General features: G+C 41.9%; 5 protein-coding genes and 1 long non-coding RNA gene across 8 annotated transcripts in view; 4 read left to right on the top strand and 2 right to left on the bottom strand.

Annotated features, from left to right (window-relative positions):
* kif26ba (kinesin family member 26Ba) overlaps positions 1 to 55,916 on the bottom strand; it is a gene marked incomplete at both ends in the record, with an annotated part of 87,495 nt that extends 31,579 nt beyond the window's left edge. Inside the window, 5 exons of the mRNA XM_079292521.1 lie at positions 6,620 to 6,824; positions 15,708 to 15,892; positions 26,269 to 26,964; positions 50,020 to 50,412; positions 55,857 to 55,916. Of these exons, the coding sequence (XP_079148647.1) occupies positions 6,620 to 6,824; positions 15,708 to 15,892; positions 26,269 to 26,964; positions 50,020 to 50,412; positions 55,857 to 55,916 (1,539 nt within the window). The remainder of the gene's footprint in view (positions 1 to 6,619; positions 6,825 to 15,707; positions 15,893 to 26,268; positions 26,965 to 50,019; positions 50,413 to 55,856) is intronic.
* Positions 51,712 to 55,148, top strand: LOC306787861. Its single transcript, XR_013772569.1, has 5 exons — positions 51,712 to 51,749; positions 52,961 to 53,177; positions 53,321 to 53,476; positions 53,610 to 53,702; positions 53,881 to 55,148. It is a non-coding gene; the product is annotated as an uncharacterized lncRNA (long non-coding RNA).
* A 2,569-nt stretch (positions 55,917 to 58,485) lies between the features above and the next one.
* Positions 58,486 to 67,047, top strand: LOC306787775 (PWWP domain-containing DNA repair factor 3B-like). Of its 2 annotated transcripts, none has more exons than XM_079283040.1 (14): positions 58,486 to 58,669; positions 59,811 to 59,922; positions 60,020 to 60,342; positions 60,459 to 60,720; positions 60,944 to 61,081; positions 61,196 to 61,266; positions 61,655 to 61,728; positions 61,885 to 61,945; positions 62,045 to 62,120; positions 62,279 to 62,329; positions 63,562 to 63,803; positions 64,087 to 64,308; positions 66,394 to 66,482; positions 66,575 to 67,047. In XM_079283040.1, exons 2-14 carry the CDS (start codon positions 59,886 to 59,888, stop codon positions 66,672 to 66,674), a joined length of 1,746 nt encoding a protein of 581 aa, XP_079139166.1. In that variant the 5' UTR covers positions 58,486 to 58,669; positions 59,811 to 59,885; the 3' UTR covers positions 66,675 to 67,047. The 2 variants fall into 2 exon arrangements, with proteins under 2 accessions (XP_079139166.1, XP_079139167.1); XM_079283041.1 differs by lacking the exon at positions 58,486 to 58,669 and adding an exon at positions 58,946 to 59,075.
* A 15,772-nt stretch (positions 67,048 to 82,819) lies between these two features.
* Positions 82,820 to 105,777, top strand: ahctf1 (AT hook containing transcription factor 1). Of its 2 annotated transcripts, none has more exons than XM_079293534.1 (40): positions 82,820 to 82,964; positions 85,877 to 86,003; positions 86,308 to 86,458; positions 86,611 to 86,713; positions 87,119 to 87,299; positions 87,421 to 87,628; positions 87,745 to 87,861; positions 88,239 to 88,323; positions 88,473 to 88,623; positions 90,092 to 90,224; positions 90,317 to 90,498; positions 90,733 to 90,794; positions 91,217 to 91,345; positions 91,511 to 91,601; positions 91,823 to 91,912; positions 92,396 to 92,536; positions 92,828 to 92,932; positions 93,219 to 93,315; positions 93,465 to 93,588; positions 93,721 to 93,777; positions 94,229 to 94,375; positions 94,590 to 94,780; positions 94,954 to 95,098; positions 95,228 to 95,359; positions 95,604 to 95,751; positions 95,961 to 96,111; positions 96,204 to 96,305; positions 96,497 to 96,632; positions 96,749 to 96,964; positions 97,156 to 97,804; positions 97,937 to 98,116; positions 98,311 to 98,410; positions 99,105 to 99,226; positions 99,331 to 99,614; positions 99,756 to 102,497; positions 103,413 to 103,635; positions 103,760 to 103,930; positions 104,009 to 104,106; positions 104,294 to 104,379; positions 104,544 to 105,777. In XM_079293534.1, the coding sequence occupies exons 2-40, from the start codon at positions 85,883 to 85,885 to the stop codon at positions 104,740 to 104,742; spliced, it is 8,550 nt and encodes a 2,849-aa protein (XP_079149660.1). In that variant the 5' UTR covers positions 82,820 to 82,964; positions 85,877 to 85,882; the 3' UTR covers positions 104,743 to 105,777. The 2 variants fall into 2 exon arrangements, with proteins under 2 accessions (XP_079149660.1, XP_079149659.1); XM_079293533.1 differs by having other exon boundaries at positions 103,383 to 103,635.
* A 681-nt stretch (positions 105,778 to 106,458) lies between these two features.
* On the top strand, positions 106,459 to 115,568 carry kif28 (kinesin family member 28; the record flags this gene model as incomplete). Its single annotated transcript, XM_079283118.1, is given in 28 exon segments — positions 106,459 to 106,490; positions 106,492 to 106,630; positions 107,096 to 107,287; positions 107,444 to 107,494; positions 107,646 to 107,798; positions 107,901 to 107,936; positions 108,611 to 108,730; positions 108,988 to 109,095; positions 109,300 to 109,454; positions 109,535 to 109,646; positions 109,740 to 109,807; positions 109,900 to 110,042; positions 110,137 to 110,258; positions 110,449 to 110,539; positions 110,721 to 110,781; positions 111,043 to 111,169; positions 111,525 to 111,660; positions 111,749 to 111,867; positions 112,055 to 112,162; positions 112,312 to 112,404; positions 112,780 to 112,920; positions 113,015 to 113,085; positions 113,172 to 113,306; positions 113,553 to 113,719; positions 114,087 to 114,181; positions 114,436 to 114,568; positions 114,755 to 114,888; positions 115,410 to 115,568. Coding segments are annotated over 28 exon segments (3,201 nt in total).
* A 213-nt stretch (positions 115,569 to 115,781) lies between these two features.
* fzd3b (frizzled class receptor 3b) lies at positions 115,782 to 143,804 on the bottom strand. Its single transcript, XM_079281531.1, has 11 exons — positions 143,746 to 143,804; positions 141,819 to 142,796; positions 125,118 to 125,314; positions 124,307 to 124,609; positions 123,936 to 124,098; positions 123,366 to 123,665; positions 122,872 to 123,123; positions 120,272 to 120,420; positions 120,035 to 120,149; positions 118,377 to 118,540; positions 115,782 to 118,279 (listed from the first exon to the last, which is right to left on the bottom strand). The coding sequence occupies exons 2-11, from the start codon at positions 142,224 to 142,226 to the stop codon at positions 118,060 to 118,062; spliced, it is 2,271 nt and encodes a 756-aa protein (XP_079137657.1). The 5' UTR covers positions 142,227 to 142,796; positions 143,746 to 143,804; the 3' UTR covers positions 115,782 to 118,059.
* Positions 143,805 to 144,179: the final 375 nt, after the last annotated feature.

Genomic DNA, 144,179 nt, shown 5'->3' with positions numbered 1-144,179 from the left:
AAATGTTGGCTGCAGGAATGAAAGAGCTGGAAAAAAACTCCCACAGTCCCTCATTTTCATTCAGATGTGGAGAAGAGCATGAGGGTGGAGATAAAGGCAAAAGATAAGACAGAGATGAGGTGAAGAAAGGGTAGCGGGGAGAAAAGAGAAGAGGCCATATTAGCTTTTGTAACATTTTGATATTATTTCTCATCCCTCTTCAGATATATTAAACTGTATGTAAATCAGTTATGATACAGAACTGTGGGTGAAGTGCAGCAGACGGCTTGCAGAAGAGTTTGAAAGCCCCGGGCCAACTGTGACATGGCTCGTGTATTTGTGATAGAGCGTTGAACAAGACATGCGAGCGCCTCTGTGAGGCTGTACTCAGCCCCCTGGAAGAGCCCCAGGCTTTGAAGCTAATTTTACATCGTGGCCAAACTGTGGAATTACGGTTACAGGATGTGCATGTGATGTCATTGGGCCCAAAAACAATTCTCTCCATAGACTAACTTGAGAAAGATACTTCGGTAAATCTGATCTCTGAATGGTGATCAAATAGCAATCCATTCAATAGCTGTTGAGATATTTTAGTCACACTGACCGACAGCAACTTTGCCATAGAGCCATGACACTCTTTTTGCAGGTATTTGGTCATAAACCAAAGTATTTGACAAATTGAAAACTTGACCTTATAATAGCGCTAGATTTAATCAAGGGATCAGAGTTACTACAACCTGAGGGAACATAAATGTCTGTTCTAAATTGAATGATGCATGAATTAATGCATCCAATAGTTGTAGAGATACAGTATTGAATTTGAGATTGAGAATCTGTCTGGACCAGTGGTGGACCAACCGACAGGCAGACTGACATAGAGACATATTCTCTGCAAAGTTAAATGACAGTGACTCCAGTTTGGACAGGTAGAAAAAATAATAACAACATAGTTCAGCAGTCATATACGTGTATGCAATAACGCATTGGTCTCTCTCAACTGCTGCTGAATGACACTCACTGATTTGGTTTGCAAACTTTGCTGAAGCCTATAGCTGATAAAGATGCATAGAAAGCAATCAGAAAATTAGATGTATTTGGTAATTACAGATAAGGATTGCTTTTATTCAATCGTTGACATCCTCTGTATTTTTTCACATCTTTAGTTTTCATCTGACAGCTTCAAAAATGTGTCATTTGCAGTCTCTGCTGTATTTGGTTTTCTCTGCATTTGGTTTTCTAAGTGATAATATATACACAGCTTAACTTCCTCGACTGATACAAATCTCCCACAGCAGTCAGGGGTCTGAATGGAAGGCTCCCAGCTGGCTGATTTGATTAAAGTGAAACAGAGCTTATACCAACAACACGTGTAGAGAAGCGCTGTGTATATAAATAACGGAGTTTGAGATACAGACGCCAGTCAGTGGTCCAATGAGGGATACATCCTATAGTCTGATTCTCTCTCTCTCTTTCTCTCTCTCTCTCTCTCTAACACACACACACACACACAGCCAGTACATCTGACCTGTGCAGGTTGATTTCCCCTGGCTTTAAATGTGATGTCTCAATCTGTTTTCAGCCATATTAACATCGGGCAGAACACTAAACCCCCATCACACTGGCAGACAAGCCCATTCTGCAGGATGTATCGTACACACTTCCACCAGGGGCTTTGCCGCTTCCTTGACATCTTTCATTGTACACTATCATCCTATAAATTGGTGAGCATACAAGCCTGTGTGCATGCGTGTATGAGTGTGAATGTGTGCAAATGCCATTTCAGCAGGGAGCCGACCCCCACTGCAGGTGACATTTTAGCTTGAGAAATGTCACCACAGTCATTTTCTTCTCATATGCACGTGTGTGTGTGTGTGTGTGTGTGTGTGTGTGTGCGTGTGTGTGCGTGTGTGTGTGTGTGTGTGTGTGTGTGTGTGTGTGTGTGCATGTGTGTGTGATTAGGTCTTGGCAAGCTACAATTGATTTCACAGGAGAGGCTTGTTATGTTCCAAATACCAGAATAATTTCATGCCTTGGTACATGTCCTGTCCTTATTTTATTCCCCATTTCTTTCCAAACCACAGCAATGAGAGGCAACTAAAGCTTGGTTTATATGGCGCACGTGCAAGAAAGTCATCATCACCTCACCACGGCTTGCGTGTTGTGCGCAAAGTCTCCGCACATTGTTGGGGAGCTTGGTCCAGCACCTACGAATTTTTGTTATTTGGTGCTTTCTGTCCGGAAGCTTTACGCTTTTCAGACATGACTGTAACAAATAATTCACTGATAAAACCACTCTTAACATTTTACAAAGACAACCTGTTCTTAAAAAAATGCTTTAGAAACAAGAGGTCTTAAAAATAAACATTTTATTGTTTACAGGGTATTCAAATTTCGCTTCTTTGTAGTGCATTTAATACTTGACTTCTTGTGGAGGCTCGCGCAATGTTGCCACAAGCGAAGGATAACATGTCAGGAACACTAGTTAAATACAGGCAATTTAAAAGAATTACCATTCAGAATTCAAGACGTTAAGGCCGGAAAATGCTTAGCCAAGCTTTGCATTAAGCTCTGTCAAAATCCCCAAATTAACAAATTATATTTCGCTTGTTCCGTACAAAAGCTGATGTGTAAAAACAAGTTGTGGTTTAATAGATTTCAGAAAGGACCCGTCTGCCAGCAGGGCAACAGGAAGACAAAGTGGCTAAAACAACTGGACTTCATCAAAGCTCCACCATAACACAGATCACACCAGAATGATTACTGTGAGATGTCCACATGACTGTGTAAAGGGCGCTGCTTGGCAGTTGAAATTAAACAGTAGTAGCAGCAGGCATTTGTACACAGCACGGCCGGCCAGACAAGCTAATCACTCCTATCACAAGATCCGAGAAGATCATCGTGGGATGAAACAGAAGCTAGAATGAGAGACAGACAGACGGTGAAGACGGTTTGTGTGTATGTGGTTTATAATGTATACTGTGTATGGGCTTGTCGTGTAGGGGTCCATAATGTCAGTATAATTTGGCTGCTGTGTGTGTGAGTACGCTTGTAAATATGAGAGTGTGAATCTGTCTCCCTGACAACTGAGGGGACATCTGTCACCTCCATATGGACAGCAACGGAGATAGAGACTCAGAGGGATCCAGCAAAAAACAACACAACACATGAAATAATCAGGTGTATAAAAAAGACAAATAAAGTGTGAAAAGCCTCAACTAAATATGACTGAGATTTCTAGAGTAGAACTAGATAGTGTTTCTCAAGTGAAAGCATTTCTACCTGCATGGCTGTAATCACGTGTCTATGTGTAATGACTGCTTTATCTTTGCAACTTTAACAATTGATTTGACTGTCAATCAATTGCTAGAAATAACAAATTTAGAATATTTGTTCATAACTAAAACATGGTATGTATGATAACAGGCACGGGCGAGTGACAGAAAATATGCGAAACCTCCGAGTCTGAAAAGGGAAAAAGTGAAAACCTATGTGGAAGTGCCTTAAACGTGCATTCTCTCTTTCGGCCAGCAGGGGGCGACTCCTCTGGTTGCAAAAAGAAGTCTGATTGTATGGAAATCTATGAGAAAATGACTCAACTTCTCAATTTATGGATTACCTCAGTAAACACTGTAAACATGAGTTAATGGTCTTAATCGCTAGTTTCAAGTCTTATTCAACACAGCATGATGCTCATTTACTAAATGTTGGTCCCACTCAGAGTAAAATAGACAATAAAGCAGGATATGCTTTTAGCGTGAATACCTTGTGATTGCCAGGTCGCTACATGGTGTTGTCTTGGAGTTGTCCTTGTTTTCTTCTTACAACTTTCACCCTTTCACAGTGTGTTTTCTGTTCTTGAAAGTTAATTGTCGCATCTTTAGTTGCTTAAAAATGTCTTATTCAGCATTCGATTGTACCTAGCTCCACCTTCTCGTGTAACTTCTAGTTCTGGTGACGGCCAAAAAACGAAGATGGCGACGAGCAAAATGCTGAACTCGAGGTTTCAAAATTGTAGTCAACAAAACCAATGGGTGTCAACACGGTGACTACGTCCACTTCTTACATACAGTCTATGGGCAGACCTAAACCACAACATTGTGGCTGTGTGGGATTTAGATCAAAGGTTAGTCCACTGTAGCTGATAAATGTGGGGTTCATTTCAAAATATTCAAATACTTTCATTGTAGAAACTACTTGATATACTTTTGGGTAGCTTGTGAATTTTCCCCTGGAGATCAATAAAGGCTCACTGATATAATAATGTCAAAATGTATTGATTCATTATATTTTCTATTATTTATTAGAATCTGGAAAGTGACCAGTAGCTAAATGATCAAATAAATTAAGCCTAATATTTGCCTCTGACTTGTAGAACTGTGGAAGTATAAAGAAGCAGAAAAAGGAAAGGTAGTACAAGTACCTCAAAATTGTACTTAAGTACATTACTTAAGTAAAGGTACCCTGGTGACCGAATGGTTACAGCACATGCCAAATAACTGCAACTTCCCTGGTTGTTTTAAGCCTTTGTTGCATGTCATGCCCCTCTCTCTTTCTGTCAACAGTCCAACATCGTCACACATGCATGCAAGTAGACAGACGGACGGACGGACGGACGGACGGACGGACGGACGGACGGACGGACGGACAGACGGCAGACAGACAGACAGACAGACAGACACACCAGAGCTCACAGACACAACATGCGCAACTACCGGTAGCTGTGATGCACTCTTCTCTTTCTTACTCATACTCGTAATCACAACAGGATGTGTGGAATCCCTTTCCCTCTCTGTGTGCTGTAATGGACACATGGCTGTTTGATTTCTGTTTGATTGTGTCCTCCATCGTCATTCTTTTTCTAGCAGTGACACACACAAACACGGAGTCAGTGATCCTCTCACTCAAACCGTGGAGGAGGGGGCACTAAAAACTCATTACATGGACGATCAATATTGCACACACTTGAGAAGCATGAAACCCCCTCACATCCACAACATCCACACACGAGCGCAGCTTTTCTAGCCTTTGCTATCGTTCAGCGGTCCAGGAAACACACCGACCAGTTCTATGTGTTGTAAACCATCTCACGTGACGCTACTCGGCCAATCAAATATGTGTATTCCGATAAGCGTCGCCCTCGACTCGAGTGCGATATTCCCACACAGACCCAACTGTCGGAAAAAGTGAGTCAGAGAAGTTATTGACGTGCTCAAAAAAGAGAAATGTGGACAGCTTCACTATGAGCCTTTAGCCAAGAATGGACAGACTCTTATATGTGTATTATTCCCACAACCAGTTCAAAAGCAGTGTGTCTCATGTTCCGTGAGGTCGTGACGATGATGAAGTCTTTTGAGAAAACGTACTCATTCAAAGCCAAATTTAGAAACACAAAAATAAACCCAATATGATCAGAATCCCAATACGTTAATCCACTGTGCAACAATGATGTTAACAGAGACGGAATAGAGCTGAAACAGGTGGTTTTAATAACCACAGATAAAGTCCCTGCACACAATTTTCTCTTTTTAGAAGATAAGAATATAATATCACTTCACACCTGAATAAACTGAATTTAAAGCTGCAGTGCAAAGACAATTCAGTTCATTTTTCTAAAATTAATCATTTTTGAAAATCTTTGTATTGTGTATTTTTTTTTATCCAGCACGTATTTTATTTGAAATGAGAGGATAACATTTATTTATTATAGTATGTATTATTTATAATTAATACAGTTCAATTTTAAATCTGTAATTTTAAATATTGTTGAGATATTATTCAATTTAACTTTCCTTATTTGATTTGATAGTCAGTTGTTGACGACATACAGATGTTAATACAACTGTTGGCTACTTCAATGTCTATGGGACTAAATCAGAGCGCAAATGAAACGTTATTGTGATGTTCCGGACCTTTGCATGAGGAAATTCCCTCTAAATTGACCTCGCTGAATCTTCATTAAATACCCCTGATTTAGACAAACCAGCCACGGTCATGATGAAATACTAGAAATACAAGTTTTAAAACTTACCAGTGAATAAAACCAGATCACCAAGTACTGACACTGAAACTCGGGCTACTTACAAATAGTTTGAATAAAATTAATAATCTAAATCAGCACTTTTTTGTGATAGTACCAACACCTCCATACCCCGCGAAATGGATCAATATCTAATAAGGCAACAAAAAACAAAAACCTCAATGACAAATTAATAAAACCTATACAAATAAAACTAACAAATTAAAAAACAGTTTTCCATCAACTGATGTTGGCTTTTTTTTCTTGATAAAATAAAATGCTTGACTTCATGGATTCCGGTGCTATGACACAGGGTCATCTTCAAAAGCCAAGGAAGATGAGTAAGAGTCTATCTATCACAACACACTTCATAACAAACTAAATGTGTCTGACACAATTTAAAAAAAATTTAATTAATGTCAAACATTAAACTGTCAACTTGTAATATGAAATAAATCGCATGATGTCACCTACCAAAGATATCAAAATATAAGTCAATGAATATTCATTCCCCATTATGAACAAACCAGTCCATACACATAACCGTGTTTTGGACAGTCTAATCAAAAATAAAGACGAACTATATATTTCAAGGAAGACTTTGAAGAAGTATATTTCCTTTACCTTTCCAAGCCCAGGGGTATCTTTGATTTTGTTGGCTGCACGGAGAAGGCAGGGTGGAGCCGGGGGAGGGGCCATCAACAGGGCGGAGCTAAAGTTGGTGGGGAACAGAGGGGGCTCACATGACGGTGAGGATGATGTCACTGGGGCCATGACTGCCGCGGTCTTCTTCTTCTTCTTGGATGCTAAGTTCAACTTTTGTGCAGCTCTGAGAGAGGAAAGAGGAAAGGAGAGAAGCCAGTCCATCAATCAAATTGATTTGTTGAAACACTACACTACACTTTATAACTGTAAAAACAATGCTGCACACACTCAGTAGTTTAAATGAAGAAATAAAAGGAGATGAGGAAGGACAGGATGGATGGTGGCGCATTTGCATGCACACATGGGTCTATAATTACACCCTCCCATAGTTTGCCACAGTACCGCCATGGCAATTGGCAAATATGCTAATTGCAGAATAGAGCTCGATTACACACCCTTTAACACACAGATGCACATACACACACAGACACGCACACACACACACACACACACACGCACACACTGCTGTTTACATATGTAGGAACATCTGGATGGGGAGTGGTTCATTTGCTTTCTTGCTGCTCAATTCCCTGCAGCATTCAGCTCAAAAGGAGCCACCAGAAATTATATTTATACTCCATCTACTCTTCCCTCAGATTCTCCTTATTCGCTGTCTCCTTTTAACTTCAGCTTCTAACTCTCGCTTCTGTCTCCTTCCTCATTTCTTACTTCAACACAGCAATTTCTTCCTGTCTGCCTTCCTCAGCACAACGGTACTTCACATCATCTCTAGTGTATAACTTTTCCTCCTCCATTTTATTTATCTCTTTCTTTCTTCCCCTGCAGAAACACTGCATATCCATATAACATACTGAATTTATGCTTCAACCTAAATGAAAGAAATAGTGCTACTTAATACCTCTATTTCAACACAATTCAGAGGGAAATATTGTGTGTTTTACTCCTCTACATTACTACGTTACTTTGAGTTTAAGATTTAAATATAGGTACAACATACAATGATTGTTTAAGATTAAACTGGGTGTGTCCAATGTTTAAAGCTTGTGACCTGTTGCAAAGCAGCGTCTAGTCAAAGTCCTCTGTTATATTTCAGATCTGCAAGAGACATTTCCTCTCCAAACTTTAAATTTGTTTTTAATTACTGGTGGAGGCCCAGCATGGTAAAACTCCAAAATCTCCCAAAAAAAGCAAAGCTGACACAAAAGTTCGTAAAGTGAAAATAGATTTGTGTCTCAAAGCTTTGGGGGGTTTTGTTGTCTCCCGAGTATCATCTCACTACTCCTCAGATTTACAATGTGACCCTTTGAAGGGTCTGACAGGTTGGGAACCACTGGACTAAACGAACTTTACATGAAGAAGTTGAAACTAGCTTCACCTCAAACTGATAGTTTGGAGTCAAATGCTACTTATGAGTTGATGCATCAGTATTCACAAGTTCTTTTACTTTTGATACTTTAAACACATTGCATTGATTATCGTCTCTACTTTAACTTAGGCTGGGTTGCAGCAGCAATGATTCATTCATCCTAAGATTAGTTCTAATCAGAGTTTTGCAAAAGTAGACTAACTTACATGACTAAGGATTTAAAATGAAGCAGAGCTCTGTTGCATATATAAAAACGTTCTGTTTCGTAAATCAAGTTTATTGTGTACATTGTTCGCTAGCTAGCTAAAAAGTCATGATGGCAGAGAAACTCGGATTTCTCCACCGTTGAGAACAATTTGCTGGCCAAATAACATAAGACACAAAAGTACAACAGTTAGGAAGTATGCAACACCTGGCAGACAGTTTTACAGGATCAACTGAAGTGAAAGAACTTCATGAATGAAAGAAATTCAGCAGCATCATTAAACTTTGGTTGAGTCTGTCACATAACCTTCTTCGGAGAACTTGATGATTTAGTTCAAACCGTTTAAAAAAGGCAGCCATTTTAAAAGTTAAACCTCTTGAAGTTTAACGTTAGTAGTGTGACCATTCGTCTTGAAGGATTAGAACAGGCTGAGCAGTTCATGATATGTAGATAATAAGGTCTATGGATGCACAGCGAATAATACATTGTTTTCCTTTTGACAAAGGCATTGGCCACATTGACCATGGCTGTGCAGAGAGAGGAAGAACGGTTAAGTGAGAGTGATCTAGCAGGAAACCCAGTTACAGTAAATCTGCAGGCAGTAATTCAGCATGATTTATTGTCATTAGTACAAAATATTCGCGTATGTGTCGATGTAATTCCTTTCCTGCAATTTATGAAGCCACAATTCAAACAAGCAGATTTGCTGACAAACTGAGTTACACGCAGGAGCAGTATTGACGATATGATGAAATAGAAGACCTCTAAAACTGCTCTCTCTGGCGGGAATTTTCTGCTCCGTTCTGCTTTAATCTATCCTCACATATATTTCTTTGATTATAAAGATAGCGAGATAGAGAGAAGACCTTGCACCCTGAAACACTTTCTGTCAAAGAGCCATATTCTCACACCATTGGCTTTCAATTAACTGCACCACGTTACAGAAATGAAAGTGAGGGGGTGGGGGAGGGGGGAGAGAGAGTGAGAGAGAGAGTGAGGGAGGGACAGTGCAAGAGGAGGGAGGAGGAGAAGGGAGGAGATGTGGATTCAGTGACCCAGAGAACAAGCGTTTCACCATTTGACTAGCTCTCCCAGGAGATTTGTGAGTGTGAATCTGTGTAGGTGTGTGTTTGTGAGTGTGGATGTGTGTGTGTGGATGCACATACTGTTTGAAACAAAGCTCCACAAGAAGACCACTAATTGGATTTTCATTGTGTGCCAGCTATGCTCCCATACATATTGCATCACATGCAATCAAAAGCGATTACAGGTTTTCTTATTGTGTAACTTGAATGCTCAGACAATCCCATGTAGCAGGAAGATACACGAGGTGCAGGAATTCACCGTATCTTAAAAAATGATACTGGTGTTAGTTACAATTGTGGCATTTTTTATATATCATAAAAAGGCTCACGAAGTTTCAGAAAGATGTGCTTGAATTAAAATGTAACAATGGAAACTACAGGCTGCTGCAGCTGCGGCAGTGCTGGTGCTTCTAGGATGAGACACGCCTGTGATGGATTCATGCACGGTTACTCTGCTGCTGGAGATTCACACTTGCTCCTCGGGCAACAGTATCTGTTTTGTGATTGTTTTTATAATAGATCCTTCAAATCCATCAGCCACATCAATTTCGTAACATGTTTATATTCATGTTATATTCATTCGTGTGTATGTATGCTATTACTCTATTATTATGTTCTCTCACCCTAACTCAGGGGTCGGCAACCCGCGGCTCACGAGCCCCTCTGTTGCGGCTCCCTGAGTCTTTGTGCAAAAACTTTTTTTTAAATTAAATTAAATTAAATTTATTTTAATGTTTTTTGTCAGTGGACAATCTTTCAAAGGGAACACCTCATATCTTGGAGTTTGAGGTGATACTGTGTCACGGAAAATAAAAAACGTTTTAATATTTAGTCAACTAAAATGTGCGTCACATCCTATTACGTCGCCGTCAAGCTTCCCCTGCAGGCGGCTCGTCGTGATTGCAGACTCGGTAAGGTTATCAATGGATAAATCCAAAAAAAGAAAACTCCTGGAAGAAAATAGAGAATTTAATTCTGCGTGGACGTTTTTATTATTATTTATTTGCGTTCACTGCCAACAACGCTGGCCTACCTGTATGCTTAATATGTGGCGAGAAATTTGCAAACAACAAAAAATCGAATGTTGAAAGACACTTTCAGACCAAACACACAGCATTTGCTGAAAAAGATCAAGCTGGAGATGCGCTAAATATCGCTCCCGCCTCACAGATGACAGCCTGCAGTCCTGTTTGAAGCTCAAAGTCACATCTTACAGCCCTGACATAGAGAAACTCTGCAGCGATGTTCAGAAACAAAAGTCACATTAAACAGGTGAGAACATTATCATTTAATAGGCTATTATCTTGGAGAAAAATATTTATTTTAGATCCTGAACTGATGTAGTTGTGTTTTTATGTTCAGGCGCGACGGTTGATGGCTGTACGTGTCTGAGGAAAGAAGAGGATGACATCGCACTGAAATGGACTTTAGTCTTACTTAAATACAAACTGCCTATTTTTTTATCTTCACTCATTTTAAGATATTAGGCTGCAGCTATATGTTATATTTATTTCAAAGTAAGCTACTTTTTATTTAATATTTTTTCCACAAACATGGGCAGAGGACCCAAATAGACTTGACTTGTTCTGTGTTTGATTCACTTCTGCAGCTATATGTTATATTTATTTCTAAGTTATTTCCCACAACTATGGGGAGGACTCAAGGCCTGCATAGTTCTGTGTTTAGTTCTGTGACCTCAATGTAGGTCACAGAACTATGTTTTTTCTCCTCTTCATGAAAGTTAAAATAGCAATAAAATGTCAATAATTGTCTTTATTCTTGTTCTATTATTTCATAAATACAACAAACTATAGTTTTTGTATATATAATATAACTATATATAAAACGTATATAAACAGTGATATCGAATAGCGTTTGCGGCTCCAGACACATTTTATTTGGTGGAAAATAGAGCAAAATGGCTCTTTGGACAGTAAAGGTTGCTGACCCCTGCCCTAACTGGTGTAATCTATGGCACAATTCAAGCATGGTAGACACACACACACAAACGCCAGCTAATTGGTAGCGTTTAATGACAAGTGGCCTGGGATTTGGTCAAGTGGATCTATTCCAGTCCTACCCTAAACTGAAGGGCGCTTGTTTTCCATCCATCCTCTCCATCTCTCTACCCATCAGTTCTTCCACTGTCCCCTCCATCCCCTCCCCTCCCTCCATTACCTTCATTCATTCCTCCTCTCTCCTCTGTCTTTCACTTCCCTATTATTTCTATTCTAAATCCCTCTCACTCAACAATTATCCCCTTATCCTTCCCTCTATTTTATTCCTCTCCCCCTTGTTATTTTTTATCTTTTCATCCTTTGCCTTCTTCTCCACCCATCCATCCCACCATCCATTCAGCCGTCCTTACACGTATTGATCCCTTCACCCATCCTTGCCTCTCTTCCCCTCGGTCCATTCATGTGTCTCTCTCTTGTTAGAACGCAGCACAGGTCACAGATAGCCCAGCTACTAACATGCTGTTGCTTTGTTTTCCTCTCCCTTCCACACAACGATAAACACTTTCACTCGACACATACATAGACTCCCTCGAAAGACATACACACATACACACACACAGACACACACACACACACACACTCAGCTGATTTATAACTGGTGTCTCTGGGCTATGTTGTTGGCTCAGGAGCTAATTACATTCTATTTAACAGGCCATCAGTGGAGGGAGATATAGGGAAAGACAGAGAGCCATGGTGTGTGTGTGTGTGTGTGTGTGTGTGTGTGTGTGTGTGTGTGTGTGTGTGTGTGCGCGTGTAGGTGTGTGTGCGTGTGTCTTTGTGTGTGTGTATGTGTTTGTCGTGGTGGGGCAACAAGGCTTGCATGGACAGAAAACTGGCTTGACTGACACTCTCTATCTATCGACATGTACATATAGCCTCCAATTTACACATTTCCTACTCCCTTTAAGACGCCATCTCATGCTATACTGTAACACAAACCTAAACACTAAAATATTTATACATTTCTGTGTTCAACGTGGAGTTAAGATGGCCACATGATACTTCTGGCTCATGTGTACTTTAACGTACACATGTTGGTCTGTGATATTGTAGATAACTGAGCTGGTCACTAATCTGTCTGAACCAAATAGCTTTTTTCATTACAGCAGTGTGCCCCCACACCCTTTGTGTGATGTGTTAAACCATTTCTAACTAAACTAATACAAATTTCAGAAACAAGTGTTTGTGAGTGTCTTGTCAGGTGACTTATAATCAGGAAGTGAAGGAAGAGCATGGCTCAGAGCCGCTGTTTTCAGTAGTTTTCCAATCCAGTTGAGTCTGCCTGCATCTTATGCCTTTTGATAGCATCATTGGTATGTATTGATTTGTTTTATTGTTACTTATGATCGCTGATGATTATTTTTGTGACAATGTTTAGTTTTGGGAAGTTTTATGCACAAACTCCATCGAGTCATTTATAACTTCGCTATGACTGTTGTTAAAGTTCATATCAGCAGTAAATACATAAAAAGCAGCGATTAAAAACAAAGCAATGTATTTCATTGAAGAATCAGTATATGTACATTGTGTGTATGTGTAAGGTTAAAGAGAAATAATTTTATTTGTGTTCATTATGGATTTTGTGTGTTTTAGTTTTACTCTTTCTCTCGTCATTAAACCTGTGGACAACGGGCACTGTCTTCAGAGTCGTGATGTCAGGAAGGAGTTTACTGCAAAGGTGTATCACAGCACATATACTGAGGGCAGCACAGTGAGCTTTCAGTATTTTCACGTCTATCTAATGTATAAAATGGTTAAATTAGCTCTCTCTTGCTGCTTCCCCCTCTAATATTGAAAACAGCAAGGTCACTCAAAGAGCAAATTGGCTGTCAAAATAAAAGACAACCACTTTTAATTACTGTTAAAGGACACATGAGCAAAAGGCCAACAACAAATGTGGTTCTGATGTGATCGGGTAGTTGATATGTAAATCATCCATCAGCCATTATGAGCCTCATTAGTGGCCAATTATTATTTTCATGGAGTACACCTTTTTAAATGAAAGAAAAGAGAGGCAGCACGAGGTGAACAGAGTAATAGACAGTGCTTTCACAGCCACCCTGTGTCCATAAAATAACAACGCCTTCCCAATTCACCTATTCACTTGGGACATATGAATTTGCTCTGCTACCTCCAACAACACACACACACACCACGCCGAATCCCCAAAGATCAAATCCTCGGAGCATGCACGAAAAAATCCTTCACTGATAGAAACTCCCTTCCCCCAGTGAGGGAGAGCCTACACACACACACACACACACACACACACACGTACAGCATGTCTCTATCCTCTCGCCCGGCGTCCCCAGAGGGCCACTGCACCACAGGAAAGATGGAGCGCTACCGTGTGAGTGTGACATATTCAGAGACAGATCGGTACTAATGATAGATATTACTCTCATGCACATTAGTAGAGGTAAAGAAAAGGTCAGTGTAGAGATGGAGAAATTGTTAGAAAAAGAGGAGAAGAACAAAAGAGAAGGAGGAGAGGAGGGGAAGAAAGTAGAGAGCAAAACAGAAAGGAATTAGATGTAGAGAAGAAAATGGATAGAAACAGGAGGACCTGGAGGAAGAAAGGGATCAGGTGAGAGGAGATGTGGTGGACCTGGGGATTTAGATGTACGCAGACGGTGAGCAAGGGGGAGATTGTGCGTGTGCGTAATAAGAATGTCTGTATGCAGTCCACGTCTGAGAGTAAAGACCACGACAGCCATGGGATTTACCAGCGCTGCATCCATCGACCATGAACACACACACACAAGGTGACAGAGTGCACATTGTTGCCATTTGCCAATTAAACTGAAATCCCACTACATATACACACACACACACACACACACACACACCCACAAATGACAGGAAAATTGTTGACAAACTGTGCATGTGTGTAAAGTTTTGAAAAGCAAACAGAACAAACACACTGTCACTCTGATTTTAAGAGGAAATTACATATCACAGCGTCAAGGGGCTACAGTAATTATACAGCCTGAAACAGGAGAGAAAGATTGACACACGCACACACACACACACACACACAACCACACCATGGCTCTCTGACAGTGACACCTGTACCATGAAACAAACCCTGTTCTTTCACTTCGAAGGTTAACACTCAGCCCAAAGACAGCTGGCTGTATGTCTGGAATGTCAACCAGATGTGTGTGTGTGTGTGTGTGTGTGTGTGTGTGTGTGTGTGTGTGTGTGTGTGTGTGTGTGTGTGTGTGTGTGTGTGTGTGTGTGTGTGTGTGCGTGAAAGGTCCTTTTTACCTGAAAGTTCAGGGGGTCATAGAAGCAAAGCTAAAGAAAGTGTGTGCACGTGTCTTTTGGTGCGTTCCCATAAAATGTACGAGTTGCGCCTGGTCACAGATGCTTATAAGCCAGACAGCACTTTGTCTGCCACACTGACACACATCACTCATATATCAAATATACACTGAATTATCTGCAGATTTGGAAAACACACAAGAAAAAAATACAGGAATGTGCACACCAATGGAGGAGAGGAGAGAGCATGTGTGAAAGTGAGGAGGGAAACCAATGGTTCAAAATGTGATTTAAAGCAGCTCATTAGGTACGACATCTCAATACTTCAGACACTGTAACACACTGTGTTACCCATCAATAATTTACTCATTCATTTCGAGCTTGCCATGTTTATTCATCAATAATTTACCCAGATTACCCGTGTCTTATTTATGTTGTCGCTCTGCATTTCTCTAGATTTGATTACACGGCTCATCAATGACCACTGACTGGATATGAATTAACACGTAAAAAAATAAGTAAGTACGCTTAGGCACAATATATAACAGTATTTCATTTTTCCAACAACTTCATTTTCCAAAATTTTACAATATAGTTGTAGTTTGTATTCCCATTCTTTCATTCTTTCTGCTCTATTAGACAATTTGTGAGACATCAGCATGAGCAGCCGGACCGTGTCTGTCTACCGTGTCTAAGATTAATTTGGCACAAATCAGCTAGTAAAGTGCATCTCACACCCTTGTTTTTACTGAAAGTATCGTGCCGAACATTCTCCGTAATTCTGATTATTCTTGTCCCTATAATGCAGCTAAATCCTAAAAAAAAGAATCCTCGTGGGATTAGTGTTCATATCAGTGTTGTGATTGTCTAGAATCTTCTCAGTCTGGTTTTGTTCCATTCACTCACATTGATTGCAGAGCTGTCGGTTGACAGTTTAGATGATATCAAATACAATACAGAATAGCATATACCTCCTGACCATTAATATTAGAATGTTTGCCAAATAACAGACCAGCATTCTGGCTTTGTGTGGAGAGATCAGATGAAACAGGATGTCAGGTGATCTTCGTTCCATGTGTGGTGCTCTGATCTGAATGCATCTTACCTGGCGAAGAAGGAGGCGGCAGCAGAGGTGGTGGTGGTCGGCGCGGTCGTGGTTACAGCTGCCGTGTGAGACGGCGAGTTTGTGTGTGATGTTGAATTGGTGTGTGAAGGAGAGTGTGTGTTGTAGCGGTTCAGTGCCGCCTCGGTCAAACCTTCTCTGGAGTCCTCGGAGATCATCTGGGAGATCTGACGAAAGACAGAGAGATTAAAAACGTTTACTCCTGAAGTCGCAGTAAATGTTTTCTGTGTGTGTCTGTGTTCTGTTGTTCCACTAAATAGAAGAAAGAAAGTAAGACACACATACAGCATACTACAGTAAATCTCTGCCCTTCTCCTTTCCAGATGGTCAGAAACCAGAGTCTGGTTTCCCACACGCCTTTAGTTTCCTATTTAATAATAATTCATGTTCATTCATTTGTGTATTCTGATGGATTTTTGGCTTCAGAAGTACTGAAATTTGAACAACTCCCAAATAGTCTTTAAAAAGACTAGCAACACTGTCAAACCTCAATTTTCACTTTAAAAACTGATTGATTTATTATTTTGAAAAAGTGCAACTTTCAGAGAGTTTATGTTAACGATCCAAAACGTTTATCTTCAGCACGGCATAGTTCACTTATGTTATGAGATTTTTTCATTCATGATATTTTCAAGTGTGTGTGTGTGTGTTGTGTCTGTGATTTCCTTGGCAGACAGAGAGCAGATAAACCCTCGAGTGAACCAGCAGCAGGATGTTGTCTGGGTCCCACATATACAGACACAAACAAACAAACAAACACACACACACACACACACACCCTCCTGCCTCAGTTTTTCTCATTTAACCTAATGCCTCCTCCTTCTCTTTCACCCTTACTTCTCTTCCTCTCTCCCCTTTTATTTTGTCATTTGCTCATTCAATTTCATCCTCTCTGTCCCTTTGCTCTGCCACCTTAAGCTATTCACATTTGTCCTTTATTATTGGATCGTCCTTCAGGGCATTTGTCCTTTATTAGATACTATTCAGCGAAGGACAGTGGGGACAAAGAGAGAGAACTTTTAACGTATAACACTGAAAATAATGAAATTTGCTGTGCCTGTGTGAGTTTCATCAGATTTATGGTATACTGTGAATATATACTGTTGGAAGCGTACGAAGAGGAACGTTGTGATTATATGGTATGTGCCTCAACCACCACAAATTGATATGCGTCCTTCGTGCAAACACATCTCATCAAATCTCATCATCTCTGCTTCTTGTCAACATGAACAATGGATCGATTTTAAGTTTGGTTGCTTGTGTGAGTGTGGGTCTTTGGTCCACATAAGATACTTAAGACACACACACACAGACATTTATATGACACACTCGACTGCTTTGTATGAGTGTGTGTTGCATTAGTTTGTCATGGTGTGCACAGATGTGTGTGTGCTGACTCGCATAGGCGTGTGTGTGCGTGTAGGCGACCCATTCGTGAAATAGATATGGATTATTGATTATAGTTCTTTATGTGCTGCCAGCAAGCAGACAGCAGAGCACCTAAATCATTACCCTACGCTCTATTAAAGGAACTATAGCTTGTGTGTGTAAATCTAAGAGCATGTATGTCTGTGGTTAGCATGTCTATGCGTGTCATTGCGTGTGCATGCGTCTGCACTTCTCTACACCTTTGTGTATGCGTGTGTAAATCAGCTCCACTGTGCGTGTATATGCTGAGGGCTCCTGGGGCCTAAGCATGCTGCCCACTGCCTTGATAAATTACCTATTGTAAATGAGATGCCTCTATAGTTTATATACCATTCTCCCTGAGCACCTACAAGCATTTAAAATGCTCCGGCTTAGCTCGCTACCCCTGCATTATTAAAGGAGTCATGACTGTATGGAATAAGGGTTCAGTGAGCTACATGGAATACCTGTGCATTTGTACTCGCTACCCATTTATCCTGATAGATGGGAAGAGGAAAACTACCAGCATGGTGTGGGAGAAATGTTCCCACAGAGGTCTATTATAATGTGAGCTGAAAACTGGAGTAAAGGTGGTTGAATAGTATGTGACAGTCAGCAGTATAGACCGTGAGGACAGAACAGACTCTTTGTTTTACTCAGCACCTCCCATTATCACCAGAAAAGTGCAATAACTCGGTCCTCGTTCATTTTACACTATTATGAGATTCCAAAAGGTCTGCTGTGCTTCTCTGCGTCTGAAACAGCGCTGTGCTGATGGGCAATTATGCTTCATGCATCTCATTAAACCAGCTATTGTAAGAAAGCTGTCAAATTAGTTCTGCATCTGAAATACTGCACCCAGAAACTAGACGGCTATATGATAGACCCCATTCCAGCATGGTCACCTGGCTAATGCATTGACGTGAATGGCATTTTAGGTAATGTAGTCATTGAAATTAATTATATTTTTGTTGTTGTTGATGGTTCTTATGACGTCGTTTCACATGTTCCATACAGATTTTCCCACAGGACACACAGGCTGAGTTGCTCTCTCTACATTTGACCATAAATTAAATTAAATTACACTGGATGAAACGTTAATGATCCTATGGGGATATTAGGTCATCGCATTAGGAGAGACAAGGATATAGATAATACCAGAGAGAGTGCTGCAGACATTACAACAGATACATGTGTTCGAAATCATGCAGCAAACCAATGCAAATTCAGCATCTGACCATGTTGTATATACACCTGGTCCCGAGATTGTCAGTGAGGGACTTTGATGAACGAGATATCAGATTTCCCGAGAAAGAGGGGATAAAAAAACATTCAAACACTTATTCTGTCCCTCTCACCCCTCCTCTTTCTCTACACGAGAGCACTTATCCACATCCCTCTCTCTCTGCTCTCAGAACAAGCTAAAAACGGGCTCATCCATCTTCATTATAACACAAACATCATTTCCCCAGCACTCACTTTCCTCATCTGTCACTCTTACATTTATTTTATTTTACATTCTTTTCCAACCACATGCTACAGAAAACCACCATAGAATTTGTGCCTTAAATCTCAGACTCGTATGAGGAGAATGAAACGAGTTTGTGTTTGTGTGTGTGTGTGTGTGTGTGTGTGTGTGTGTGTGTGTGGTCCTGCCTACTTTTATCAGGGGGATAGACACAATCTGTAAAACAATCTAAATGCTTACTGCTGCACATTGGAGGGAGAGAGAGAGGGAGAGAGAGCGAGAGCCTGCCCTTTCAAGATGAAAGTAGAGGAGAAACTTGGAGGAGAGACACAAAAAAAGAAGTTAGTGAGCGAATGGAACGGGGTGTTTTTTCAGACTACATCAGAGATAGAATTACAGAAACATAGTCTACGTGAGACAAACAGGAAAAGAAAAGAAAGCAAGTAAGTAAACAGAAGACATTAAAAGTAGACAACAGACACAAGGAAATGAAATATAGAGAGAGTGAAGGCAAGAAAGAAATGAAAGAGTGGCAATAAATGATAGATATAGGTAGAAAGAGAGCAAAGGTGATACAGAGGGTGGTGTGAATAAATAACTAAGGCCTCATACAACATATATGCAATATATTGTATATTCCACTCAGAAACTGCCTTAAGGCTACACACTGTATGCCGAAAGACAAACGCTTAAAAGGGAAAACAATGACAGGAACAAATGTAGTTTTATACATTAGATTTGCAGTAGACTGATTTTATGGGAAGCAGAGTTAAAATACATGCTTTCTGACACTATGATTCAAAATATACTACAAAATACACATTGCTTTTCCAAAGGCTGTTAGCTAAGCATATATGCACTTATCGTGATCTTGTTTTATGCAGTTATGCATCAACAACAGACCATTCTCTCCAAACAAACAGCCGTATAGGTCATCTGTGCAAGCAGCTTATTACGACCCATATTTACATTTATTGATAGCCGGTGTCCTATGGTGGACTTTACGTAGACATGAAGTCATGGTGGATGGTTTGGTCAAACAAACTCATCACTTTTACCCAGGAAGCCGCTGTTTGTGTCCTGTGTGAAAACAAAAGTCAAGCTAGGCCTATTTTAACTTATGTACTTAAGTTACCTGACCTAATGTACTTACTTATATAACCTAAGTTGCATAACATACTGTACTTATCTTAACCCAAACCATGATCTTTTCCTAAACCGCACCAAGTAGCTTTGTTTGAATTCACAACGTTAACCATGTGTTTAAAACTGACATTTCACAATGTGCGCCTGTCGCTGGTCGTCCACTCTCCATCATATACATGTTGTTTTCGGAATTGTTGACAAAAACCCCTCTGCTGTGTAGGTAGAGGACGTGTTAAGCAACACAAAACTACACGGCAGAGCTCAATGCTTTGCTCTCTGTTGGCAACTGACCATGTGCACTTATCTCTCAAAGAGGACCTCAAGGGGACCTTGGCTGGAGTAAGTAATGGAATATAAATTGTTTTACACTTGCAACTGCTGGCCAGTGTGCAACTCCACTGGAGCAGTTGGGGCATTGCGCTCCTATGACACCGTCATGATGGACAGCAGAGAGAAAAAGCGCTGCTCTTTCACTTTCCCCACACAGATTTATCCTGTCGTTCCAGGGAACTGCCGACCTACTAGTCACACGCTTCTCTAACCTTGAGTTCACCACTGCTGCCCTAATTAATCCGAAACTATTTGGCAGTGAAGGTTTAGCTATTAGTTTGTTCAAAATATGTTAAGAAAATATTGTAAACCTGCGTGTGTGTGTGTGTGTTTGTGAGTAATATCTCACATCCTGTTTCTCTCTGCAAGATATACAATGAAACACACACACACACTCTCACACTCACACACACATGGTCAGGCACAACAAACAGAAACATAGTAAACAGACACAGGCACACATGATGCTGTATAAAGCTATTGTCAATTAGCTGCTTGAAGGACAGAGCGAGGGCAAAGAGACAATATTAGATTTGTGAGAGAGAGGGAGAGGGAGAGAGAGAGAGAGGGATTTTTTTTTAGAAGCACTTTATTCACATTTATCAATTTTTACAGTTAAAGCGCTAATGCATTAAAATCACTGATTGCTCCGTTTAAACAACCCACACATAACCCATCAAGTAAACACCTGCGCAAACACCAACTTATCTTTTACAATGGAACAAACAATATTTTCAAAACACCAACGTCGTTTAAAAGCGTCTAAATCTCCAATGTGTGTGTAAAACCTGAACTCTAGCCAGAGTCTGGCCCTGATATTACACAGCCAGACTGCCCCGGCCTCCTGCCCCTCCCCGGTCTCCACTCTGGCCTTTCTACTCAAATAAATGGCCATTTTGGCTTCCCCCGAAAGATAGTTCAGTAGCTGCCACTTTTCCTTTTCTGCTTTCTTATAGGCAGCTCCTATGATAAAAACCCTTTCAGTAAAAACCATGTTAAAAAGACTAAAAACCGATGCTAAAAGAGAGAAGAAGCTCGCGAGCCTCTTACACTCAGTAAAAACATGGTAGATAGTCTCCCGGAGACCGCAGAAGGGGCAACAGCTCAAAACAGTGGGATTAAGAACCGAAATAAAAGCGTTGGAGGCGACAGCACCGTGTAAAATCCTCCACTGGAGGTCGGCAGTCTGTTTCTTCAGGGGAGGCTTGTATAAAATCCTCCACTGTGGGCCAGGCCCGCCTTGTCCCAGTCTGCCTGACCACACAGTGGGGCGCCGGTTGCACAGTCCAGACCTGTTTGTGCTCTTGACACAATTAAAATACAGCGTCTTCTTGTCTGCCTTGTGTAATGTCAGAGTCTCCGGGCACGTCGTAGCGAGCAGGGGGCCGGTGAGTTCCCCTAGCCCCGTGCTCAGGGGGATATCAGGGAACGGGTCTGCAGGGTCCGGCTCAACTCCTCGGCTGTAGTCCATGAGGAGGCTCCTCTCCTTCCAGTTCAGCCTCTGCCTCCACAGCTCCAGGAGCCTCCTCGCCACCCGGACAGACTGCAGACCCAGTAGAGAGCCCAGGGCCGGGGCATCGCTCAGCGTCGGCCCCACTGCATCCACCAGCTGCTGCAGGCACAGGGCTCGTGACCTCAGCAGCGCCCCCGTCAGGCCAGGGGTGACGCTGCTGCTGATGTCCAGCTTGGCCCTGTGAATCAAAGGTTCTCTCAGCAACCAGTACAGAGAGTTAGACTGTGGGCACCTCTTCCGAGTAAAAAGGGCCCAAGACTTAAAAACACCCTGATAAAACGGAGGCAACCCACTTAACTTTAAAATACTAGAATCAATTAAAAACAGAGCAGTATCCAGCCCCAGGTTATTTGCACGCCTGAGGATGCAGCTGGCCACATCTCGCCACACTAAACCTTCCGGACTTGTGAGGTATTTCTGTAAAAACTGGAGTCTAAAAGTGGCCGTCCGGCTGGCTAGGTGGACGAGGCCCTGTCCCCCCTCCTCTCTGGCTAAAAACAGCACCCCCTGTGGCACCCAGTGTAGACCCTCCCAAAACAAATCCACCATTTTCCTCTGTATGTCGGCTAAAAAACCTGAGGGAGGGTCTAGGCAGGTTAGTCGGTGCCACAGTTGGGATGCTATGAGATTGTTTACCACCAGTACCCTACCTTTAAAAGACATCTGAGGGAGCAGCCACTTCCACCTGGAAAGTTTCCCCTCAATCTTTTCTGTGACGCCCTCCCAGTTCTTCTGGACCATGTTCTCTTGCCCAAGATGTATCCCCAGGTATATAAAACCGTCCTTCCTCCACACAAGGCTCTGGGGGAGAACTGGGAGGCCGCCACGCCATTCACCGACAGCGAGGGCCTCGCTTTTCCTCCAGTTCACCCTCGCTGCCGATGTCCTGCTAAAAACCCCCACAATGTTCGTTAAAAGGTCTGCATCCCTCTGGTCCTTAATAAAAACAACAATATCATCAGCATACGCAGATAAAATCATGTTCTTACTAAAACCAGGTAAAACCAGCCCCTGCAAGCTAGAGCGTATCTTGATGAGGAGGGGCTCCAGGGAGAGTGCATAGAGCATCCCGGACAGGGCACAACCCTGCCGGACCCCTCTACCCACTCTAAAAGGAGCACACAGACTGCCGTTTATCTTCAGCACACACTCAACCTCATTGTACAACACCTTGATCTTAGCTATGAAGCCAGCGCTGAACCCAAACTTCCCCATAACTGTCCAGAGGAAGCTGTGTTCAACACGGTCAAAAGCCTTTTCCTGATCTAGAGACATCAGACCAGTGTCGACACCCAAAGAGCTGGAGACCTCCAAAACGTCCCGAATGAGGTAGACAAACTCCCCCAACAAAAGCACAAAGAACAAAACTAAACTAAAGTGAACACCAACCACTAAACCACATTAAATTAATCATACATAACTAAGGGGGAAAAAAAATTACCGTAAAAAACCTCTCACTCAGCGACTCACTCACACACGCTCACTCCCGAGAGAGAGAGAGAGAGAGAGAGAGAGAGAGAGAGAGAGAGAGAGAGAGAGAGAGAGAGAGAGAGAGAGAGAGAGAGAGAGAGAGAGAGAGAGAGAGAGAGACTACCTCAAGAATTTATCATGAATTTATTTGAAAATGTTTGTAGCCCCTAGTCTCACTGATCCCAGTAAGCTACCTGGCAGATTCACACCCAGTCTGTTATAATCAGTCTTCCTTGTTCTGACTGATTCAGCATTTTCCATGTGGGACCGAAAAGAAAAGTCCTAATAAATATAAAATGTGGACCTCTTAGATTGCTGACCCAGCAAGATCTTAATGTCGGCTACACTGGCAGAGAGGTTGCTTCTGGTCTCTGCTTACCTCTACGTCCTCCTCTCTGTCTTTTGTTGTGCTACCTGTGAAAAGAGTTTCAACTTAGACCCTATACTAATGTTCCCTGCTGTTGTTTCTCTTTGGCTTTGCTGAAGAGCTTGAATATGTTGGAAGAGATTTGTCGTCTGCCATTAGAAGACCCTCTGAACGCTCCACTGATGCTCCAACATGAACAGCAGTCTTTGATGTTTTGTGCTGTACAACAAGAAAGCAGTGGTAAAGCAACAATATCCAATTCTCTTGCAAAAAAAACAAATAAAGTGTAGCGGTTTGCTGGTCATCTCAGCAATGTGTCTAGTTACCCTGATGTTTTAAAACGTCTCTTATTCTCTCTTATTCTAAACCCATCTCTCTAAACTTCTCTTCATCCTCTCTATCTTTCTCTCTGTTTCTGCTTTCATCTTTTTTGCATCTTTTGATAATCTCTCTGCTCAGCTCCTCCCCCTTCTCTTCCTCTCTCATGGGTGAGTCTAAACAAGGGTGATTTATTATCGTGCTCAGTTTCTCCTTTCCTGCTGAAACACCATTACTGTCAAAGTCTCAGCACAAACACTCAGACTTGCTAACATTTTACACCTCCCAGCACAGGTGACTGACTCAAATACAGACCACAGAAATACGAGTCCACAAGTAAATACACTCACACAGTCGCACAAATGATGTCCTATGTCTAGTGGATAGTCTAGTGTACCCTATGCTAAAGGAGATAAAAAAGGAAGCATTAAGGCACCTTTCCTTAGCATTTAGAGAATTTAACCAACATCCTATCATGGCTGCCACTTACATCCTTCCTGGTCATTTCACTCAGATAGGAACCTTTCTAAGCAAAAAAGACAATTCGACAACAGTCATAGTCACACACTCAAATATTCTAAAACATGTATGAATCTAAACAACAAAACAAATACATGCTGAGGAAAAACAGGAAGTGTGAGACATTATTTCTGTTTTCTTTCTTGCTAGATAACTGTGTTAAGTCATCTAAACAATGTGATATTATGAAAAGCAATATCAAAGGAAACATGAAAAAAATCAACACACTCATGACTGTTGCTGACCAACAACATGAGGCCATTCAACAATCTTGGAAGAGAAAAAAAATCATATAAACAAAAAGAAGTAGAATCATTCTTAAAATCTGAAAGAGCATTTCTCTTTTGCCAAATTTAAATTGATTCGATAATTCACACTGTCAATCCTACAAAGACAGACCAGAATACATGAAGGCTCTTCTGCTTAATTTATTCCTGACCAGTCGGACAAGATAATGAATTCAAGAGATTGTAGAAAGTCATTTCCACCTACGACTCCATGTCTCTGCATCGGACTCAAGTCAGGCACTGGATACAAATATTAAGAGGGACAGGGAAACAGTATTGGGGGGGGTATGAAACAAAGTGGAGAAATAATAGGGGAGAGAAAAATAAGGAATAAGGTGTGTGTGTGTGTGTGTGTGTGTGTGTGTGTGTGTGTGTGTGTGTGTGTGTGTGTGTGTGTGTGTGTGTGTGTGTGTGTGTGTGTGTGCGCGTGCGTGAGAGAGTGAATGAGAGCGAAAGAGTGAAGGGGTACTGGGGGTGTGTGACATAGAGTCCCCAGAGTTCTAATTATCACTGTATGAATTATTACATCTGTAGAACACATTCATACACACATGTTAACACATACACACGCTTACACCTCTGGATCTCCCCTGCAGTCTCAGCTCTCCTGCCTCCCTCCGTACACCTCGAGACCACACATCACCCGAGGCTTTTGTCCCTCCTACCATCTTCCTCTCTTGTCTGCTCATGATCCCTCTCTTCCTGTCTTCTACAAAAACCTCTTCTTTTATCTCCATTATCTCCATTTTCATTTTCAATTTTGTGCCGTTTGCGTCGCCTTGACTCAATACTTTGTGTCCTACCTTGCTGCAGTTGAAGAGGATATTTAGCTTCCCCCTCGATACCAGATGGTTATCAAATCCAAGAATTCTAAGTTGATTATCGTGTCCTCATGGGGAGGTCTTATGGGGGAAAACAAACTTCACAAGGTCTCTTAGCAGTTTTAGATTTTAATTGATTCCTGCCAGCTACAAAGGAAAGACTTTTCTTCAGTTTGTCGCTTCAATGAGCACTTCAACTGTTGGGGAGGAATATATGTTTAAAGCGCTACAGACTGTCTGTCATCTGTCAGTCCCTGCTAGTCTACAGGAGACTAGAATAGAAGATAGGAGCCTGCATGTTTATGTTGAACACATTATCTCAGAAGTCAGGTATTGTCAGTGGTTGATAGCTAACAAGGTCACATTACAGAAGGCAGTTACACCTACAAGCCGAAACATGGAAATGTTGTTCCTGACCTGCCTTAATGCCGTCAGACTCAAAAGATAAATTAATCTGCACGCTGGTAGCCTGTTACCATTTGTTGTAATCATATAAGACCCGAATTCATTTATTCAGTTTCCATGGTAATATTTGCAATGTCCTCTTGGGAGAAGTAGTTATACAGATTTTATGTGTGTCACACACACACACGCACACACACGCACACACACACACACGCACGCACGCACACACACACACACCCACACACACACACACACACCCACACACACACAGTCCTTTTGGGGACATTACATTGACGACCATACATTTTCTAAAGTTTACCCGAACCATAACCGCTACCAGCCTAATTATATCCTCAACCCTTACCTTAACCTGAAGCTAAACCTAACCTTAACCCTTACTCTAGTCCTAAAAAGACCTAAAATATTATCATTTACATTAACCCCCCCCCCCCGACACACGCACACGTACACACACCTCTATAGGTAGCTTACCTGGTACGGATAGAGTGTAACTCCTCCATTAGTTCGGTTCAGGTGCTGATGGGCCTGCAGAGCTGTTGTACTCAGTACTGCTCCACTTCCGTTACCACTGTTATTGCCAGGGCTGTTTACTCTCGTCACTGGTTGGGCAACAGCTTTGCCTGAACTGGGGGATCCATTCCTTCTGTCCACCCCACCTCCAAGCCCCAGGGAACTGGGCTTGGATCCCGATCTGTGCCCTGGGCCTTGAGGTTGTGGGTTTGTGGGAGCACAGCTGGACGTTTGTCCCATGGAGGGACTCCCATGGCTGGGGTTGGATGGTCCGTGGCTCGGGCTGGGCGTTGGGGTCTGGCTGGGACTTGGGGAAGGTGACTGGGAGGACGAGTGTGAAGCGGCAGCAACAGCTGAAGAAGAAGAGGAAGGAAGAAAATCAGGAATCCACTCCCGTGAACCAGGACCTCCTGGTGCTCCAGATGCTCCCATTGGACCCGGTCCTTGAGATCCATATCGTCCAATGAGGGCCGGCGGCGAAGAGGGGGGAGACAAATCCCACTGGTCAAGAGTGAGGACCATTCGCACGGCTTCCTGTTTGAGCTGCGTGAGGTGGGTGGCGCAGACGTCACAGCGACTGTCACGTTCGTTCCACGCCCGCCAAGAACTGTTGGGCACCTGAAGCTTATCATGAAGGAGGAGAGAGAAGGAGGGATCCTGAAAAGAGAGAAACAGAAAGCCAAGATTTATACTGATGTCTGGAGGATTGAATGAGAATAATATGAAGCAAGAGCAGCATGTTTTGAGCTGCACTGGAGAATGTATCTAAAGAAAATTGAGAGGAGAGGAGAGGAGAGGAGAGGAGAGGAGAGGAGAAGAGAGGAGAAATGATAGGCATGTTGAACAAATCATGACTATGAATATTTATAGAAAATCCAAGAAACAGCCTTATAGCCTTGGGGAAGATGTGTAGAGAGACACACACACACCCAGAGAAGGACATGCAAAAGCAAGTCCACACATAAAAATGCACACACACACATGCACTCTCTCTCTCTCTCTCTCTCTCTCTCTCTCTCTCTCTCTCTCTGCATTTTTCTACAGTACAGCCTGATATTGTGTGGGATAAGTGCATGATGTGACTTTGCATCTTTTAATCATCTGTAAAAAATCATGGTGCAATAAATACTGACAATATAAAAGCTCAAACAGAAGTCATTTTTCATTCAAGAAAAAATAATTATTGCTTGATCTTCAATTTCTAGCCAAATTAAATTTAGTTCCCATAAAATGGCAATAGAAACTACTTTAATGAGAATTTAAAAAAAAAGATCATAAATGTTTTTGAAGAAGATTACCAACCCTGCCTTCAAAAAGATAATTTAATTGTATGAACATTTTTTTAGTAGTCTTTTAGTTGAGTTTATTTATTTTTACTCACAACCGATCATAATGATTTCTCAATAACCTGCATGTCCTCTTCTAAAATCATATTCATAAAATCACTCTTTTATCATAACTCTAAAGAAAGCCAGCCTTTGTATTTCAAAATGATGCAAGTATGGGCTTCGCCCCAAAACGACTTGGTCCTGATTCAGATAACTGTTAATAAGCTGCACTTTTTGCAGGTTTAAGCATAAGACCTTGTTGCTCTGACAATAGTTTCAGATGAATTTCCTGGTCTGGAAAAAAACAAAAGATCTGAGTGCCACAGAAATAGGACCCCTTATATGCACAACTGTCCAAAGTAATGGACTGTAGAGGCTGCCCAAAGCGTAAGATCATGTGTAAGTGGTTTGTAGTATTATAAGATTGGTCACAGTGTGCAGAAAGTGCCAACTTTTCTGGTGCATTGCTTTTCTTCATCAAGATGTCATGGTCAATTCATTTAAGGCTCAAACAGCTCCCAAACACTCCCACGACTACAGTTGTTCCACTTTCACCACCTTCACATATGTGCTGCTACCGGAATGGACTCTTGACACAACAGTCAATATGAAGCTGCAGTGAGTATGCACATATGTGAATGTGGGAGGCTGTTTTAATTCTGGCAAATTCACCTTTTCTGGTGAGTACAGACTGCCAGGCTTGCTGCTTCCCATGAATGGCCAAATATCAACATTCAAAAAAGTTATTTTTTAAAAGTGTGACACAAACCACAAATGCAATCTTCTTTTTCATTTGGATAAAATATCGAAACAGAAAAAAAGAATAACAAAAAAGAAGTACATGTATAATTCTCTCTCTTTTGTCCCCTTATGTTGGTCCACTGTGTTTCCCTCTGTCTCTCTGTCAGTGCTTGGCTGGTGAAGTTGTGTGTATGCGTGTGTGTGAGCAATCACTGTGCTTTCTTGTGTGCGGAAATTTGTCCCAATTAGTTTGCGCTGTTATCTGTGCCTGTACGCATGAATGCATGTGCGTGTACAGGTATGTGTTATGTGTGGACGTGGGCCTGTGTTTTTCCAGACTAATTGGAGCCACTCGCACGGAGCAAAGCTGCTCTAAACCTCCTGCCACGACTCTCTGGTCTAAATATCAAAGTTAACAAGCAAAACACACGAACACACCCTGATACACATCTGTGTCTAAAGCTCATTTGACCCCCTTGAAAATATTTTCTCAGTTTTTTCCACAAGGCATGAAGCACTTTATTTGACAAAAAGTCATTGAAAAGAAATAGTTTTTCCTTATAAAAGTCTGACTTTACTTTACTCGAGGCCCTTTAGATTCATCGTGGGATTTAAATGACATTGTGGGCTAATTGTCAGTGTAGGTGTAGCATTAACGTATTATCAGCGAGCGTGTGTCTGCTTATGAACTCTATCTCATCAAACCCTCTGTGGTAGCTCACTTGATAACTGTAATTATCTTCCTGCGTTCAACCAGCCTACCTCTTCTGCAACACTAAGGCCAGGTATCTGTGTAGGCCCTCGCTCCTTTCTGCACAAGTGATAGATACAGCAAACTGAGTGTATGGTTACATATAAAAATAATTTCATGCTATTTTAACTTGGGTTAGACAGTAAAGACAGTCTCCACAAGAATAAAAAGTGTCACTTTTTTTGTTACTTTATGTTATTCTGTGAACAATCCTCCATACAGATGACATAAAATCGTTTTCTGAAACAGCTTTCTCTTGACTGGCCGCTATTACCAAGCGCTTCTGCGTCTCAAAAACAGAGCCATTACGATCACCATCTTCTCAAAAACAGTGAGCCTAGAAAATATTCCACCTTTACAGCTGCATTTTCAATTTGATGAATTGAACAACAACAAAAAAAGACAACAGTTAAACCGTTAACATATGATGTGTCAGAATAATAGCATAAAAACAACAGCCAATTACACATGTCCATCCCTACTAGTAAATGCATTTCTCTAACCAGTTGTTCAACATACTGAGGCTTTTATTCGAAACAGTGCATTGTGCCAGGGAAGAGGTTGTGCATGTGCAGTATTAATCAAAGTGATGGGAAGGCACTCTTTGTTTCGTGAAGCTTAATCAATACATGAGTTATGAAGCATGTGTATGCGCGTCCGATCAATAGGCATGTGATGGACGCGAGTTATCTCTCAGCAGATTTAGATAATCAGACATGAAGATAGAGAGACAGATGATTGCCAGGGAAGACAGAAAAACAGAGGGACCTGTGGGTATAATTGACTGAACAGGCAGCTTTCTTGCCAACATACATCCCATCACCTGTTTCCATGGTTTTATATGATTAACTGATTCTTTGACCTCTTCTACAGCTTCACCACTATTGCAAAAAACATTTTAATGTTCTCCCAGAAGTCTACCGAACTGTAGATCTAGATTCATGTGGGTGTGTGGTCAGCCTCCTTGGTGGCCCAAATGCTCATGATGTAATGAGAGCCTGTGAGAGAAAGAGAGTGAATATAGTATGTGTCTGCCACACACATAAGCCTCTATCAATAACTAGGCTTTTAGCTTCCCTCAATCAATACACCGTCTGTATGTGTCCACACAAAGCAATATTTCATTTAATAGTAAAGCCTCTCAATGAGAGGGCTGCCTGCTAGGCTATGTCAACAAACCACAAAACCACAAGATACACACACACACACAAACACACACACACACGCAAGGCAGGAGCTCAAACCTTGGCGAGCAACTGAGTGGTTTGTGTGTGTGTGTGTGTGTGTGTGTGTGTGTTTATGGATGAAGGCTACCTTGTTACTCAGGCAAACTAAGTAGCACAACGAATAGAATGTGGTTTTTAAACATACACACAAGCGAGCATATACAAACACACATATTGCTGGCTGGCATGAGACCCCGCACACACACACACTTCAGGCTACATAACAAGCTAACAGTGTGTGTGTGTGTGTGTGTGTGTGTGTCTCTCTCTCTCTCTCTCTCTCACTCACACACACACACACATTTTTGCTGAGTGACACGCATTACAGGAGGCAGACTGGAGGAAAGAGAGCTGAAGTAGAGGCAGATTTAAAATGCAGACTATTTATCGATGCATTTATTCAATATTCCCCTGTATGTTCAATAATTGTGCTTAGCCAAGGGGTCATGACACATTTTCTGCTGGTTACAATAATTGTGTCTTTTAACACTAAGGGAGGGAGCCGCAATGATAACACCAGTGATAAAGACGACAGAAACAGCTTGCAGTGCTCTAAAGGAGTTCTTTGTGTGCGATTAAAATGTTCCCTCTGGAAAGAGTCCGTTTCTCTTCATTTCTGAAGCTGACACTAAAAGCTTTCATGTAGATGGCAGAAAATTGCTCTAATAGGGAACTTTATTGTAGCTGCACTAAAAGTACATCATGTCATGTCGTATACCAGTGGCCACTTATGGAATCGGAGAGATAATTCTCCATAAAATAGGGAGATGAGCGCTGCAACATGTGCACTCCAATGCACTCGCAGACTCGTGAGCCCAACAGGTCTGTGTGTAAAGGTTTAAAGGGAAGCAGTGGGTTTCGTCGTATTGTGGTAATAAATATGGAACACAGTTGAAACACAAAGAGGACAAGTGTATTGTGTTATAGAAGGGTTAGAGATTTTTATTTGATGGATGATTTTACTGTAAGAATCCAGTGTTAGTGTTGTTTTCTTTAGCAACATTTAATGAAGAGTGATGTAAAATGTGTTTCAGACAGATACAATAACCTACTATGAGTAAATTGTGAATCCTCTAATGAATGCCAAATAGTAGTCCTGATTTTCCTGTTTGGAAGGAATTGGAAAAGTCAGATTATTCCGAAACAACTGTATAAAAAGGAACATTTAATCTCTCCTGGCTTCTTATACCCCACTATATATCCCTGTCACACACACTGAATCACACATGCACAGCAGACAGGCTGCCAAAGAGCAATTAAGTGGACATGGTGTACGGTCCTTGAGATGAGGGCCTTGTTGTTCTAAATTAGCTGAGATTTGGGGAGCAGCCAAGCTGCCTGATTGAAATGAAGAGGAAAAGGAGAGCTGTGTTTTGAACAGGTTTTGAAGAAGAGAGAGAGTGTGGGAAGAGAGATGGGGTTTTTGCTGATACTGGGTAAAGGTAAATATAGCCAACACACACACACACACACACGCACACACACACACACACACATACTCTCTTTCGCTCTGTGCCCTCATTTTGACCCTATTTCGGTATTTCTCTTCCCACTAATGCTCCATTTTTGTTATTTCCAGCCCATCTTTCAGTAGAACAGTAAAGCTTTAAGTGTGTTTACATTACCCTGGTCCAAACACACACACACACACACACACACACACACACACACACATCTATCCATGTTTATCAGACCTGACTCTCAGTGAGGGGCTCTTGGATGTAGCTGCCATGCACAGGACGACGACAGGGAGGAACATTAGTGATGCAGAGAGGTGACACAAACAGGTGAGTTTAATGTAGAAATCTAATTAGAAGCTATTTCCCAAGTCTTACAGTATCAGATTTACAACATAATCATTAGTATTTTTACACAGTTTGATAAGATTGTGGTTTGATAGGAATGCGTCATTGTGAACCTTTATATTTCCTGCTCTCTCTTTTTTCATCGCATCTAACCGTCTCTTCCAGACGTCTCTTCACCTCTGAGTGCATCAGTATTCTGTGAGTGACTCAATCAGTCTCAGCACCGCAGACAGTGTGTGTGTGTGTGCGTGTGCGTGTGTGAGAGAGAGACAGCGAGAGAGAGAGAGAGAGAGAGAGATTAATTTCCTCCTACAAGGGCAGACAAATGCCTCAGTTCTACTGTGCAAGGATGAAGTGAATGACAGAGAAAAAGAAGGCAGAGAAACCAAGACAACGTCCAAGCTGACTGATCAGTGACCTCAGCATCTCTTAGGTCGGACAGAAGGATGCTATTACTGTGATTTGACAAGAAAAGACTGCTTCCATTGTCCATTACTGTTGTTTCTGTGTTTGAGCGTGCATGTGTGTCAGCACACTGGAGGTAAAGGGTTCCGAAAAATGGGCTGTCAAACACGACAAGACACATCCCTTTCATACACACACACACACACACACACACACACATACACGCAAATAGGCAAAGTACGTTCTTCGTCAGTTATAGCCAGAATGACACTGGTTTATTTGCAAGCGGGTGTGTGTGGGTGTGTGTGTGTATGTGTGTATGTGTGTGTGTAATCAGTTCCAGATGAGTGGCTGAGGAAGGTAAACCTTTTCTCCTCCCCCCCCATACTCATTTACCTCCTCTCATCTCTCTCCTCATTCATTTCACCACAACTCGCTCCTGAGCACACTCTGTAGTAAGCAAACACACACGTATTTCTCGGCAGGTCTGGGATCAGTGAATTCATGCGGAAGAGATGCAGGCGGTCTCTTGCACCTGCTCTGAGAGGACACACACCCACACAGTAGAAGGCAGAAGTGACAGAAAACGACGAAGAATGAAAAAATGGAAACCAACTGAAAGACACTGTGAAATAAATACGATAAATTGCGATTGTGTTGGTGACTCATGATCATGCACATTGGTCTCATGATGGAGAATGATGGTGTGCAATGATGATGGGGGTGTGTGTGTGTGCGTGTGTGTGTGCGTGGCTGCGTGTGTGAGAATGATTGAGTCTGATGTCTGTGCAGGAGCAAGGTCAATAACACAGAGGTTATAAATGACATCACACATACCAAACACATGGATGTGCACACATGTGGGACAAATGTTACACTGACAGAGGTCATGCACAGGTCTCTCTCAATATCTCTCCCAAAACACACGGTGTCTGTCACTGTCGCTCTCTTTTGGTGTTTCTGTCTCACTCTCTTATATATTAGGTGCTTGTCATGCACCCATGTCCAGCTACTACATTAAAGTGTGTAATATACTGGACCAAACGTGATTCTGTCAGCTCGAGGCGTCAACAGACAACTGGTTGAAATTGCACGAATGACAAAAACTTCTGACAACCTGCCCATTACATTTTAGAGTCTTTTAATATCTTATGTGTGAATTGATAACAAAAGTGAAGAAGCATCTTGTTTATAAATGAAGAAGACGTTATTCAGGTAATAGAGCTTTAAGAGCAGCCAGCCTTTTCCACATTTGATTTACTGCGGCTCTTGCAGTCAAACTGTCATCAGCAAGGGAGACATAATTCACCGCAACACCCAAGCTTTGATTTACTAACCACCACTGCAGCCACGGGCTTATTGTCAGGAGGACATGTGCACAGTTGCAATTTCATATTCAAATCCCCACATCTATTTCAACCATTTTTTTCCATTATAAATAAACTCTACGTGAGAAAGAATATCAAAAACATCCATGACTAAAAGTCTAAAATGTACCACAGTTAGTTCATATAAAAGAATACTATGTGATGTATTGAATCCCTGTTTTGCTTGAAGTTACCGTGTTTAACAACAGGAGCCAACAGTGAATGATATCGGCCATAAATGATTCACAATAAAACAATGAATCTGTGATCATATTGACCCTAGAAATCTTGATTAAAGCACGACCACATCATGTAGCCTCAATCATAAAAGTGTGACCGTGTTGAAATGAAAGGAGAGAGACAGACAGAAAAGGAAGGAGAGTCAGAGCGAAAGCAAGGAGGGACAAAGTGAAGGAGAGGGATTGTGTGGATGAATAGAAGAAAGGAAGCATAGCTGAGATTAGAAAGTTGGTTTCATGTTGTGAAATCAAACACATCAGTGTGTGAATGAACATGTGTCATTGCTATGGATTTGTATTATTCTGGTGTATTTGTAATAACTTGACCTTCTGGCAATTGGATTCATGTGTGTTCAATCAAGCTCTAGATGATTGACTAAGCGCACCTGTAGAGTAACCCACATACAGGATGACTCATCATGCATGTCTTATCTTGCACTGAGGAAAGAAATTGCCCGTTTTTAGCTGTGACCAACAGCTCTACAGCTGTCGTTCGGTCGGTCCACATAAATTTCCCCACGCTTTGGCAGCCATAGTTTTGGCTGAAATTTGGCATAGAGGTTGAATGTCTGGGTGTGAAGGAGTGTGTTTTTGTTCATGCCTATATACTTTTTCCACAGCAGACACTTCATACACGTCATAGTAGGAAAAACACAGATGTATTTAACAACATTAATAATCGCTTGGAGACATTGTGCATGCTGAATCACTGGAATAGCTTACTGGGACACTTAACGGAACTGAGCCATCGTTAATGTTGTCAATTTCACCTGTGCTTTTCCTACCATGACAAGTCAAAATGTAGATAATGGTCCACTGGCACAAATGGGGTGTGGCAGTGAAAGTGGCCTGTAACAAAAAAGTTCAAAGATTCCCGTACCATATCCAAACGCATGCACCATTTGTCATGGGCTGCGTCCAATATCATTCACTCATTCACTACTCCCTAGTTCTATGTAGTGGACTATATAGAGGACTATAGTGCGCTCATCTGCAAAATGAAAAAACATAACTTGGGTCATTTTCTCTGTGCTGTTAATTACGTCCATAATGTGGGGCAACTAAAACGTGCCAATATTGGTTGGTCTATAATTAATACCGACATGCATTTTAGTGATCAATACATATTTTCAGCGCTGCTCTGTCTACATTAAATATATTATTTTTGCTCCACAACTAATGGACTTGTCTCTGCTGTTATCTGGCTCCTCTCTCTTCCCTCGTGCTTCTCTCATTTTTCCATTAGCGCAATGCATGATGGTGAATAGTGCCTGGTTAGTGCACTTCATAAGGAAAACGGAATTAATGTCAGAATGTGCATGTTTATGTGAGAGTCTAGACATTAAGAAAACCAGCCACTGCCTCCCGAGAATTTCATTTTGTTGGTGTCTGTTTCCTATCGGTGATAAACAACTCACCCAATGCTTTTCCTCTGTCTTGCTTTCTCTCTCTCTGTCTCTTACCTGCACCCGACCTCTCTCACTGAGGTATATCTCCTTTAATCACGTTTTTAATTGGTCATTCCTTCATTTGATCCAATAATTTGTGTAGGGGTTACATTGGTTAGGACACAACGGTAACCTGCAGGCACACATACACACATGTTGGCACACATGCATAAAGTCGCTTATGCATACGGAGCACACACACACTTTCATCAGCGTACATGCACACACACTCCCTTGCGATGTTGCTATATTCCCTTGCTATATTAATAACAGAGCAAAACACATTAAAATGTTTGTGTTGCCATAGCAGTGCAGAAATGAATTAGCATACACAACGAACTAGCTATAGGGGATGTCAATGACCTGCTGCATTCTGTCTCGCAGGAGATCTAAAGTGTGTTTGTGTGTACATATTTGTACACTGGCACAGCATGAGTGCACTGTATAATGGTGTGGTGAGGCCTCACTATCAGTCAGTAATAATACAAGTGTCAGAGGTTATAACACCCAAGAGATGTTTTTGTGCTATTGCTCATATTGATCGCACTCTGATATTCTCTCTCTAAATGCTCAAGCCAATTTTCAGCCTCAGTCAAACTGCCATGGCAGGTAATTATGCAGTATTGCAGGAGCTTTCATAAACCACTGTAGTAAATAATCAATCAAATAAAAGATGTACAAAAACACTTCACTTTCTCTTCCTTATTGAGAAGACATTGTTGATGCGTGAAGGTGCTTTTACAGAGGATGAGACAGTGGCTCCACATGCTTTGATGATCTTCACAGATCATCATAGTACCCTTTGAAATGTCAGTTCTTTTGAATGGATGTGGGTAAGCGACTCTCATGAAGCAGGGTCATTGTAGACGTCTTTAAAAGAAGCCTTCAGCGAGTCTTTGAAGCGCTTCCTCAGACCATGTTTGTGACATGACTTCGGTCTGCAGCCTGCCAGAGGCTACATTCATGCAGCCACTGTTTGGGATTGACAACCACAATTAATTGGCTGTCTGAACGTTGCCTGGGATTATCTTGGGTTAAGTGTTCATCAAACATTCTGCTCCATGAAGCTGTGTTTTCCTCACTGGAAACACATACGCACATATGATGAGTGTGTATGTGTGTGGTGGGATCTTAAACCCAATCAAAGAGGATACAAAACACTAGAAACAGATGCTATGGACAGATCAGTTAAGTCTCTCTCTCTCTCTCTCTCTCTCTCTCTCTCTCTCTCTCTCTCTCTCTCTCTCTCTCTCTCTCTGTGCTATGCTCTTATGTAAAGTGTTTGTATTGGTGTATTTGTCCTTTATGCTTTGTGCATATTAAGAGTGTGTGTCTGTCTGTGTGGATGATGTATGTATATACACTCTGTGTGGCAAATGCTTCCCTCCCATTAACAGGCTGAGCTATGAATCTTGCCCAGGCTTGTACAGAGCGAGGTCTACAGAGCAGCCCCCCTGCCACGCTGTAAATGAGCTAGCTGGCTGGAAGGGAGCCTGGTTTTTATTAGCTGGCCATCAGTGCCCAGCTGTAAATTAAATAGTTGTTTAAAATGAATGCCTGTTTTTTTAATGTGGAAGTTGCTTGCCAGTGACTGTTTTTAAATTGTCTGGCTATCCATGGTGGTGCCTGACTGTAAATGAGTGCATATAAACTCTGCTGCCTGTTTTTAAATTACTCCACCATCTGCATCAGAGCTGCACTGTAAATTAAGCTACAAATGTGGAAACAATCTACTTCAGTGTGTTAGCTAGCTGCCAATTAGCCAGTTGCCTGGTGCTTGAATATAGATGAGGTAGTGGGCTTCATTGCTCGTTAAATTAAGAGAAAAGGTATTCTATGTATGTGTTTTTTAGGATATTTGCAGGAGTTACAGGTGGCTCTGCAGGATAATTCTGAAACACCACTCACAGTGAAAATACAGATAATTTGTTGTTCCCACAACTGTACGGTCTAAATATGATGTTTGATTGAACGTTCAGAAGGACTGTTATAATTACCATTCGTCTAAATAGGCTCTGAATTCACCTTCACCGACTGTAAACGGCTTGTCCATTTGTATCAGGGCTTGAGACAAAAATGCCTGTTCTTATTGCCAGTCAGACATTTGAAGTATTTGTTTGATGCTCCACACACTAGTGGCCTGTCCAACACACTGTACAGATCAAAGATCCATTACTAGCTTTACTAAATGTGCAACACAGGGACAGCATTATTAAAGCACTCTTGCGCAGAAAAAACTGTATACTGCCCTATACTTTAAAGTCTTTCCTGATCTGTGTTCATCCTTTCCAGAGAAACCTGTTGTAAGAGTTTATCTGATTGTACATAAAGTGTATGATTCATTGGGCTTCTCTCTCACAACTGTTTAACCCCTTTTGTCCTCCACTTACTTCTTCTTCTATCTTCCCCCAAACCCTCCATCCTTTCCTCTCTTTTCAATATCCCTCACACTCCCTCTCTTTTCTCTCCCTACTCTCTCTCCCCCTCTCTCTCTCTCTCTCTGACAATGATAAATTGCCTATTGGGTTGGGCAATCCATCTTGCCGTATCCCACACCTGAACACACACTCCCTCGCTCCTCCCCTGCTCCCTTTTTTCTCCTCTTTTTTTCACCACGCATCCGTTCTTCCCTCCGGTATCCTTCCATCTCAAGGTTAGTGAGGCTCACTGAGAAGGAACTGAAGCTAAAGATCTGCCCGACAACTCCCACGCATACATGTGTGCCCACACACTGAAACAGGTGAAAAGTGTGTGCACAGAAACATGTATACTTACACACACAACAGCACAACCTCAAAAATACAAACCCAGACAGGTTTTTCCTGGCTCAGCATTCGACAAAAAGGTTGAAAGATATCAACCATGAAAACGACAGAATTCAAAACAAATGTAAACGTGCCAGGTTGTGTGTGCGAGTCTACATCTGCAGGCTGTGACTGAAATATTGTCATCAATCCAGAGTTGAACAAATTATGATAATTACAACGTCCTGACGACGTGATTAGGATATGTACCATATGACTGCAAATTTCCCTGTCATTCCCGACAGGAACCTACATCTCACACCCCTCTTCCTTTGTCCAATATTTATTGCAGGATTCTTCAATGACAACTCTAAGGAAAATCAAAAAAAAAGCTAAATGGATATTGACAGACAAAAGTCTACAGCCACGCTAGTGGCTCTATGAGGCTACTTAAGCTTATCGGTGCTTCAAACTAAATTCAAATACAAGCACGCTTACATGCTGATAATGCTGACATGCTGATGTGAAGCAGGTATAATGTTGACAATGTTCCTCATCATTAACATTTGTTAATTAGCACTAAAAACAAGAGGAATTTTCACCGACCACCTCATGTTGCTTAAAATGTATTGTGACGACCCTCCTCCCATACACTCGGTGTGTGTGTGTGCGTGTGTGTGTGTGCGATGATCTGTTACAGGTGCTGATTGGAGGGTCGTCAGCTGGATGAGCCACACCTGAGCCGTTGTGGTTCTGCCTTTAAAAGCCCTCTTCATTCGGCAGCCTTGGGTTGGCCAAAGGAAGACCGTGGTTGACGGGCTCGTGGCAGTTGGTGCCGTCGTGGTGTAATCTGCTGTGAACATTGTGATACTTGTTTTTGGCGAGACAAATGAATTGTTTATTTTTGGCCGCCAGCTCGTTGTCTCCCTGTTCTTGTTTCAGTCTCTGAGCCGGGCTGTGACAGTATACAGATATCAGAACAATAGGACTACGTGCATTTATATTCAAACTAATATTCTCACAGATTATTAACTTAATTTTATTTGACATAAAACACTAACTCTACTTTGAAAAATAGATATTTAGATAAACAAACCATGTCTTCTTCTACATGTTTGCCCGTGACTCCAAAACAATTTGTCCGGTGGTTCCCCCAGGCCTGTACAAAGAGCTTTTATGTGCTTTAACATAAACCTTAAACTTCCTCAGGGTGTGCTTGAATCATCCTGCGAGCCTCTAAAACTAAAAACGTTTTTTAACAGTCCTATCCATGAAAGTCAACAGTGTCTTTGCTCTTTTCCAGGTTTCATAATCACACAGTAGCACTCATTCATACATGGGAGCTCCGTAAAGCGACCACAGAGCTCCACTGTTGGCCACTGAGCTCCTCAAAGGGAGCCGCTGAGGTTTAGGAGTTTTGCTCAAGAGCACAGTTGTTATTAAGGGAGGGGAGACTTATTCATCCAGGTTTCACATGGGCATCAAACCTGGATTCCACATGATACCCGTCTGCCCACCAGCTTGCATTGAACTACTAGACTGCTGCTGATCCAGATGTGATCAGTCAGATATTACTTGTGCTTTGTCAGATACCAAATAGGAGATTCAGTGACACGGAAGTGTTAAAAGTGGAGATACAAAGATATATGGGGTAAAGATTAAAGAGGGAGATATCAGCTTTAGTATGAATCCCTCTCTGACACTGTATGTATCCTGGTATACAGTCAATAGCAGATAACTGTAAATAACAACAACCATTTCGAACCCTCTAAATCGAGCCCCGGAGGCTCCATCTGCTCAAGGTAATTGGAAAGTTTTACGGCTAGAGGCTATTCTGTGTCTGATTGAAACACAGACTGGGAACAAACAGTCAATTTAACGCTCTCTCTCTCTCTGTCTCTCTCTCGCACACACACACACACAACAATCTCTTTCCATCTATGCCTTGCACCTTTGTGTAGCCTTTGCTTTAAACCTCTATTGCCACTATTTCCTATCTCTTTCTTCCCTTCCCTCTCTTTCTTTCATCTTCCTCCATCTTGTTGATAGACTGGAGAGAATAATGACAGATTACTGCTGAACTGAGATGGTTGATAAGCATTCAGAGGAAGTGGAGAATGTTATTTAGTCAGTACGGGGTGAGGGGTTGATGAGGAATGGAAAGAAAAAGAGCCTGGTAGGGGACAAATTCATTATTAAAGATGTCCCTGTGTGTGTGGCCCACTTACCGCTCTGAACTGCGCTCATACAGCGATTACCGATGATAACGCCGTCCTGACCAATGGCTGATAACGCTGTCCTCACGAATGTGTGACGATGTCATCAATATGCAAATGACCATATGACATCATCTGGCTATATTTTTAGCACTTAGGAGTTGGTGCTTGCTACTTTCATTGTAAAGAGTGGTCCACAATGCAAAGGACACACTGCATTTAGTTTTCCACAGCTTTGTGCTGTAATTGAGCGTTCATTCTTCCAGCAGATCGTACCCGTTGGCAGACAGAATAGCTTAGTGAAAGCGAGGCTTATGGGGACCCCATCAAAAAGCAGACGGTGTCATTATTCGACAGCTATAATGCGCAATCAACATTTACTTCATAATGATAAGCTAAATTAAAACAGCCACTATAAAGTCAAGATTTTATACATTTCTAATTTTGGAACTACATAAAAGAATGAAAGCTTATTTTTTTTAAATACTACATGTAATTGAGCCACTATAGTGCCGTGAAGTCTGCCATGCAGCCGGACTAGAAACTGCAGCTTAAATGTCAGCCTTGTTCTTGTTTCACCTCCTGCCCTTTACAATGCTCTGATACAATAGATTCACAATGCTGCCTAAAATACACACACGCACACAGTTCTCTTCTCAACTTATCTTTGGCATTAGACAGCCTCTTAACCTATATAGTTAAGCCAGGAATGTACACACACACACACACACACACATTTGCAGTCCTGCAGTGCAGTGTCTTTAGAACAGGAATGCCATTACAGTACTTGTAAAACATGAACGACTGACTGGCTGAGCCCTGGCTCTAATTTTGACCCTAAAAGGTAGCTCTGTTGTCACAGTAAGCACTCACAGAAACACACAGAAGAAGAGTGTGAGCGAGGCCACTGCTCCTTTTTTAAACAAAACTCTTTCCACATGCTCATCTTTCCTTCTATTTCTTTCTATCCATGTCTCTCTTTCCAGCTTCTATTACAATATTAAAAACAGCTGTGGGCTAACTTCTACCATTAAAAAAGCTTTAAACCAGGTTCACAAAATCACATTGTTCACAAGGACATGATAAAAGAAATACAGATCAACATGAATCTTCTTTAGCTGAACATTTATACACATATGTATAGCATTTTGGACTGAAATCTGTCAAACTTTGGGAATCTTTTGCAAATTTTCAAATGCTGTATTAAATAGGAGCTTTAGCTTAAGACTACAAGGCCATCTTTAGCTTTTTTTAATGTCATGATATTTGTCAGACACTAAAACACCAATGTGTTCTCTTATGGCTGTGAAGGCACAGTAGCAGGTGGTTCACATATCGGTGAGCTCATACTGTAAATAAAGCCAGCTGACACAAGCACTGCACTGCAACAAGGCTGCAGGAAGCTGTATGTGCATGATGACTTCATCTCTTTTTTTATATCCATCCCACATTACAACACATCCAAACATCAACATCCAGACCAAATATATGAACAAACCTCACAGAGCAATCTGTCATTTTTGCAACAAATTGACCTTTAAAGCAGCTATTTATGAGACTAATCAATCAATGTGGCAGAAATTTTATAACTCAGAGCTTCTACTTTCACATACATCGTCACCCCAACACATGCATACTGTATCTTTATCGTTCTACTGTAACCATACGATAGTCCCTTGAAGAAATAAAGCCCCGCTAAAAAGGCCTCACTTTGCAAGCACCCTCATTTTGATGGTTGAAAACTTAAATTAGTTTTCACAAAGACAAAGTAAAGCACACACACACACACACACACACACACACATACCCAACACATAGAAATACACTTCATCCCTGTCACACCGTCCTCAGCCTGTCATGCTGAAGATAGATGTGTTATATCTGACAATGTGATAGCCTGTGACGGCGCATGTGTGTGCGAGGTATGTTTCTGTGTGATGCATCAGCTCGTGACAGCAGGTTGGCTAATATTAAAAGTGTGGTTAGCAGGTCTTCAAATAACCCGTTCAGTGAGCGAGACTTCACAGTGTCACAGGATGTTTGAGCTGGCGCCTGCAGATATGCTGAAACATTTTCACTTAACATCTTGGCTCTGGATTATGGAATTGAAAACTTTTAAAAGACTGAGGAAAACAACCAGCAAAGAAAAACAGTGTCTGAACAGGCACTGCACATTTTGCACGACTGACAGATAGACAGGTTGGATGGATGGATAGGCAGAGATATAAGATAAGCAGAGATAGACAGACAGACAGACAGACAGACAGATGTGCACAAAATATATGGTTACTGCATTTATAAAATCTCAAACTTTGTATCACCACAAACACAAACATACCATAAATGAACAACTAGACAGGTGGAGGCAAATAGAGGAGACAGGTGAATAACTACTGTATCGTGTTTTCTACTTAATTCTGTATTGTGGTTGGATGGAGAGGCAGTTGCCATGGTAGCTATGGACCTCATGGCAGCAGGTGCTGCTGCCACTTTCACCGCCCTCCAGCAGTGCAGTGTGCTCTTGGTAGAGCACACACACACATGTCAGTGTGTGTGTGTGTTCATTTGTGTGTGTTTTCATATTAACCTCAGAGTGCCTTGGTGTGTGCATTGTGTGAGTATCTGTCGTGTGCCAGTTTGAGTGTGTTTACTCATGCATGTGATTTGCCTGTCTTTTCGTTGTCACTGCTTTGAGTGGACTACAACAGTTTATTTGATCTTAATATATGTTTTCTTATTTTTGCCTTTATTTTACAGATGACATAAGGGGGATAGAGAGAGACGGGGCTGATGACTAATGTCTCCGCAGCCAAAATCAAGACAACTTGACCACCAAGATGTCCTCTCTCCTGTATGCATGTTGAACCTTAATTTAGCAGGAAGTCATTCAATGGGAGACTAGCAATGCCAAGTGACAAAATAAAGTGTCTTTGGAACCAAGTCCCTTTCATTTATTTTAAAATTAACCAATAAGCAGGGACTTAAGTTCAAGAGTCAAAATAAAGCAAATCAATAATGGCACTCAATGTACAAACAGTCCATATACCGGATCTAATAATGTTTGGTTTTGTGTTAAATTTCGTAATCAATACACATTGGCAAACTCAAATTCAATCTCTTGTCTTTTGGAACAGGCAGAGCTTTCTGCAGCTTCCCTGGCTCTTTAGGTTACACACATTGGGTTGACTGAGTTAGTCTAATTAAGTGTGTCGGCTCTGGGTCAGAGACAGTAAAGGCAATGATAGCACTATTAGGGAAAAATGTCTTCTTTCCTTTCTCTTACTACTAATTTGTATCCTTCTTCCTCGGGCCTCCTCTTCTTCCTCCCTCTCCTCCTCTAAATTGAAATCAGTTTCTCTCATTCTTCTTTCTGCAGAGCCGAATTTAGAAAAAAAAGTGTAAGTGTCAGAGAAAGAAACAGAGACAGAGAGATTGTGTGTTAGTGTGTCTCTGCATGGTCATATCTGCAGGCATGCTAAATGAGAGAGGGATATAAAGACATTAAGGCGGGAGAGAGAGAGAGAGAGACGGGGGAGCAAGCAAAAGGAGGTGTGAGAGTCAGAAAACAGCACAAGATACTGGCCACAAGTTCATCGAAGTGGTATGCGTTGACCCCTGTTTGTCTCCATAACGGTGTATATTCTTCAAGGTATAGATGATATAAAATCCGTAGGGATCTCGGTCGATGCAAATCTGTTCCTGCAAAATCTATAGCAGCATGTTCATGTTGGTTCCACCTCATCCCAAAGGGGCTCTACTGGTTGCGATGTGTAGACTGCGTAGATGACAGGAGTAGAGGGGAAGTCGCTGTTATGATTGTTGTTAGTCACTGTGTGCTTCATGACATTGTACATCATCGCACCGACAGTATCTATTTGAGAGAGGATGGGAAACGGTGCTAACAATGATTTTCCAGCCTGCCGGTGTTCTTTACACATGATGGAACACCAGTGAAAAGCCCAACGATAAATATGATTATCTTCATTGAAGACGTTTCACCATTAGAAAATGTGAACACTGATCTCTGCTGTTCCAAGATGTTATTTCACTCACATATAGGTGCATCTGTTAGCTTGAGAAGTACTGCCAGTCTCCTGACTAGTCTCATAAAGGAGACCATTTTGCTGTTTCTGTCTCTGTAGCAGCGTAACGCCCATGTAGGCTGTATTTAGCACAAGAGTGTTGAACTTATTGCATGCGATTGTACGGGGGCTTTGTAGATTTAAGGATCACTCAATGTATACGTCAATGATTATATGCTACTTTGTAGTTGTTTTTTTTTAAATTGTACATTTTTAAACTACTTAGATAAACACAGATCTTGGGCTGTTGTTTTCATAATTGGGTTTCTGATGAATACCAGTAAAGTTATCAAATTGAAATGGAGAGGGTACAGTAATGAACACTAGATCTAGAGATGGTGTGTGCGCTTGGGGTTGGTTCAAATTGACATAAATCCAGAGGGAAGATCTTCAATTCAGCCTGCATCAGCATCTATGCCTCCCCTCACAACACACACACATCCATCCATCCAAACCGTCTTGCTGTTATTGATGAAGCCACCTCTTTATATGGTAATGTCTTTCACACCTGAAAGGCATAAGGAGGGCATGATCGCTCTCTTTCTCTCTTTTCACACACACACAAACTATATACTATATTCGCTCTTACCTTTTTGCCAAAAACACACACATGCACGCCAACACACACTATTATTCACATAAACTCCATCTATTTTCACCCTCTTTCTGCCTCTCACCAACACGCACACAGCTATGAGGAGCCCATTAACGCTGATGGAGATATGTATGCGGCTCACATCTGTCACATGTCGCTGCCGTGGCAACACCAGCTGCCGTGGTTACTGGAGGCCTGCTTCTGTGGTGTTGTGGGATTTGGTTATTACAGGATAGCTAGCTACCTGTGTGCATGAATACATCCCTTTGAGGACAGACTACACAGAGCACTAACACTCCACCATTTGATCTGATAAGTAGACTAATTACAGACTAATTACTGGTTTGGGGTGAAAATGACCAAGTGACTGGGATTAGTTCAATTGATTTTGTCCTCAAGAGTGTAACCCCATTTGTTTGGAAAAGGTATTTGACACTGCAGATTGATCATAAGCTCTCAACCTTAGCCTCTTCTAGTCAGACGACATTAGAGGTAATACTTTGGAGTTCTGAAACTGAAAGGATATGGGGGACATTTGCACAGCATCAGCAATAATTGTTACGCTTTATATTTAGAGAATAATAATCATGATAATAATGATAATATCAACAGTAATGCTGATGGTGATGATAACAATAATAATAAATAAATAATACTAATAATAGCAATAATATTTAAAGTATGCAATGTGGGACAGTTACATTGAAGGGCAGCAACGAACAATTTTTATTGATTAATCTGTTCCATTTATTTTCTGTCAAATGTTGGGAAAGGGTGAAAATGCCCTCACAAGTTACAAAAGCCCAAAGTGGCATCCTGCTTGTTTTGTCTGACCAACGAAGCAATGAATTCATTTTTGCACGGTAAATTACACCTGATGATTATTAGATAATTGTTGCTCTTGATTAATTTTCTTTTGATTGAATATGATTTTAAAAACGACTTGTTTCTGCACAAGAAGGCTCACTATTTCCTAAATACTACAGCTTCAATTTACAATTACTATTAATTGTATGTTTCTCACAGATGAAGTCCTGTTAAATACATGACACCAATACTTTGTTGAGTAGTTTGTAATCTAAAAAGTTACAGAGAAAATATATTCGGAAACAGTCATTTTCCACCTACATTCTTGCAGTTTTCTAAACTCCAAATGTCAGATATTTCCAAAACCGTTACACCATTTTTAGTTACTTGGACACAGAATTGTTCAGTTTACGTGTTTTTTTCGTTTCCGTGTAAGATAAAAGAGTGTTTCAAAACTACTCATCAGGATATTTGTCAATGTTTATGATGGTACATGGAACATGATAAAACTGTGTCGTTAGACTTGCACAAGGAAAGTTTGTTTGTAAGGATTAAATATTTCTGGATTGACAACCCTTGGATTTCCACATAACAAGCACTAAAGTTGGACCACTTTTTCATGAACACCAAAAAGAGTGTATGCTGCAGCAAACGTTTAGGTTCTCATGTCACTGCACTGGATCTGTGATCCCAGCCTTAGTAATGTGCATTAAAGTCCAAAATATATGTCCTGTTTAAGATGCTGCAGGCTGTTTAATCTAGAGATAAGTTTAGGCAGACACATCAATGGGTCTGTTAATATCAACATTTTAAGTGCATACGTATCATGAAAACTCCAGGATGAAAGCAATCTCAATAAATGTCAAGTTGCCAGAAAGAGGTCCTCGGCGAGTGAATATATTCACAAACATGTCCTTTTTTGGCATCATTTTTATGTCTTAAGTGGAACTGTATATGTTTCTCTTTATAAACATTCATGGTTTTGACTTGCAGCTGATCTGAAACAGATACTTTGTTGGTGACTTAAACATACACACACAGAGTAACCCACTTTACTGGGCTGAACTGGACCAACCAAAAACAGATCACCCTGCATCCATTTTTGATTTGGGGCGTAGATATAAGGGATGAATACAAAGAGACAGACACATGGATATACACACCAGTAGAGCTGGGGCAGAGGCCTTAAGTGAGTACAGCTGTGGAGCCAGATGTGCTTTTGAGTCCTGCGGTGTGTGTGCCTTTTGCGTGCATGTGTGAGTCTAAACCTGAAAACCTACGGTACTCTGCTCATTCTGATCCCTCTACAGAGCACTCTGTTGCTCTTTTGCTTTGTCTCTCTGTCTCTCTGTCTCTCTCTCTGTTTCTCTGTCTCACCAGCTTCCTGAGTAACAGCAGTCACAATACCACCTGAAATGGGTTCAACCTACAGTTGTGTGTGTATATATCATAAATGAATGAATGAGGTACCTTCTCTAAGACTCAAATAGCAGGATGCAAAAAAAGTGGATGAGCACACACAAACATCAAATATCCTGACATTTAACCACAGTGACAAAGTCTTACATGGACGCTTGTGCGTACGTGCGTGTGCTTTCACAAACTCGAACAAACTGCCACACAAACACACTAAATGCCCGACAAGCACAACACACACACACATACCGGTAGCTGTAGACATCAAAACAGCAAAATATTCACAGTAAGACCGGTGAAGGTCATCATTAGCATAGTATTAACAGCCCTGTGTGTGTGTGTGTGTGTGTGTGTGTGTGTGTGTGTGTGTGTGTGTGTGTGTGTGTAGTTGGTGGATGTGTCTTTTTATTCTAGCTGTGAGGGGTCACATATGTCCCAGTGTCCTGTGGGAATAACATGGGGCCTCATGCTCACAGCACAACAGGAAGGGACACACACACACACTCTCTCTCTCTCTCTCTCTCTCTCTCTCACACACACTCAGCTGAAGTGCTGCTCTGGCACATTTGGTGAAGGAGAAGGAGTATTAGGTCACATGCTTCACCAAGGACATGAGTTCAGGTTTTCCCCGACACAAAACACCAGGGTAGGTCAGTTAATTCTTGTCAGAAGAGAAGACGCAAGAAACCAGACTTTAATTAAGAAACCCAAATATTGTATACCCAAATTCTGTTGGGCAAAGATTCAACAAGACAGTGCAGCTATTATACTAGTTATGGGATTAACCTTCACAGCTTGTTTTAAGTCTTCACGTTATACCATGTACAAGTACCATGAAAGATCTAATTGACATGCTATATTTCATTTTTTGACGAACAATGAAAATATCCAGTGTGTGCTGCATACACAGTGTATTACACACTCATGTACAAACTCCCACTTCTTCAGTCCATTTTCTCGTTCATACTTTTGAGTTTGAAGCTCTCAAGCCAATTTCTTTCATTGACAAAATCCTTGAACCAAAGCCAGATATTATGTTTTGTTTGTGATTACCCTCGTCTGCACCATCGTTTTCTGTACTAGGTTCAGTGTTACATTTAAGCCAATTTCTATGTCTGCAGCTATTAAATACATACTCAGCTTAATTTATGTTATATGCAGAGATATACAGCTCCTACACCAATTACAATACTGTAACTTATGTGCCTGCTTATCCTACATTGCAATAAAGTTAACCACAACGGGGAGGCATTAATCAGTCTGAACTAAACCCAACCTCACAAATAACATTTTAATTAGTGGTCTGCCCACCAACAGTCGCCATTAACCCCCACTGTTCCTAACAAATTCCAACTGTCATGTTGGTGAGCTAATGAGAAGAACCCACTGTTTACACCTCCGTCTCTGTTTCACTGGCTCTACTGTGGGTCTCTCCGTCCCACTATAGCCCTATATCTGACTCCAACTCGCTGGATGCACTTTATTAGCCCCGTGGTGCATAATACATGCTTATTTGTTATCAATTAACTCCAAGTCTGATGCGTGGCCCCACTGCATTCATAAGAAAAATCCAGTCGACTGCAGCAGAGGAACATTGAACCCCGAGGCAACATGTTAAAAAAATGATGCAGACTCAAAAGCCCTGCCAGGAGGACTTCCAGTATGTTCTCTTTCATGCTTTGTAAATACATAACCACTGATTTTCTACCAGCCAAACCAATGTCAAAACCAAAATGTAGTTTCTCTGACACAACAGATGTACAACAGCACAACGTGCATGAAGCATCTATTCAGTGTGGGCTGGTTATACAGTATGTCGCAAAAACGAAATACACATGATGATAAATGTGTATAGTATATGCTTTGATGGGTAATAATTACTGTACTGATGGAATAATTAAAATTGATTATATGGATTACCCAAAGAAAAACAAAACACATCACCTGTCAAAGAAAATAAAAAAATGCTGCAGTCTATCTATATGTATTAATATCTGCCCAAAATGGCCAATGTCTTTCAGTAATCTATCATGTTAATCCCTTCAAAAGGAGAAAATAATATTGAACAAAGTGAAGTCATTGATTTTGGTGAAATGATCAATCAGGTAAACTGGAGAACTGTTATTTTGTTTTTGGCACTGTGTCAGTAATTGATGTACAGCTTCAGATAAGATAATTATCTTCAATCCCAAAGGCTGTTCAGTCTCTGCTCTTTTCCAAAGCCGGTCAAATGAGGGTTGGAGAAATTGCAGCATCCTTATGATTTATGAGAACAATAACTCTGACTACACAGCAACGCAGCAAGCAAGGGAATGATTAGAGGCCCAGTCTTTCATGAGCAACCAAGTTAATATGTGTCACTGTCCAAATGCCACAATTAATGAAGGAACAAGTTATTTTTGGAAGCTGTGCTTCTGAGCACAGCCAACTCACCCCTAGGTGAGCAAATAGGAACTGCAAACACATATGCACATAATAGGATTCACACACACACACACACACATTCATACCCACAATCACACGAAGAGAATCTGATTTTTACCTTGCTGGAGTAAGGTCCAGGGATGAGCAGTTTCAATGCTTGTCTTTTCAGCTCTGTCAGCCTAGCGTTGCAGTTCTCACACCAAATCCCTCTTTCACTACCAGGGGAACTTCCACTGCCTGAGGCTGGTGATCCTGTCCCAAAACCCGGGGAGCCACCCAGAGAACCAGGCGATTCTGTCCCAATCCCCGGAGAGATGGTCCCTGGTGATCCGGAGAAAGACCCTGGTGAGGAGATTCCTGAGCCTGGGGACGGGGTGCCCGTGGAGCTCGGCATGGAGCCGGCACCCTCTGGGACGGGGCGTGTGCCGGAGCGAGAGTTCTCCTCGTAGGGTTTTCGGTACCATGTGTCCGGGAAAAACGAGTCCGATTTGGTCGGGGAAGTGTCAGGCATCTGGAATTTTTTTTTTAAATGTATTAATTAAAAAGGAGAAATGTTTTTGGCATGTCACAACAGAAAAACACTGGTGGAAATAATAATATGAATTAACAATGGATGAATTAATGGATGAAGGTTCTGCAATGAAAATAAAGCCTATATTGTGTGAATATGTGCAACATCCCACTCATTCCAGTGCACACAACAGGTTGCCCAGGGATGAGAATAAAATAATGAGGAGGTGGTCTGGTATCATGCAAATTAGAAGTCAAGCTATTTGCATTTTGGCTATAAAGCAAAATAATGATGTGTGTTCACATTATTCACCAAGCTATATTCAGTAGGCTTCCTGTTTTGTTGAATTTAACAAATCATTCATTGTTTGTGAGCGCTTACAAACTAAACAACATCTGAAATTCATGAGAGAGAATCAAAATAAATTATTTTGGCTGAATAAATGTACTTCACTCACAGCTTCAATAGCCATGCTTAGCCTACATGCCAGCAATTGATAACTGGTGAACGTCTTGCTTTAGGAAGAAATTCACAAGCTAAACATACAGTACACAGTCACAATATATACCAATAAAACACACACAAACAGGCAAACTACAATCCTAACTAACATTGGGGAATTAAATGGTCGGACAATTAAAAACACACAAACAGAAAGCAATGTTAAATGTGTACTGTGATGGTGCTCCAACCCAAGTCAAAGCGCCTGCACGGTGGATGTTTCTATTACCATATAAATAGGAATAAGTCTGATTCTGTGTGGAGTCCTGTTTTATTTTTCTCTATTCAGACGACCACATTGGAACATGAAATGAGCCTCAAGGAGTTGAAAATTAAATCTTTTGTGGCAAATCCAGTCAGAGAGAGCAGACCCATTGATGTGGTGGTGGCTGGAGAGGTTGGGTACATAGCTACTTTAATCCCTCACAAGGGCTATAATAAGGAAGCAATGAGTAGGCTGATAGGTGGGAAAGCTCACTCATCTCCAAATGAAGAGGTGGGTATAATGTGAGCCAATGTTATAAATTAACACTAATTATGCTGCACTCAAAAAAACGATTCAAGCCCTTCTTAAAGGTGACACATTTAAATCGTGTTTGATTAATTGAAATATATCAAGTTAAAAAATGAACACATTTATATTTAATGGGTCTAACATAAAATGCATGAATACTTTCATTTATTAGATTTATTTGGGTTAGATGGTGTGTATCAACTCAAAATAAATGTGTTTGGTTGGGGGACTACCCCTTGCGCATGTACCAGATCACGTGCTCTCAGTCGTCTTTCCCCCCTTTCCGACTGCAGCAAGATTCAAACCGACCGTCCATTCTTTGGTAAGTAACTTTATATATTTTGTTGTAGTAGTTTAGAATGTACCTCGTTGTCAATCAAGGCTTCCATTCTGTAATAATGACCACAATGTGTGGAACAGACGTGATAACTTAGCCACACGACTGTTCCGTTTTTAATAAGATCGAAGGCACACAGGCTAGCTGGCAGGCTAGCTAGCAAGCTAGGTAGCCAACGTGGTTTGCATTATAGAGCAGACCAGAGATCAGGGTACTGTCATTAATACGGCTTGGACGCAGCGCCGAAGGCTTCCTTATGAACTGTCTGTATGCACTAAAAAACAGTAGGAGAGCAGTTAAACGAGCAGACTACGGTCTCCCCCTTTCCAGCGCCATAATGTCGGCAGGCAGAGCAGGCCGCAGAAGGCCACTCTCTCTAATAGTGGGCGTTCAGTTGTAGTGGGTTTAGCCACGTTTTCTTCACTGAAAAATGTTTAATATGAATAAATCATGAGCTCATAAAACCGCTGAATTCCTCTCACTCGCGCGGGCACCTGATGCATGAACACACGGAAGTCAGCGGTGTTTTATCGCAGCAGCCATAGAAATAGAACGAGCGTAGAACGGACATTCCCATTCAAACCGATGTAACGGGATCAGAGCAGCGGCAGTTTGTACGTGTACCGTCGTCATTGTGAAGAACTGATCGATGTAGCGGGCTAACTTTTCTGTTATACTACGGTCAATGCGCAGTGTTGAGCACTATTTTCTTTTGAACTAGTAAAACGACCAAGACAAACATCGATGTCCGTTCTACTCATTGTATTTCTATGACCTTACACTGTGTGAACGCAGGCAGGAGTGCGAATGAGTTTTCAAGGCAAACAGTTTGATATTTTATTAAAATGACGGTCTTAATCTTATTTAACACGCTTGCATGATTTGATTGCTGTTGTATGTAGCTTTAGTGTTGCTGTAAAAGGTGAATTGCTCGTCTATTCTAAATGGTAACATTATATCTGTGAGTGCTCTAAAGCACTTTTGACTTGACTTTGTTTTATGTGAACTTTGGATTATTCCAGCCTTTCCCTCCACTAATATATTTATCTCATCTTTTGCAGTTTGATCAGCATTACCAAGCTTCTTGAGGCAACCTCCTAATGATAGCACGTAATAGGTTATATGCTCGATGCGAGCTGATCTCTCATTGTTATTTGTTCAGTTTGATATGTACTAATTATCTTTATTCTCTTTAGGACTCTGCATGTGGCAGTGTAAATAATGCAGTTTGGAACTAGCTAGCAGGTATTTCTTGTTGCATGGGCATTGTAGGGGCAGTTATCGCTATACATGTCCATACATTGCCCATGTACATTCAATACATGGAGTAAGCTTCTCAATCACACATGCGGAACTGCACATTCAACCAGAGATTGTGGAGCAGAGGCCCCTTCCCTGTTCCAGCAAAGTTAAGTAAGTAAATGTGTGTTTCTATGTGTTTACCATTTTGATGATTAATGGCTTCACAATCGCAATTTGAATCTAATAATCCCACATAATGTGATAGTAATTATAATAAACAAGTAACAAACAGCTGTATTTTGTTTGTTATTCAGGTCAATAACAGAGTTCCTGCTGATCACCACCAAACTATTTCAATCAAAGTTCATGTCACAGCTGGACCTCTTCTCAGACTCCCTGATACAGGGCTTAAAGAGCAAAGGAGGTGTGAAGGAGAAAAGGTCAAGGATGTCCTGACCATCAATGATTTGGTTAGTACATATGTATACAATATTAGTTTCACTGTATTGGGGTGGTTATTGTAATATTTTCTTGTCCATATCTGCTTTTTTAAAAACATGTGATGAATAGTAAATGGCCTGCTTTTATTCTGCTTTCATCCAGAACTTTTAGTGTGATGACATCAACACCAAAAGGGAGTGCATCTGAGAAGCCTGTCATCTACCTCAATGAAGATCCAGACTCTTTATCAATCTGGTAAGTTTATCGCAATATGTTTCCCATGTAGCGTCAAAGTGTTACCCACATATATATATATATATATATATATATATATATATATATATATATATATATATATATATATATATATATATATATATACATGTTTGTGGATTAACTTAACACAAGTTTTCTGTGTTTGTGTTGTTATCAGGCTTCCGCCGCTGAGGATGCAGTGAGGGACATCGCATTCACTGTCATAAGGATTTACATGATCCAAAGAGATTGGGAGCCAGAGGACGTGGGACTTGATCAACTGCATTAAAGTCCTGAACAACGTAGACGGTGTCATCATGGCGTTCATCATGCTTTGGGCTAATTTGTGCCCTTAATCTAAGCTTTCCAGACAACTTCAAGTACATCTTTGAGCTTCTCCAGAAGGTCATAATGAATTTGGATGGGCACAAGCTGAATTCTAAGATACAGGAGCTGAAAATCAAGATGTTTGCACAAGAGGTGAACACCAAGTGACAAAGCCAAAGAATCTTATCAGATCTTTTGGATGTTTTCTACTTTCATCTTCCGCCCAGTCAACGACAATCCATGACCTCATGGATGTTTTCCTGGTTCTGACATTTTGAAAAAATTGACTAAGCTGCACAGAGGCAAGCCAGAGACTGTAAATTACGGAACTTTTACATGTCACTGCAAGCTGGTTAAGTGTTTACCCGCAGAAAGTTTTGCCCAATTCACCTCCACATCCTAACTCGAGTGTTATTACTCTCTAACGTCAACTTGCACGTCCATTTTCCTCGTTGTCTGATTGAATGACTCTCTACTCGAGTTGAAATGGACCCTAACACGGTTCAATACGCTGTAACTTCCATTGACTATGAGTATCCTTGTTATTTATAATCTATAAGTTTTAGTTTGTGGATGTTTTGTGATTTTACTGTTGTAGCCCAAAAGTGGTCCGAGTTGCCTGTTTCTGCACATGATAACACATCATCGGCTATTCTTCAGTGTAAAGGAGTCCTTTTGTACTACCATCTGTACTGGTAGGAAAGAAAACAGCTGTATTGCTCTTGACAAACCAAAGTAGTGGGAATTTAGCACTTGCAATAGTGGTTGTACATATCGATTGCAGGAAGTTTTGTGCTTTTTGGAAATGATAGTTTCTGGTGAATGACTACACTGCAGTGCAATGATAGTCCCTGTTTGGAGAGCAGTGCATAGCCTCCACCCTCATGGCGTCTTTGTTTGTGGCGCCAAGGGATTTGGGATAGCTTGGTATTTATTTGTCACCAGTTGTGGAGCTGTTACAAGACTACTGTTTTAATATTTAAAAACGATGAAAGATGCACTGTATAGATCCTTTTGGAATTTATTTGCTATCCTTTTCTGATCAGTGTTTTTGTAAAAAAAAGCAAATTATATTTAAAAAATGAAATGCAGGCTCTAGAATCATGGATGTTCAGATTTGTACCATATTTAATGTATTTAAGCATTTTCAATAAAAAACACTTGAACTAGGTTTTGTCTCGTGTCTTAATTGGGGGTCAAATTAAAAAAAAGTTTTTTACCTGATTAATTCATTTCCAATGAATTGTACTATATTGAGTTGGACTAACACAAATCAATTTCATTTCATGAATGGTATTTTTTTATTTAGGTTGTATTTGATCAAATTGAGTCGGACTAACTCAATTTAATTATAGTGCATGGATGTTTTTAGTTCAAGTTAGGTTTAACTATATTTCCTCGGTGGAAAACCTGCCCACAATTTAATTGAGTTCATCCAATGAATTATTTTTTTGAGTGTGTAGGAGGTATAGCAGTGACACAGGTGTGAGTGCAATTCAGCTGCATGGTCCTCAGTTAGTGATAATTAAGCGATGTGGGAGATCTATCAGTGAAAATGCATGCAACACCAAAAGCAGTGAGGTGCGAAATGTGTTCTTCACAAAGCACTCAGTCAAGAGCATGAGGAAAAAAATCGAATGAGCTTTCAACAGTTTCACATTCATGTCAGCCTGAAAAAGGTGAGCAAACTACAGGTTCCTATCAAAATGGGTGGGCAGTGTGAGGTGAAGTGCATGCATCACTGAATGGAAGATAAGTTTTTATGAATGTTTACCCATAAGTAACAGGGGTGTGTCCACCCCTTGGCTACTGGAATGAACAACCTACCCCATATTTTCTGCTCCGGCTGCTCGCAGACCTCTCCTTGGTCCCTGACAGTGAAGTCATGTTGGAGGTGAGAGGAGGGAGGGGGGGAGGAGAGGAGAAAGAAGCTCTGCTGCAGCTTCACATTCAAAAAGAGACCACCGGATCGATTTTAATTAACCACGAGCCCCTGCAGTGTGCTCCTCTCACGCCACTTCCAAATGCATGCAGGAAACCGGTTACATCCTCATTCCGTCGCCAAGAAACATACAAATCCTGGATGGTTTTCTTTTTGCCACGGTTGTTGCCTACGGGGGAAAAAAGCCCTAAAAAAAGCCCTCGAATCACTTCTAAAAACACAAATTGAGAATTCACGCAGGTCGTGCGAGAAAGCAGACCGCTCCCTGTGAGCAGCAGAGTCTGCTCTGCGCTGAATGAGGCTCAACAGCGCTCCGGACTGGCATCGCACTCAGTCCTGCCTCTCTCCATCAGCTCTGCGTCTGAGGCTAGTTGGCCAGGTAAAACAACCCCCCCCCCCCCCCTGGGGCAAATTCCGTCTCATGGGCGGTCATTAAAGTCACGACTCATTAGATCGAGCAGGATCAGGCTGGTGCCGACCAAGGGAGTCCGTTCCTCGTTGTTACTATCCGTACCCTCCTGTTGACTTCTCGAGGCTCCGCACTCTACTGAAGCCAGAAGTGGACTGAGGAGACAGGACAGAGGCGCACATCTGGATGAGGGCGGGGCCACCCTGCCCTTCATCATCCACAGGCCAATACACATCTAGAGGTTCGAGTTAAGTGGCAGGTAGACTGCTTCCAGTTTGAAGTGTGATACTGGGATGTTGTTAGGAATTAGTGATTGTGCGTTTGACTAAACAATATAAGAAAATATAAAAGGGACACTTCCAGTCTAGCTCCCACTGATGACAGTAACGTCTTTGTACATTGTTGTCAGGGAATAAGTGGTCAGTAGAGGTTTTAGTAATATTGTGGTGACATAATGGTATAGAATCTAAATAAACTGAAACATTTTAGGCAGTATTTTTAATGGAATATAATTCGCGCAAAATTACGGCTACAGGTCAACCCAAAATAAATGAATCATAATTTCCCCATCTGAGTTTTATTGCTGACAATGTGGAAAAAAATAATGAAACAGCAAAAAGACCTTGACGTAAATACAATTGACAGAAAACAAAGTAAACTGAATCAATGAAATTAGAAAAAACGACACAATTAAATATTGACTTCACTGTTGGTATCTGGTCAAAGTGGGGTGGGTGCGTTGGGGGGGACTCGGGATTTCTAAGATCCAGACTATGGCTCTGGGTACTTCCTCTTTAGGCTACTAATAAGTTCAAAGTCTTTGGGGATGGATTAGATGGAGAAGAAGAAAAGCAGCAAATGGATGTTGCATGAAGCTTGAGTGCAATGAGTTGAGGACTGGACATGGATGTAGACAAACAGGCAATTGATCAGTGTTGTCTGGTTCAATATGTGAACTGACTCTGTGAAAAACAATTTCTTGGCTCCTGCAGTAACATATTTTGACCGATGTGCCGTCCAACAAGTTAATGCAATCATGTCTGTCAGTCAAAATGGTCAACTGGCTGGTCTTTTCATTGAATTGCGTGCAGTGTGTGTGTGTGTCAAGTCAAGGAAAAGTTATGTAGGAAAAGGTGTGAGTGTAGGATTAAGATCCAAGGCTTTGGAAGAGTGTAAAAATCAATATATGATCAGTAATATTTCTGCATTAACATCCAATGACTTCTTGTAATGGTTGAGACACGTGTATTTAGTCGAATCACTTTACTGTAAAAGATAGCAGTTTATGAGCGGATACACAGTGCCCTCTACTGTTGTCATTAAGATATTGCTTTGAGACATGCAGGCACCCAGCAGCTGGGTGAGTAAAGCATGTTGGACTGCTACATGGTAATAATGCCATTTCTCACTGTTTCATCTTTACAGAAATGTGTGCTGTTACATTTTGCGGCACTAAAATGTACCTTCTGTGGATAAAAAAAAGGTTTTATATAAAGGACTATGTTACAAAAAGGAGACAGCATTTACGATGGCTATTATGTCATTTACTAGGCTTTCTTTTTTTCAAAAAACACATTTTGACATGTCACAGTAAGAAAACACGGGTGAATTTGGGATCTTTTTGTTTTTTTGTTTTACAGTTTTACACTTAATTTATTAGAACAGAGATGTCTAAATATGTGTCAGTGTAATGTTGTGAGAGTCTGTACTGTATGATGTAAAATATATGCATTGTATTATATTAAATCCATATACTTAAACTCAGTTGGAAAGCGAGGCAGTAATCGAATTACTGGATGCATAAGTGAGCAACGAATAACGTTGAAACGGGGAAATACTCAGGTAACTGAACAAGAAAAAAAGATATTAGAGAAAGCTTCTAAAATTGAAAATGAAACTGACTTTGTGTGGCTGGACATCTTTCTTTTGGCTTTCCCGACCTCCAGGTTGGGAATCATTGGACATTTATTTTCAACCCTACATTATTCTTAACAACAGTTTCGTTTTAAACGTCCAGGTATTTGAATATACCACTCCGTTGCTGTAGGTGGCGGTACATGTTTTTAAGGCGTGTTTACATCCGCATGATCCGCGATTACCTTGAATTTCTAAACAGCAGAGAGAGCTCTTGTGACTTGCATTACATGTTTGATACTTTATCGTAATTTTGCACGTTTTGTTTCAGTCCGCACGAGACTGTGTGCTGGTAACGTTGCGACAATGCCTGCAGTCTTCAAAGGAACTGGTCGCTAACTATTCAAACAAACGCCTGAGTTTAACATCTTTAAGGTGAGTGGCTAACGTGTGTCGTACCGTGTTACTACTAACGTTAATTCGTTTTGCCGGCTGAGGTACAACTTTTAACAGATAACAGATACGCTCAGTGGCGTTAACGCGCTCGGAGGCGTGTTGGTGCGTTTGGTTGTGCCCAAAGATAGCTGTCTGCAAACGCTGAATTAACGTCAGCTTTATTTAACTGTCGCAAAACTCTCATTATAGCCGTCAAACTGTAGCTAACGTTACTGTGCGACAGCAGCAAACCGCAGTCGCTGCTTTCACTGCTGGGGATGGTTGTGGGTAACGTTTGTTTACTAATGTAGCATGCTACGTAAACAAGCTGCTAGCAACCTGTCGGCTTTATCCAGTCGCTATCCGTCCAACTCGGCTATTACCAAAACGTTTGAGCTGGTTTAAGGTTTGCACACGTCTGATGTTGTTTGCTATATATTTGTGTATTGTGCAATGCTAATGCGTCTTTGAGAATTCTTTTTTGGGGATCTTTTTTTTTTTTTTTTTACAGTTTTACACTTAATTTATTAGAACAGAGATCTCTAAATATGTGTCCGTGTAATGTTGTGAGAGTCTGTACTGTATGATGTAAAATATATGCATTGTATTATATTAAATCCATACACTTAAACTCAGTTGGAAAGCGAGGCAGTAATTTAATTACTGGATGCATAAGTGAGCAACGAATAACGTTGAAACGGGGAAATACTCAGGTAACTGAACAAGAAAAAAGATATTAGAGAAAGCTTCTAAAATTGAAAATGAAACTGACTTTGTGTGGCTGGACATCTTTCTTTTTTCTTGCAGTAATTACACCGTAGTGGGGGGAGGAGCACTGCTGGGAATGTGGTGCCTTATCTTATCTTTGACAAATAACGTCGGGCACATGGCTTTATAACTCCCCAACAACTTAACTGAGATAGTGAACGAGCTAGCTTTTGATTGGTCGTTCCCTGGCACCGTCAGAGTGGTAACAGGTTAACAAACGCATGTAACGTTGATGCATGCAGAGTGAATATGGTATTTATCTCAATACCAACATGGCCTTTCCAAAGCGGAAGTAAGTAGTACGTTACATTCTCGGTCGGGCTTTACATATCGGTTGAACAATACTTTCTCTTTCTCGTTACATAACTGTCAGGCCTGCTGCCAGCGCCTCAAAGTCCTCCAGGGGAAATGTCATACTTTGACACGATCACTCTGATCCAATGAGCTCATGGGAAAGACTAAACCAACTCATACAACAATGAAAGGTAATCCAATCTGTATTCACTTCTCAATCCTGGAAGCAATACAAAAACTAATTTAAAAAGTGAGAGGCCGCTGCTAAATCTGTGAATGATATTTAAGGTGGATCTCGTAAAACCAGAACAAGGGAATCTACAAAGACAGCGAGAGAGAAGGTCTCCTCAGACACAGTTTCATCTCAAGCCACGAAGGATGCAAACGCTGTGCCAGGCAGTGATGTTGCCACTGTCGTCCCGGTCCCTGTGAGTTTCTTACCAAGTACTCCAAAAAGAGGCAGGAGACGAACGGGACAGACGCAAGAAGCACACCTGACCTCCACGCCAGTCCGCAGCTCCTCCACAGACATCCTGTCCAACATTTCAAAGTCCCCCACCGGAGAGAAACACGTGCAGCTAGAGTACACTGCACTCATCACTCAGTTAAAGGTGTTGGATCATATTTTATTGATATTGTTTATGCATTTTGAGGCAACAAGTTGTTCTTCCTACACAGTTGATTTTAGGGATATTCTCAAACTCTTTTAATATGTGTTCTCTTGTAGACATCAGAGGTAGATTGCTCCCAATCAAAATCCCAAAGCAGACGTAGGGGGGCTCATGCTTCCCAGCCGAGACAAGTTCGGAAAAGGCTGAAAAAGGAGCAAGCACCGACCTGCAGCACAACCAACGGTCCTCCTGCCAAGTGCCGACGAGGCAGGACGCGGAAGGTGGAGCAGGGGGGTTTACCAAAGGACACCACTACTCAGGCATCCAAACGCTCCAGACCAAGAGTCGAACTGGAGAAGCTTGATGCAGCAACGCAAGGTAGTTTCTTTTTCATGCATGTTTGATGGAGAGTCACCACAATACTGAAAGTCAGTTTGAGAAGTGTATTTTGGGAGGCCATCACCCTCACGATCCAAAGCATAAGGAAATGATCTGTTTTCTGCGTGCAGTTATTTTTGCTAAATCAGGCGAGCAAAATGATCTGCTTTAATCTTGTGGTATTGCCCCCCCCCCACCCCCACCCTTTACACCCCACAAAAAGACGACTCCTTGCTGTCGTCAGATCTATCAATAGAGCTGAGTCACCATGAGGAACAGCTGCCATCTTTGGAAGATGAGGGAAGTGAGGATGAGGATGAGGAGGATGAGCTACCAAGTTTCTTGATGCAGGTGGACAAAAGTGAGAGAGATGACAGTGACTGAATTCAAGTAACCTCTACAAGGACGGATGAGAGATGGTTTGGATTGTGTGTACATGCTGTATACTTTGAGTGGATTGTTTTTCTTCTTTCAGAGCCCCCGTCCATCACAGAGGGAGTGTTTGTGTGGCACAAATTTAGATCTTATCCATTTTGGCCGGCATTGGTGAGTTATCAGAAGTTTTTAGAAAGAACAATACACAATTTGTTGCTTTAATTTTTTGCCTATGATACAGAAAATTAGCAATTGCTCACTTTTGAGAAGCTTGAACTAGTGACTATTTGCTCATTGAATGACTTCAATTGGTTTATCAATTGTCTGTCATACAACTGAAACTGGTAAGTTTACTTTTTTAGCACTAATAAACGCTGTACTAAAACTCTATCATCAACTTAAGGGTGATGTCATTCTCTGGGGAAATTAAATGAAAGACCATTATGGGTATGAAATATTGATGACCTGAAAAACCTGTTGTCAAGACTTTACAAAATGACAAACGCTGAAAGCCTTAATGGTTTAAAATGTTTAAAATGCACACTGTCTTTGTCTGCAGGTGAAAAGTGTGAACCGTAAGCAGAAGAAAGCCAGCATCATGTTCATTGATGACCCAAAGATTCACAAGAAAGGGTAGGCAATAAGTGCATTTTCTCTCACTACTTTGTTGGTGAATGCATCTGAATTTTAAAAAAAATGTATATGATTGCACTGTAGGTTGTGAGGGTCCCTTGGCCATCGATTCTCTGCAGAACTTAATACTTTACTGTGTGTTTGTTGTTCTCGAAGGTTTACTGTGTCCCTGAAAACTCTGAAGCCTTTTGACTGTGAAGAAGCCAATGAGCTACGGGTAAGAATCGCTCATAAAGTATACACTCAATTTTCTAAAAATGGGGTTTTCCTGACACAGTTGCAAACAATATGTCTCTCTTATTGAATTTGTAATAAGTTTAAAGCCAAAGAGAAGTATGATGCTGCAATTGAGTGGTCCTTGGAGCTCATAACAGACTACAGAATACGGATAGGTAAGTCTTGTCGATTTAATGCTGAAGCAGACAGAAACAGATAAAGGACAGTGATATTGATATGCATTCTTTATATATTCACATACTTGCAGTATATATAAACACCATTTATCTGACACTGAATTATTCACAGTACTAATTATGTTTTGTCTTTGTAGCCTGTGGCTCATTTTGTGGCTCCTTCATCGAGTACTTTGCTCATGACATGAGTAAGTTTTGTTTTATAACATTCTTTTCTGTTTTTCTCAATTGCTTTGGCTCATTTTCTTTTGAAGCTGTCTCAACATTCTCCAAACTATAAGTGCAATTGTTATGACAGTTGCATGGGACATCACAACTCTATTGCATGTCTGCAAAAGGAAGTAACTCACCCAAAACATTTAATTCATGCTTCAAATCCTACTACCGGTAATTGTTTCAGTAAATTGGTCAATGCCACACGAATGGAAAGTTATTTTCGTGTGAGCAGACCTGGTCAAAATGTTTCAGAAGTTTCTTCACCATGGCAGTCAACCCATGGAAAGGTTGAATGAAAATTCACCTTTTAATCTTTCGTGTCATAAACAGATCATTTCCACAAAATGACATCCAAAATAAGCTGCAACAATGGAGAAAAAACCCGCGCCAGTTCCATTAAAAAAAAAAGACTTAATTGTACCTCCTCACAGTACGTAACACCATGTGGTATTAGATTCAAGGATAATTTATTGTCATTATGCACAGGTTTGAGGCGATAATATGGCCGGCATTTTAATATTTCCATAAGGTTTTCATGTGCTCTGTCCTGTGATTTTCCGGGATGCCATGGAGCCAGGTCTTTGTAAGGCTGTGGGCACAACAGACGGCGACGCCCCGAGGTCTTATTTCATCCATCTTATTCTCCTGCGACTGGACATGAGCCAAGAGTAGGCTGGATAGCGGAATAGCCTTAAGTCCTAGCTGGGTTGGCTTTGCTTCCATCTTGACTCTTCTCCACCTTTTGGTGGTGGTGGGCGGTGATCGTCTCAACGTCTGCTGCACTTTATCCGATCCCCGCGCTTCCTTCTGCGACGTTGATGAGTGTATCTCTGTCATATGCAATATATGCTCCAACAATTAATATGAAAAGACTTTGATCATTGAACAGATCTGAAAACAACTCATCAGTTTTGACCAGCAAGCCACGTGCAAGTGGTTACTGTGCAGAATGTAGCCGACTTACTCGTTTTCACTCCTGTGCCAAAACGTGCAATTTTCTTCAATGAATGCGAAATTCCAAAAAATGAAATTAAGTATTTGTTTATTTTAACATCGTTTAAACAAATAATAATAATTTTCATTTAAGAATTGAGTCAAAGTGAATGAGAGAAGCTGAAACATGGCACGGCAAAATACAAACTTCAGTACATCTGCAGCCGTACTTGGTCCTGACATGCTCTTTACTGCCTGTCCTGAACTCCAGGCTATCCAGTAAGGAGAAAGTACCCGCAGGCAGCCTCTGAGAGACTAACCATCGCCAGTGATGAAACGATGGAGGTGCTGTGTGACGATCATAAGGAGGACTGCTTTAGTGAACAGCGTGAGGTGGTCAGCAGGACTTCAAAGAGGCTGCTGCCAGACCGGAGTCATGCCGCCCACAACCGTGCCAATGAGAAGCTCGTGCATTTCATCGTAAAGCAGCGCATGGTGGAAAGACGCCTTCTGGTATGAATAATGGAATCTGTTGTGTTGCTCGTGTAGTTCTTGGATTAGCAAACACTTTCACAATACCAGATTAAGATTTACTTTTATGTATACATATGAAGAAAATATGTGTCGGTGCATTCTTCTGTTAGAGCCATGTCATCTCTCTAATTATAACCATCCGCTGTGTGATTTTAATGTTGTGAAAAGAGACTAAATGTGGTTAATAGGCATCTAAGAACATTCTAGATGAGCACCCGTCCCTGGATGAATAAACGCACCCTTCCTGTGTCACTCCTTACAGGCTGTGATCCGTGGGCAGCAGCAGTCCAGATGGCTTCGCTCCTTTCTGAGCGCCAATCGTAGACGAGTGGTGAACGTGTACCTGGAAGATGACCAGCAGTTGGACCAGGTCTACTTGTACCTGAATGAGCTCTACGCAACTGCCGGGGTCAGCGCCCCTTTACTGGCACAGATGAAATCCATGCAGCGTGTCCCCTTTGTCCTGGATGTGCTTCTTCCTGAGGTGAGCTAAAGCGTTGAGGTTGTTTTTTTTTTTTTTAATATGCAGTTCACAGTTTATGTTGTGGTGTGTAATGTTGGGCTCTGGCCATATGGCTTAAACATGTGCTGTGGACAAAGAGAATCAGGCCTTCACTTTGTCAAGCAAAGGTCTCATCCTGATTTGTAGTTTGAGGAGAGCAAAGGGATTTCACACTCAGGTGTGAATTCCCCCCCCCCCAAATAACCATGGTAACCGCGGCAATCTCATTGGCCGAGAGCCAAGAGACCCGAGGACCCCTGTGGTTCGGCCACTGTTCTATAAAACTCTCTGCTGCCCCCACCGCATAGCTTTTTCCAACTCTCCCTCCGGGGTTAACAGGAGGCACACACCGCTCTCCTCGCCCGGACCCCCCCGCTGTCCAGGCCACAGAGAATCCAGCTTTTTCCCGTCGACCTCCGTCGAACAGGGAGCACACCACGCTCTCTTCGCTCGGACACCCCCGTCCAGGCCACAGAAGAACCAGCTTTCCCCCCACGAGGGAGCCCCTCGAACCCTCATCAAACCCTGACAGGTCACGAGCCATTTCGCTGGACGAAACAGCCCGCGATAACGAATCTGCATCAGCATTCGTTCAGTGCTTTCTGCTTCTTTTTATTTTGTGCACAAACCGGCACAGAGGAGCCGACGAAGCCTCGCTCCTCTCCTGACCGATGATTACCGGGAGACCTACGGACCACGTCGTCTCAGCCGAAGTTAAACTGTCCTCCCTGCAGCGAGGACAGATCACGTCTGCGTTTGCTCCAGAGCGAGCTGCGCCACGACAGACCGAAACAGCGCCGCTGCAAAGCCGCGCTGCAAGCAGCCCCCCCCCCCTTGTCCCCCTTCCCGACGAGGAAGACGGACCATTTTGCTCACGAACCCTTCAACGTTGCAACGAAGCATCTACAAGTAAGATTCTTGGCATTTGGGCATAGCTTAGCTTAAATTAACTTAAGTTTAATTCAGGCCATTCATGTATATGTTGATATTCCCGTGTTTTTGTGTGTTTAAGACTGTCGCGTGATATCGAGATATTACGCAACTCCTCGCGGACGAGAGAAGCTCCGCTGTATTTGTGTATTAACTGTGACTGTTTGCTTGGATTTATTTGATTTCTTTTCATTGGTTTTACTACACTTCGTGTAGTATTCTCTGCTCATTAAATCAGCTCTGTGAGTGAAGTGTGGAATCTCGGCTATCGTACATAACTGCTGGCAGTTCTACCGACAACGGCACGTTATGTACGATACGCCAGACACCCCCATTATCACTACAACGCGGACAGCACGCAGAAGCTTGATTCATGACCCCCACCTTTGCTCTCTCTTTCTTCTCTCTGCCCCGGGAGAAACCCCATTGAAACGATCGCCTCACATCACGTGCTGCCCAGGCACACGTGAATTACATACAGCAGCCCCATTCTGCCATTTTGTCCGGGTCCCTCGACTCCGCCATCTTTGTAGTTTTTAGCTGTAGTTCTTAAGGCCCCTCCCCTTTGGCCCGCGTCACTCGACGCCGCCATCTTTGTAGTCTTTAGCGTAGCTGTAAGACTCCCTCCTGTTCACCCACAGACACACACACACACACACACATACACACACAGACATACACCCTCATCCATTTTATTCATTCTTTAGTTTAGGCATATAAAATCGTATGATAACGTTTGTTGGTTGCACTATTAATTGATTTGATCATTTATTATTTTGATTCAATAAACTCTGTTATACTTTAAGGAGCAGTCGTCTGTGATTACTTGTGCATATGTATTTGATAAGACTGTATGTAGTAGCCTGTGCTCGAACTTAAAACCCTTCACTGTCACTGAATGTATAGTCATACGCAGACTATTGACATTATGAGTGACTACTAATTATGAGACTTAGTTTTATCGTTTGGTTATTGGTCCCTGTTCGCAGGGTGGTGCCCCGTTTATATTAATAATCATTAATAATTGTTACATACATCAATAATTCTATTGATGTCAAGAATTCAGTTTCTTAAATGCTGATAACCCAAACACGCTCCTTTAGATCCCAACAGTAACATTATTGTCCTCCTACACAGGCCATCATCTATGCCATAGCTGGGGTGGACAATGTCACAGTAAAAAAGGCAGAAGAAAAGTACCTGAAAGGACGATGCATAAGTAACAGGTAAGAGTTTGATGAGATAGCCTGTCATGGTTGAAAAGGAATATTTTTCACACTGAATATGACTGTTATTTTCCATTTCTTTTTCATTTCAGAGAAAGGCAGGAGTTTGACTTGATGATTGAGCGGCAGATGAGGAAAAAATCAAAGCTTCAGAATACTTCACTTGCGCTATTCTCTGACCCCATCAGTTAGCAGACTGAGTATTGTAAAACAGGAAACCTTTTTTTTTTCAAAGGCAATTATGCAGTTTTTGTGTGCCTTATAATCAATCATGAATTATATTGCATTAATCCAACTCTCCTTTTAAGTTGCAACAGTGTAAATTGCTGAAAAGCTGTTCAAAGGGGGGATTCTGGTGTTAAAATGTTGACTGTAATAATGATAACACATGTTAGGCAATCTGATCCCCTACTTTTAACAACTATGTAACTGTTTACTGACAATATATCCACTGCCAGATCCGTCACAGAGCTTTTATTGTACATTAATGTACAATAAACATGAATTGCTGTCTGTATATGCTTGTGTGCTTTTTTTTTTTTTAAATAAACCATTTTGTCCCAGAGTACAGGCTTTCACACACTAAATGATCGATAAGTGGCAAATAAACAACACCTTTCAACACAATCGTCATCACAATACAGTACATATTGAGCCAACGGTCCCACCACTAGAGGGCCTAGGGCCAAAAATGAACTCTTCTACTGAAAATGTCTCCTGTTTAAAAAAGGAATTATTTAAAACATCTTACGCTGTTTAAAAAAGGAATTATTTAAAACATCTTACACTGCCATCATATAATGTAAAGCATTTGGTGCACAGCCAATGCTGATAAGCACTGTAATAGCACATCTGGGTATTGTTTCTTGTTCAATCTTTTAACTCAGGGTTTAAAAAAAACAATTCTGTTGAAACTGCTTTGGTCAAATGTGAAAACATAATTGGCACCTTTTTTATCCTAAATCACTGTCACGGATGACATGAAGTGTCTGCCACAGATCTTTGACAAGTTTTAATATGGCTGGTTCTTCAACCAGCCATGACCCTGCTGACACCTACTACGATCTTCATTCTTAACATTATTAATCCTATTACCGATACCATTAATGCACAGTACTGCTTTTGTCTCTTCCCCGGAGTCCTTGTGCTTTCTCTCCTCACAGGTTTCCATGGAGCATGGTCCTTCTTCCTACCATGGCCCTGTTGACTCCAACTGCTAATACCACTTTTATTATTACTCACATTACTATTTCATACTACCAAGACCATTAATGCACATTATTGACCTGCTTCTTCACCAGAGTCTCTGTGCTTTCTCGCCTCACAGGTTCCTGTGTATCCGGGTTATACCAGGACCTGGTCTTGCCTCCTGCCGTGGTTGTGTCATACTAACTATTGTTCTTCGAATCTTTATTCAACTTCTTCTATTTCTTCTGTCGCACCGCTTCTCCTCCTTCATTTTTAAGCTACAGAAACCGTTCAACTATTAAAATGTTCAGCTCTTTCACCAGAGGTCTGCTATGACTTTTTATATTTCTAACCTTTAAACTTTTTGAATTATTAAACTTTTTATTTTCAATGGGATCTCTATGGAGAATATTTTCAAATGGCTTCAGGCACACAGGTGTTCGCGATTGAGCCAATTAGTGATGTTGATAAACACACAGACTCCTCTCCCTCTCTCTCTCTGCCTCTCTCTCTCTCACAAATTCTTTCTTCTCTCTCTCTCTCTCACAAATTCTTTCCTCTCTCTCTCTCTCACAAATTCTTTCTTCTCTCTCTCTCTCACAAATTCTTTCTTCTCTCTCTCTCTCTCTCTCTCTCTCACAAATTCTTTCTTCTCTCTCTCTCACAAATTCTTTCTTCTCTCTCTCTCTCACAAATTCTTTCTTCTCTCTCTCTCTCACAAATTCTTTCTTCTCTCTCTCTCTCTCACAAATTCTTTCTTCTCTCTCTCTCACAAATTCTTTCTTCTCTCCTCTCACAAATTCTTTCCTCTCTCTTGTTGATAAAATTAGCTTATATTAGCTTATATACAGCTTAATTAACAGCTAGCTTATATGCAGCTTTAAGTAGCAATTGACTTATATACAGTTTAATTAATCACTAGCATATTGGTAGTTTTATTAACCATTAGCTTATGCAGCTCTATTAACCACTTATACAGTGCTCACAGCATACACAGGGCCAGAGAGAAGCAGGTGAAAGGTTACTTATTTAACTGCGACACAAGGAACAGGACGCCATCCTTAGAGAAGATAAGAAAGAGACAATGAGACAGTGAGACAACGCCCCCAGCTGAGCCCGGCTCTTCATACACACTCTTTCTCAGGACCTCTTGCATCATCTCACTCACACTGACGGAAACCAACGCCTACTGGGAGGGGCCAAGGTGAATGGACATTCACGGCTTCCAACCAGGTGTCATAACGTACAAACGTGCCACGCCTGCGTCTTTGACTTTGGCCAATGTGTAGCAAGGGGCGGACCCCCTATATTAAGTTTCACGCTGATGTGTTTAAGCGTGTCTCATGGTGAATCTCTGCGAAGTTCATCCATTAGCACCCAAGCTTGTTTTTGATAGCTGGGCTGAATGACTCTGTTGATAAATAAATCTATTGCTTTGATTTAACTATACGCCTCTGAGAGCTTCTGTTTCATTCTTAAACCTGCTCTAAGTGTGAAAGACAGCTACAACATTTTTTCACAACAATTTGGTGACCCCGACGTGATAGATATGATACAGAGCTTCAGGTTGGAATGTTAACAGACCTCTCTATTTGTGATTCCAGATAACGGCACATCTCTCCCCCTGAGGCTGGGAACCGATAATTGCCATCGGAGCGAGCTTGCAGTTCGGGAGACAGTCTGATTGTGCCGGCACATCTCAAGGTGAGCAGACGCCTATTTAACTGAATTCTGCATATTGTATTATAGACATGAACTAAATTAAATCCGACTGTCCGAACTGTAAGTATTGCGTAGTCATAAAAGTATTGTAAAGAAGTAATCACACAGCAGCAGGGTTGTTCAGCCCAGCATTTGGGGGTTTTGTACATATGTGTGAATGAGTCCAGCAGAAGACGTTAGATAAAAGGCGAAAGATGATGTTTTTTTTTTGTGGCAGCGTAGAGTGAAGTAGTGTGAGACGCGGTCGCGCGCCTCTTCTGTCGCTCAAATTCCTGCCACAAATAAAGCGTAATCTTTAACGTAATTATAAGACGTCTTGGACTACGAAGAAATTGCATAACATGACGGGGATATATGTATATGTTATTGATGTCATTGATAAACTGTATTGAGAAAAAGTGACTGCGGAATTCCCGTATTAAGAGCATCGAGCCTTCGGGTATCAATTCGTGAGTGGCGTCCAGTGAAAAATTATGTTACTCTGTTTAGAGTTTCCTCGACGGAGTTTCTGGACGAGAGCACAGAAGTTGATTATATCGGTGTGTTGTTAATGACGGACGAGATTAATGAAAATGGCCAGGATGTGTACAGGTCCAGAGAAGTGACCTAAGAATAAAAAAGCAGTTAAATTGTGTTGGTATACAGGTCCAGAGATGACCTAAGAATAAAAAAGCAGTTAAATTGTGTTGGTGGTGCTACCCTGATGGAGTAGTGGTTAAAATAACGGTCTTCCACATGGTAGGTTCGGGTTTAATACCCGACTGTAACATTGTTTTTGACAATAAGCAGCGGCCGTTGTGAAGTATTAAAGAAGCAGAGCTCTTTGATATGTGTGTAGGATAGGGACAGAATTGATTATAATTTGACTGATTGTTTGCTGAAAAAGCATTTGTTTTTCATTTGTATCGTGGTCAAGTGGTCAGCGGTACACAGTCGGTTTGCTGAGATCGAGATAAAAGACAATTTGCGGTTAAAATGCATTGCTGATGAAAGTGTGTCTAAAAGAAAAAAGAGTCAGCTCATCCGAAGGCCGTGCTTCTGACTGATTTATATTTAAAGAGACAGCCGTGTATGTTCTAATGTGTGTTCATTGTTTCACTGCATTTGTAAAGATATTAATTACATTCTAGACCGTATTTGTGAATTGTGCGCATTTCAGATGTGGTTTTAATTGGTGTTTATCATTTTGTACTGTGTTTGTTTGCTGAGAAGCAGTTTGCTTAGTTTGAGAAAAAGAGCTGTCCATCTCCTTTGAAGACAGCGCGCTTGTGACTTATTTAACTTCAGAAAATGGCAGTGCCTGTTTTAATTTGTGTTTATGATTTTACTTCAGAGAATGGCAGTGTACGTTTTGAGCTTGGGTTTATGCTTTGCCTTCAGAGACACAAGAGCATGTTTTAACTGTGTTTATTAGTTGCCTACAGAGAGCTAATGCTGAGCTGTACGTTTTAACTTTTGTTTATTTGTTTGACTGTATTTCTAAAGATATTCCTTTACCGCATTGGTGATCTCTGCGCATTTCAAAAATGGCAGTGTGTTGCAATTTTGTTTGAATGAAAGTGAATGTTTGAAGCGTACATATGAGAGAGAGAGAGCTGAAAGCTACAGTCAAGTTGTTTCAGATGTTCGTGTGCTTATCACATCATATGCTGAGGTTTTGAGTTTTGGTGCTGCAGATGTTCGTGTGTGATTTCAAAGTTGATGGTCAGTTGAGCAGAAAAAACACGCATTAGACACAGACGTTGCACTCACACACACACATAAATCACTAGAATATGCTGAGAGACAGCTGAGGGTTAATATAAGTGTCAGTTTTACTGGCGTAGTTAAAAAACTACTGATTTATTGGAAAATTGGGTTCCCCAGGGACTGTTAGCAAAGTCTAATGCGGAAACACAGCAGCCACTATATTCAGCCAGACAGATGCTAAAATTAGGGAGTCAGCAAATTTAAAAATGCTGTAACGAAGCATCCATTCATTCAGTTAGACAAGCGCTGAGAAAATACGGGAGGAAAAAGCTTTCCTGATAAGAAAGAACAGTGCGGCCTTAGATTGTGTCCACTGCAAGGACAGAGCTGAAGAAAATTACAATGGGGGGGGTTATGGGCATATTTGTTGCCTTACTAATCTGAGAAATTCGAAACCACGTAACACACACACACCCGTACTAGACAAAGCACCCCCACCAACTTCTGATTCAGATGATAGATGATCTAAACCATAGAGTTACAGCCATTGCATGTGTAATTAAAACATAGACGTTCACACCTAGCAGGGGTATATAGGGAGAGTTATAAATAATATATATTCATACAATGTTAAATAATACACGTTATACTTGTAAAGCTTATATTGCGGAGTTGTGAGGTCACTGTATGTAGGTCAAAAACGCCGAGAGAAGCACTCCGTCATTCTTTCGTACAACAGAATAAAGATCAGTGACCCTGAAAGTATCTGCTCGCTAAAAAACCCATCAGATTAGGTCAGAAAACTGCCACCTTAACGCAGGAACAGAGTGTTCTGTTTAACTATTCACACAGAGACTTCGAAATATGTTTACAACATTACTGTTTTCGTCCCTTCACCATAAGTGTTACTAATAAAATATATCAGCATTTCACACACACACACATTCCAGAGAAAGCACGGTTGTGAACGAGGGCCAGTGTGAATTCAGAGAGCAAACATGTCAATTGAAGGCATGAGAGGAGGTTTGGCTCCCTCTGCTGGCACTTCACAACCTGGGAAGAAAAAAAAAAAGAAAAGAAAAAACATTTGACATGAGTTTTGGCTTTTCTGTGGCCACTTAAAGAACTGCAACAGGAACAGTGGACAGGAGCTTTGGCTCCATCGTGTGGACATTTGGGAATACTGATTTCAGACTTTCTATTGATTATTGCAGAGAAGGACACGTCATGGCTGCGAAATACTCCTCTTGTCTGTGCAACTTGGAGAATGATGTCCAGGATCAGAGCAGGATGAATGGAAGAATCAAACATTGGCCGGTGGAACAACAAGCGTACAAAAGAATGATAAAGAGATGGAAAGATAAAGACACTTGGGATGGAGAACTGCTGAACTGTCCTCTCACTGAAGAGATGGTGCAACAAATAAGCACAGAACACACTTATGATGAATACAGAGCTGCTGTGGAAAGAACAGATATGGAGCTCGAAGCACTAAAAGTGTCAATACAGCTGGCAAAGCTTGCCGTGGCTCCAAAACCTGCTAAAAAGAAAAAGAAACAGCACGGAAGAACTTTCTACTGCTACAACTGTGGAAAACCTGGTCACTATTCACGTAACTGCCGCACGCGTGGTCAACAACAACAAGGCTCACCACGTGGAAGAAGAGGAAATTATCAGAGAGAGACAGGCAATCAGCATCCAAGAAGCCGGAATCACGCTGAACAGCAATATCTTTCACATACCTGGCAACAACAGAGACACTGCTGCAACTATTAGCCTCAAAAGAGAACCAAGGTCCAAACATGTAGGAGACAAGTCACTTTCCTGGGTCGCACTCTCATCAAGCGACCCACAGCCCACAACCCACAGAGAAAGCATCCTCCATCATGAAACACCTCAGCCCCTTTAGTTTGAACACAAGAAACAGAAGATGTGTTCACCATTCTCACGTAGACTCTGTCACCTGCATCGGCACTTCAAGAATTGACTATTCATTCCCTTTTCCACCTAGATGTTTCTGAACAAAAAGAGGGATGTTAATGCAGTTTTGTATCAGAAATCAAAGAATCCTCCTAAGAAAAATTCACGTTTGGAGCTGCAAGAAAATCGAAAAGAGAAGGAGCTGCATCAAAGAATCCTCCTAAGCAAAGAAATTCACATTCGGAGCTGCAAGAAAATCGGAAAAGAAACGACATGGCAGATGAAGCTGCTAAAGAAGAAGAGGATACAGACCAAAACAGATGATTCTGAAAATAGCCATACAAGAACCAGAAATCACTGAAGAAACACTGATTGACATACAGAAGAAGGCTGGACCATACGAATGGTCCGAATGGCAAAGGAAAGGAGCAACAAAAGGAGAAAGTGGACTTTGGAGGTCCCATGATGGCAGAGTGGTAGCACCAGCAGAATTGTGTGTCTCACTGCATTCAGAGGCACGCACGAAGGAAAGAAAGGAACATTGCAAAGAATGCAAGCACTGTGCCTCTTCTGCGACGAATGCACCACCTGTGGAGAACACAATGTGAAGAAACCGTACAAAACACCTATGGGCTCTTATCCTGTACCATCAGCCTGCTTCCAAGACATCAGCATGGACTTTACTCATCTTGGTAATGGTGGACAGATTCTCAAAGTGGGTGGAGGCAATCCCAACTAAAAAAGAAGACGCACAGACAGTAATGAAGTGGCTGCAGACAGAGCTGATACTCCGATAATGGTTCACATTTCAGTAATAAGCATTTGCAGGAAGTAGTTATGGATCAGTGTATCATTCACAGTCACAAGGACTGGTAGAGAGGGCAAATCAGACGCTAAAATCAAAAATAGCAAAGACATGTGTAGCATCAAAACTGACATGGGTTAAAATTTTACCATTAGCTCTAATGGCAATGAGGAGCGCACAAGGAAATAAGACGCATCTTTCACCACATGAGTTAATGACAAGGAGGCAAATGCCTAGGTCCTCCAAGAGACGGTAGTCATATACATAGATACATAGATGTACATATACCTAGATGTGCAGCAAGTTGAAATGAAGGCATATGTGACTGCATTAATCATTCTCACGGAGGCTCTCTCCAAACAGGTCCAGCGAACCAGTGCAGCTGACCAGGAAAAGGTAAAAATCTCATCCGAGAGGGTGACTGGGTCAGGGTCAAAGTTCATAAGAGAAAAGTGGACTGACCCCAGGTGGACAGGGCCGTACGAAGTGAAGGAGGTTACTTCACACTCGGTCCAAGTCATAGGTAAAGCAGGAGCACCTTGGCACCACCTGTCACATTGTGCCCCAGCATCTGAGCCGTCCAGACCTCTAGCAGAGGTCCGAGGTAATCTGACGCAAAATGCATAATTTGTTTTGTAATTTGTAATTTGACTTTTCAGCAACCACCAACAGGTGATCCAATTAGCTACAGGACATGGAAACGACAATGTTTGGTTAAATTGAATTGTTGATAATGCTATAAAAAACAAAATGAGTGGCTGTATAGCTTGTGCTGCAGCTAGACCAGCTAGGTTCACCGAACCAGCACCACTATATCCTGAATCTGACCCAACAGGATACGCATGCATGACAAATATGACTAAAATGGCTACTCCACCAAATTGCACTACTCTGGCATCCATATTTAAAGTACAAAACCTGACCCAACGCAGACGCAGACATATCTTAGCTAAAAGAGCAGCTGGAGCTGAGTTCAGCCTGGACAGAGGTCCAACCTACATAGATGCTATCGGAGTGCCCAGAGGAGTGCCTAATGAATACAAATTGGTATATCAAATTGCAGCAGGTTTTGAGAGTATCGCAAGTATTATTCCATGGATAACTGTGAATAAAAATGTTGATCGTATCAATTATGTGCATTACAATGTTCTTCGTTTGGCTAATCATACTAGGGATGCAATAGAGGGTCTGGCTGAGCAGCTGGCCCCAACTTCTTTGATTTCTATGCAAAACAAAATGGCTTTGGAGCTTTTGCTCAATGTTTGGAGACCTGTGTTGCACATCCCCAACAACACTGCGCCGGACGGTTCAGTCACAAAAGCACTGAATAGTCTGAAGGCACTGTCAAAAAGAAATGCAGGAAGCATCAGGTGTGAATAATCCATTTGGAGATTGGATGGAAAACATGTTTGGAAAATGGAAGCACCTGATCTTGTCAATAGCAGTGTCAGTGGGTGTGTTCATTGCAATACTGGTCTCATGTGGATGTTGTATAATACCCTGTATTCGTTCTTTGGTTGGCCGTCCTATCACCACTGCCCTCTCCAAGGAACCATTACCACCCCCTCCTTATGGAGCTTACCCAGTAGGGGAAGAGCAGAACAGCCTGGTAGGGTCAGGAGAGGCAGAGGCAGACACCAGCGTGAGAACAGGGCAGGAAGGTAAAGAAAGTGACGTCCTTCAGACGTCAAGAGAGGGATTTGTTGATAAAATTAGCTTATATTAGCTTATATACAGCTTAATTAACAGCTAGCTTATATGCAGCTTTAAGTAGCAATTGACTTATATACAGTTTAATTAATCACTAGCATATTGGTAGTTTTATTAACCATTAGCTTATGCAGCTCTATTAACCACTTATACAGTGCTCACAGCATACACAGGGCCAGAGAGAAGCAGGTGAAAGGTTACTTATTTAACTGCGACACAAGGAACAGGACGCCATCCTTAGAGAAGATAAGAAAGAGACAATGAGACAGTGAGACAACGCCCCCAGCTGAGCCCGGCTCTTCATACACACTCTTTCTCAGGACCTCTTGCATCATCTCACTCACACTGACGGAAACCAACGCCTACTGGGAGGGGCCAAGGTGAATGGACATTCACGGCTTCCAACCAGGTGTCATAACGTACAAACGTGCCACGCCTGCGTCTTTGACTTTGGCCAATGTGTAGCAAGGGGCGGACCCCCTATATTAAGTTTCACGCTGATGTGTTTAAGCGTGTCTCATGGTGAATCTCTGCGAAGTTCATCCATTAGCACCCAAGCTTGTTTTTGATAGCTGGGCTGAATGACTCTGTTGATAAATAAATCTATTGCTTTGATTTAACTATACGCCTCTGAGAGCTTCTGTTTCATTCTTAAACCTGCTCTAAGTGTGAAAGACAGCTACAACATTTTTTCACAACACTCTCTCTCCTCACAAATGATTTCTTCTCTCTCTCTCTCTCTCACAAATTATTTCTTCTCTCTCTCTCTCTCTCACACACATTCGTTCTTCTCTCTCTCTCTATCTCTCTCTCTCTCTCTCTCTCTCACAAATTCTTCTCTCTCTCTATCTCTCTCTCACAAATTCTTTCCTCTCTCTCTCTCTCTCTCTCGCTCTCACAAATTATTTCTCTCTCTCTCTCTCTCTCTCTCTCTCTCTCTCACAAATTCTTTCTCTCTCTCTCTCTCACAAATTCTTTCTTCTCTCTCTCTCTCTCTCTCTCTCTCTCTCTCTCTCTCTCTCTCTCTCTCTCACTAATTCTTTCTTCTCTCTCTCTCCCTGTCTGTCTCTCTCTCATACAGTCATTCAGGTCTTAGAGACTTTTAGAGGACCCCCCCCCCCACACACACACACACCCCATTTCAAAATAAAAGCCCCAAAGAGTGAATTCTAATTTAAATGCTTGTGATGAAGCCAGGCATTTAATAACCATGGTTTGTGTGTCAAACATGATGATGATGAACTACTACTACTGCTAATATTTCTAGTATTACCACTACTACTGCAACTTTTGCTGTTGCTACTACTGCTACTGCTATTACTGCTACCATAAATATTATTACTACCACTACTGCTATTACTACCACTACTATTATTAATGATACCACAACTGATAATACTGCTATTCCTGCTACTACCAGTACTAATAACCAGTACTAATACTACTACAGCTATTAGTACGACTGCTGATACGACTACTTCTACTACTTCTTCTAATTACAAATACTTCGACGACAACTTCTACTACTACTGCTACTACAAATATCACTACTGCTACAACTAGTACTTATTCAAATGCTACTCATACTTATACTGCGAATAATACTTCTACTACTACAACAAATATCACTACTGCTGGAATTCTTTTAAGCTCCAGAAACCGTTCGAATATCAAAATGTTCAGCTCTTTCAGGAGAGGGGTGATATAACTTCATATTTGTAATCTTTCAACTTTTTGAATTATTCAGCTTTTATCAATTTTTTAAAAATTGGATATCTATTTTCAGCAATGTTTTTGAGATTCATTTCAGCTTTCAGCATTCCAACGCATTTTCAGCAGGAAATGCATTTTCTAGTTCCACTATTTCTTCCGTCCCCCATTTCGTCGCAACGCTTCTTCTTCATTTTCTAAGCTACAGAAACCGTTCAACTATCAAAATGTTCAGCTCCTTCAGCTCATGTCTGCTATGACGTTTTCTATTTCTAACCTTTAAACTTTTTGAATTATTAAGCTTTTAGCAACTTTTTTTTGAATGGGATCTCTATGGAGAATATTTACAAATCCTCTTAAACTTCTTCAACTTTCAAATCCTTCAACTTCCTCATACTTTCAGCTACAGACACCATTTCAACTTTCAAATGTTGCGAAAACCCTCAACTATTGCCAACATGATTCAGCTTTTTGATATCTTTTTAACTTTTTGAACTGCAGCAATTTAACTTTTATGATTTTTCAGCCCTTTTCTGACTTTATAATGGGTGTGTATTGCGCAGCTTAGAGTGCGTGATGTCACCGCTAGAGTGAAGAGCAGCTTGAGATTCTTGTGAAAAAAACATTTGTATTTTGCCACTGTGTCCACAATCTTCACTCTTCATGCATCATTTCTGGATGTAGAAGTAGCTAATATTGTCCTTGTCGTAGAAAAATTACTGTGGAATCCCACAGATTTCCACATTTGACACGGAAGCCGTTAATTGAGAGGAAAACCAACTTTCTGCTCCATAGAGACCAATGTTAAATTTTGCTTCAAAAACATCTTCCACAGAACACGGTACCCCATTTCTAGATCGCCAGTTAAGTCACATTTTTTACACTACAGACACAATTTTTACAGAATCTGTTCTTCAACTCATTCTTCCCCTCAATTATTAATATCGGAGCAATAGGAGCTACGGTTATGGGAGTTTTGATGATTTGTTTGAGAGGTGTTTCCCTGTTTTATCTCCATGAAATGGCTTCAGGCACACAGGTGTTTGCGATTGAGCCAATTAGTGATGTTGATAAACACACAGACTCACAGACACACGCGCACATACACTCCTCTCCCTCTCTCTCTGTGTCTCTCATACAGTCATTCAGGTCTTAGGGATCTTTAGAGGTCTTTCCCCCCTCCTCCACCCCCCCCCCACCCACACACACACATGCCATTTTAAAATAAAAGCCCCACAAAATGAATCCTGACTGAAATGCTTGTGACGAGCCTGTCATTTAATAACCGGTTTGTGTTTATCTAACATTATGATTCTGTCTCCTCTCCCCTTCTCCCCCACACCCTATTTCAAAATAAAAGCCCCAGAGAGTGAATTCTAACTGAACTGCTTGTGATGAAGCCTGTCATTTAATAACCTCTGTTTATGTGTCAAACATGATGATTATGTCTCCTCTCCCCCTCCCTCCCCCACCCAGTTCCACCCTTTCAAAATAAAAGCCTCATGGATTAACTGTATTTAAACGTTTCGCTCAAAATTAGGCTTTTTTGTTGAAATAATGAATGCTCTTACTAATACTGCGACAACTACTACTACTGCTAATATTTCTAGTATTACCACTACTACTACAACTTTTGCTGTTGCTACTATTACTACTACTGCTACTGCTATTGCTGCTACCATAAATATTATTACTACCACTACTGCTATTACAGAAACCGTTCGAATATCAAAATGTTCAGCTCTTTCAGGAGAGGGGTGACATAACTTCATATTTGTAATCTTTCAACTTTTTGAATTATTCAGCTTTTTGCAATTTTTTTTTAATTGGATATCTATTTTCAGCAATGTTTTTGAGATTCATTTCAGCTTTCAGCATTCCAACGCATTTTCAGCAGGAAATGCATTTTCTAGTTTATTTAATGATTCTCTTCAATGCAAGCAGATGCCCTTTGGTCATTTTAGTTCTTTTGAATATGTGGCTCTGAATTCCACTCAAGCTTTATTCCTAAACATTTACTGACCGCCTAAATACTGTGCAACCTTCTTTGATGAGTTTACTGAACTGCTGTCTGTAATCTGTATTGATTTTGACTGTGTTGTTATTGTTGGTGATTTTAATATCCATGTTGATAATCCCCAGGACAGAGAGTCTATAGAACTATGTGGTGTCCTTGATAACTATGATCTGACTCAGCATGCGACAGGACCCACCCACAACAGGGGGTACACTCTGGACCTAATCATCACCAAAGGTGTAAACATTTCCAAGGTTGCTGTGACTGATGTTGCACTCTCTGATCATTTCTGTGTTTTCTTTGAGAGTGCAATCTCCTTGCACACAAATGTCCAAACCAAGGTTGTGACAAAGCGTTACATCTCTGAAAACACCAGTGAACTATTTATTCAGAAGTTCTCCTCCACACCAGCCCTCTCTTGCCTCTCAGTCAATGAGCTTGTAGATGGCTTCAATTTTAAAGTTAAAAATAGTATTGATGCCATTGCACCCACTAAAGTGAAGGTTGTCTCGGGTAAGCAAAGATCTCCTTGGAGAAATGCTACGTTGGTCAAAATGGAGAAACGAGAGTGTCGGAAAGCTGAGCGCAGGTGGCGAAAAACTAATCTCCAGGTTCACTGTGACATCTATAAAGAGAGACTTCGCAATTATAATTTGGAACTTAGAAATGCAAGGCAGTCATTCTTCTCTGACATCATAACCAAAAACAAGAACAATACACGCGCCTTATTTGCTACCGTCGACAGGCTAACAAACCCTCCAGTGTCGGTAGCTGCTGAACTCCAATCCACCTGGGCATGCAATCAATTTGCCTCCTTTTTTACTGACAAAATTCAGAAAATTAGACAAGCAGTCAGTGCCTCCACACCAACCACAGGATATGTGTTGTCCCGATCTCTGAATAACATCCATTCAAATATGACACAATTTCATTCAATCGACGGTAGAAGCCTAGAAGATATCATACAACATCTGAAGTCATCCTCCTGCTGCTTGGATATTCTACCAACACACTTTTTCAAAAATATTTCAAACTGCATGACCACTGATCTTTTACAAATTGTAAATACATCCCTTCTCTCAGGTGTCTTCCCACAAGCCCTAAAAACTGCAGTTATTAAACCACTCCTAAAGAAGGCTAGTTTAGACTCCGCAACGATGAAAAATTATAGGCCAATATCAAACCTCCCATTTTTAAGTAAAATAATTGAAAAAGCGGTTTTCCAACAGCTGACCAACTTCTTGGCCGTAAATAACTGCTTTGATGTTTTCCAGTCAGGCTTTCGACAGCACCACAGCACTGAAACTGCTCTTGTTAAGGTTTTCAACGACATCCACTTAAACATAGACAATGGCAGAAGTTCAGTCTTAGTGTTACTGGATCTCAGTGCTGCATTCGACACGGTCGACCATGCCATACTCCTAGAAAGACTAAACATCTGGGTGGGACTCTCTGGCACAGCACTTAACTGGTTTGAATCCTACTTGAAGGACCGAGAATACTTTGTGTCTGTAGCTGATTACACATCAGAGCTGACTAAAATGACATGTGGTATTCCCCAAGGTTCAATACTGGGGCCTCTTCTGTTCAACATCTACATGCTTCCACTAGCTCAGATTATGGAAAACAACAAAGTGTGTTATCATAATTATGCAGACGACACACAAATCTACATAACTATGTCACCAGGGGACTATAATCCCATACAAGGGCTGGGTAACTGCATTGAACAAATCAACAACTGGATGTGCCAGAATTTTCTTCAATTAAACAAAGATAAAACAGAAGTAATTGTTTTTGGTACCAAGGACGAACAATTGGAAATCACCGGTCAGCTTCAATCACTGATGTTAAAACTCACAAACCAAGCCAGAAATCTAGGTGTAGTTATGGATTCAGACCTCAACCTGAACAGCCATATCAAGACAATTACAAAATCAGCCTATTATCACCTGAAGAATATATCAAGGATTAGAGGACTTATGTCTCAACAGGATTTGGAAAAACTTGTCCAAGCTTTTATCTTCAGCAGACTGGACTACTGTAACGGTGTGTTTACAGGTCTCTGTAAAAAGTCCGTCAGAGAGCTGCAGCTGATTCAGAACGCTGCAGCTCGAGTCCTCACTAAGACCAGGAGGGTGGATCACATCACTCCAGTTCTGATGTATTTGCACTGGCTTCCTGTCCAACAAAGAATTTACTTTAAAATCCTGATGTTGGTTTACAAAGCACTGAATGGTTTAGGGCCAAAATACATCTCTGATCTGCTGCTACCTTATGAACCATCTTGACCCCTCAGGTCGTCTGGGACCGGTCAACTTTCTGTTCCCAGAGTCAGAACTAAACATGGAGAAGCAGCGTTCAGTTTTTCTGCTCCACACATCTGGAACAAAGTCCCAGAAAGCTGCAGGTCTGCTGAGACCCTCGGCTCATTTAAATCAAGATTGAAGACTTTTCTGTTTGCTGCTGCCTTTAATTGAACCACATTCAATTCATATATTAATCAATTTCCTGCATTTTACTACTGTATTGTATTTCTTACACTGTTTTTTTAATTTAAAAAAAATGTTTTAATGCAATGAATGTTCTTAATTGTTTTTAAATCTCCTTTTCCTTTGCCTTATGTTTTGATGCTTTTAATGGTTTTATGTGAAGCACTTTGAATTACCTTGTTGTTGAAATGTGCTTTACAAATAAACTTGCCTTGCCTTGCCTTGATTTATACTAGTTATTTTTATTTTATCTTTCAGTGCAGCTATGAGTTGTAAACATTACACAACCCATCTCTGCTCATTCTAACACAACAAATCTATATTGGAAACGAAATTGAGAGAGAGAGCGATTAAGTAAATATATATACATATACATTTATTTATATTTATTTATTTCTCAATGAATCTTTATAGTAGAGACAAGAGCCTGGATTGCAATAAGGCAGAGGACAGTTAACAAAAACAACAGCAGCAAAACAAATGTCAACAAACGTGTTTATTAACTTGCAGTAACACGTTGAGTAAATGATGAAAAGAGAAACATTTATCAATAATATTCACACAAGGATGCAAACTTAGAAGATCGACGAATTTTACACAGCAGAATATACACAAATTCATATAGAAATCATTTACATGGATGTCTTATTGTGGGTTTAAATAAATAAAAGAAAAAGGTGACAGTCACAGTCACATCTCGTACTGTTGCTGCTGATACTACAATAATACGACCTACATACACGTAAATTCGACTATCAAGTACACTAGTCAATTGTGCAACAATTGCTGATAGCATCGTTAGTGAGATTACCATAACATTGTGAACAAAGGAAGTATGACGGGCGGGTGCACGCTCCACTCTCCTTAAACTGATTTCAGTGGATAGTGGGAAAGTAGCAGTAAATCATTTAGATTTTAGTCCGTAATTGTGTAAGCATAAATCACGCCGAACCCGAAGAGGGCAGCAGTGAGTGATCGCCGTGCTCACTCTCTCAACGCCGACGAAGAAGAAGTTCATGGAGCAATTTCCAATCGTGGAAATGGCGCTACGCGTTGTGGAAGCCTGAAGTCAGAGGGAGCATATCGTGCTTGTCAGTCGATTGAAGCGCCCAGAGGGCTCTACGCATGAGAAGGAGCGGATTATGACAGAGGGGGAAAGTAATCGGGAGATTCGCCAAGGAAAACAAAACACTCGTGGCTCTGATAAAGCCGTCGACATCCTCAGACAGGTAACTTAACGTCGGTAGCAGCTAGCGGCACATTGCATCGTTCACACGCGTAGCTGAGAGAGATCCAACGGAGCTAGCTCACCAAACTCGATTGTGTTGCCTAAATCCTCCTAAAAGATTGAACGCTATAGTAAGAGTTGACCGGTCGCTAAACGAAGATCGGCTGTGCTGCGATGTTGCCAGTGGCTACAAGCTAGTTTAGTGAGTTTTGTGTTGCTGGCCTAACGTTACACTACAGTAACGTTACGTTTGCACTGTTCCAGCTAAAGTGAGACCACTGAATTACCTGTAACGTTGCTTACATGATCAGATTCAAGCGATGTTAGCTAAAGACAAGAGTAGTGTGATGTTGGTTATGGTGAAATAGTAACGTTTCTCCAGGTTGTCACGGAAGAACCAACGCTAACGTACTCACTGCTTTGCTAACATTAACGCGAGCTAATAACACGAAAGTAGCAACGTAGCTCCTGTAGCTAGCCGCCCAGACTCAACTAGCATTGGAGTTAAATGTTAATCAGTTAGTTAGTTGATTTGTTGGAGCACGTATCTAATAAGTTAACGGCACACTCAAAGTGAAATAAGTACTACCATGTATGCATATATCTGGGCAAACTATCTTAATTTAAATGGTGAACTCGGATAAACTGTAATTCTGCGTGACCTTGCAGGCTAACGAGGTAGCTCACTATGAACTGAAACAAGTGTTTATGTTAAGGCAGCTACCAGACCTTATTCCGCACTAAATAGCATTAGCATATTAATCATATGTTGCTATTGTGGCCGGTGTTTAACAGCACTGTGCATTACATTGCTAAAGAAAGAGATGGTTGGTTTGTTTACATCATGTCAAGCCACAGTTGATGAAGCTAATATACACTCTGCAGAGGCTAACCGAGCTCAGGTTAGCCAGTTAACTGACGTTTAACCCTCCACAATGTCCGAATATCGTCTGATACATTTGACAATGACATTTGAAAGTTTCATAAAGTGGCGAGAGTTACACATTTTATGGGTTGTCACGCGCTAATACTGACACACGTGAACGCTTGATGTTGTATTTGCTGAAACCAGATTTGTTGTTTTAATAATGCTATTTGTTGTGGAATCTTTGCATTTGCAAATAGTCTGTAACATAGCGGCCACGCTTCTAAGTGCATCAATGTGCCTGTATAGTTGGTCATTTTTATAATTTGTCCACATGTTGATTTCACGTCATGGCATGTGGCTGCGTAGTGGCAGGCTCGTTGCGCGGGAGTTCACTTGAATCCACTGTGTGCTCTGCCCTGTGGTCACAGAGGGCAGTATTGGGTCTAATCTAGCACACTGTGAAACTGACGGGCACATTTCTATTCAGCTCGATTTGGCCTTGAAAGCTCCACAGTGTCTACCATACTGCTGGAGATAATAATATCTTGTATGAGCACTAGTGCAAACAACAAGGCTGATCGGCATCATACACATTTACAGACTAGAAATGGTAATAACAAAAGCGTAAATAGAAATCAACACAGGGTAAAACATGTACCAGAGTTAATGACATCAGCTATAAGCAAATCTTAAAAAAAAAAAAAACCACTAACATGTTTTCAGATAAGTGGGTTTTTTTTAGCTTAACTTAAAGACAAATATAACTTTGCTTTCCATTTATTAATTAAAGAACCTCAAGAACACTTAAAGCAAAGAACTTTGGGCTATAGTCTTACATGAAAACAAAAATATTGAAGATGTCCAATTTGAAACAAAATGAAATAAATAAATAAAAATACATTCAAGTTAACTGTTAACTGTTAACTTTAAGTGCAACATGAGGTATGTTGATATCCTCGTCCTTTCATCAATATTGAAAGAAAGAAACAGCCAGTGAGCTAGCTTCCACTGTTTACACTGAACTGAACTGCTCAGCAACAACTTGGGTCTATGTTTACTTCCTGTCAGGTCATTCAAATACACAATAATGTTTACCATTACTGTGACATTATTTTCAAAAAGATGAGAATATCTCCATTGTCTGGGGAGAGGGTCGACCTTTCTGTGGTGACTGGAATATTATTGGGCCTGTCTAGCTTCACTCTGATACTTCTGTCAGCACCTGAACCAGGTGTGTGTCTGTGTGACTCTCACAGAGGGGGCGTGTCTACAGCACCGGACTATGCCTATGCATTTTAACCAGATTTAGAAATCCATTGTTTTCTACACCGGAGTGTCCCCGTCGCTGACAGACGGGATGGTGGCTCTTCATATGTGTGGATATGCCGATGTTTTGCCGTTGTCGTGTGTCTCTCTTTAAATAACGCCCACATACCGTAACGGTTTCGTCCACCACCCTCATCTGTCATTATACGTTACAGGGAAGACAAAATGTTCCCAAACTTGCGACTTAAATGACGCCGCGGCTTCTGACGTTCCTCAGCTCACCATGACTTCACCGTTAAATGCTTCTAAGCTGCTCCGTTCACGTGAACACACTACTGCTTTATATCTGTTCACTGACACTCTGCACTGATATTAGGGGACTTGTTACTTGAAAAGGAACAGCAGCAGTATAACTTTATTACACACTATGATGATTACACTGTAAAAAAGAAAAGAAAAAAAATACTCGATTGATCCGCGGCTCATGGGTGATCCGAACCGTGAGGGGTGATCCGAACCGGTGAGGGGTGATCCGAACCGGTGAGGGGTCGATCCGTGATCCGTGACACCACTACTGACAACTGTGGTTTGAAAGAAAGACCTCTTTTGTGCTGTAAAAGCCTGTCGAGCAGATAAAGCCCGAAGTAGATTTATAGCGTAGGAAGAGCTCAGAAATAGTTTTTCACAGGTTGTCATTGTACTTGAACTTATTGATGAACGTATCTAGGGCAGGGTGTTTCTAACATACTGTATATCCTGTGTTGTTGTTGTTTGTACAGTGAACAATGCATGACCTGACTGCCCAAGTCACCAGCAGCCTGCTGCCGTTCCCAGAAGTTACTAAAGATGCTCTCGGGGAGGATGAGATCACTCTAGACTCTGTGCTACATGGGAAGTTCACTGTTGGTAAGCCTTACTGATCAATACTCCCTATAAATGTACATTTTCTTCCCGCTATCTTTAGTTGCAATGGCCAATAGGTACACAAGTAAAACAGTGTCGTTTCAAATGACTGATGTGCTAAATTGGATTGCTCCATTTAAAATGAGTGATGCTTAGATTTACGTTTTATCTTAAGAACAGCTTTTACAAATGGCTGCAGGTCGCATGTTAACTCATTAGCTGTTTACTTCTTAAAAATGGAACCTAGCTTGGTGATAGTCCTGGATCCTAACCCCCTTACCTTTCATTGCCTTGTCTGTGTGTGAAGGCCGCAGCGGGCTGGCCTGGCTGGCCTGTGGCCCCCATTTGGAGGTTGTCCATGCAGTGACAGGAGAACGTCTGTCTGCGTACTGCTTCAGCGGTGGAGGCGAGCATCCACCCTGTGTCCACGCAGCCAAGGACTTCAGCTGGCTCAAACGGTCAGAGCTGTCTCTTACTGTTCATGTCTTTATCACTCTTTGATTCTGGATTGTTATCAATCGAAATGAACTACTACTAGATTTTTAGACATTAATGACGGTGCTTAGGAAATGTCCAAAGCTAACTCCTTTCCTGTTTTTTATGTTACTAGGTCTGGATTACTAGTTGGCTTGGAGGAAGCAGAGGGCAGCGTGCTGTGTCTCTATGACTTGGGACTGTCGAGGGTGGTTAAAGCTGTGGTTATACCAGGCAGGGTGAGTTGGCGGTGCTTCAGGTCTCCTCTACTCTTATCTGGTAGAGTTGGTCTCATGCTTTGAATGTGAATGCTAAATTCTTAGAGCAACATATCCCAGGTTTCAGGCAACATTTCTAGCATCAGTTGAGTTTAAAAAAAAAAGATTTTTTTAAATATCAGACACATTTTTCACATTGCTAACATTAAGAATTGTGTCTTTTCTCTTGTAAGCGAAAAAAAATTGCAAGCAACCTGACCCAGATTAATGCTTGCTTTACAAGTCTTTACAATGAACTCTCAAAAAAAGAGCTTAACACAGCACATGCAATATATTTAGGTACACTTTCAACACACAGTAACACCTCATTTCTTGACGTCAGCTTACAGCTTTATGTTCTTGTTTTCCCCCTGCTTTCCACCGTAGATTACAGCTATTGAGCCGTTAGTGAGTTATGGCGGAGCAAGCACTTCGACGCAGCATCTTCACCAGAGTCTACGCTGGTTCTTTGGCATTGCTGCTGTAGTAACGGATCTCGGTCATGTTCTGCTTGTGGACCTCTGTCTCGACGACTTGTCCTGCAGCCAAAGTGAACTGGAGTCTTCAGGTGATTAGCTTGTGTGACGAAGCGTTGGGTTTGTTTGTGTTTGTATGTTTTTTCCTGCCACACACGTTTATTTCTCTATCTAAAACTATCTCGCTTTTTTTATTTACTCTTGTGTTCCCAGACCTGCAGGTAGTGACCAAATCTCCTGCAGAGATCCCTCGGCTGAGAGAAGTCAGCACCAGGCAGGGCAGACATCTTTGTCTCCAGCTTCATGGGCCCAGTGGAGTTGGAGCCACAGCTCTGCAGTATATCTCCAGGACCAACCAGCTGGCTGTGGGCTTTTCAGATGGACACTTACAGCTGTGGAACATGAAAACCCTAAAGAAGGAGTGCGTTTTTGTATTTTAATACATTGTTATTTTAAGAATACGATTGATGGGTACATTTTAAATACAAAAAAGTATCATATGTATGTTAATTTGTGTTTGATCTCTCTCATGTGTAGATACCACTCCCAGCTAGAGGGTGGCAGGGTGCCCGTGCACGCCTTCACCTTTCAGGAGCCAGAAAATGACCCCAGGAACTGTTGCTACCTCTGGGCTGTCCAGTCTTCTCAGGACCTGTAAGTCTTACACAATCACTATGTTCTTTGTTTTGAATATTAACAGGCAAAGTCATGGCGTCACATAGCTCCACTAGCTTCTGTAACTCAAATCAATATCTCATTCATTTATTTCATTGTTCTGAAAAAATGAAGGGTTTATGGAAAATAGAGTTTGTTAAAGGCCGCTAGAGAGCGCTTTTTATAAAATGACGTGAGGTTTCTTTCCTATGGAACAGGACCTGGACCTTCGGCTTACATTATGTATCTCTATAAGCATGAGATTCTTGTAAATTGACATTATTTGTGTTTCTAAGGACTCCATCCAGGCAAAGTGTGTGTTTTTGTTTTTGCCAGCTTCTTATTTTTTCCCTCTGCTTCCTCTCACTCCCACACAGTGAGGGAGATATGGTCAGCCTCCGCCTGCTTCAGATGGCCTTCAGTGAAAGGAAGTGTCTAACTTCTGGGAAGATCCTCTATGAGGTCTGTAGTGCCTAAAATAATGACCCCACACATTGCACAAATATTTTCTCTCTATTTTCTTCCTTTAGTGAAATCTTCACTTTGTCTGGTTCTGTAGCAGATTACTTTCCTTATTTACGCTCCTCCCTCCTTAACTTTGGGTCTTTCAGGGTCTGGAGTACTGCGAGGAACGGTACAGTCAGGAGTTAAGTGGCACCGCTTTCCCTCTCAGGACCCAGGCTACCAACACCCGCCTGCTGAGTTGCCAGACCATCGAGAAGTTCCGACCCCACCCTGACAGGGATGACAGCATGAATGAAGGTTAGCCTGCTTCGCCTGAAACTACCTATGGAAGATATGTATGTAGGGAGCCAATTAGTGCAGGTTTTAAGCACTATTAGTGCAGGTTTTAAGCACCATTAGTGCAGGTTTTAAGCACCATTAGTGCAGGTTTTAAGCACCATTAGTGCAGGTTTTAAGCACCATTAGTGCAGGTTTTAAGCACCATTAGTGCAGGTTTTAAGCACCATTAGTGCAGGTTTTAAGCACCATTAGTGCAGGTTTTAAGCACCATTAGTGCAGGTTTTAAGCACCATTAGTGCAGGTTTTAAGCACCATTAGTGCAGGTTTTAAGCACCATTAGTGCAGGTTTTAAGCACCATTAGTGCAGGTTTTAAGCACCATTAGTGCAGGTTTTAAGCACCATTAGTGCAGGTTTTAAGCACCATTAGTGCAGGTTTTAAGCACCATTAGTGCAGGTTTTAAGCATTATTAGTGCAGGTTTTAAGCACTATTAGTGCAGGTTTTAAGCACTATTAGTGCAGGTTTTAAGCACCATTAGTGCAGGTTTTAAGCACCATTAGTGCAGGTTTTAAGCACCATTAGTGCAGGTTTTAAGCACCATTAGTGCAGGTTTTAAGCACCATTAGTGCAGGTTTTAAGCACCATTAGTGCAGGTTTTAAGCACCATTAGTGCAGGTTTTAAGCACTATTAGTGCAGGTTTTAAGCACCATTAGTGCAGGTTTTAAGCACCATTAGTGCAGGTTTTAAGCACCATTAGTGCAGGTTTTAAGCACCATTAGTGCAGGTTTTAAGCACCATTAGTGCAGGTTTTAAGCACCATTAGTGCAGGTTTTAAGCACCATTAGTGCAGGTTTTAAGCACCATTAGTGCAGGTTTTAAGCACCATTAGTGCAGGTTTTAAGCACTATTAGTGCAGGTTTTAAGCACTATTAGTGCAGGTTTTAAGCACCATTAGTGCAGGTTTTAAGCACCATTAGTGCAGGTTTTAAGCACCATTAGTGCAGGTTTTAAGCACCATTAGTGCAGGTTTTAAGCACCATTAGTGCAGGTTTTAAGCACCATTAGTGCAGGTTTTAAGCACCATTAGTGCAGGTTTTAAGCACCATTAGTGCAGGTTTTAAGCACCATTAGTGCAGGTTTTAAGCACCATTAGTGCAGGTTTTAAGCACTATTTGTGCAGGTTTTACGCATTTCCAATCAGAGTTTAATGGTTAGTGTTTCGCCATTGCCAGTGTTGTCAAAGGAGTAATAATGGACAATTGAAACGGTTATACCATTGTGTGATCTCATTAAACTGTTTCTATTACCACTATCTACTGCACGATGGAGAAAAGTTGTACTCTTTGTCTCCCTTTTTTGCATACTGTATCTACTTCCTTTCAGTTGTCTTACCTGCCTTTATTGTTTTTAAGCACTTCAGCGATCATCCACACTTTTCTCCCTTCCTCTCTCTCATTCCCTCCTCCCTCATCACCCAAATTACAGTTGCATCTCCGGACACCAGTGTGTCTATCTTCAGCTGGCAAGTCAAGGTCTATGGTCAGGGAACCCCATCTACCTACATCGGGGTTTTTGACATCAACCGTTGGTACCACGCACAGATGCCAGACTCTTTGAGGTACCGCGGCGACGAAATTCATAACTTCATACGCAGTTTCTTGATTGTTTGATTTATTGTGACGCTGTTTTTCCACTGTGTGTTCTTGTCAGAACTGGAGAGTCTCTGCAAAATTGTCCCTACCTGGCAGTGTGGTCTCTGGACCCAGTGGTGCAGATGGTGTCTCAACATGTCCTCCTGGATGTGGTGGTACACGACCGCAGCCTGAGCAGGGGCCTGCCCTTCACCTGCCCCCCACCAGAACAGTACTTTAACCCCACCACATATAACTTTGGTAGGTGGAGTCAATATATGTATCACAATATACCACACAATACGGAGAAATTATAAAGACGTAATGTTCAATCATCTTCCAGATCTGTCATTTTTCCAGATACTGCCGCTGTGTATTGATGTTACCTGTTTGTATAAATCTGGAATTTTCTTGTGCAGACCTGCCTGGGTTTGTAGTTGAAATATAATTTTACTAATACGGTTGATTTGTTTTTTTTCCCCTTCCACGTTACAGATGCTACGTGCCTGCTCAACTCTGGAATTGTGCACTTAACCTGCTCTGGGTATCAGAAAGAGGCAAGTCTCTTGTTTTGATCTTTCTATCAATAAAAATTTGTATCTCAACATTCATTTTATGACATTCGATCCAAATAATAAAAAGGTGAATTTGTCGCTGTATTATATCAGTGACTTATGAACAGAACGTTTGGTTTTTCTTCTCACTAATGTGCAAACTGAAACTGACCCAAACACTGCAGTACAAACCAAAGTGTGGGCTTGTTGAACCGTTGCACCACTAGTTTTTATATCATTTCAAAGGTAGACTTCAACCTGTTTGTATTTTAGTTTACACAGCCTTTTCTTTGTGTTCTTGTTTTTTAATTAATATATGATGTTCATCACCGAGACTACACAATATTTCCTATTCAAGTAGGATGTAGATATGTGAATAATATAAGTAGGCTTCTATTACACCGCACCATCTTCATTGACACCAGACCCTGAGCTTTTTGAAGAAAGCTGCTCCCTGTTCCAGTGACATCATCTCCACTAGCTACTCTCGCTGCCTCATGTCCGGCCTGCTCTCATCTCGCCTGGCTGACACTCGGGCTTCCAGCCTCTCACAGGTACACACACACACACACCACTAAGCTGACATCTTGGTCTCCAGAAGTACTTATTGACACAAAGCCCCCGTTCTTGGTGCTTCTGAATGCTCTCTTTTAGTTTTTTAGTATTCAGAAGTTTTGATACTAATTTGTACCTTTTGTAACTTGATGTTGGACCCTCAGGAGGAGCAGCTGGATGCCATCCTGTCAACAGCAGTGGAGACCAGCTCCTTGGGACTGATCACTGGCTGTATTAAGCAGTGGACTGCAGAAGGTGAGGACTCATTGTTATTTAACTGTCAAATAGTTTCTTATATTTCTCATCAAGACTCATAGCAACCACGCCCGCAAATATGTGGTGAAGACGTTGGCTCAGGGTTTCTCTGTCTGGCTTCATCTCACACATAGACACTCTCATAGTTTTACATTTTTGCTAAGTCCCTCTACATAAATGCAGTCGACTCTAAAGCTTATAATTCTGTCCCTCTGAAACAGAACAACCGGGCTCTGCACTGAACCTGCGCTACATTCTGGATTGGGCCTGGAACAAAGTGGTTCACACCAAGGAGCAACTGGATGGCATCTGTATGTTTAAATATCATTTTATACTTTTAATCAAATTACACTCTGAATTATATCGAATGTTGTTTCGACAGTAAAAAAAATGTACATTTTGCAGTCTACACAATACAAAAAATGATAAAATGTTTCTTTTTTTAACATTGATCAATTTTGGATTTGCAAGATGATCTTATTAAGTCTTAATAAATGTAAGTGGTTGTCAAGAACTGGACATCTGACCAACCTTATATTTGGCAGTTTGTGACCACTCGGGTGATACATTTGAATATTTTAGATCAAATATGTTGGTTGGCAAGGTAAATTCAGGTTAGTGACTACTTCATCTTTTACAGTATTATTTAACCAAGGAGCAAATGTCCGCCTTGTCTATTTGTCGATATTGTAAATGATTCATTATTTACATGATGTTAATCCCTCCTGTTTCCTCCTATTTCAATGCTGTTTGCAATTTGTTAACGTGTGTGTGCGTGTGTGTGCGTGCTCTAGGTGCACCGCTGTTTGACAGCTCATCCAACTTCACAGACCCTCAGACCATGCAGCTGCTCCAGCACAGCCAGAGACTGCTCAGTAACCTCAGCACCATCTTCCACTGTCTGCTCAGTGAAGCCCAGGAGCTCACACAAAAAGGTGCAATATCCTCAGTCACATGAGCAAGCGCTATGTTCCCCTGTGATGTCGGTGAAAACAGGTTCAGCCAGCCCAAAAACCTGTTTTTCTCATTTCCCATTTGTGTTTAACTGTAAGAAACACTCGTGCAAGTGTTTTTTTTAATGTCTACTGATTTCAATAAATTGATATCGTTATGGTTTGATGCACTTTAAGATATACCTTTGATCAGCCATATCAAGCAACCAAGAAGTTGTTGTTTTGAGTAATTTGTCGGTATTAATAGGTTTTGCTTATTCTTTTGTGGTGTAGGTCTGGCAGGGCTGATGAACAAGAACTTGGTTTCTAGTCTGATTTCCAAGTACGCTCAGGTGGTGCTCTGGTTCTGTCGTACCGGTCTGCTGCCTGAAGGATCAGGTAAGCTGTTGCTGTCATCAACATTATTTGGGAAACCTTACTGGCAATTTCACACACAACTATTTCACAGAGTAAGTGAGTAAAGTTCAAGGCCTTAGCTGGCTGCATGAGGTGTCGCTCATTAAAAGCCTGGCTGCTGTCAACAATTATTCATTACAGTTAGCAGAAATGTGTCTGCTTCTTTAACTTTTTAAGAGAAATTCAACACACAATTTCTTAAGGGATTGCCAAACTTTTGAATATCGGTATATTCAGATTTATTTATTGTAATTGTTCTCCCCATTAGACGACGATGCTCTCCAGATCTCCAGGCCTTTCTACACTCACTCAGTCATCAGCAACTATTATACAATACGCAGAGAGGAGCTCACCAGGCTGGCTAAGTGAGTATTCTTCGCTTGAAGAATGTTGCATAATATTCCACATCTAGGATGGCAGCTAACCAATACTTTCATAAATAATACCTGTTACTTTTGGATGATGATGATAGTCTGAGTTGATCTAATGCCGACACACTCCGTGGTCTCCTCAGGGGCAAGTGGTGTGCAGACTGCCTGATGATCGATGGTTTGGTTGGCCAGTGTGGCGAACCCTTGACCAACCTGTGGAAGAGGGATGAGGGTGGGACAGGGCAATACCCACCACCGACATTGCACGTAAGCATGAACTTATTTATTTTGAATACATTTTATTGTGTACCATCTAATCTACCGGTATATCAAATCGAGTTTGCATCTGTTGCTTTTACCGTGTGTGAAGAATTGAGTATATACCTCTTTTATCCACAGGCCCTGTTGGACATTTATCTACTGGACAATATTGATGAAGCTGCTAAAAATGCACTCGTATCCTTTAATTATTAATGCCATAAAGTCATGTTAATGTCAGCCATGGCCAGCTCCAGGATTTTCTTTTTTTCAATTCAGGGGTTGCTGCTTCAGCTGTTTATTTGCTTGTTTCAAATATTTTTGTGGGTGTACAGCTCTAGGAAGCTGTGTCACTGTTTTAACATTACACAAAAGCACATATGTAATGACTCTCTTTGTAATCATGTTGGTTTGAATATGTAAAAACAGTTAGATTTAAGATCACAGCTTTTATTCGATTATTTATGATCGTTTCCCATTCATGTTTTTGCAGCTTTAAAAAAAAAAAAATGTAATAACTGTAAAATGAATCATCCAACATTAAAAACCATGTTAAGATTTCAATCAAGTAACCTCGGCCATAGTTGTAAATGTTACTCTCCTCATGATTAAGCCTCCTGCATGTATAAGCCTTGACCTGTTGTTCCAGGTGATCTACCTGCTGCTCGATGTTATGTACTCCTTCCCCAATAAGGAGGGAAGTTCAGTGGAGTCTTTCCCCCCAGCTTTTGCAATCCCTATTGGACTTGTGAAACTAGTACAAGGCCTCTGGCTGCTGGACCATCGTGACCACCAGGTACACACCGGCTGAATATTTGACTGACTTTTTTAAGATGTAAATTTGAATACAGAGAGGTTGTGCCAGACAAAAGTGTTATTGTATCTAAAGGGAAATGGAACATCAGTATTAGCATTTTAACATTTGTATAAACATGAATGACACTTTCTATTAATATTACGACCTCTTCTGACCAATTGTATGCTATCTTTTTCTTATTTGTCCTGATCAGAGTTCATTCGAGTTGCTCCTTCATCCAGCTGCCTCTCAGTGTCAGTTTGAGTGGCAGCATGAGCGTGTCCTACAAGCACTGATGTGCCAGGGCCAACACTCAGTGGCACTGCGATACTTCCACGTTACGAAGCCCCCGATATCCTCCACCTCCCAGGCCAAACTCTGTTTGTCTGTACTGCTACACAACAGGTAAGCGCAAAGGGAAGGCACTGCGCAGCAGTTTCTGCTGTCAGTAAAATGTATGCATATGTGAAACATGAGCCAGAAAAAGGCTTTTTGTTTCAGGAAACGAGCATGTCGGCAATCCAATGACTCGTTTTATCTCTGTCTTACCTTTTTATTAACGCAGTGTTTCCTTCCAGGTGTCTCATAGAGGCGTGGTCCCTGCTACGGCAGCACTCAAATCGCCTCAACATGGGAGAGCTGCTGGGCTTCCTGTATGAGAGCTGCCAGGAGCTGGGCCTCATCAAGGAGCTGCTCAAACTGCCCCTGGGCCTCACTGAGCAGGTAGGAGAGAGATGAGAGAGATTTAAAAAACCTCACCCGTCATTATTCTGTTTTTAGATTCACTTTTCCTGGTGTTTTTGGATATAAAGTGGATGCCTAAAACTCTTGGGTCTTGGGCTTGTGTTTCAGGAGAGTTTGGAGAAGTTTCTCCAGGGTACAGGCGGTCTCCAGAACAGAGAACTACTGATGGTTCATTACCTTCAGCAGGCCAACTACATTCCTGCCCTGCAGCTCAACCACAGCCTCAAAATGAACATGGTGGTATGTTTGACACACACATGCATAGCATTACATTAATTGTCACAGCAGTATCTTGATATACAGTATGTGACATTTATAGTGTTCAGAATCCACTGTATTAATGAATTGTTATCGATTTAGACATACTATATCCAAATATGAAATTCCTGTGCATCGCTGTCACTATATGATTATATAGAAAGAAGATACCTGCATCCCATTAGATTTATAACTACTTCTCTGTCTCCTGCTTCTTTGTTCCTAGAATGAGCGAGACCCAAAGCTTAAAGAACGGTCCAACACCAGGAACTTGATATTGGATCAGTATGGCAAGGTATTGCCCAGAGTCCAGAGGAAACTGGCCATGGAGAGAACAAAGCCCTACCAGCATCGCTACCCCGTCCACAGAGAAGGTAAAGAGACGCTCAACTTGAATTCATGTCTATTGCACTTCGGGCTCAAACGATGTGTGTGTGTGTGACAAACTTACTAATAGTTGAGGGTAACATTTTTCTTCTTTGCAACCATAGCGGCATTGTCTGTTATTTTAGTTTTAGTGTAATGTAAACAACAGCTTCAACATTTTTACAAATCGAAATAACATATTTACACACGGCTCCAGTTTCCCGGCCGCAGCCACTGTCGACCATCACCAAACGCTCCGCCAGTGAGAAGGTGATGTCGAGGGCCGGCTTCATCAACAATGTCCTGACCAAGATTGAGGAGGTGTGGTTGGGCAAAGGAGCTACACCACAGTCCTCCCCAGCCAAGAGGTGAGCATGCAGTACCAGAATTGCATCTACGGTAATTAATTATTATTTTAGATTTGTTTGATTATTTTCTAACATTTCAATGTTTCTGCCAGCCCCTGGGCAGCTGATGTTCAGAGCCCCAAGACCTCCTCCATGGCCCTCTCTGAGCCCTTCCTGGGACCTCCCATCACCATGACGGCCAAACGAAAGTCAAGGTACTCTACTATGAGCTCCATGTGAGCCTGAGTGAAGCATACCACACATATGCACTGACACAGGATAGTTTAATCAGTGTTTTTGAACATTGCTACTACTCTTAATCACACTTATGAATACCAGCTGTTTTGATCATTTACATCATAAAAACAATTATTCTAAAATAATGACTTTCTTCAATGTGAACCAGGCTGATGGACTTGGTGGTTCACCCCTCCTGTCAGACCCCTCAGCCTCCTCTCAGACCTCCTAACGCCTGGGGTTCTCCAAAGAGCATCAGCAAGGCCCCTGAACTCAGTCTGCTGCAAACACCGCAGGTTGTCAAGGTGAGTAAGAATTTGACACATGATCCTTTACCCTGTCAGGATAGTTAAAATAAGTCGAATGTGGTATTCCTGGAGCATGTCGATATTGTCTTACACTTTTCATGTTGTTCTCTCAGCGAGCTCGGGCCTTGGCTGCTTCTGGCCCTGTGTTCTCAGCCTTCACTCCCCAGTCCATCCTGCGCAGCAGCCTGAGGCCCACACCCGTCGCCACCCCGTCTGCTTCCCCAGGACGCTCCATCACCCCCCCACTCCGCAGCAAAGAGAACCGGATCACCTTCATCGAAGAGGAGGAATCTCCTGAACCGGAGAAAGGCATCCGATGGACCAATGGGGTAAGACCAAACACTAGATAGGAGTGGTGTGTTGAGAACAAGCACACAAAAACTCACTAGTTTGTGCTTACTGGTCAGTATCGGCACACTTCTCATCAATTATCCTCATCTTTGTTCAGCTGGTAGGTTTGATTTAGTTTCTATGATAGTAATGTATTTTGTAATCCTCTTTGGAACTGTTTCCTCTCTAGATGGCAGCAGACAGTGAGATTAGCCTGCTGACCAGAGGCCCCATGCTGTCCAAGGCGACACATAAGACCTGGTCCTCACAGCCTGCTGAGGAGGAAGAGAATGGAGACGAGTTAGGGGAACAGCCTTGTGTGAAGTTCTTGCCTCCAGAAGGTGGTATTCCCTTCCCACAGCTGAGATGCTTTGAGAGTGAATCATCCTCCATCCATGAAGCCTCTCCAGAAACTCCAGCACAACTTATCCTGAGCTTTGACTCCAGCCAGATATCAGTTCGTTCAACAGACACCACTCTAGAGTATTATGATGCACCTCTTCCTGATATCTCAGAGGACCAGGAAGTGAAACAGGGGCATACAGCTACAGAGAAGGAAGAAGAGGTAGTGACGGTGAACATCAAAGAGCATGAAGAAAATACCTCACCAACCACTGAACAAACCCCTCTCCTGACATCCGAGGACATAGAGAGGGGAGAAGAGGAGGTCAAGGAAGATGAAAGAATTGACGGCATGGTGGAGATTGGTCTTGAAGAGGAGACGAAAAACAAAGAAAATGTTCAGTCCAAAGAGCAGGACGAACAGGATGTTGAGTCAGTTCGCGAGCATGAAGATGCTGCACCTCTTCACCAGGTGGAGATTTCTATTCACAATCAAGGTAATTCATTTGCAGAATTTCCTCTGAGTTTTGTTTCAACTTTTTCATTATCGGTGTGTCGCGTCACACCAGCAACAAAATATAAAGACGTGCTATGCTCTGATATTTAAAATTTTGTATGCTACTACGTAGTTTGTAACCAGGTAACTGAGAGCACGGACTCCGGCCCTGAGGTTGAATCTCCAGATCTACGAGTGGGACAGGACGTCCAGACAGAATCCACAGAATCCACAGAGTTCACTGAGTATCTGAAACTGTCTGCAGCCACTGAACCCACAAATGAACCAGAAGAGGAACTGGAGCAATCAACAGGTCTATTTTTAAATGATGGATTTATACTGTTAAAAAGTCACAAGATATTACCACCTCATATTAGACAGGTGATTAATATAGACACGGTGTAACACATGGCTTCTCTGAAAGTCGTTTGTTTTATGATATATTAAGCAACGCACTATACCAAGTTTACAATGACTAAGATGTTATGATTCTGTATTGTCCAACAGATCTGACAGAGTTTGTGCAGAGACATCTGTTTGGCAGCGATCTTCCACTTACCCGCTCAGGAATCCACAACACATCACAAACCCAGACGTCCTTCAACAGGTCTGTATCCTTTTCTCTTCACTATAACTCTATTAAAAGCCATCAAGAACTCTATTACTCAGATGTTTATAATTGAATAAGAAAAGAAAAAAATACTTTCATTGTAACAGTCTCATGTTTTTTAGTTTTCTTCAATAACTCAGTTAAAGTGTGAAAATAACTAATGTAGAATTACTGTCTGCTACTCAGAAATTGTATCTGCCGCTTTTGAAATCGAAATGAGAGTATAACATTCATATAAATGACGCATCATTTAATGTAAATATTGTTGTCATTCCGTGTTTGATATATTTGCACAAAAACATTACATGCATGATCTATTCCAGTGTTGAATTACTTTCAGGCTTTCAGGGGAGCCCTCTTTTTTTGGGGGTGGTACACACATGTATGCGCCCGCCTACACGCAAACATATCTTCATTTAGCCAGCAGAATAACCGAGCTCTTGCTCTGCTTCCTGGGCTCGAGCCATAGTTTGCTCAGGGTTTGTAGGTCATGAGTAAAATGAATAATTAATTTGGTTTCAGTTTAAAATATTATTTAGGTCATAGTCCATATTAATACAAACATTCTAGTTTATTTTGTCAACCGTGTACATATCACTATAGACGTGGACATTTGGTTTCCTTTACTTGCCCTTTCAGCCGTTTATTGTTTTGTTTTTCACAGTTTAAAAGATATCCTCTTTTCTTCCAGTGAGTCACCAGGTGAGGTTGAAGTGGAGGTGCAGGCCGCTGTTGAAGCTCCGCCAGTGTTCACCAGCCAAATATCCACTGCCTCTGTGACATCCTCCGAGCCAACTGGCACAGACTCCCACTGTAAGGAAGATTGTACTCTCATGCACATTAACACTGTTACAATACGGATTTACACATTTTCTCACACACCTGCACTTTTCTGCTCTTTTTTTTTTTAAATCTAGCGGTTGTGAGTGTAAACGACAGTGAGGCGCTTTCTAGTCCTGTGTCTGAGGAGGAGGAGGAGGAAGAAGAAGAAGTAGATGAGTCTGATCAAGCTGAGGATGAGGAGGAGGAAGACTCTGGTAGTGAGGTGGAGATCATTGAGGAGGTTCAGGGTAATGGGAGGCTTCCACCCCTCCAACCCAGTTCAGTCTTTGAACAGCAGGGACACACACACTTCCTGCCAAGTCTGTCAGAGCGGGAGGCTGTGGAGTTCTCTCTGATTACACCCGGTGCAGAGATGAAGGTAACAAATGTAGAGCTTAGTCAAAGTTGTGATAGACATTGTCATAATTTTCTGACGTTTTATAGACGAAATGATTAATCAGTCAATCAATCACAAAATAAATCAAGGAATGAATTCTTCTGTGTGTTTGCTCCATTAAAGATGGTAGAGGAGGACATGGAGGGTGAGGTAGTGATGGTGAGACTCGGGGCAGATGAAGAAGGGATGGAGGCAGATGAGGATGAAGTGCAAGGATCTTCATACTTGGAGCTTAAACCCTCTACTACTCTACTGGTACCACTGGAGCTTGTGGAGGGGCAGGATGGCCTTGTCGATAGTTCTCAGCTGGGTCTCCCTGAGCTTCAGCAAACCATTGTGCCAGATGACCCGATGTCTGAAACTCGCATCGGCTTTTCTCTGATGCTGGATATGGACGAGGACAGGGATGAAGAGGCCGACACACTGCCTATGGAGAATGATCTACAGTCCTCCAACCCTCCTACCCTGTCTCCAGCAGTGGAGGCTATTGACGAATTTGAGGCCAAACCTGAGGTTATTGTTTTGGGGACAGATGATCAGGATCCTCCTCTGTCTGGAGAAGTGTCCGAAGAGGACCAGAGTAAAGAGATGGACACCTTGGATGGAATTGAGGTAGATGGAACGACAGAGTCAGAACTTGCAAAACTAGCTGACATTCAAACTGAAAACACTGGGGCAAACCATGAGGCAGGAGATGCTAAAGAACAGAGTGATGCAGACCTTGTAATGTTGGTTGAAGTCCATGAACCTGCAGGTCTCTCAGTCTCTGGGCCAACTCCAGTGGGAGAAGTCCCTGCAGTAATGTTGGCTGAAGATCATGAACTTGAAAGTCTGTCACTATCTGGACCAAGTCCAGTAGGAGAACTCCAAGCAGTGATGTTGGCTGACGATCATGAACCTGAAGGTCTGTCACTATCTGGACCAAGTCCAGTAGGAGAACTCCAAGCAGTGATGTTTGCTGACGATCATGAACCTGAAGGACTGTCACTATCTGGACCAAGTCCAGTAGGAGAACTCCAAGCAGTGATGTTGGCTGAAGATCATGAACCTGAATGTTTTTCAGTGTCTGGACCAACTACAAAGGGAGAAGTCCCAGCAGTAATGTTGGCTGACGATCAGGAACCTGAAGGTCTTTCACCATCTGAACCAAATCCAGACGAAGAACTCCCAGCAGTAATGTTGGCTGACGATCAGGAACCTGAAGGTCTTTCACCATCTGAACCAAATCCAGATGAAGAACTCCCAGCAGTAATGTTGGCTGACGATCAGGAACCTGAAGGTCTTTCACCATCTGAACCAAATCCAGACGAAGAACTCCCAGCAGTAATGTTGGCTGACGATCAGGAACCTGAAGGTCTTTCACCATCTGAACCAAATCCAGATGAAGAACTCCCAGCAGTAATGTTGGCTGACGATCAGGAACCTGAAGGTCTTTCACCATCTGAACCAAATCCAGATGAAGAACTCCCAGCAGTAATGTTGGCTGACGATCAGGAACCTGAAGGTCTTTCACCATCTGAACCAAATCCAGATGAAGAACTCCTAGCAGTAATGTTGGCTGACGATCAGGAACCTGACGGTCTTTCACCATCTGAACCAAATCCAGAGGAAGAACTCCCAGCAGCAATGTTGGCTGATGATCAGGAACCTGAAGGTCTTTCACCATCTGAACCAAATCCAGATGAAGAACTCCCAACAGCAATGTTGGCTGGCGATCAGGAACCTGAAGGTCTTTTAGTCTCTGGACCAACTCCAGTGGGAGAACTCCCAGCAGTTATGGATGACAAAGATGCTTCTGCCGAGAAAGATGCTGCAGAGGAGGAGAAGACAGGAGAGGAGGAGGACAAACCAACACCTGCTGTGGACGAGGAAGAACCTGAAGAGAATGGGAATGATAGTATGGACGCAGATATAACCCCCAGCACAGAGACGGCAACTGTCGTGGAGGAGAAGCAGCAGGACCACAAAGTCTTAGCAGAGACAGAAGATGATAACGGGGAGGAAATTAAGATGGAGATTGAAACAAGAGGAAGAACCAGGGGAAGACAGGATAACGATGTTAAAGAGGAGAAACCTGTAAAGCAGGTTAGTCAGACAGAGGTACAGACCGTGCCAGAGACGCCCACGTCTCAGAGGAAAAATAAAGCTCCTTTCACCCCAACACGGAGGACCACGAGAGGGAGGACAGTTTCCTTCATCTCTCCCCTCCCGGAGGAAGCGGAGGAGTCAGACGAGGATGGGAAAGTGGAGGCGGTAGAAACAAGCACTCTGTTACCTTCCTCGCCTAGTCGTATACTCAGAAAACGTAAACAGACCATAGAGACTAAAGTCCAAGCTAGCACACCTCGAAGAAGTACTCGCAAAGCTCAGATAGAGCCTCCTAATAACAAGGTTGAAGAGGGGGACGCCACGGATAATGACACCACAGTTGCATCAACCTCCAAGGCCTCTTCTCCTGCCAGACGGCGAAGTTCCCGGAGGGCCACTTCAACAAGGACCAGCCAAATGACCCAGAGCGAAGATGATGAGGAAGAGGCTGAGGTCAAAGATACAAAAGTATCTCGACGATCAAGCTCCAGGACTCCCACACCGGCCAAACGCAGGACCACTCAGGGAAACACTCCGAGGAGGTCCAGCAGAAGATCTTTGAGTAGCAGTGAGGTGGTGCCAACAACATTAGAGATCTTTGAAGAAGAGGAGGACCAGGTGGAGGTCTTTGCTTCCCCTGTCAAACGCAACTCCAGGAAAAGTCGGACAGAACCCTCGGAGCCATCCCTGCTAGAGGAGGAAGAGAGCAAAAAACCTTCCAGCCCCGGCAGGGCAACTCAACAGTCTAACCGGATTACCCTAGATGTCTATCCACAAGTAAGTAATCTATCTCTTTTATTTTTCTCCTGCCACCAGCAGCTTAATAGCTCACTCTGTCATTCGGACGGTCCAGAAAGTTCCCCACACCTTTTGGCGGCTGAAATACGGCATATAGGTCAAGTGTGTGTTTGTCTTCTTGACAGCAGACCTTTTCCAAGGCAGATATTTTGACATGTCAAAGTAGGAAAAGGACGGGTGTGTTCAATAACACTCATGATTGCTGCATTCCACTTAGCAGAGACCCTGGTGTTGTACATGCTGGCTCACTGGAATAGCTTACTGGGACACTTTAACTAGGCCATTGTTGATGTTATCAATTTCACCTGTGCTTTCCTTACTCGGACATGTCAAAATGTGAAAAGGGTCCATTGACAAAAAGGGGGCTGTGTGAGAATGGCAAAAATGGAGCAAAGCTTCTGAACTGATTGACGTGCAATGAACCGCCGTAGACTCTTGAGGGAGGCATCAACGCACTCAGTAGAGTTCCTTTTTCTTTGGTGAAGTTGTGCCCCCCCTATACTTAAGCCTCCACTTCAAAAACTCATGAATCATTTATCATAGACTCTTGTGTGGATGCATGTGCTCCCATCGTCGCTTCTATAGCGGATAAGCAGATAAGAGAATGTTTTCTGTCGGTAAGGTACTGAGGTTGTAAAGCTTCATCTTATTCACCATCATCTCATGTTGATGCATATCAAGCCATGTTTGTTTGGTGTTAAACTCTCAACTGACTTTTCTATCAAATACATATGAGAAATAATTAATTTAAACTCATATCTTTATCAGTTTCACCTTTTCTGTCTGTTTTACATTATTCCACATTACATGTTGATAAACCCGATCCATCCATCGTTGACCATTAATGACATTTCACACTCCCAGGTGAAACTGGTTCCTCTATTACTTCCTCAGAGTGCAATGAAGATAAGAGGAGAGACTGTAACTGAACATTTGAAAGGAAATGGAGAACCAGAACTTAACAGCAACAACTCCCGTCGACCAACTAGAAGCAAACTCTGGGATCACCCAGAGGAAGACCATCCCTTACTGGATTCACCGTTGGAGGTGGATTCTGAAACTCCTGTCGCAGACGCCCTCATCAAGAGACTTCAGGATGAGGACGAAAAAGAAGAAGGTGTGTATGAGGCTGCATACAGACATCTGCGGCTTAGTTCCTGTAAGATGTTTGTTGTAGAATAAAGCAGCTTAAGTGTCTGGACATAAAAGTGTAAATTTTTTTTTTTTTAATGCAATTACAGGCGGAATAGTCGTCACAAAGATGGTAAGAACCAGCAAGAGGAGTACGAAGTCGTCAGTAGAGCAGGTTCACTCGCTACTTCCTTTGAAAGACAGCCTGGTCCCTGAACCCAAAGAGTCTAGTCCAGGCGAGCATTCATTCATCTACTCCCCCTCACGAAGGAAAACAAGAGGTGAGCTTTTTATCCATTCACCTCTTTGTCCAGTCATTCATCCGTCATGGTTTTAACCCTGTGTTGTCTTTGTGTCAGCTAAAAGAGCAGAGTCTTCAGGCCCGAGTGAAGAGTCTGCAGCACCTGTCACTCGCAGCAGGAGAAACGTTGTCAAAGATACCTCTGTTGCTCCTCATGTAAGTGCTTCTGCTTATGAGGCTGGATTTGTGTTTTAACCAGAACATAATTCCTCAAGCATGTAATCTCATGAGCTCATTGTTGAGCAGAGAGTTTTTTTTTTTAAAGTCTTCCTCAAAAACTAAAAGTTAAAAAACCCTTCCCCACTGATGTTTTTGTTTTATTTTGTAATCATTTTTTTTTCAGGAGGAAATTGCTTCAGAAGATCTTGTGGAAGTGGAGAAAGCAGCAGGTGTTTCTAAGACCAGAAAAGCAGTCAAAAGAACAGCAAAGTAAGACCCTGTCCTCAGATAAAGACCTTATAGACCCCAACGACCGAGGACACAAAAAAAGAACTGCTTATTTTTAAGGACAGTTTGCACTCTAATGTGCTCTGTTGGTTTGGGCTGAAGAAAATCACTCCCTGCTCAGCTTTTTGTTGTTTCTTCACTTTCAGATCCAAAGCAGTTTTTGAGCCCCCTCCCATAGCGGTGATGGACCTGATCTCACCTCTGCCCAGCCCAGCCCAACCGATCCCGCGAGCACTGAAGAGGATTATAGGGGGAGAGGCCCCGACCTCAACCATTAGTCTTCGGCGCAAACGCATAATGGACACCGTTTTCACAAAACCTGTCACACGGAGGAAGAGACTTTAAGGAGGTTGGTGGTGGTTTTAACCAGTGAACCTCAGACAGCCACCGTACAATTAGAACCAACCTCGGTCAGGAGCTGTCAGATAATAGTGTATTCCTAAACTCATGATGGCTCTATTTCCTCAAATGCCTCACAGTGCTGTGGTTCTCTTTGTATATTTTACTTTCCTGCAGGACAATAAACAAAAGCAATGTCGGCGTGAAAATCTATTTTTTAGGTCAAAACACACCCGTGGATAGCAGAGTGAGCGAGGCATATATTTTTGGAGTTTACACATCCCGCTCGTACTAACTGTATTTCACTTGATATCAGATCTGTTGCCATTTAGTGTTGGACGTGTTGCAACGCTCCTCGTAATCCACTTAATTCTCTGGACACAGAACGGCACAAGGGAAAGCAATCAACGTGGGCTTTTAGACGCTTCTATTAATACAAACAATGACTGAACTTAACCTGCCTCTAATAAAGAGGTTTTATTCACATTCTCTTTTATTTTAGTTTTAGGTTTTTTTGTTTTTTTTGTCATGGTTTACTTTTGAGATTTTGAGGCCTGCTGGTTTTCCATTTAAGAAGAAAAGCAACCAACCGAGTGGAGATGACAAATTTTTACCGATACATTTGTATATAATCTTTTGCTATGTTCCAAATAAAGTTAATAAATACATCCTTAAGAATTACACTCTTTTTGAAATTTTAACTGTCTTGAATGTGTTTGATAATCTGTTTAGATTGCCTGTGCCATAGTCTTAAATTTCAGTCGGTTTGTGTGATTTTCTGAGCGAGGCAGACAGACTTGTACACTAATCAGATTTGGACTGTTTCTGTATGTTATGGGGATGTTGAATCGTGTGAAAGAAACAAAAAAAGACTTGCACAACGGTTTGGCGTTGTTAAAATTGTTTTGGGACATGTTAATAGGCTTGTTTCAATTAAATTAATGTCAACCACCATCTGACACATAGGCTATTTTCTGATGAATGTATGTAGAATGTCTTATTTTTGATGACTGCTCTTTGATAAATATGGTAAAGCTTGGATACTTCTCGTGTTGAGTGGTTCAATTAAATTTACCGTCTTCATTGCGTGTTAGTTTGGTGGGGCGATGGATGGACTGAATAGACCACAAAGCCTTTTTCTTTCTCTCTGAGCTGTGCAGCGAACCACTGAAAGGACTAATTATCCTTCACTATAGCTGAGACCTTATCCTGCTGGTGCCTCAGATAATAGATGTCCATCAAACTCCATCTTAGATGTCAGGTTATGGGTAATATCAGGAATGTATCCGTCACTGAAATGTTGACATACATGTAGCTGTAAACGTGTGTCACCTCCCTGGATGAAATTGAGCCGTCTCCCTTCTATAATTCATCGTGGTAGAGAAGGTGAAAGTGAAACCACCCTTATCGCCGCAACTCCCCTTCACTTACAAAACACCAGGGTTGGGAGTAATAACAAATTAAGAATGTCTTGTCCCATATTAAATACTGATCTTTATTTCTTTTATTAAAAAATGAATTACTAGTCCTGCTAGTTAATATTTTATTTTAGCTCGTAGCAGTGTCTACTACACACTGTTTTAGTTTAGACAAGTGTTCAGAATCACATCCACCTTTCAGCAAGTAAACTACGTTTTCCATGTTTTCAGTAAAACGTCGAGGCATTTCCTGACAGGCTTATATGGGCAACACCGTCCCTGTCACACTGACCTGATTGAGTCCATGCCCACGTGTAATGTGACACAGTGGAGTGTCTCTGTGTGAGGGAGCTGATCACTCTGTGTGCTGGTCTACTGTGCTGGTACCTGCCTGCTGCACCATGAGGGCTAAAGCCTCAGACATGCACAGCAAGGACTGCGTCAAAGTGGCCGTCAGAGTCCGACCGTTCAACAAGGTCAGTGGGCAGTCGAGTATATTTACAATTTCACTTTTAAAAGCTGTCAACGGTTAATTATTTTCGCACAATTTCTCTTTATTTCCCTGATGTTTTCCCAATGAGTTTGTATTGCAATGTGAGTTTAACTAAGAGGCCTGTCGGATAGTTAGATACTTTATTAATCCCGCAAGGGGACATTTTTATGGTACAGGTAAATAAAAATCGAGTAAAGTCTGTGAAACAACTAAAAATACAAATGTCTGAGGGAGGATATTATGGAGCTCAGATGAGAAACAATAGATCTAGTGACACAGCAAATATTCAATTTAAACTATTTTATTCCGACACTAAATTGTTATTACATAGTAGTTTGTCCCTTAATTGTCTTTGTGCTTATAAAGAGGAATTAACCATCAGTTTTCATTAAAATCCAAATGTAACCCCCTCAACCACCTTGTTCTCTATTTCTCACCCTCCATTCAGAGAGAGAGGGACGCAGGCAGCCGATGTATTGTCTCCATGGTGTCGAGCTCTATCACCATCCAGGACCCGCGTGAATCCCAGAGTCGTCGTATTTTCTGTTTCGACTACGCCTACTGGTCCCACAGCAGCTTCGCACAAGACCGCGGCGGCCTCTACCTGCCTGAAGAACCCGGGGGACGATACGCCGACCAGGTCAGCTCCAAGGCATCCTGGTAGAACAGGCAAATAGTTGGTACATTCATTACAATCATGGACCCTGTGCAACAAGCAGAAAATGAAGACACAACAGACCTAGATTGAGCAAAACAATACTGGCTTACAAGCTCATAAAATGTCATCTATCCCCAGAATAGTGTGTTCCAGGACCTGGGAGAGGGAATACTGGAGAATGCACTGCAGGTAACAATCATACATTCAACTGGACTTTCATGTATGTTTGCACCCAAGCAGATTTTGTTCTGTGCTAGTTGCCCAAATCTATTTTAGGCATCTGCTGTCTATCCAATTTAGATCTGTTCTAATAGTAAAAGTCCTGAAATGATGTCTTCAGGGTTACAACGCAACACTGTTGGCCTATGGGCAGACGGGCTCAGGGAAGAGTTATTCCATGGTGGGCTATGGGCCCAACAAAGGCCTGGTTCCTAAACTCTGTGACCGACTGTTTCAGGCCGTTAGAGAGAACCAGGATACCAGACAGTGTCAGGTAAAGAGTGTATGTGGCTGTTTCGCAGCACTCAGTGTCATGTATGGGAGGTGTTTTTGGTTGTGAAAATTCTGAATGTTTTTGTTCTTGATGTCTGCACAGGTATTTTTCAGTATGTTGGAGATCTATAATGAGCAGGTAAGTAAGATTTATTGATAAAGCGAAAGTTTTCACAGACAGTAGTCACAAAGTGCTTAACAGGAGCTGAATTACAAACACACTGTGACCATATAAGAGCCAATCATTTCCAGTAAGAATGCACAAAAAACTGAATTTTTAAACGCAGGCCTAGGACACGAGTTGTTACCCAAACGCCAGTCTACACAGGTGTGTCTTGAGCTGATTTTTGAATGAGTTCACAGAAACAGCAAGACGTAGGGGTGCAGGCAGAGCATTCCACAACCTTGGTGCTACCGCCTCAAAAGCTCGGTCACCACGGGTCTTAAGGCGAGTGTGTGGGACAGACAGATAGTTGAACATGTTTGACCTGAGAGCACGGGCAGGGGAATAAGGGTGAAGTAGTTCAGCCACATATGTAGGAGTCTGACCGTGAAGTGCTCTGTAAGTGAGAGTGAGTGGATCCTAAATGCTACAGGGAGCCAGTGGAGAGATCGGAGTATGGCGGTGATGTGAGACCGTGGATTTGTCCTGTAACTTTAGGGAAAAGCTGCTACAGTCATCTTTCTTTTTCTCTTCTGATTGGTTTTGCTTTTGTGTGTAACTCTTCTTTCTCTGGATATTACATTCATTTAAAAGTCACTCTCTTGATAGATGATGCTCCCTCTCTTATCTCTGCATATTTCTCTGTCCAGGTGGTTGACCTGCTGTCCCGGGCGTCTCGTACTCCAGGGGGACTCCGAGTCAGAGAGGAGCAGCAAAGAGGCTTCTATGTGGAGGGTCTTCGAACAGTCCCGTGTGACAGTGCAGCGCAGGTAGCGGGGTGGATGGAGAGTATATATATACAGAGAGAACAACCTCTGGAGCTGGATAGATAACTGTCCTCGCTTTTCATTCAGCTCTATGAGCTGTGTCCTGCCTGTTTTGTAATCATAGAATTCTGATATAAGAGCTGTTAGGAAAATAATTAAGAGCTACAGGGGATACTTAGGCATATTTCATGTTTACTTCAGTGCGCTCTGTCAGTGTTTGGTATTTAGAAACATGTTAAAGTGTGAATGTTAAAATGTAGGTGGAGCAGTTGATGGAACAGGGGACCAGGACCCGAACCACTGCTGCCACTAACATGAACGCCAATAGTAGTCGCTCGCACATGCTCATTATCCTCCAGCTCAAACAGGTAAGTGGCTCCAATTTCAGCCCTACTACAACACACATTCTCCAAGATTTGGATTTGTTCGTCCCAGTATAACCGCTGTTAAAACTCACATTATTTTTTCAAAGTAAGTTATGATGCTTGTGTCTGTATCTTAAAATATGTCAGAAAACTCTCCTCAGGTTTCTTCGAGCATTTGTTCATGACGTCTCTGTGACTTCCTGTCAGATCTTTTCTAAAGAGAGCATCACAAAGCAGTCCAACATCAACTTGGTGGACTTGGCTGGCAGTGAGCGTCAGCGGTCCTCAGGGTCGGAGGCTGACAGACTGAAAGAGGGCACGGCCATCAACCTGAGCCTCACCACCCTGGGCAATGTTATCAGGTTGGCCTGGTGTTCAGTTGACTTTAGTTTCCATTCAGTTTGATCGTTCAGTATCTTTCACATCCTCTTCTGTCCTCCAGCTCCCTCGCTGATGTGGCGGTGGGGAAGAAGGTCGTCCACATACCTTACAGAGACTCGGTTCTCACCAAGCTGCTGCAGTCTGCCCTGGGAGGCAACAGTCGCACTGTTATGGTAACAGGAACTTTCTAAAAAAAATAATGCTTTCATACGCTGATGTATTCTGTGAAGTAATGTAGTTATTTCTATCATCAATCAATTTCCAAGATTGCCACGCTGAGCCCTGCTGATATCTGCTATGAAGAGTCTCTCTCAACCCTGCGCTATGCTGAGAGGTACAACAAACCATTTGGCCTTTCGCTCTTTCCCTCTGTTCCACCCGCACCCCACCCACACACCTCACTCCTTACCTCCCTCGCCGCTTTAGGGCAAAGCGTATCCAGAATCGAGCGGTGGTGAACGAGAGCCCCACTGAGCGTCTGGTTAAAGAGCTCAAAGCCGAGAACGCCAGACTGCTGCAACGACTGAGCCGGCTGGGCCAGGAGGGACGCAGAGCCAACGACGAGACCAGTAAGACTCACTTTCAGAATAGAGTAGAGTAGGATGGAATAGAGTAGAGTAGAACTCTGCGGTCCAAGGTAAACGTGTGTGTGTGTGGGTTCAGAGGAGCTTCGTCAGCTGCTGACCCATAATGAGCTCCAGATCAGAGCCATTCAGACTCTGTGGGAACAACACCTGCAGGAGGCGCTGAAGGACTGGGAGCAACAGTATGCTAATATCACACAGGTGCGCACACAGACACACACACACAACCATTCAAATACACAATCTCATGCACTTTCGTAGTTTCCGATGAGCTGCGGAAAACGCATGAGCACAGAATGTAAATGCACTCGGCGAAGGTATTGTGTGTCAATACATCTTTGTACATGTACTCAGGGAATATTTTGAAGCTGTCCCTCTCCCTCACCCTCAGGAGAGGAGGATGATGCAGATGCATCCCTACATCCTGAACATCAACGAGGACACTCAGCTGTCGGGAGTGGTCAAGCTTTTCATTCAGGAGGGTAACTGCCTCCCTCTTTATATTGTGATACATGTCTCACTCTCTAGTTCAGTGCACCTTGTGGAGAGGTATTGAGAATGGAGAATGCCACAGTAGGCTAGAGACTTGAATGTCAAACGTCACCTTGTCATACAGTTATTAGCGTGTTTATTACCACTCATTAATACTGTTTAGTGTTCCAGGTGTTTGGGACATCGGCCTGTGTGACTCTTCCCCAAGATCCATCTCCATCAAGGGCTTAGGGTGAGTTTACATATCGTCAAGATAACATCAGCTGAACATCACAAACCCAGCGCAAGCAAAGTGAGCTTTGAGACACTCAACAGTCCACACATGATGTCTAATAGTGGAAGTGAATGGTGGTATAGATTAGTGATCTGTTTTTCTACCTTGCTGGTAGAAGCAATTTAATGAATTAATATGTACACTGGTGTCTTTTTTGCAACTTTATGTTCCCACACACACATCTATGTTTGCACATGTAAGTGGGTTTTTGTGTGTCAGGATCCAGGAGCGTCATGCTGTGTTCAGGAATGAACAGCGCCGGGTAACACTGACCCCACTGGCAGGATCTAAGGTCATCATCAATGGCAACGCTGTTTTCCAGACTGAAACTGAGCTGCAGCACCTGGTGGGTGTCAGCACATACACACACTTTATGATATGACTATGTGACATGCATACACACACACACGCATACAGAACTTTTGTCTCTCTTCTGTTGTAAAAAATGTCATAAAGAAAGTCAGAGTGTAGTATTTCATAAATGTATCAAACACATAGTATAGGATAGCATGTCATTACAAAACCTCATAGTATAGTATGTCATAAAAGTGTAAAACAAAAGGGCCGAGTGTAGTGTGTCAAAAATATTATATAAAATACCATTGTGTAGTGTAAAAATGTCATACATATGTCATAGTATTGTATACAATATACTATGGTATGTATGTTATAACAATGTCTCTTTTTCTGTCTCCCTCTAGGACCGTCTCATTCTCGGCTCCAACTGTACATATCTGTTCGTCGGTTATCCCTCTGAGAGGGGCGGCGATGACTGGAGCCGCTATGACTACGACTACTTCCAGTCTGAACTGGCAGCTGCTGAGGGCATCCACCTGGGTAAGCAGGAGCATCAATAGCTGGAAGTAGTGGAGGTTTATCTTTTGAAAGGGAACTTTTTGGATATTATTTATGTATCTGTGTTAAGGCGAGTCAAGTGCCGAGTCCAGTCAAACAGACCCCAGTCTGCTGGCCGTCTTCTACGACTACATTAAACTGATGCCCATGGTGGCTGAGGCCAACCAGATGAGCCAGGAACTCAACAAGGTAACACAAACAGATGCAGCATGTTTTTAAGGCACTGATTCTGGTTGGTTAATAACTTCTTACTGGAGGCAGTTATGTTTGTAAATCAAAAAATATGTATATTTTTTGTTTTCATGGTCTCACGTGGTCACTGTTATGTATTAACAATTAATACACGCCTACTCTTTATCATCTGCCATGCTTGTAGGGGGTGCAGTTTAAGTTGGAGATCAAGAATCTGGCATTGTCTGATTCAAAAGGCCACGATCTGCAGAAAGAGATTGTTGTCAGAGTCACCTCTTTGGGAAGAAAACAGGTTTGTGTATTTCTCTTTCTGTATTGTTTCTTTCTGTCACGTACACTAGTTCATGAGCTCTTTTGTAATTCCAATTTCAATCGAGGTTTGAGAATCAGGTCATGAATTTTTGTTTCTTTGTCTGAACTATTTTCTCACTCCCTCCTTAGGTATGGATGTGGTCCAAGGCCAAGTTTGTTAACCGTAAATTCCTGATGGAAGAAGCCTACCAGCAGCAACAGGTTGAGAAGAGCGGAGACAATGTAATTCAATACAGAGAACGTTCACGTGACTATTTACAAATCAGTAAACTGCAAACAAAAACGTCTTCGTAAAATTGGCAAAAAAGGCCGTTGCCATGTACGTAGCTGCACATGGGTTTTTCCAGAAGTGTTTTATGTGTTTATATTTTAAGCATTTCTGGCTGAAATCCAGTAATATGTTAATAGAGTAAAATAAGTGAAAGGGGCAGTGGAGAGATTTATCTGACAGTGCTTTAATGTTGAAAAGGATTGCAGCTTGATAAAATGGTATCCTGACTCGTCCGCACAGTCAATGTTAGCTAGCTTTATCATTGATAGTTTTTCATTTTAGAGCAATAACTCTGTGTTTCATCTGTCTTTGGTTCTTGCTGTCAGAGAGTAGAGGGGCTGTCTACAGCTGCGGTACCCAGAGATAAAGACCCTTTCTGGGATCCTGTGGAGCCTGTGCTTCTGGGTACTGCGCACCTCTGGCTTCAGTCTTTGGCCTTCCGCATCCCCCTGGAAGAGCAACTTGAGGTACACTGCATACATAACACACATCTGTCAGTGTTGTCAGATGGTCTTATAGGGCAGCACAGAGTCATATTTGGTTGATGATCTCTGTCGGTAGGTCCTGGGGTCAGAGGGCACAGAGGAGGCCATTCTACAAGCACAGCTGGTCCCCTGCACCTCCACTGGACTGTATGACGCACACACACACACACACAGTGTATAATCATAATAAAGACATTGAGATATATTAGCAAATAATCTTTCTCACCTTCCAGCCCGATGGGTGAGGATGACATTCTGATTGACCCGTCTGAGTTACTGGGTCGTCGACTGGACTTCCAGCTGGTCCTGGAACAGTGTTGTGGCCTCCGTTGGATCAGAGAGGCCCGCAACAGAGGGGTCCAAATTGGGTGAGCCATATGGGGCTACATGTAGAGGCATGGAAGGCACTGAAGAGAGTTTGAATTACAGGAAGGATACAGAGAATTTGTGAATGGTACTTGAATATCCAGGTACATTCGGTTGGACATGTGCCGTTTTCAATGGCGCAAGGATTGAAAGGGAAGTGTGATGATAGGAACAGGAAATATAAATGTCCTCTGGATTTAATACAGCCAGAAGTGAGACACTGCTCTTTGCTTTTGCCTCTATCTCAGTTTCAGGTTATTTAACTGCAGCCAGCCTCTCTACTCTCCGGCTGTGTGGCACAACGTCAATCCTCTGTTGGATCACAGGGTTCATTTCGCCTCCCTCCACACCTCCCAACGTCTGTTAGACTACCTGCAGAGCAGCGCTGTGGTGCTGGAGCTCTGGGGCCTTCAAGGTGAGGATGAAGAGATACATGGATGGTTGGGCAAGACTCTCCATATTTTTCATTTAAGTAAATATTTAATACAACAGGTGCATGTACAACAAATATGTTATATAGAAGTATAAAGTACACAGTTATGAATGCCTTATTTCACAGCAGCAGCGCAAAATGAAAGCAATCCTTAATGCCTCCCTCAGACATGCAGCGTTAGAATGAAGGGATGAAATTGAATTATTTCCCTTTCCACATCGATGTTCATCTCACACCCTAGTTAGAAACATTTCCTGTTATTACTGTGTTACTATATGTGTACAATAGACCAAATACAACAGTCAGAGGTATCACTAAAGCTGCTGATGGGTGTTGTCATCTCTTCCAGAGGGTTGTACTGACCTGATATCATCTCTGGAGGGAGTGAGGATGACCACAGAGGGCATCTTCATCATCGAGGAGGCAGGCCCAACAGACACCGCAGTGAGTTTGATGTTGAGTCCGTATTCCTGTGTCAGGAACGATGTTTTTACTTTGACGTGTTTTTAAAGCTGGGTGAGACACGAACAAATATTCAAAACGATGAAAGCGATACGTGTGCAACCTAACACATGATGCATCTACCTTACTGTAAGATGCATTGTAAGTCAGCAGAATGGTGTCGTTTTGTATTCAAAGAACAAGACATGAGGCAAACATTTCAACAACTGGGATTATATAAATCTATGTTGTTGCAGTTTGTAGACTCCACAGAGCGCAGCTGTTCAGTGAGAGCTCTTCAACAGGACTTGGAGGAACTGAAGAGTGTTAATGCTTCACTGAGAAAAGAAAATCAAAGTCTGAGAGAACAACTCAACGCAGCGAGGAATGGTAAGAGAAACATACATCACACACACCAAGCTTGGGATTAATGTGCTGTTAAATGAATTGAGAACACAGTTTACGTCACATCTATAGTCTACTAATCTTTTAGAGTAATTAACAGACATGATTTAAACATTTTTACATGGCACAATATTACTCTTCATAAAATGTAAAAATGTCTTCCTCTGTTAGGTGAGGAGAGTGTGCGTGGTCGGTCGGTGCGTCCCAGCTGTGATGCAGAGTTTGCTCGTGCTCTCAAAGTTTTCTACCACAGCATGACCTCAGTCAAGGGTCAGCTGCAGCGTCTGCGCAGACACAGGCCCAGCGTACGTATCCATGTCTGTCTGCAGCATTAGTAATAGTGAGCACTACAACAATAAGGCCTTTGATAACCTGATTTAAACCTTTGATAGCAGTAAATCAACACAGATCTATAGAGACCAATGCACAATCAGGCACACAAATTGAAGAAGTTTTAGTAAGATTACAGTGAGCACCCCAGAGTAACTGGTGGGGATTTAAATACTTTTTCTTCTTAAGTTGCTGAAATGAAAGATTTTCCTTTAAGCTTGGTATGTTCGAAATGTGATAAAACAGGGAATTTAAAAAATGGTAATTTTACAAGAGTCAATTAGAAGTTTTCTATGTTTGAAATCAGCATTATATTATTTACAATCATTCCAAGTAATTCATTTTTTCTATTTCTATATTTTTGGTAGCTATCTGGAAAAGTACCCAGTAGAATTAGGAGTGAGCTGCTAATATTACGCCCTAGACTCGAGTAATGCGTATGACAACATATGTATGGTTAACTAGTTTTGAAGTCGTGTGTTCCTGTTGTCTGCAGGATGAGTCCGACCTGCTGGGGCTCAGACTGTTTGTGGACGAGCAGAGTCGTCTGCTGCGGGACTTCTCCGAACAGCTGGAGCAGAGCGTCTCCACACTCAAACAAGATGTAGCCGCCATCGTCCGCCGGAAACGAGAACGATCGGGAATCTGGTCTTGACCGTTTCACCGAAATTTCCAAGAGCCATAAGAGATACTTCATGTAAGTTTACAGATTAAGACTAGTTACATTAAGTAATCAAGGAAAAGAAAGAAGAGTCACATTTGACACAATTCAAGTTCTTTTTTTACTGAAGGAGCAGTAAAGGAGGTGGTGTTCAGAAGCCTTCACCACTACACCATCAGGTGTGGTCAGCAAGAATAAATACACAAGTTTAGTATTACCAGAATAACAAAAGCTCTGAAGTCTATAAAATGTTTATTAGACTGCATGTAAGACGTCATTACAGTCCCAAACTGCAAATAAATTAAATGGCAAATACAACTCAAGTTTCAAAAATCACAATATCATATTTTTTTTACCGTAATTGATATGTCATATTTTCAAGCGACTGCATGGCATCAGAAATCAAGGAGCAAGGAAAGCTCTTCTTCCTCATGCCTCACTGTGCGGGACTAATATTAATGATCACAGACTCAGGTAAACGAACAAGAATGAGATATTTAATAGCTGAAAAGGAGCGATGTCCTCTTGAGTTCAATGACGGTGTTTAACACATCATCTCACACTGTAATGTTCAAAGCACAACGGTTAATGTTCGTAAGCAGTCCCGAATTGCAAGAGTACAGACAGTTGCTGTAGGTCCAAAAAAAAAAGATGAGCGTGGGCACATTTGCAGGAGGAGAGGCAGATTAGTCATCAGATAGGAAAGAGCATCTATATACAACAGATATGAGGGGGTTGGTCATGAGAAACTTAAAAGGTGTAGACGGGACACATACAATCAGACAGAAGAGAGGCAGCGGTGAAAGGCCAGAGAGTGAGCTAGGTACATTTAAACTGAAGAGGACAGAGAGCGAGCTGCAAATATGTGTGAGAAGGCAGAACCCATGTGTTACATTTGACAGAAGTTGAGATTGTTCAGAAATAAGCACCATCGTTTTTTACTTAACTGATACGTGTGTGCAGGGACAGAGAAGGCTGAGGTTACAGGTGAGGTAGGTCAATTGGGTCTTTAGGGAACAAAACACAAACTATAGAAAAACATTTGCAATGTACAGTGCACTTCCTGTGACGTTTACTTACATGTAAAAGGTCAGAGAATGTAGCAATTTGCAAACATCTCTTTCTACAGTTCACTGCCTGTAGTCTGCACCTCTTTGGGTAAGTCTGACTTCTATGTTTGAACAAGCAAACCAGCAAAGAGCATGTACAGTAGCAGTTTCGGTATCAAGTACAGTGGTGAAAATTACATAAAAAAAAAAAAAGCACTTACCAACCTTTCAGCCTTGTGTGTGTGACAGATTTCAGAATAGAAGCACTTTCATTTTGAAAGTGCACTCCAGTCTGTACAGCCAGGAGGCTTGATTGGAGTGATGCATGTGTACCTGATCAGCTAACTCTTATCGGTACTCTAATTCCGTTTATCTTTTTGATTCTATGACAGATTGGCTGGCTGACAAGTGACCGAACACGTGAGCTGCCTTCTCCAGCTGTAAAGCGAACGCCTCGATGCAGAAAGGGCAGTGCTTTCATGTTTTTGGGAGGCCAAAAAGCTGTTTGAGCTGAAATAAATTTAAGTGTGTGTCTAACTGCACACACATTATTCCAGCTCATTTCACCCGATCATGTCCGTTTCATATCAGCGTCTGAAACAACTTTCCATTCTGTGTTATACAAATAACTCCGCTCCCTCCATCATACCGTCTCTCTTCACCACTGGAGGGGAGAATTGAAGTTTCAAAACATATATTACCACTTGTGTCTCCATTTTTCACGAATTCTCTCTCTCACACACACAATGAAGCTTTCAGCAGCAGACAGACAATTTTCACAGTATAAAAATATTCACTAAACCACAGAGGTCCACGATTTCACACAAAGATGAACATTGTTACGAGCTGCAGTCGAGAGCAAACAGAAATTGGGCAAATCAGTTAAGATTGTTACAAAAGCAATACTCGGCAGTGTTCACACATTTAATGATATTCATGTAAGTCCTGCAAGATGTTGAACGGTCATGATTTTGGAAATAACACCAACATAAGTGTTCTTGTCCATGAAGTATGATGACTACCGGTAGTTGTTCAGTGTTTCCTGTCCAGGGCTAGCTCAATCCAGTCACAACCGGAATGATTGATACCTGAATAATGTCACCAAACGTCTGAGGAGATGGACGTATTCTTGTTGGCTCAGCCTGCTTGAGTCGAGCATTCAGGAGTCATTTACCGTGTAAATTTAAAAAAATTCGTAAACAAACTTTCAGTTTTTCAGTGAACCTATTACCTGAATCTGGGTGAGTTCACTGACTGAAATGTGTTAGCCACACTGCTAACAAATGATCATTAAGGAAATAACGCCCACAATCACCACCACAGGACTCACTGGTACGTCCTCCACCTTCATAGAAGAAACCACGTTGACACTAAACAGACAGGTGTGTATCAGCAGAGGGCACATCTTCCTTTACAAAGGCGTCGACAACATCCTCTCAGGCACTGGTGCCTTCGTTCCCAGCAGCTTGGCTGTCGCATCCTGTTGTTCCGTGGGTGATGAGGGTTGTTGGGGCCTCGGCTATGTTTCGCTGGCTGCCGTGCCTTGAGCCGTCTAAGTGATGGAGGCTGCTGTGAGTGGAGAGCGGGTGGTCGAGACGTGGCATGCTGCCATGGAAGCTGCGTTCCGCTGTGCCTCGATACGCCATCGAATCACTCCTGAGAAAGGAGAGGCAAGGTGGAGAAAGTCTTCGTTTCATCTAATTCACAACTTTTGACAGACAAAGAGGAAGTCAATGGATTGTTTTTGCTCTACCTGTCGTCACGAATGCGGCGCAGGCTGCCGTGGTAGCTGGCCTTGCTGTGGACACTGCTGGCCTTACTCCTGGTGGACGTGGGGTTGGCGTGGTGGGTTCTGATTGGTTCATCAAGGTCGTCTATGACAGCCAAGTGGGTGGAAGAGGCGTGGGTAGATGTGCCCTAAAGGAGGACGACAGGTCAGACAGATATAGTAACTACTGGCATCACACTCTGGGACAGAGATTTATTTATGATTTGTTTTTAGGCATAAAAAATGTTTCATTTTGTGACACTACTGTCTCTTTGACCTATTTTATGATTACTACATACTGTGACGTTTTATGACATACTATACTTTGATATTTTCGTACACTTACTATTCTATGTTTCTTATGACACGGCATACTACACTGACATTTTTTAATCAGATTTGTTTTACATACTAGACATTTTTTATGACGTACTGTAATTTGTTTATGGCACATCTTTACAGGATACTATATTTTGATTACATTTTTATGAACTACTATGCTGTGACACTTTGTTTTACGACATACAAGACTGACATTTTGTAACTATTTAATGGCATACTATGCTATGGCATATGACAATTTTACGGCCAACTTTTACAGCATACTGTACAACATTAAAAAAAAAAAAAACATAAGATTCTACGACTTGTTTTTATACCATGACATCCATTGTTTGCACATATAAGTGGGTTATTGTGTGTTTGAAAAGTCACAGCAGAATATGCCAGGAAAATGTGATAAAATATCATAGTATATCGAAAAAAGTCATAAAAAGTCACAAATAAAGTCTTATAATAAAACATGTCAAAACAATGTCAGAGTATGTCGAAAAAAAGAACATGGATAAAACATATTTTCGACTCGTTATCCTGTTAATTGGATTCAGGGTCGTAGAGAGGCTGGAGCCGATCCCAGCTCACATTTACACCTACAGGCAATTTAAAGTCATCAATAAAGAATTGTCATAATATGTCAAAAAATGTCAGTATAGTATTTCATTAAAACGTCGTAAAAATTGTCAAAGTATATGATATCATAAAAGAATTCTTAAAAATGATTTAGTGTCTCGTGAAAAAGTTGGCACAGTATGTCATAAGTCATAGGATAGTTTGTCATAGAAGCATATCATAGAGTAGTATGTCATAGAAATGAAAAAAAAGTAACGTCAAAGTATAGTCATGACTGTCACAAAAGTCATACGAATCCATGGTATAGTATGTAATAAAGATGTGTTAGTATAGCATGATAAAATGTTTCATAAATATGTGTCATAAAACATAAGAACTTCATGAAACAAGTAGTGAAAATATACTAAACCTTCATCGTATAATATGTGATGAATGTTATAAAAAACATCTTATTAGAGCATTTATTAATGAAAATGTCATAAACAAAGTCATAAAATGGTCATATTATAGTCTGACATGAAAATGTAAAGCAAGTCAAAGACATGACATTGTGTTGTTAAAAATGTCTTAGTATAGTTCGTCATAAAAATATCTTTTAAAATGTCAAAGCATAGTATTTCGGCAGACATGCAGGATTCACACAAGTTTGGTTTTGTGTTTTCCTGTTGCTTCTACAACTAGTATTACAATGATGACTTGATACGACTACATCACTGCCGTGTTTGCAGTCCTACCTGGGTGGATGTTCCTCTGGACTTCCTAACGATGGGGGTGTTGGGTTCACGCAGCAGGGATTGGGCAAAGTCTGGCTGCTCCTGCAGCACCTGGCGAGACTCGTTCACCCCACTACTGCGGAGAGGAGGGTGAGGGAGGGCGGGGGTGAAATGTTTAAGAATGGGAGACAAGAGGAAGGTGGGGAATTAAGTAGTGTGTGTGTGTGTGTGTGTGTGTGTGTTTGTCGCTCTTCTTACTCTTTGCGTCTGCGTCCATGCAGGAAGCTGGCCCATTCAAAACAGGTCTTCTTGCTGCCCACCCAGAACACAGAGGGGATCCCCACCACCAACATCATCAGATATTTAACCAGGAACAAAACCATGGCTGGTCGGCTGGTCTGCTCCACCTAAAGAGAACATAAATATTAAACACATAATGCATACATAAATACAGCCTGAAATGTACGAGAGCGAGAGGAAGAGAACATATTTATTGTTACATTTAAGAATTGAAATGCAGGACACATGATTCCTCAACAGTAACACTGTAAAGAAATGTGAAATGCTTAGGATGCCACTGGAACTGCTTGCACATGACTAAAGTATCCAGCAGTGACAAGTGGTTTTAGCCTCGTCAGTCAGTTTGAATGATGGAAGAGCGGGTAATACTGGAAAAGCCCAGCTGTTTCAGCAGCTGAACTGCAGTTGGGATGTAAAGCAACCGCGGTCTTGAACTATTCAGTATCTCCCACCAGAGGGCAGGAGTTTACAGCAGTTGTGTAGATTAAGAGGTAAGAACTATTACGTTTGAAACATAAACAGAGAGAACATTTCAGTAGCAGTATCGTGTACACTGTACAGTATATTTAAATGAAAGGTATACAGTAGTTCACCCCGAAGTCATGGTTTCATTTTTCTCAAAGATAAAACTCGACTGAGGAAACCATGAAACACAACAGCTGCAGCGTAAACACAAACCGCTGAGGTTAACAGGGTGATCTTTATGCAGCACCAAAAACAAGCATAAAGTCTGTTACAAACAAACAATTACAGAATAAATCACGATTCAGAAAGCATTTTAACACGCATCTCCTTCAGACAACTCCATGAGGACGAGGACTCTTAAAAAAGAAAAGGCGTTGCTTGCTTTTGAAAGAACCAGGGGAAGAACTGTTGTATGCGCTTTAGTCTGTCTCGCCCAGGCTGAGATTAAATGTCTCAGATTTGAGTCCTAAAGTACAATAAGAAGCCCTGGGCCTTCCGTAAATTACTAACCATCACAGACACAAAAATGAAGTCACTTGAACTTGAACAATGGCCACAGAATCTTCAATTATCCAAAAACACGCAATTGTACCCTCGTACACACGCAGACAAACCCCCCCGAGGGTAAAGATCAGATAACACGTCGCAATATTGAAATTCCAGAGCTACAATAGGACGTAAAGGGGGTCTCTCTTCAGAAGCTCTCACACAAACAGCTACAGACGTGTGCATGCACACATACACTAACAAGTAACATAAGCACTTGCACCTGCCTCTCATAAAGTCTGTCAGTCACATATTAGCTGACGCACTTCTATTAGAAAACTACTGTAACAGCACTCAGCACAACGATGGAAACATAAACGCATAAAGTCAAAGTTTTGATATCTGACAATTCATTTGAGATACGGACGAAAAGCTTTTGTTGCCTTGTGAGTTGAGTGGTTTGTTTTTTGCTTTGTGGACTTTTTTTTGGTGATTAATTTAGCACCAGGTATAAAACACCACACTCCCACCACTCTTCACAACCGCTACAAAGACGTTATAGAGTACAGAGGCAACAGAGCATGACTGAGCAGGCCCTGAGAGAGACACACAGAAAGACAGCGAGTAGAGGTAGAGACTGACTGAGAAAGAATTAAGTGTGTGAGAACCAGCAGAGAGAGTGAAAGACAAAGAGACAGAGACGGCAGTTTGTGTGGAGTTGGTCTTGAGAGCTGCATTAGCTGAGCTAATGATGCATACTGCTCTCTGCTACCTCTCTCTCTCTCTCTCTCTCTCTCTTGTATTGATGACTGGGATATCAGAGAGAAAGAAACAATAAAGTCAGACGGGGCAAGAACAGGAACCAGTCAGAGGATAAAACAGACAGTAAACAGATCCACAGGTTATTCAAACTTATTTGAAAGAGGAAACTAAGACAAACAGCTCAATGATTACTCCAACAGTTGGTTGAGTGAATCCATCACAGTTACCTGGATTTCACCTACTGTACTTACCGTATGTACTGCTTACTTACAATTCACCATCACATAAGGTGGTTTAGATAATCCATCTTACCGGTGTTTGTTTACAGCACGTCTCACTGTTCATGTTTTATTTTTCCTGTTGACTTTGATGTGATGATGTCTGTCTCGTTTCCAATTCTCAGCAATTGCTTCACTGAGTACATTGTTGCCATAACGGATGAAAAAGTATAAAAAACTACAAAAATATGTTCAAAGTTACAAAAAAGTGGAATTATCCTTTCAGGGATTGTCCATTCTTGAGTATGTGTGTACTGAATGAGGAGTTATCCTCATCATGTGTGAGATCATGGGGGGTTTGCATGAGCTGGATATCCTGTCAAGACTGTGTCTGTGTATTTGTATTCAATGTCCAGCTGACATGACAGGCAGATCCTAAGAAGCCATCTCTTTTCACACAGAAGCTAATAGAATAGCTTTGATGAGCTACTCAACAGGCATATTCATCTTGTACTATCTGGGGGGAATTTACAAGATGACGTCAGTATACAGCGGCCTTGGACCCGTGACAAATGTCTTGCCTTGCAAGCAGCAGAGCAACATTTTCTTACTTTCCTCTCTCTTTACCTTGTACGGGCAGGGGATGTGATAGAGCTTGCAGTTCTCCTCCATCCATGTTGTCTCCCATATGTTCCGGTAGGTGTGTTCGTACAGGTAGCACCCGATCACAGTCAACAGGGGAACCAGGTAGAGCACAGAGAACACTGCCATTCGGATCATGAACTTGACTAATTTGGTCTGGTTCTCCTTCTCCAGAGGGATCTCCATGCGCACCCGATTCAGAGCCACGATCCCGACCAACAGGAGAGACACGCCCACCTGAAGACGGAAAGGCCAGTTTGACTCGGTGACAGAAAACGACAATGAGTGTTTGTTTTTCTTACAGAGCTGGAGGCCTGTCAACCATCCACTAATTCATTACCCAATCTATCAATCGCTCCATAATTCCAGTCAACAAAACACTCTTGGTTCATTTCATCCACCCACCCATTAATCTGTTCACCCATCCTACTCACTCTTTCATCCACCCACCCACTCATTCATCTTCCGACTGTACTCACCGCCACGTTGAGGCAGAGCGGTGCCAGAACAAACCACCTCAGGGCGTCTATGTCATACAGCCCTATGAAACACACTCCACTGATCCCATCTCCTTCGATCTTGTTCAAGGCCAACAGGGTGACAGTCAGGGCCCCTGGGACCCCCCAGGCAACAGCATGGAAGAGGAGGGCTTTCTTCTCAATGGCCTCGCTGCCCCATTTAGGCACAGCGGCCAGGAACCAAGTGATTGTCAGTATGACCCACCATACGCTGCCGGCCATGGTGAAGAAATATAGGACCATGAAGAACAGGGTGCATACCTGAGACCAGGGGGGGGAAGAGAGAGAGCGAGAGAGAACTTGTAATCAATAATGTGTAAGAAGTCATCAACTCATCAAAAAGAGAATTCAACTCCGAAGTTAATCATCTAATAAACATCTTAAGCTACATATTAAGCTATCACATGTTTAAGAATGTTTCAAATTGCTACCGTATCTAAACAATAAATAAAAGTTGATAATGTAAATGGTTAATCAGTACATCGTACAGCAAACAGGCCGAGTGTGTGATGTTATTGCAGTGACTCTCACCTTGTTGTGTGAGCCCTGTGTTATGGTTGAAGCTCTGAACTGGGACGGGCTGACTGCATTGCACGCTACCCTGTCTTCCAACAGGAACCCCAGAAAGAAAACCAGTGACACCATGACGTAACACACGGCGTAGAAGATTATTGGCCGCTCAGGGTAACGAAACCTAATGAGGTGAAAAAAAAGAAAATAATAAAAAACAAACATAGAACAACACATTTCCTTTCCACTTTTAAAATCTATTTTACAAGTGATTCTTGTGCTTCCACTTAAATGCTTCCACTTACACGCGATATTTCTGTTTTCTTCTTGAGTTTTGGAAGTGATCACACTGAATTGATATCAGATATCATACAACAATCATCCATTCAAACCTGGTAACATCGATGAGAAACGTCAGGAAGGTGAAGAGCGTTGCAGACAGACAGACGATGGAAACGACTCCTATGAAGTAGCGGATAAAAGTCAGCTCCTGCTTGTTGAAAAACATTGAGGGACACGGAGCAGAACAGTCCTGTTTGCCCATGAATGTGTAGCCCAGGTCTGGATCCACCTTGAGCTCTCTGGGGCACCAGAAACCGTAATCTCTCTGGACAGTCATGGGCGGCTGGTCAGTGGGATCCGTGGCCGTTAGCAGGTCCTCTGGACGAGGATAGGGCTCATCACAGTCTGGGAACCTGGAAAAGACTCATTTTGTTAGATCATGCAGCTTAATCTGCTGTCAATTTAGCCGAGACCCTTATTGGTATGAATGGGGTGGAGATTATATCAAAAGCACCGATTAGAATAACTAAAAGCCAAGTCAACAGCACTGGAAACAACATTTTCCAAAATGAACTTATAGCTGAGGAAACACTTAAAAGACACAGGAGAGGTGACGGTCAAAGAAAGTGAGAAGCGTGACAAGGTGCTGAAGTTTACTGTTCGGTGGGCTTGATGTGGGTTTGCAGTTGACATGAGTTCAAAGAGAAGCAGCAAGCAAAGAGGCGGAGCCGATTTGTGGTATTATGCAAAACACGTTTTGCAGGCTCAGTCTTGTGCAGATATACAGTGTACGTATATTCAAAATGAAACAAACCGAATATTACCATCTGCATTAGCTCAGACTCAACACCCTGTTTGTGATGACATTGTTTACATTTTCATGTATAGAGTTGATTTTTAAAATGTCATACACATACACACCTGCTACATTCCATGTCATCTGGCCACGTTAATCCAAATACCTCCATGAGTTTGTGGCACTCATCCTTGGCCTGCTGGCAGAGGGATCGACATGGCATGGCCACCTGGCCGTACACAGTGCACACCGGAGCGTACAGAGCACACAGGAACATCCTCAGGTCAGCACTGCAAACCAGGTTCACAATGGGATGAAAAGGCTGTAGAAGAGAGAACATCATTGAGTTTTTAATTCATGTCTGAACCTGCCGCAAGCACTCGAAGGTGTGACAGTAAGCATTGGCTCGTGCAAAATAGCGTATCGTAGTCAGACTCAAAGCTCTCTCGCAAACATCCACACATCCTTTCAATGTTATATCCCAATATCAGCAGAAACCAGCTTGACAAGGTCGTTATCAAATCAGCCATGCGTGAAGGAAAGGAGGTTAAAGTTAACTGCTATCCGTGACAAATATGAGACGGTTCACACGTAACCTGAAATAGCCATCAAAGAGGAAGGAGGACAAATGTGTTCTAACTCCTCGGCTGAAACTTATACTACTCAGTATACCATCAATATTTAGAGGCTCATGAAATATGTATGGCAGCAATCATATTACCAAACATCCCTTTGAAGTAGGGGACAGCAAAGACAGTTGAGCCACAGCGACACTCTACACAAACAAACAGACGGGCTCCCCACACGCTGAAGATGATCTACTCTGTCCCTGCAGTGGTACTCTGAAAATTAAGAGTCAGGCTTGTGACCCTTCAGGATGCTAAAAGATGCGAGTGGTGGAAAGGACTTATAGCTCCCTCAGCGAAAAAGCTTGGCAATCGAGCAGTTAGCGCATACCACAGAACCGCAACGTCGGCAGTTTGATTCAAGCGAGCAGACTTTGTTGCATCTCTCTTGGCCGCCTCGTCACTGTTAAGCTGTTAAATAAAGGCAGAAATGGCCGAGAAATATTAAAGAAAAGCACCCTTTTTGTTCTCTAACAACTACTGCTGACTTAGCCCTGAACGAAGACCAGATCATTTAGTGTGAGCGGTTCTATTTTATATTCTATACACGGCAATACAGACGCAGCCTTCTTTGTGACTTTCATATGAAAAGAGAACCACTACGTTTTAATGAGGATAAGTACCGAGAGACAGACATTTCTGCTTTTGTGCAATATGCACACCCAATGCATTCAAGATATCTTAGTGGTGTGCTCATACATCAGCAGCAGCCAGCAACATAACGTGCACAGTGCGCTTTTAGGGTTATGTGTGCAAAGTGACCTGCATCTAATGAGCTCTTTCAAATTTCAAATCATCCAGCTTCACTAAAGCGGAGTATTGAATGCAGCTTTCACAGGAGAAATCAGAGCAGAACCATGAGAGCGAAGAATGGAGACTAGAACAACGTGTGTGTATAAAACATGTGTACATGGGACACAAAACAGTGCACTTACATTGATCGCTCGCCACAAAAGATACAATGTATGCTTACAAACTGTATGAGTGCATTTGTGCAAATACCCATGCATCAGTGACCGTGTGTGTGTGTGCGTGTTTTATGCATGTTTCTGAGTGGAGCCGAGCCTTGCGAGTGTGTTTTGATCGTTCTCAATTGCCGTGTTCTACATCTGCACATTGGAGAGATGTTCCACCGGTAAATGGGTGCAGCGGTGCATGAGCGGTGTGACATAGTTTTGAGTTTTGCACGGAAACACATATACGCATGCACACACATCACTCTGCTCCATTCAATAATTCACACTTTTTACAACCCTTGTGTTTTCCTTTTTCTAGCTTGTGGACACGCAAGCTTCACTGTGTAGTGACGGGAAGCACGTGAGCTTTGATCGTGGACTAAACCTCCTTCAGGATGCGCCGCAGTTCAACCACAATGTTCTGAATACACAATTATGTTTGGCTGTTGAAATATTGATCCGAATCAACACCGGGCGAGACAAACCTGGATAACCACCGTCATAGAGATGTAAATAAGATGATATGTTTTCGCACTGAGGTCAGAATTGATGGTGTTGTACAGAACTACATCATATTGAGAGGTGTTTCTATATATTCTGCTCTCTGCATGTTTGTAAATGGAAAGGACACAAAATAATAAACCCCTCCCACTATATTGTAGTCCAGTAAAACACCATCTTCAGCTGTGACAAATATAAGACATAAACATCAAATTGAATGTAGACAATTCACCCAAAAGGTTTTTTATAAACTTTGTGAAAGTAGACTTTATGGAAGAGGTGTTGTATTGAATTCCATTCATAAGTGTAAATGATTTAAGTGAATATGTGACATTGTCTCAAGGAAATGTACATGTGCCTCAACACTTAATAATGTAGTGTTAGCGTGAGTACAAATTAAGAGACAACACTCTCATTGAAATCTGTTATGTGTCCGATGTGTCCGAAAGTCTTCAGTTGTCCTCAACAAAAACCCATATGGGCATCGCTCTGAACAACCTCTCTGTCAACCTCTCTCACTCATACTTCTGGTCCGAGCCCGAGGCCACACTTAACTCAGTAGTAGTTTTCTCTCTGTACAAGTGTGTCTCACTGCCCAGCAGTAAGAAGCCTTTCTTCATGTCTCCTCCTACTACCTCTACAGCCAATATGTGTGCGACTCCCATTTTCTGTGTCCCCATTCTGCCCATTTCTCCTGTGCATGTGGAGTTACGCATGTGTGCATGTGTGCGTGTGTCATTGTTCTTGTATTCTGGGTAAGTAATATGTCCTAGTTATCGTGTTTCCCAGTGTGTGAGTGTGCAAGGCTTGTGTGCGTGCACAAGTCATGCACACTGCATGTGTGCAGATATCCGTGTGCAATCACTCTGGCAGTCAGGGCAATTGCCCCCCCCACCCGAAAGAGAATATTGATATTAAGTGGCCTAACTGTGCCACCCAATGAGAGAGGAGGGGGGGTGGCGGCATTCAGCTTTTCATGGAGGACAACCAGAGTGAGTTGTCTGGCATTTTGTAGTCAGTTGAGTTGGAAGAGAAGGGAAAGCAAAAAAGAAAGCCCTGAGGTTGCAGACTGCTACTAAAGGATGGAAACAAAGACGTGAGATAAGAATGTGGAGAATATGTAGATGAAAGGGGAAATGTAGTGAATCAAGTTCCAGCACAATAATATTGTTCTTTTGAACTTGGCTTTCATAAGCAGAAAACAAAGTCATTTCTGTACCAGCATGCGGGTGTGAAAGCAAGGCCCTTCACTGACCATCCATCCAAGTGGCCACAATTTACCACTGATAGAGCAGAGCTGCTGGATGGTAAAAATACTCTGGTCCTGAAAGCTCTTGGGTAGCGAATGATTGTTTATCCTCCACAAGAGCTCTCTATAAATCTCTACAAAAGATGATTGGTGTGTATTTTACATCCCCACACATTCAAAAAATGTCTCATTGTGAAGACAAAATGCAAAGGGTCATCTGACAAGGTGGTCAACAAATGCACACGCACCTTTAACAGATTAAATTCAAAATGTGAGCCATACTTCTCTTTTAAAGTAAAACTCGGATCAAAACTACATGATAAAAAGTCAAAACTATTAAGTTGAAATTGAAAAAGATCTAGCTCAACGAAACCTTCATAATGCAGATAATACAATCTACAGTCAAAGGCCGTCATGCAAACCAAGGTATCTAAAAGCAATCCATCATGCAGCGCTCCAACTTGGCGTATCCCCACACAGCTTGAAAATGCTATGAATGGTGGCTTGACCTCAACCCTTTGGCAACCATATTAGTGAGTCAGCCAATTCAGAGAAACATTTTAACTTCACAAATGCATCCTTCATAAGTGCCCTGATTAAGAAAATATAGACGTAATGTACCGAAGGTAATTTGTCTCATACTGCTGTTTATAAAATACAAAACAACATTGGTAGGAAAACCGGGTTGTCTCTCCAGCTACAGTCAACAACACATTTCCATTTGAAACCTACTACTATACATCCACAAAAAGGCTCTACAACACAAATACTTGTGGGTTAACCTACGACATTCCATATCAACTAAGAGAGGCATTTGTATATGAGAGTGTTTGATTTGGGAAGGCAATTGTGGGAACTCGGAATAAGAAACAGGGTGGGTTCTTGACACAGAGGAAAATGAGAAAAAAAGACCCTGACTGGTCCACCTGTTGTTCAATAGAGGGATTAAGTTTCTTTCTCTTTACTCCCCGTCTCCAAAGAAACCTAGGGGGAGGGAGATAGAGAGAAATGGAAGGAGAAAAAACCTTAAAGCTAAAAAAAAAACCGACAAAGAAAAACGGAAATAGCGTCACGTGACGCAAGCAATTCCACTTTAGATACCAATAACCACTGTAAATTTGACAGCAAAAAGAAAGCAGTACATACTAAATTAAAAGCACAGGGGGTGTTGCATGGAAATACTTTTTACACCAACATTTTCCTGGTTGAATAAAGTGCTGGTTTAGCGGGTGTGTTGGGGATTGAAGATTACATGGAGACGATATAACAGAGCGCTGTTGCATATTACAGAAAATCAGCAAGCCTGTTAGCTCCAGAAATGCTTGAGGTGAAATTTTGGCCAGCAACCACCGATCACCTTTCACTTAGCTTATTACACAATCGTAAAACATTAGGGAATTATACATTGGTGATAAGTTGTGAGACAGATAAAAGTTGTTTTTTGGTTTGCAACTTAAGGCTTTTACAGTTAACAGTTCTGCCCATAATCAAAATTGACCGATCCACAAACTCAATTGATGGCTGTGCCAACACCCAACAGTCTGATAGCCCCAACTGATGAGCAAACTAATTACACTTTCTGTTGCTCCAGTCTTCCCCCCTAAGAAGAGGGTTGGGTTGTGTTGAGCCAGATTCAGATCCAAAGCAGGAACACTTATTTGGGTTTTTGGGCATGTGAAATATATTTGAGAAGTCCGTTTAGCGTGTGGTTGATTTAGCCAGTGCATGTGTGTGTTTTTGTGCTTAGAGCGGTTGTAGACAATCCAGTCAGCCAACTCTGCAGGAACGCATACATTTCCAAGTGTAGGAGGAGGAGGAGGAGGAGGAGGAGGAGGAGGAGGAGGAGGAGGAGGAGGAGGAGGAAGGGAGGAAAAACTGGAATAGCATGGAGAAAAGAGTGGAGGTTTCCCAGTGGATTAGGGAGTCAAATGGATTGGAAGGAGTGTTTAGAGTGTGAGAACCTGAGACGGCCAAACATACTTCCTGCAACTCTCAGCAGCTTTGTGTTGTGGTCAGATCAAGGTGACAGGCTGTTGGTCTAAGCCTCCAAAGAAACGGCTCCTGAACTGGCAGCAATGCCTGCTTTAACAAATCCAAAGTTGTGTTCTGGTATTAAACATAATGAAAATAATGAATGTGTTATCTGATTTTAGAGTTCCACATTGTTTTACCGATGATGTTCAGTGACTTTATGTTGTTACAGTTATGATCATTAAGTGCTCTTCAGAGTGCTTTAAGCCCCCAATTATGTAAAACAAAATGCATGAAACCACTCATATTGCAAACAAGATAACCTCAACTGCTAAAAAAATCCACTGAACACGAAATAAAATGCTAAGCGTTTTTAGCAAAAACAAATTCAGGAACATTTTAAGTCTGGTAAATAAAAAACTGGTGGCGTGCATGTTTTGCAAATAAGTGTTTCCATGAAACATCTTTTGTGCACTGACTCTTGTCTATCAAGTAACACATAAATAACATAACATTCCCTCTCCACTAGCTATTACCACCAAATCCTCAATTTCTCTCTGAATTTATGCAGAAGCTGTAATGTTCCCATTTGCTTCTGCCTCTCTGCTGCAACTCGATCCCTCTTTTTTCCTCCTCGCACTCAAACGATTAACTGCATCCTCCGTCATTGCATCCTTACATTTGAGTCAATCAAACCGTTTCACTGCACGTGTTACGGAGCAATTACATGACTCCTCCATCTCCATGCGCCAGCTCACCTCTCTATTCTATTCTCTCAGCATTGGTTTCTTTTTCTTGCTGCTCTTCCCCCTTTTACTAGTTAGATTTAGATTAGAGAACATTCTCTACAATCTTGCTCAGTAATGCAGACATGAAAAATGTGTTCGTAGACAGATTCACAGCACAAGTCTCTCTCTCTCTCTCTCTCTCTCCCCCCCTCGAGAGAGAGAGTTGGTAAGAGAGAGAGAGAGAGGCGTTGGCCATGAACAGATGAAATGAACAGGCCGCGATGCTCTCCTCCCTAATCTCTGAAAAGACGGGGCACCCTTCTCTCACACTCGCCCTCTTTCATTCGTTTATCCGTGCCCATCCATCGTTCAGTTGGGAGGACCGGACAAAGCCTTTAATAGCATTCCCCTCCACGTTCACTTCCCCTCCTCCCCTCCTCCTGTCTTCTTTCTCCTGCATTCATTTCCTTTGCCTCCCATTTAGTCCTGGCAATTACACTGACATGCACTTGTCCTCCTCTTCCACTTTCTCTTCCAACATCAGCATTCACTAACTTACCCTACATTTCTTTAACCTGTCCTTTGACAGAAACTATTGAGCAACATGCTCCGTCACTCCTCTGTTCTCCTCTTCATGTCTTAATCCCAGTGCACCTTTTCTCCAAACGCCTCATCCCTTGGTTTATTTTCACCCAACTTCAATTCTACCTCATCATGCTCCTACATTTTTCTAATTCCGTTTCTCTGCTACGAAATCACAGTAGAACCTTTTAACATGTTTTATCCAACAGCGTTTTTTGTTTTTCAAAACTCAATCCTGTCTCCAGACCTGTTGCTTTAAGCTGTCATCTCTTTTGTAACAATTTGCCTTCTATTTTTCATTTCATCATTTATCTGCTTCCCATCAATTGGAACTTTTTCTCCCTATGTGACATTATTATGCAATTTATTTTCTTTGTCAAAGACGCACACAGCCATGATTACTGTATTTCTAGCCTAACAGAGCCAGAGTCGATCTCACAAGTTTAGAGTCTGGAAATACTTGCTAAAAAATGTTACATCACAAACAGCAGACATTTAGAGGATCGCATCGTCCTCTACTTTTCTAAACTCGCTGGCAACTAAATCTCAGCTTTACAGATTGAAACTCGGGTAGCACTCTCAGAATAAATGACCCATTTTGCCTCCACTGATTTTGGCAGTTAGTTTCAGCTTTGGTTCTGTGTGGAAAAACCAATCTGCGCTGAGAAACCACTACTGCAGCTTACGTGTTAACTGAAAGAGACATTGGCAGGTCGGATCACAGGAATCGTAAATCACTTGCTGACTGAATAAGGCAGAACACTCTCCCTTTACCAACAAGAAGTCAGCTAAAATGATGACAATGCCTGGTTGAATGGATGAAGACAAACAAATCTCAGTCTGAAGCTCAGGTTAGGTTAAATTAGGAAAACGATGGTGCATAAAATGTTGTTGTTGTTATCTAAGATAAGGAAGAGAACTGTCATCTTCAATACAGTTTTAAATGACTTGAAATGATATCTTTCTCCAGTTACATCATGTCTTACCCAGACAACAATGAACAGCAAAAACTGTGTGTTGACTTTTGAAGGCTGCTGTGTCTCAGCTGCACAATGGAAGCCTTGGTGTGGGTGGAGACATTATACCCTTCAAAGTACACCATGTCTGTCCATGATTACCGGTACATGTCTTTGACTGCAAATATCCCAGCTTGCAGACTTTGCATTACTCTTCACATCTCCCAAAACAAATAGCACTTGAGAACAATGTGTATATTTCAAACAATATCTTAGCTCCTCCTCCTCCTCCTGAACATGCACTCATCATCTAATTTCCCTCTCCTACCCTGTCTGTCGTCTCCCTCCATTCCTCCCCTTCCTTCGCTGCCTATTTAACTACCATGGCAACAGGTAATGTGGTGGCGCTCAAAGGGCCGTGTCTCATTGTGAATAACAAGGCAAAGCACATGCGTGTGCAGAGACACACACATGCACCCACAAACACAGTGTGGTACGACTCCTTTAATCAGTGAAACCATCCAAAAAGTACAGCAAACAAGCTCACACAATGAGCAACACGGAAGAAGTGTGAAAGTGAGAGGCGTAGGAGAGAGGGTGAAATGAAATGATAGCACCCACACATGTCCTCACACCATCCAAGCCGCCTGTGCATGTCCATCTGCTTACCACTTACATATACGCTCTGACTATTTCCAGTAATTGAGGAATCAATTACTATTTTTCAAACTGATGGATCTGGAGAAACCAATACATTTCAAACTTTAAAACATTTGACTTTATTCTTTAAAATGCCATGTTATGTCTGCAAAGCACCTTTATTCACACATTCATTCACATGATGAGAGAAACAGTGCTTTGTAATTGTATATTTTGATCATGTTTGGCCATCCCCACCATTAATAGTCTGTTTAGTGCATAATGCAGCTCCTCTGGGATGCTGGCTGGGCTTGTTTTGGGAGGACTAGATAGGAGATGGATATAAACAAGCAGAAGAGCAACTCACCGCTTTGTAACCAGTGAACATTTCAACTTCACAAACTATGGAGAAATACTAAGAATGTGCACATAAAGCAGAATAAAGTTACTCACATGCCATGCATGGCAGGCCCCACCCTCTGGAACTCTCTCCCTGCGGTGATCCGCAACATTTCCACTCTGGACGCCTTCAAAAGGGCCCTCAAGTCCCATCTGTTCGCCAAGGCTTTCGGCCCCTAGTTTACTTGTTCTGTTTTTCTGACTGTTTGTCTAAACTGTTTGTGTCTAAACTGTTACTCTTGTAAAGCGGCCTTGGGTCCCCTGAAAGGCGCTATATAAATTAAAGTTATTATTATTATTATGCAGGATGACAATAGAAGCAACAATGTACTCTAAAATAATAAAAACCGAGTCTAACTATTCTCTGTTGGCACTGATGTGACTGTACATTTAAATGGGAGTTGAGAGTTGCCTGCGTCTCAATAAGTGCACAATTAGTAGCACTGGAGCTCTAAGTAAATGCTGATGCTGGTCCTGACCTGCAGTATGCTGAAAATGTTAGAGCGGCCTTGTGTTGACTGGCTTTGCGTGAGAAGGGGATCAGTGATGTATGTGTGTGTGTGTATGTTGGTGTTAAGTTGGGCTTAACAGTGAGTGTTACACATCTATCACCAGACGTACATACACAGACAAGCACAGTTTCCAAGGATGGGTCATGGGTTCAGATTAAGACTATAAGACATGGATAACCTATATTTTTGTGTTTTATCAGAGCTGCACACCGCAGGACTTCACGCTAATAGAACACATGTATAGTATGGACTATACTATTCAACACTCAGACGTAGAGTGGGGTGCATGGAGGGATACAGAGCAGCCCAATTTAGACATGACACAAACACCTGGAGGGACTACATTAAAGAGTTCTAAAGGGTTTAACAAGGCAAGGCAAGTTTATTTGTATAGCACATTTCAACAACAAGGTAATGCAAGTGCTTCACATGAAACCATTAAAAGCATAAAGGAGATTTAAAACATACATTGAAACAATAATCGATGTCTCCCTGAGACATTACGCTGCACGCAATCAACCATACACTGCCGCAAAACAGGTGCATGATTGGACAGCTAATGTAGACCAAAGTGCTTGGCAAACTCCATGCTGTACTTTTGTCCTCCATCTTTGTGTCAGTATTACACACCGTCCCTATTTAATTAAAAGCAAAATGCGTAAAAAGATATGAAATATGAATCATTGAAGTCATTAATCGACCCACAAAGTCAAACATTCACCAGTGCTGGCTTCTCACATGTCAGCACTTTTAGCTACTTTTGTAATTAAAATACAGTTTTGGGTTTTGGACTGTTGGTCAAAGACATCGAGTGATTTGGAGATGCAACATTGGGCTCTAGGGAAGAGTGATGAACATGTTTCATTATTGTGTGACATTTTCTAGTTTTACTGATTAACCTATTAACTGGGGAAATAATGGACGAGGGCTGCCCCCTCTTTGTTGATTGGTTGAGTGATTTGTCGTTTTTGTCCATCATTGGTCGTTTTTTATGCTGAAAGACACATCTCCAATTCATGACCACATCTCTGGTAAACACAATATTTAAAGTGGTACTTTTGTGTGACTAAGAATTCCTATGGTCAAGGACAGCCCTATAATGATTAGATTAACAAATAACACAAATGTTTGTTAGTTGGCTGAATTAAAGATGACAGAAAAAGTGAACAAAAAAAAAAGGAAATGGTACAGGATGTTATTTGTTGTTTATGTTTTTTTGACATATGTTAAAGTTACATCTGAAGCATGGTGGTGACACATAGTATAGACAGTATAAAGTTGTAGTGTTAGTATTAGTAGGTTGAAGAATTAAAGTCGCTTACACCAGTGCTTCATATGGAAGCCTGGGAATGTATTGGCAGTGGGCTACAGAGCAGCATTTCAGCAATGCAAAATCTCCAATCTTTCTTATTTGCTCTCTTAACTTGGCCTTCTGAGGCTGGATAAGCAGCGGTGGCAGTTATGCTGCTGGGAACATTCTGCCAAGAAACAGCACCAGGCAGTGCCTTTGTTCTGTGCATAAATAAATGATTGCTTCATTTGGGCTGGCAGCTTCAATAGACTCTGTAGGAATAAGCAGGATAATCAAGAGTTCAACTGAAATAAACGGGAACTTTTAAACTGAATGAGGACCTGTCTGTCTCTGCCAGCGTGAATAGAGTAATCAGCCTCTTCAGATGCACCGAGCACACACACACACACACACACACACACGTATGAAACACAGCACACAAACAACCAAGCCATCACACACTCACAAAAACACATCTCTATAAAACCTCTCCCTCTCTTTCGTACCCACACACACACACAAAGAAAAAAAACACAACAGACCATGCTTAAGCACCACGAGCTTCTAACTCTCCAGATTTGGCGCACACAAACTCTCTCTGTTGTGGGGACCTGGTGGCCCCAGGGTGGCCCTACTTGAACAGAGCAGCCTTATTTTGAAGGACAGGACCCCATACTGGGAGAAACACAAACACCGGAGACAGTAGGGTCCAAAGACTTCACACAACCTGTCACTCTGTCAGTATTTCCTTGTGCTTAGTCTGCCGTTCTGTTTCTGTTCAACGGCTCCATTTCCCTCTTCGTGACTTCCTCCCTCCTGTTGCTTTTGTGATTATTATTGAGGTATCTACCTCTGCAACTCATAAACACCAGCAAAGTCTTCTCTTTCTTGACCACAGCTCAATTTATTAAATGATTCTCTCAGTATGACAAACATACACAATCAGCTCAAATCTTTCCTTTACGAAAAGCACAGAAAATGGGTATTTTGATGTCACTGTTGGCAACTATATTACTGATAGTACTTAAAAAAAAACTACTTTGATTGGTACTCCTTTCTGGAGTCGGTTAAAAAACCTGAAGAGAGAACACCATCTTGGTTTCGGTCAAATCAGCTTTCAACCTTGAATCATTTCAAAGGGTCATCACATTCTTCCGATTCACTATATTCGCATCACATTACTGTGAAACGGCTCCTCGTGCATGTCTTTCAGGATGGGAGAGAGGAGGAACACACTCAAGGGTTAGAGAGGCGCTGAAAAACTGTCTCACACACTTTAATCATTTGCTCAGGGTATTAGACCAATGGTAAATTATCAAATCCTTTTTAGCATCGTGGCTACGAGTGTGCGACGAGCATTCTTCATAGTTGAGCATGTAACCGGAACCCAGCTGAATGGAGAATGCCTGAATGTGTTTACATGCACTTAGGCGAAGTACTGAGGCCAGCCTTCTGCAATAACTTGATTTCTTATACTCATGTAAAGAGAAAGCCTGGTGTTATTGCACAGAAACACAGTGAACACACCTTTCTGTTGGATAAACCTTTTTTGGCCATGTATGTCGTCTTGGCATGAGACTTTGTGACAGCAGTGTGGTCATGGGAACATGCAGCAGTGCATCCTTGTAAATTACAAAAAAGTGGCAAGGAAACTAAAATAAATGAGTCCAAATCAGCCGGTTTAGCTGAACAATATACTGTACATTTCAGATACATGGACACGCTGAGGAAAATCTGTGCGACCTTTCATTATAGAGCCTGCTCTCTCAGTCTGAATGCTGCATTAGCTAAAGAAAGATAAAAACTGCTGCGTCTTCTGTCCTTATACACTTAAACTGTCAACATTGAGCATCGCTTTAAAACCGTGGGAGTCAGTAGGAAAGAAACATGATTTCTTATCAGCTGCATGCAAAGGTTGGTTTCCCAGTAATCAGGTTATAGCAGTACATTCAAATGCACGAACAAATTCCTCCTCCCAATAACGCGATCCATTAGTGGACATGTAAACGTAGTGACTGAGAGCTCTCGATCAGGGCTAGGGTTGCTGTCTATTTGCTTCATAAACAGAGTGCTCTATTGTAGCCCAAATGAGCCGTTCTCTAGGTGACCGTTGAGCAGGGACTCTCTAATCTCTCTCACTCCAGGATCCAAATGACAAAAGATTGCGCTGGAATTGTCCGGACCAACTCAATGAGGTATATTGTCAGCACAGAATAGCCTCTTCTGCTGCTTAGTTGTTTTTTTAATCCAGCACATACCACCGTCTCAATAATAATTCACCACAAAGTTTAATCAACAGCTCTCTGACACTATCAGCTTCATAAACAGAGTTCCTGTTTTTGTCAATGATAGAGATTCTAAACAACATGAACTAAATGGGAAAATTAAGAAATGTAGGCCTTTGCCAGATTTTAAGACACCTTTAAACCAGGTCTCTGTATAAATCAGGTTTTGTCATTCACAGATTATTAATGGTTGTGAATGCGCTCTATTGCTCCTCAATTACACCAAAATATAACTCCGCCGCAGAAAGCTACCCATTAACTGAAGGGGAAACTCCCTGACCAAGCAGACATCTGGGCTCTGGAGGCCTCAGGCACACAAACTCTTGCACGACACATGCTTATTTATTTCTGTAACAAAGGACAACAATGGGCACGATGAGCTGTTCTCCGTTTCGTCATTGTCTTATATTTAGTTTGAAGGCACCGTGCACACATCCCCTCTTTCCTGCCATCTTTCTTTGTGTGTAACTGCATCAAAACCAATATCCACAAAGGAGCTGACAATTCATTTGTATCATTAACTAAATTATATATTGAGTGCGTTTCTTCAAACTATGCTGACATACAGCGTCTTAGGAAGCATCGGGCTATATGTTATTCTAATATATACTTTTGATGTGTAATTTTAGGGGGCGAAATGCTAATTAATCTTCAGTTTTAAGAAGAACTGGACATTAGGTTCAAGCCACGTGATCAGTTCTCACCTCTGAGCGCCGACACACAATCCCAATGATGCAATACGTCTAAATCTCTGTGTCTAACATGACGAAAGCTCAAACGATGTCCCAACCTACAGCACATCCTCTGGGAATCATAACATGCGGTGGCAGATGGACAATACAGGCCGTATTCCTACGTGACACGAAGGCACAAAAGCATGCACGCACACTCATGCGCAAAACCAGTCATACAATCTCTCGTTCTAATTTCATCTCCCTTCTCTTCCACTTTCCCCTCTTATGTTTCACTGTATCTCACTCTCCTCCCCTCAGGTTTAATTGACTAGTGTGGCAGATGGGGTGGCGGTTGGTCTGTGGGAATCAATGTCGTCATTGTGAGACTGAGACAGAGATTAGCAGCTAGTTAGCACCAGTGAGAGATGACAGCTGGTCCCGTTAACCTCCTCTGTCACTCACACACACACACAGCGAGAGGAAGTACTCGTGTCAGTTAGCGAGGCGCAACAATTACACACAACAAATACACTGCTCTGTACCTTACGCCTGTCACTCAAACACAGAACAAATGAGGCCTAGGCTACAATGTTAATCGGGCACGCACACTCTGGGATAATCCATTTTTGGCTTAGCTTGACATCTAAAAAGAAAGAAGGAAAATAGGCAGTATTTCCAATGGCAGCCAAAACTGAGCACATCTCCACACTATCCAAAATAGAGCAGGGTGTAAAAAAAGGATTTTAAATCCAGACCTCGAATATGTCCCAAGCTATGAATTGAAGACAACTCGCAGCAAAAATAAAAGTAACATTACAGCTCACTAGTATTTGCAAGAAAGCAAAGACATGAAATCTTTGCCGCTGAGGCGGAGCAAAAATTCATCATGCGATATATGACCCAAAAAGTGACTGCAACAGCTGCTGACAATGGCTCCGGTTTCATTAAGGTATCTGAAATACGTCACGCTGATTTGGCAGCAGTTGTTTGTCTTACAAGTTCAATTACACACACACACACACAACTGTGACTTGGTAGAAGACTTCTGTATTTTACCAAAAGCCCTCCTCTATTGTAGAGCATCTTTAAAACCATAACTGGCTCCATCAGGCTGATCATATATGATTTAAGCTATGAGGTTGTTAAACTTACCAAACAGTTCCCAATGACAATGAATGTCATATGTTCATTCAACAGGAATGTTAGCATTCTGTCTGAAGGTAAAGCATGTAAAAGCCAAAGCCATTCTTCAATAAATCAGATAATACTACAATAACTTAGCAGTAAAGTAATGAGCGATGAAAATAAATGTGGAATCCTTACAAACACTATTATTTCAAGCAGTTACAGATTCACTTTGACGCTATCATACCTGCACATAAGCCTGTGCAGAGTACATGTACAGACTACCATGGCCGGTCACAGCAACCCAGAGCAGGAAAACTAGAAGAGCTTGTGTTGCTACTCCACCATCTTCAGAACGCTGTCTCTTCCATCTCTGGAGGGACTGAGGGTGTCGGTTACTTTGCTCCGTCTTCATCTGGGTCAAATCAAGTTCAACAACAGATGCTTCCTACAATCCATGACATGGCATGTTTTGACATGACACTGGGGAATTGACTTGATTTGAACATGTGCATGGTCCTTAATCATATCATCATCCATTCAAAACACACACAAAGCAAATTATAATTGCATGGCCGTCAATCTGAAATAAAGCTGTTCATCTTATTTCCTCTGTTTTTTTGAAAAGACGAAAGCGAGCGTCAGACAACAGTGATCCGGAACTACATATTGACATGAGAAAATGTTAGAAATGCGCTTCTGTTATTAAATATTCAGAGTGTTTTGGGTTGACATTCATCTGGTTTTGACATGGGAAAATAAAATTTCTTTTAAAATCCCCCTGAGATTAAACACACAACTCAGCCAGCATTAGCCGTAAATTCATCTGCTTTTCAACGGTGGTAATTTAATATGCCAACTATGAACAGCTGGGGGCAGATTTAATGCCACTCACTGAATTTGCTGTCATCATTACCCATTCTTAAACCACAGTTTATACACGGTAGCCAAAACATGGGTGAAGCTATGCCAATGTGTAGCGGTACTGTGACATCTGGATGGACACGGACACAAAAACATCTTAAGGGTCTGGAGTTCTAAACAACTCAACCTCACTTTCTAATGAAAACAGGCTGGGCCTTGTAGATTTTGTATTTATATTATTATTGTTTGGAATAAATCATCTTCTTTTATCGTTCGGAAATTATTAGGTAGTTCCGACAGTTTAGCGTCGTAAAACCCACCCAACACACCCTAACATGTCCAAAGCCCAAATACAGTGCCATACAGAGCCTTTGTTACCAATGAATACGTACTGCAAACCGGTAATTACAGTCTTGCCATTGAGCAACACCTTGCTCAGCGCTCTATCTCCCTCTCTGGGGAGTAACAAAGGAGAAGGAAAGGGAAGTAACATGATATAGATGGATGGGGTCGGCTACTATTTCACTCAGACAGTGTGTAACACAGCGCCTTCTCTACTTTTTTGCTGAAAACGAATGCCCTTAGACTAAAAATATTTCTTTAGAAGTACCAATCACATAACCACCTAATTGCTTCCCGTTTTAAAAAATGTCTCCGGCTGCTGCAGCTCAGGTTGCACCATCCATCTGTGAGCTACATACACATTCATCCATGTCTCCCAGGAACAGCAACGTGTAGTGAGAGGATAGACCTGTAACAGGAGGAGTGGACATCACCTTGTCTCAACTGTTTCACTACTCTTTGATATTCCATGCCTGTGTGAACGCCAATTCAGTCCAAGTGTGGCTCCGAGTATCCAATTTGTTCAACTCTAGCATTCAGAATATTTGGGCCGATGTTTTAAAAAGAGTTTTTTTCCACTCTCAGTGTCTCCATTGTTTCTGTGCTAACCATCCCCGTGTGCTCTGACAATAAAGGAGATTGGCGATTTGGTCGATTGATTTGCTGGTTGTAGATCTTGTTTGCTGAGGATGCAAAAAATCGCAGTCTATGAAATTGCCAATAATTATTAACAAAGAGCTCAAATTACAAAACTTCCTCGATTAACTACATATTTGTTGTGACATTTCAGGAATTTCCCTTTACAAATATAATCCTACATGAGCCATCCTAGTCTTTCACACTGTCTCATGACACTGTATGTGAAGTCCTTTGTCCTTAGCAGGTGCATGCCACTGCAATGTGAAACTCAGCATAATGCTGCTTTGTAGTTGTTTACAATTTCTACCCCTTGTCACCAAGACAGACTTTTTTCCCACCATACAGTTCAGTGCTTTACAATGTACATTTTTTAGCAACAATATGTAATTCAACCTCTCATTCACAGCAGCAGCTAGCTATCCAGTCTCCCCGTAGTGACACACACACACACACACACACACACACACACACACACACACAGACCTACCTCCATGGCCAGTGCAGCCGTCTGCTGGTCATAGTGATTCAGTAGATTGGGCATAAAGGTGGTGTTGTAAGGCAGATCGTGGCACATTCTCAGTCTGATGGGCTCACAGCTAAACTCACTGTGGCTCTCTAAGGACTCCATATGAATGGACAGAGCGGGTTTGACCACAGACGAGAGGAGTAGGACGATAGGGATGAGGAGGGCAGAAAAACAGACGGGAACTCGTTGTCTGCAGCAGATTGTTGTAGTTTTTGAAAACCAGTCTCTCATAAATCCTCTTCCAACAGGGGCCTGCATCCTAATGTTAGACATTTCTCCGCAGTGGCTCAGTCTGATGACTTTATCATCGTCAAGACCACCACTAGATAGCCCTGAAGACATGCTGGAATAGTTCTTAAAGCTCGACATTAGAAGCAACCGAGTCCATTTTCATTGTTTGTGGTGGAGATAAAAGCAAGAAATCCACAAGAAGGGTAACCTCTGTATATGCACCATGAACTGCACATGAGGCCGCAATTCTTCTGTCGGCCATGAATGGAGCTGCTCTTTGTGTCAGTCTTCGAATTCACCCGTCATTGTAGTATTTGCTTTTCTTGTTTTCTTTTCTTCTTCAGAAAGTGCTGGATTGTTCCTCATTTAAAAAAAACATGGCTTCTCTCGACCTCCTGGTAATCCCCTCTTTTAAAAACAGACTTCATCCGTTTCATCCGCAAACTGAAAGCATGTCGCTGAGATAACAAATCCACCAACAGCTGAGTGCCGGAGGTCTCCTCTGAGCTACTGGACATCTCTTTCTTCCACTCTTATTTGTCTGTGTCTCCCCTCACTCCATTTCCAGTGATGTTTCAAAGAACCACCTGAAGTTGAGCCCACAACAGGTGATCATCCTCCAGATTATTTCACAGATTCCACCGGAAGATACAAAGTCCTGTCTTCAACATTCAGTTGCCACACTGGAGTGGATCCATCAAGCAGGTCCTGCAGGTTTAAGACACACAAAGAAGAAGGGGCCTAATGGTCAAACAAGTGGAGTGGGCTTGCTTTGAGTAAAACTGTACTGTATCTTGCCTCCTAGCAGCCACACCCTTGTTGTCTCTATACAAGTCACGATTCAAATATCTGATGCTCCTGCTATGTAGGCATTTCTGCAAGACCACGAGACTGTGTTCACTCGTCTGCCATGTCTGATGTCTATGCGCGTTGTCTCCGCAGGCGGGTCATTCGCAGTTCACGTTGCAGACAACGTTCAAAGAAAAGCACGAGAACTTGTGCCGCTTTTTTTTTTTAAGTTTCAAGCAGCGACTGTGGACGTTACACCTGCGGATGATCACAGACTCCCCCACTCTCGTGTTTGTGTGAGGTTGACCGGGGCAACAGTAGCGTTCCCCTGCGATGTTTCACACTCTGCGGCTCGGTGTCTTTATGGTCGACTACACTGTAAACTTGGGCAGTGTGCTATTGTAACGAAAGCGCAAATAGGAATCTCCATTTATTGACATTTTATTGATACATGCGTCAAATCGTTCTCAAATCCCAGCATCATCAGGTAAGGTTATTAGCCAGCGTTACCACTACAATGATTACGTTACACTGTACGAAACACCTCCGTGACGTTACAGGACACATCCCTTCACGTTAGCTGCTGTTTGAGGAGCACCTGGCTGGTTGGAGAAAGCACGAACCTTTAAAAAGCTGGGCTTCAGGGAGGCGTCCTCGTTGTGTCGAGACGAGAATCACACGGTGACAAGCACACGAGAGCGTATCAATCTCGTGTGTTTGTCACCGCAGCATCTGCAGCCCAACAGCGCGCTGTTTGTGCACGATTCCTTCACAGCATTATTAGGCGAAGTCTGTCTGGCTTACCGACAATAATGAACCAAACGACTCGCATAGTACCCGTCTGATGTTGCAGTTATAAATGCTTTACCTGGTGTGAAATGGAACGAGCGGTCCGGGCGCTCCTCGGCTCCGTTCACTGCAGTACTTCTCCGTTTTGCAGCTGGTTGCCTGCAGCGTGCAGCAGCCGACACAGCGTGCACGCGGATTCATCGTGACCGCGCAAGGACATGACAAAATTGGCCCCACTGGACGTTGCCTGCTGCAGGCTTACTGTACATAAAACAACAATAGCCTACTGATAAACATTTGTTTGCGAGAAACGGTGTATTTAATTGTAATAACGGCGAGAGAAGCTCATTTAATAAAGTCAGATGTGCTTTTAATTGCTGTTGATGATCATTTGTTGTCTTAACACAGAAAATAGGAAAAGTATGTCCGCGTTATGTGTCCTGTGTGAATGTGGGGGTGTTTGATGGGTTTGATAGATTGTTCACAGGTTAAAACGGGTGATGGGGAGTATAT

Source organism: Melanostigma gelatinosum (assembly GCF_949748355.1).
Source record: "Melanostigma gelatinosum genome assembly, chromosome: 2".
Lineage (NCBI taxonomy): Eukaryota > Metazoa > Chordata > Actinopteri > Perciformes > Zoarcidae > Melanostigma > Melanostigma gelatinosum.
The sequence above is the reverse complement of the archived record's forward strand: the minus strand, read 5'-3'. Positions and strand labels throughout refer to the sequence as shown.

Bases quoted from the DNA above. Each gene is read 5' to 3' on its own strand.
- ahctf1 (XM_079293533.1), top strand. From the start codon at position 85,883: ATGCATGACCTGACTGCCCAAGTCACCAGCAGCCTGCTGCCGTTCCCA. The intron at 98,117-98,310 runs GTCTATTTTTAA...ATTGTCCAACAG, and splicing joins GGAACTGGAGCAATCAACAG to ATCTGACAGAGTTTGTGCAG. The intron at 104,107-104,293 runs GTAAGTGCTTCT...TTTTTTTTTCAG, and splicing joins ATACCTCTGTTGCTCCTCAT to GAGGAAATTGCTTCAGAAGA.
- fzd3b (XM_079281531.1), bottom strand. From the start codon at position 142,226: ATGTCGAGCTTTAAGAACTATTCCAGCATGTCTTCAGGGCTATCTAGT. The intron at 123,666-123,935 runs GTGAGAGTCACT...CCCTGGTCTCAG, and splicing joins CACAGGGCTCACACAACAAG to GTATGCACCCTGTTCTTCAT. The intron at 118,280-118,376 runs GTAGAGCAAAAA...CTCCTTTCTCAG, and splicing joins CGCCGCATTCGTGACGACAG to GAGTGATTCGATGGCGTATC.
- LOC306787775 (XM_079283040.1), top strand. From the start codon at position 59,886: ATGGGAAAGACTAAACCAACTCATACAACAATGAAAG. The intron at 60,343-60,458 runs GTGTTGGATCAT...GTTCTCTTGTAG, and splicing joins CACTCATCACTCAGTTAAAG to ACATCAGAGGTAGATTGCTC. The intron at 62,330-63,561 runs GTAAGTTTTGTT...CCTGAACTCCAG, and splicing joins GTACTTTGCTCATGACATGA to GCTATCCAGTAAGGAGAAAG.